At 47.6% G+C, this 144,179-nt stretch overlaps 1 pseudogene; it reads left to right on the top strand.

Annotated features, from left to right (window-relative positions):
• The first annotated feature begins 58,167 nt into the window (after nucleotides 1–58,167).
• On the top strand, nucleotides 58,168–132,150 carry LOC137536831 (zinc finger protein 850-like; annotated as a pseudogene).
• Nucleotides 132,151–144,179: the final 12,029 nt, after the last annotated feature.

The raw sequence follows: 144,179 nt of genomic DNA, 5'->3' as shown, positions 1-144,179 counted from the left end.
AACTGTGATGCAATCTTGCAGTACAAAATTTCAACTTTATTGACACAAGCAAAAATACAAAAATGGACTGTAGAAACTTTTGTTAAAAAATCCGTAAGTACAATCTTCATATACACAATGAAGTACATCCAAACAGGGAATTTTTATGAGATTGATAATAACAGTAATCTAGCTTGACGTAGTAAATTTAATTGTTGAGGCAATGACACGTTTGTTTCGGGCTATGGGTTGCCCTTCATCAGGCCCTCAATATATATACAAACAATTTCTCTGCTCGGCCCAGTTAGCAGTTAGAACCAAAACTGTACGGACTACATGGGGGGCATCTGCACCATCCAGATGCACACTAGCAACTACCACTGGCCAGGATAAGAGACCACTGGGCAGCTAACTGTAGAGCACGCGGCGCCGTAGGTATGCACTCGCGTTAGATAGGGCACTTCCGCCGCAGCGTACCACAACATGGGTAGTATAAACTACCCCATAGACTTTCATTAGGCTGCGATGGGGTGCGGTAAATTTACCGTACCGCACCACCCTAATGTGAAAGGGCCCTAAAAGTAGGTGTCCCCGGTTGCTGAATATATTGGGCAGTGTAGCAGGAAGTGAGCCTCATCTTCGAGGGTCTTCTGCTCATTGTGTTGGCATAGTTTATTTTCCCTGGGTTTGCACTTCTGTCTGAGTCTCTCAGACTCGATTTCCAGGTTGTGAGCACTCATGTGTCTACTCTGTAGACACATCCTCCAGGTATGTGGCTATTTTATATTCTCTCTGTAGGGACGGATACAGTATATGGTCAGATTTTGTGACTTTTATTTTACTCCATTTATCCATTTATCTTTGCTCTTGGCTGTGCATACCTCCCAACTTTTTGAGAAAAGAAAGAGGGACACTTAAAGGGGTTCTCTGGGGGGGGGTTTGAAAATAAAAACTGACACTTATCTGGGGCTTCTATCAGCCGCCTGTAGCTGTCATGTCCTGTGCCGTCCTCCTCCGATCACCCGTTCCCGCCACCGCCACCGGACAATTATTTGCCTAACAAGATGAATAATGCGTCATCGGGAGCTTACTGCGTAGGCGCAGTATGAAGTTTTCTTGTACTGCGCCTGTGCAGTAAGCTTCCGATGACGCATGTGGGAGTGAGCACGCACGCGGCCATGGCTGCGCACCTGCATTTGGATGTGATGCCATGTTAGACCGGGGCTGGCGGCGGGGAATGGCGGATCGTTGGAGGACGGCGTGGGACATTACAGCTGCAGGGAGCCGGTAGAAGCCCCAGGTAAGTGTCTGTTTTTATTGTCAACCCCCCCCCAAGAGAACCCCTTTAAGCCCTGCCCAGCCACACCCATAACCACACCCCCGGCACACCCACCGTTACATATACCATAAAGATTTCATAAGAAAAATATGTTGTTTTATCATTCGAACCACACTGGTCCTTTCTATCCTGGTTCATTTTCCTTCACATTAAGATTTGAAAAAAAGAACTATAGCATTTTAAAGGATGGGAATAAAGTTTAGAGTCAATTAAACACATTTCTTAGTAGATAAAATGCATATATTTACATAGATCTGTACAGTAGTCCTGAAAGAGGGACAGAGTTCCCAAAAAGGGACTGTCCCTCCAAATGAGGGACAATTGAGGGCTATTGTCCCGTCTACAGCATGCAATAGCAACCTTCAATTGTAAATGCGATCGATAAATCCAATCGAATCTGACGCAATCAAAGGTGCCAAAAAAGCAACATTGTATGTTTCCAGTCGATTTTTCGGTTGCATGAGATCGGATTATCGAACACAATCGGATCGGACAGGTTGGATTTTATCTCGTTTTCTCGAATGCAACCATGGTATTAGCACCGTTTGTTGCTGGTTCATATTTGCGATCGATCAATCGAATGCAATCACGGTCGAGCCGCCCACAGCCCAGGACAGCCCACAACCAAAAAGGGGAGTTGCTCACACAGGAAGAAGCTCAGCTGCACTATTTAACTGGGTGAATTCCACAAACCCATTTATAATTAATCCGGTACTCATGTGTACCTTGAATCAGCATGTACGCATCTAGTTCCTGACATTACGCCATTTGATGCCAGGGAAGGAGCAGTGACACAAAACATTACTGAGCGAGGTGTTTACCCCGTCACCAGTGCAAATGGGAGGGCAGAGGAGACTGTAAGTAACTAATGTACATCTGTGGCCCTTGGACACCGACATCCGGATTACAACTCCTTCATGCTGCCGGGAAGTTTAGCAGCAGGAAGAGCCTTCATTTGGCTCTCCGTGCGACCAATTCAATGGTGGCAGAGCAGAGGCATAGTTCGATATTATGGGGCTCCATAGCAGAATTATGATGGGGCCCTCAGATCTAGGCACTCAAGAGCAATGCCACCTACCCCTATCCTATTAGATATAAGTTGACTGGCCCATGTATATTCCTATGTAATGTACAATGTATACAGTCTATGTGCACTGAGATAAAGTCAGAGCGTGGAGTAAAACAGAAAAAAAAAAATAGTGAACACATTCCCGCTTGAGCCCTTTTTGCTCCTGGGCCCCATAGCAGTTGCTATGGCTGCTATGGCTATTGCTACGCCCATGTGGCAAAGTCCACTGTACACGAATACAGGGGCATAGTGTATAGCACTTTTCACCTTGCAGTGAATTCAAATCCCGGCGAGTGTTCTACAATGTTGCCGCTCCCTTCTAACTACAAGTAGCCCCCTCCACCTGTTGCTGTAGCCTCTGAAAACCAGTATTCATGCCCAGTGGCATACCTATGGAGCTATGGGCCCCGTTGCGAGTTTTACATTGCCCCCCCCCCCCCATTCACTCTACACATAACACTTGAAACGGCGCAACATCTACGGTAATAGAGGTGCAAAAAGGGGATGGGGAACAGTTTGTTAATGATTACTACCATTCAAAGCATCTATGGAAGTGATTATTACCACCACAGGACCAATAAAAAGCTTATATTTTGGTTTAGAGAGAGCCCCATGGGGCCTCTCTGGCCCAAGGGCCCGGGTGCAGTTGCTACCTCTGCAACTCCTATTGCTACGCCCCTCTTCATGCCCTCTGTGCAGAGCAGAGGATGAATACCTTTTCTAGCCCCCTGCATCCTCTGTAGTCACTCACAATATGTCTCTTTCTCATTCATGCCCTCTATGTAGAGGACCGTGCAGAGGAGGATGTATATCTTATCCAGGCCGTGCCTTAGCACAGTCACTCACAACTTTCTCACCCAATCATATACTTTGTGGTGCTACGCCAGAATGGAGAAGAGTGATTGCACCGAGGAGGAAGTAAGCACAGGGTCTGTGGAATGTATACATCCGCCCTTTAGTCCATCCCTGGCAAATATTCTAATGTCCCCTATGCAGTGTGACCTGGTGATCCTGGAGCACATAAGGTGGCATTTGTCAGGGTGCCCATCACTGGCAACCAGCCTCTGTTAACTACAACATTTTGGGCAGGGTCGTAACTAGAAGTCCCCGGGCCCCCCCTGCAAGAATTTGAGCGGGACGCCCACCCCGGGCCCGCTCATGGCCGTTTGGCGGGGGCAGGAGGGGTTGCAGCATGAGGGAAGAGCTTTGCACATCAGCGGGGAGGGGGGACAGTCCCCCCCTCCCTCACCTCTGGCTCTCCCCTCTGCACTCCCCTCCTGCATCTATCTGACAGCAGCGGCGGCAGCAGCAGCAGCTATAATTACCTCCATTCACCACTGGAGGTCTCCGATCTGCAAGGGCTTCACATTACTTCCTGTTTTAACAGGAAGTAATGTGAAGCCCTTGCAGATCGGCAACCTCCGTGGTGAATGGAGGTAATTATAGCTGCTGCCGCCGCCGCAGCTGACACTTAGATAGATGCAGGAGGGGAGCGTAGAGCCCGAGGTGAGGGAGGGGGGGACTATCCCCCCTCCCCGCTGATGTGCAAAGCCCCTCATGGCCCCACCAAAACGGCCATGAGAGGCCCCCCCCCCCCCGCGGGGGCAGGGGCTGCTTCCCCTATAGTTACACCAGTGATTTTGGGCTATGCGGGGCAGCAGAAGTAATGTTTCCCAGCCAGGGCCAGATTTGTACTTTCCAGTGCCCTAGGCCTGCTGTCACCAAGCGCCCCCTGTAAAAAAAAAGAAAATGTGTCCAACACTCTGACTAGCAATCATTGGTTTGAATGGGCTCATCTCAGTTGTGCTGCTCTGCCCCCCATTCAACAAATAATTCCTCTAATGTGTGCTCCTGCCCAAATGTGCACAGCAGCCGATAGTGTTCTGGGCATGCATACTTGAGAAATGACGCTTATGTATGACCGGTACTTGTCAAGAATGCATAACACTGTACCGGCCTCGGATGCTGTGCACATCTGGGCAGGAGCGGGAAATTACAGGGAGCGCGAGTGGCCAGAGCATGCGCTGCTTTTTTGTCCTCTGTGCGACTGGCTGCAGTCGGAGCCACCAACAGGTGGCAGGGCAGTGCAATGGAGAGAAGCCCATCCAAAACAGAGAACAGGTAAGTAGCAAACATCCTGTCAAGACCCACTTTGGATGTTCTGTTGTAATTAAAGTGGACCTGAACTCAGAACTTCTTCTCTGCTCTAAAAGATACGCAACAACATAACCTTTAAATAAAAACATTTCTTTGTTACAGCTGATACAAATCATGCAATAAATCTGCAGTGTGTCTACTTCCTGCTTTTATGGAAGCAGACATATTTTTAACATCCTGTGCTTTCAAATGAGCTTAGCTGTTGTGGCAGTCAGGTGACACAGTGTAGAGATCAAATTACAACTTGTAACACAGAGGAGGGGGAATTAGACAGGCTCTCGAAATACATACAGGGTACATATCGCTGTTTTCCTTCTGTCCTGTGCAAGAGTTCAGCTCCACTTTAAAGGATACCACAGCCCACAGGCTGTGGTAAAATAAATGCAGCATGTGTAGGGGAAAAAAAAGGACATACTCACCGCTCCCCTCGCTCCCAGCCGTCGGGTCCCGCTCGTCTGCTACAGCTCCCGGTACCGGCTGACTCATCTGACCCCTGACCCGGACATACTGCACTGCGCATGCGCCGTATGTCCAATCATCTTCCCTTCTGCCGTCGCATCATGACGGCAGAAGATCGGACACTCCCCCGCCTCCTCCTTGCCCAGCGTGTGCGCTCCACTAATAAAGCTAGCGTGACATGCTAGCTGGAGTCACACTGGGAGCGGCGATTTGGAGAGAGAGTGGAGGGGGAGTGAGTTGGGATGGACGGGAAGCGGGCACTTTCATAATAAGTGCCCGCTTCCCGTCCATCCCAACTCACTCCCCCTCCACTCTCTCTCCAAATCGCCGCTCCCAGCGTGACTCCAGCTAGCATGTCACGCTAGCTTTATTAGTGGAGCGCACACGCTGGGCAGGGAGGAGGCGGGGGAGTGTCCGATCTTCTGCCGTCATGATGCGACGGCAGAAGGGAAGGATGATTGGACATACTGCGCATGCGCAGTGCAGTATGTCCGGGTCAGGGGTCAGATGAGTCGGCCGGTACCGGGAGCTGTAGCAGACGAGCGGGACCCGACGGCTGGGAGCGAGGGGAGTGGTGAGTATGTCCCTTTTTTTCCCCTACACATGCTGCATTTATTTTACCAAAGCCTGTGGGCTGTGGTATCCTTTAAAGCATCTGAATGACATGTATTTATATTTGCTGAAAAATCTATGCATCTCTTTTGAATGCTGAATGTACATATGGTGGTGTGCTCTAACATATTGACAGTATACGGGAACAAAGTCTGAAGAAGGCTTATTTAAATTGCCTTTAAAACTTTTTTTAGGGTAAATGAGGCATGTAGCATCATGTTTTTTTAATGATGTGGGGACTTAAAATCCCTCTCTCTCTCAGATGGGAAATTCGAGTTTGCTCGGATAGTGCTATTCAGATTTTAAAAAATATCCGAATTGCTATTCAAAGTTCGGATAGTGGAAAAAGTTCGGATCATCTGGGTAGTTCGGATACCCAAATATTGGATGAGCACCACTGCTCAGGTGTCATTTAAAATGACAGTTTAGCAATGAAAGGGAAGAAAACAGCATTTTTATTCTTGCAGTCTCATAGATGGTAGGAGCTGGAGGACAGAAAATGAGTCAGGAAAGAGTTAACTGAAGCAGGGAAGAGACCACAGCTACTAGGAAAAAAAAAGAAAAACAGTCATAAATTAGGATTAGATAAATTAACAACTGCTGGGGTCAGTGTCAAAGCTGTAAAAGAGGTGAAGAAACTGCAGCGCTCACTGATGTTTGGGAATGCCTGCATTAAAACTCAACGGAACTTAGTTCTATCTGCTTTGTAATATAAATCTCTGATATTTCTCACATCAATCTGTATGTCCATCACCAGGAATGGATTATCAGGTGACCGTTATGATTGATCCTGATTGTTTTAACACATCTGGAAGTGAGAGAGAGATGCAGGGAATGGGGAACTCTGGAATTCAGCTATTAGTGCAGAGCAGGGCGCTGGATGGCTGCGCTGCGGGACCAGAAGAGATGATTTACTTTGACATATGACCTCTTCTCTCTCCAAGTCATGCCGCCCTTCTTATCTTATCTAATTTTATCGCCCTAGGCCGTGGCCTTTCTGGCCTTTCCAGAAATCCGGCCCTGTTCCCAGCCCTGGCTGATTTTTACATTAAGCTCTACGCTCTGTTCAGAGTGGGACATTATTGGCCTGCATTACACAGTATCGATAATGCAGGTTTAGGCTCAGTTCACACTGCTTTTTTGAGCCAAAAGGATCCGGTGAGCGGATCAGGTCTCCGCTTCACCAGATCCGGATGGCTTGTCCGTGGCCCCGTTCACATAGTGAAAATCGATCTGATCAATGATTGATCGGATCCGTTTTCACTCAGCAATACATACCTAATCTTCTGTAGCAGCCGGCGGTAGAGGCTTCCTCTTCTTCCGCTGTACCTACACAGAGCGTCATGTGACTCTCTCTCTCTATATATATCTTTGCGCACTACGGGCGGAGTGTGGGAGTGAAAGAGTTAATTTCAGATGTAAATGTCGGTATTTTTATTGAATAAAATCTTTCTTGATGTAGTTTTAATATTTGGCCACAAGATGTCCTCAGTCATCATTTCCGATTTATGTATGTAAGGACGTGAATCGGAAGTAATGCGTGGCACATTAACAACAGGAAGACACAATGAATGCAGGCATCTAATAGACACCAGCGTTCATTGAATCTGGGTCTTAGATTTATGCGTTCCCATTCATTTATGTCCCTGGTAACCAGCAGTAACGGCAGCACGCGCCACTGTGCACACAGGAGCGGCCGGCGCCCGTCCGCTCCCATTGACAAACTTTCGGGGCCCTGGGACTTCAAGTGAAGTTTCCCAGGGCATGATTATACTGCACCTGGTGCATTAAGTACTTAATTGTGCTAACCCTTATCTTCACCGACCATCATCCATCCCCCTTCTGCTGTCCTCTGATGTTTTGTGAACGACTTGGTGCTGTCACGAGACGTCTTCTGCCTTGTATGTTCCTGCCAACCTTCCTCACTTTACTGGCCATCTGTGGGCCAGTAAAGTGTTGTCCTGTGCACCACAATGTTGTAGTGCACAGTTCCCCAACCCTGTCCTCAAGGCACACCAACAGTACATGTTTTGCAGAAAACCACAAACACTCACAGGTGCGGTAATTAGTGTCTCAGCAGAGCTGATTAACTACCTCTGTGGATATCCACAAAACATGCACTGTTGGTGGGCCTTGAGGACAGGGTTGGGGAACACTGTGTAGTGTATGCAGTTACAATAATATATGGTGTGTCTCGAGCATGTCTCTTAACCTGTTTTCACCAAATTACCTCAACAGGTCTCCAAGGACAACGCACAAAGTGGGTGAGCTGTTTACAGTACATTTGTTTTTCACAGGTTGCAAAGAATCCACACTGCACAAAAGAAAAAGGGCTTATACGGGAAAAAAATTTCTGACACCGAGATGCAGGACTCCACTACCATATCTCTACTTGAAGGTAAGAATAACCCTGTCCCATCCGCAAAATATCGTTGAGCATTTGCACCCCGTGTGCCTCAGTGCAAACCCAGCCCCCCCCCCTTCCCGTGCCCCTCCATATGTGACCTGCTTTGTGCCTCCGTTTCAACACCCACCCTCCCCTACCTACGCGTTGACCCTTCCCCCATTTCTCTGGACTCGCCTTCCATTGTGATTCCAATGCTCTTCGTCTCCCGTCCAATGCAGTCCTGAAAGCACCGCTCTGATTTCATTTACAATGTATTGGTTTATAGTATAGGTTCTGTGTACAACGATGGATGAGTATGAGTTACCCCAGGATAGGTTGCCACGTACAGGTGCTCTCCGTACAGTGTAGCCAACTATAGGTGCCCCCAGTATAGTTTACCCAACTATAGGTGTTCTAGGAAAGGTTACCTAGGAAGAGGCGCAGCAGTACAGGTAAGCCACTATGGGTGCCACAGTATAGAATTAGCCAGTCAATGTGCCACTGTACATGTTAGTCAGTATAAGTGCCGAAGAACAAGTTAGCAAGTGTATAGGTGCTGCTGTACAGGCCAGCCAGTGTATAGATGCCATACAACAGGTTTGACCATGTATAGACGCCGCAGTACAGGAGCCCTTTGGCACCCTCTAATGTGTTATTGCTTGTACCTATTTTATGACCTAAGATGTTGTTTCTTCCATACAGGCGAAGAGAGAGGCAAAAGCCAAGATGTGGCACATGTTCACCAGCAGGTTATGCAGCGCATAGACCAATTTCAAACAGATGTGGACCGAATAACCTTAGTTTTCAACAACTCAATAAAGCGCCTTACTGCCGACCTGCAACAACTGTTAACACTGACAGTTTGCAGCCAGTTTAAAAGACAGTTGCAGCTCCTCGTTTCACTGTTGTTTTGTTTGTTGATGACATTTCTTGTTGTTTTTAATGGACACTTTATGCTTTGTGCTCCACCAGCACCACTGTGTACCTATGACACGTCTACCGTTTATTGCAGAACTACCTATAAAAGAGAAGAAACCTACAAAGAATCCATACTTACCTGGCGGCTCCTCTCGCCACATAAACACATGTGAATCTTTGTTTCTCCTCCCTCAGACTTCACACAAACATGTCAGCCGGATGTACGGAACAACATGGGAGGAGGACAAGGGAATCACACGTTTTTATGGAGCAAGAGGAAGTCCCGGGTAAGTGTCTATTCTTTGTAGGTTTCCTTATTCTAAACTCAGGCATTTAAAGGTAGGACAGACCCACGTACCCCCAGGTTCCCCCAAACACCTACATCCTGTAGCTCCCTCGCTGCTAATACATTAGCCATTACAAGACCACTTACCTGGGACTCAGTACACCAATCGTCAGCCGATAGGTCCCATGTTGCTGCTAGCCCGTGCAGATCCACTTACCTGGGTGTTCCAACACCCACTTTCAGACGATTGGTCCCTCGCCGCTGCTATGCTCTTAGCCATGACAGATCCACTTACCTTGGGCTTTCACCGCCCACTAACCACCCACTACTAGCTGATGGGTTCCTCGCCGCTAGTGTGCTACCAGCCCTTGGTCCAAGGTGCTTTATTGCCGCCTGGGATAAGTAGAAATGTGGTACCTTCAAATGCCTGAAGTTTCCTTAACCTACAATTTAGCATTTTTGCAACAGTCGATGTTTTTTTATTATAAAAGGGCATCTACTTTACTGGGGTTACCTTCATCTGCTAGCAGCAGATCTGCGCCTCGCCGCAGCAATGCTGTCAGCAGCTGGCTCCCAGTCTCAGGGTCGGCGCTACCATAGAGGCAAAGGGGGCAATCGCCCCAGGGCCCCAGAGCCTGTTGGGGCCCCCAAGGTGTCTCCCCCCATCTTAACTGTTGCTACCTGGGGCCTCTGCAGAGTCTTTGGCAGAGCAGCATAACACCTGTGTTGGCTGGCAGATGAGACACTACACTGCCAAAGACTCTGCAGGGACCCCGAGGAGCACAGTTAAGTTGGGAGGTAATTGGGAAGAAGGGTCAGCAGCTGGCTCAGGAGCCCAGAAGAGAATTTTGGCTGCAACAAAAGGCCCTTAATGTTGCTTTTTGGTCGGCAGTGTCTGTCGGGTGCCCCCAGGCTAATTTTGCCCTGGGGCTCCCTTGTTACTAGAACCAACCCTGCCCAGTCTGTAACAGTATTGTTAAAGTCAACTAGTTGTTATTAACTATAGTGCCAGGTACAGCGGAGCCAACGATCACTGCAAGGTATGGTGACAGCTTGCGCACATGCGCATCACAATGGAAACCAGTGGTTGACAGTGTATCTGCGGTGACCAGCAGACCAGTTGCTAGGGGCTGGTGGAAGGCCTCTGGTGAAGTTGGGTTTTTTCTTTCTATTTTGATTTTATTTACAAACTTTGTTATTTCTTTGGTTTGGGGCATGTGGGTCGCATGGCCAGACGGAAATTCTGACTGTTCATGAACAATGATGATCTGTTTTGTGCTAATCTTGTTTGGTTGCCTAGAGGAAAGCTAATAGTTGCCAACATTGTTCTACTTTGCACTACAGGCACAAAGAATGGCCATGTTGGCTGTGTGTGTGCTCTGTGATGAGGGAACAATGATGTACAAACGATGCAAATCTTTATGGTGTATTCAGAGTGGAACAGAATGTTTGCACTTTTTGTTCAGTACCTTTTGCCTTTTGCTTTAGGCCCATTGTTTCCGAGGTAATTGAATCAAGGTAAGTGGACAAAACTTGTTAATCCTCTCTGCATGAACAGTAATTAGCAAATAACAATAGTATTTCTTGTTCATGGCACATTTTGTACAGATTAACGTACTCCTGCGTGGGAGTGTTATTAAACTCTGTTAAGTTTATTTTTGTCTTGCTATTAAGGTGCGTACACACATCGGATTTGCGCAAACGACCGGTCGTTTGTGCAAATCCGACGTGTATATGTACCTTTATAGACAAGTTCAAATTAAATGGTGAACTGCACCAAGTTTCCGTTTACTCGATAAAGTGTACAGTACATAATGTATAGTGGACACTTTTTTTGTAAACTCTGTGCCACAAAAAGTAAACATACAGTATTGTAATTTCACGTCTCGGAGACCTCATATCAGCGGGACACGCAGAGGAGAGAAGAGCGGTAGGCTGGCAATGGTCCATATATGCGCTGTTATTAGGCCAACACTCTCCTTGTATGAATTCTCTGAGCCCTGCATGCAATGCCAGTCATAATTCGAGGGGGAGGGGGGTGAGGGATCTACAAACTGTGGCAAAGGAAATGTCTGGGGGATTGTCACTTTTAAGGTGCATACACACGCACTACCACCAGACCCTCCCGCTGGGCGGACTTTCAGCCGATAGTAGCACCTGTGTATGCACTGTCGGCGGACTGATAAGACTGTTTCTGAATGATCCGCTCAGCGCGTACACACGTGCTACTGTTGGCTGAACGTCTGCCCAACGGAAGGGTCTTGCGGACCCGTCGTTGCCGGGGGTTGTGTGTGTGTATGCACCTTTAAGAAATAGTGGTACACACCTGTTGAGACGGTGTGCACAGCAGGTGTGCTGACAAAGGGGAAATGTTTTTCATCAGACCTTTTGTCAATGAGCCAGGCCTGCCGGCTGGCTGTCTTGTAGCTCTAGCGACACAGCTGGCACTGGATGCTGCCCTGCTGGCTGTGGCGCTAGGAGCAAGAACTTAACTGGCAAGAGTCAGCGTGCAGACCAGGCACATTGACTATTGCCCAAAGAATGGTTTCCCCCATAAGCCTATGTATTGCCTACTGTGCCAGATTGCCTAGCTACCACCTAGGAGGGGGGTGCCAATTACGTCTATGGCAATGTATTAGCACATTGCGTACAACTGCTGGGTAGATCGAGCAGTTGTACGCTGTATGATGATGGTGCAGGGCCGCCATACCATCTCATTTTGATGGTCTGCTGCACTATGCACTGCACCACGCACCGTTGCATGCCTGGCTCGGAGACCTCATATCAGCGGTAAAGGAGAGCGGTGGCCGAGCAATTCTGCATATATGCACCGTTATTTGGCCAACTGCGTGCCATCGCAGATATGAATTCTCAGAGCCCAGCATGCAGTGCCAGTTATGATTGGAAGGTGGTGGGGGTGGGGGGGATATGCCAAGTGTAGCATTAGAAATGTGTGCAAGGCTTCACAATTGTAATAGCAGGTGGTACAGTTTGCACAACATGTGTGCTGACAAAAGGGAAAATCATTAGGTTCTTCCTTTGACAGCACACCTCATTGTGCAGCAGGTAGTGGGAGCGACACAGGTGGCACAATAGGTGCGCCAACATAGGGAGAATCACACAGCATGGAGTGCTGGTAGAGGGAGAATCTGGAGGTTCTTCCTTTCCCTGCACCGAAAACTGTGAAGTTATTTTTGGTCACTACCAGCCACAGCACACAAGTACACACAAGCATGGATGTACAGAAGGTGTAGCGCCTGACGGCATAGACAAACTGCCACAAAGTGGTGGTGGACTGATTAGAAAGCTGGAAATATGTAATTAACAAGGTGAAAAGGGGTAGGTTTTATTGTACAATAATTGGGAAGAAATGTAAATGTAAAAAAAATAGTAAATGTAAAAAAACCCAACAAAACTGAGTCATTTGTATTCTTGAATCCAGCCAAAACACCGATCCTGCGGAAGAACAGAAGTAATCTTGATACAAGTCTCTGTTCATTTTAGCTTTGAAGCTCGGAACCGACTATCGATCGGAAGGAAGGTCAAACATGAAAACTTATGCTGTAGAGGGGGCTTATGATAAAGTGACTGGTGCTATTATCAGCAATTAATATAGTGGACAATTATTAAATAGGCTCAGCAGTCAAGTTTATCAATTAATGCAAGGGAATCAAAGATAAATGAGTGAAGGGGGGAATGATTGTCCCAGGGAAGGGAGAAGAAAGTGCCTGTGCTTTGTAAAAATGCCATGAAAATTAGAATAACCAGAGTGAACAGAGGCATTCAGGACCCCATGACAACACAAAAGAAAGATGCTGACTGCTGATATGAGGATTCAGCAAGCAGTTTATTACCCAGTGAGAGAGGATGAGCAGGAACAGCGAGCAGCACGGAGCCCTCACTCTGGCCCCCCCTTAACCCCCAACAACCCCCCCCCCCCCCACTTAGCTAGTGTCCCATGACAAGACACAGACTCCGCTGGAGAGTGAAGAAATGTGAGAGAGAGAGAGACCAGCGCAGCTGACTGAGGAGGGAAAATTACCGAGAGAATAGGAGCAGCCGATCAGTGCAGGGTGCAGGGGACATGTCAGACTCACATGTGAGACACCAGCAGCACAGTCTGCCCACGGCTGCCACACTGCACGCAGTCAGCGTATTGATGCGGTATTCAGTTTAATCCGCCTGGGGTGCTCACTAAAACCCAGGATTCTGCCTGCAAGGGGCGGGACGCGGGACAAAACGGCCAAAAACGGGAGAATCACGTGAAAACCGGGACGCTTGTGGCGCATGGCTGTGGTGTGTGTATCTGGGTATTTGTTAGGACCTGGGGGTGTGGATTTGGGAGGAGTATAGAGCTAAACACTTCTTTCAAGGCACATGGCTTTTCTTGGCTTTCATTGTGTATTATGGCTTCAGGGGTGAATCAGGGCTCAGGGCTGGATTTCCCATAAGGCAACTTAAGGCACATGCCTACAGGCACCTTTAAGGGGAGGGGGCAGCCCCCAGAATTCCCCCCTGGCGAGATAGGAGGTGCAGCTGTTGTGCTCTCTTCCAACCAATAAAGATTTCCCGTACCTCGCTCCTCTCCGCTTCAGATGCAGGTGCCCCATGCTGTGCGCCTTTCTCTTCTGTCCCTCTGATATAGGATGCAGGCAGCAGCGCTCTGTCCCTCCGGTGGCTCTGCTTTACAGTGAAGGCAATCTTCTGTAGTGTGTCTTTAAGGGCCCTTGCTTGATGAGGTCATCAAGTCAGGACCCTTTCACTACAGAAGGTCGCCAGCCTGTGTATGCAGAGCCGCTGCTAGCAGGACAGAGGGTGGAACAGAGGAGAATTGAGCACAGCAGGGACACCTGCGTCTGAGGCAGAGAGGAGCGCTTGTACACCCTATCAGACTTTGCATCCGGGCGATCACACTCCTGCCTGGTGCATATACTGCAGGTGATGTGTTACCTGATTAAAAAAAAAAAACTGTATCCCTTTTGATGATGCATGTATAAAGCTGTCTGTACCATCAGCCTGCAAGCAAACAGGATTTAAGCCCAACGAAGGCTGCAAAGCCGAAAGCTCGCTTATTCTTATTCTTTTTAGTTAGCCAATAAATGGTATCATCCTGATTTAAAACTTCTTAGGATAATAAGAGCATACCTCCCAACATTTTGAGATGAGAAAGAGGGACACTTAAGCCACGCCCCTGCCACACCCCTGATCACGCCCCCGTTACACCCCTAGTCACGCATACCATAAAGATTTCCTAAGAAAAATATGTGGTTTTATAATTCAAACCACACTGGTCCTTTCTATCCTGGTTCATTTTCCTTCATATTAACATTTTAAAATTAGTAATATATCAATTTAAAGTATCTCCCCCAGTATATGCAGCCAGGTGTATAGGTCTCCCCAGTATAGCCAGGTATATAGGTCTCCCCAGTATATGTAGCCAGGTGTATAGGTCTCCCCAGTATATGTAGTCAGGTGTATAGGTCTCCCCAGTATAGCCAAGTGTATAGGTCTCCCCAGTATATGTAGCGGGTGTATAGGTCTCCCCAGTATAGCCAGGTGTATAGGTCTCCCCAGTATATGTAGCCAGGTGTATAGGTCTCCCCAGTATATTTAGCCAGGTGTATAGGTCTCCCCAGTATAGCCAGGTGTATAGGTCTCCCCAGTATATGTAGCCAGGTGTATAGGTCTCCCCAGTATAGCCAGGTGTATAGGTCTCCCCATTATATGTAGCCAGGTGTATAGGTCTCCCCAGTATATGTAGCCAGGTGTATAGGTCTCCCCAGTATAGCCAGGTGTATAGGTCTCCCCAGTATATGTAGCCAGGTGTATAGGTCTCCCTAGTATATGTAGCGGGTGTATAGGTCTCCCCAGTATAGCCAGGTGTATAGGTCTCCCCATTATATGTAGCCAGGTGTATAGGTCTCCCCAGTATATGTAGCCAGGTGTATAGGTCTCCCCAGTATAGCCAGGTGTATAGGTCTCCCCAGTATATGTAGCCAGGTGTATCGGTCTCCCCAGTATATGTAGCGGGTGTATAGGTCTCCCCAGTATAGCCAGGTGTATAGGTCTCCCCATTATATGTAGCCAGGTGTATAGGTCTCCCCAGTATATGTAGCCAGGTGTATAGGTCTCCCCAGTATATGTAGCCAGGTGTATAGGTCTCCCCAGTATAGCCAGGTGTATAGATCTCCCAAGTATATGCAGCCATGTGTATGGGTGCCCCCAGGAAGGGAGGCAGCCAGTGAAAGGGAGCTGGTGGCAAAGTGGCGGAGAAGGGGGGGAAGTCTCCCCCCCCTTTCCCTCACCTTGGGGCTCCCTTTCCTGGCTCTCCCTTCCGGATTAAAGTGTGTCCTCCGATGGCGCAGCGGCTGACAGCGGGCGGGGAGGATTTACCGCTTTCCTTCCAGCCCGGCAGATGGAGCTGTGATCTGTACGCCGCTAGTCTGGTTTTGAGTATACCAGACTTGCGGCGCACAGATCACAGCTCTCTCCGGCGTCTGCGTAAGCGGCAAGTCCTCCCTGCCCGCTGTCAGCTGCTGCGCCATGGGAGGACACACTTTAATCCGGAAGGGAGAGACAGGAAAGGGAGCCCCAAGGCTTTGTCACCAGCTCCCTTTAACTGGCTGCCTCCCTTCCTGCACAAATAGTTAGTCCGCCCCTGCATCTGACCCCCCAGCCGGCCGGGACACTGGGGGGTCATAGCGGGAGAGTCCTCCCAAATCGGGTCAGTCCCGACGAAAACGGGACGGTTGGGGACTATGCCTATACTGGGGGGAGTCATCAGGCTACCTATACTAGATGGAGAGGGGGAGGGGTCATCTGGTTACCTATACTGAAGGGTTGCGACTGGTGACAGTGGCCTTGGGCAGTACAGAGTACAAATCCAGCCCTGGGTGGGCTCAGCTGGACAGCAATCTACATGATAATGTGGAAGGGGCTGGGCACACTAGTGCTGCTGTGTAGTGACTGAGCTTCCTGCCCCTCTCACTGACTCTTTTGGTGTATCACAGAGCAGGCTGTGTGTGCAGATCTCTGCCTGGCCCCACAGGTTATACATCTCTGAGCAGTATATTGCTGTGCAGGTCTGAGATGAGAGAAATGCGCACTGGGATGGTGACGGTGTGCCAGCAGGAAGGAGCAGATACAAGTTACATTCTATCTGCTGGAAAAGAGCTGGAGAGGACAGGAGAGCAGACAGGCAGCTCACAGCCCACCGGTGAGTAGACAGAGGTTGCTCAGCTAACTGGGACACTATTAGGGGGGTGGCAGTGGTGTGTGTTGTACCATGTTATGGTTTATAGGATGATACCATTTATTGGCTAACTGTGGAAGATGAAGTCAGCCCGGAAATGGTTTCATCCTGACTCAAAGTTTACCCAACAGTCAGTGCAGTGAAAGGGAAGCTCAAACAGCTCTTCTTCTGCCCTCCAGCAGCAGCCATATAATTACCATTTGAACTTCTCTGCAGTAAGATCCTATCCGAAGTTGTCTATCGTTGTTTGTTTAATATATATATCTATGTGCTTCAGAAAATAGCATTGCTCTCTGACTAAATTAGTAAGAGAGTTCAGAGAAGCTCTTGTGCATAGATAACAAGTTGAGTTTTTAACTCTTCCTGTACTGGGAACAATATGAGACTCATCTGTGCTAGTAGTAGCAGTAGGGTATTGTCGGGCTAGCAAAAAAGGGCACACAGGGATAGTGGACAAAAAGGGCGCCGCCATAAACTGCAATGCAAAATATCGGCTATTCGGCGCCCGACAGGAAAAAAGGGCGCCCGAGAAATAGCGTTTTACAGGGATCATGTTAACAAAAGGCTCCGTTTACAGGATAAAGTTTATAACAAATATCGTTTACAAGTTCGTTTTGACTTTGTATTATACTTATTTTTTCGTTTGTAAATTTCGCTTATATGAGTTTTAACTAGTTTTTTCGTTTTAAAATTACGCTTACAACCCTATTACAACTAAAATTTCGTTTACACTTCTTTTAGCATTTAAAATTCGTTTTCATATGTATAATGCTTAAATAACGTTTCTCAACCTGATTGTATTAGAAATACATCGCTTTTGGTATTAACTTTGTTTTTACACTTATAATGCGTTGATTATAGTTACTAAAATATCGCTTTCAATATTACTGTTATTTTAAGATTTATAATGCATAAGGTTATCTATTGTATTGTATGTGTATATATATTATATATACCTTTTTCTACTTCTAATATTATTAATGTATACGTGATTTTAAGGCTACCTATTCCATGACAAATATATAAATTATTTTATTCATGTTATTTGGAGTGAAGTATTTTAAGGATTAAATATATTATTGTTTATATGTGTTTAGCGTGTTTGTGCAGTGGGGATGGTTAGGTTTAGGCATTACTAGGCATTACTAGGGGGTCTAGGGGTTAGGGATAGGTACATGGAGGGTTAGGTATAGTTACAGTGCAATATACACCACCAGGGGGGTGGTTAGTTTTAGGCACCACCAGGGGGGTCTTAGGTTTAGGCACCACCAGGGGGTCTTAGGTTTAGGCACCACCAGGGGGGTCTTAGGTTTAGGCACCACCAGGGGGGTCTTAGGTTTAGGCACCACCAGGGGGGTCTTAGGCTTAGGCACCAACAGGGGGGTCTTAGGTCTAGGCACCAACAGGGGGGTCTTAGGTTTAGGCACCACCAGGGGGGTCTTAGGTTTAGGCACCAACAGGGGGGTCTTAGGTTTAGGCACCACCAGGGGGGTCTTAGGTTTAGTCACCACCAGGGGGGTCTTAGGTTTAGGCACCAACAGGGGGTCTAGGGGTTAGGGATAGGTGCAGGGAGGGTTAGGTATACTTACAGTGCAATATACACCACCAGGGGGGTGGTTAGGTTTAGGCACCACCAGCTGGGTGGTTAGTTTTAGGCACCAACAGGGGGGTCTTAGGTTTAGGCACCACCAGGGGAGTCTTAGGTTTAGGCACCACCAGGGGGGTCTAGGGGTTAGGGATACGTACAGGGAGGGCTCTGTGTGAGAGTAAGGTTAGGTATAGTTATAGTACAATATATGTCATATATACAATTTATTAAATTATGTGTATTTACACAAAGGGGGGGGGGTCTAGGTGAGAGGGATAGGGATAAGGAGATATATCTGTGACCCTAAAGTTAGGTATAATTGTAGTAAAATACCTGTAAAACCTACCATTCTAATACTATGCTTAATACAAGTGTAAATAGCGTTTTTCATTTCCGTTTATTTAACCTATTTAGCACTAAATTATCGTTTATAACATATTAAACAAAAATATTATTTTGCAATCAAACGTACAATTTCGGCTACACCCCGCGCCCTTTTTTCCAGGCGCCCTTTTTTGATAGACGCGGGTATTGTACCGTGTTAGCCTTCAGTAAAAGCAAGAAGTTTTAAATCAGGATGATACAATTTATTGGCTAACTAAAAATGAATAAGAATAAACAAGCTTTCGGCCTTGCAGCCTTCGTCGGGCTTACGTCCTGTTAGTTAAAGGAATACTTAAGGGAAACAAAAAAAAATGACATTTACTCACCCGGGGCATCCCTCAGCCCCCTGAAGCTGGATGGTGCCCTCGCAGCCCCGCTCCGATTGTCCTGTCCCCGCCGGCGGCTACTTCCGGGTTCGGCGACAGCCGCCGACAGGCTGGGAACGCGGCTGATTTTCCGCGTTCCCACTCGCTATATGCTGCTATAGCATATATAGCTACGCTATAGCAGCATATAGCGAGTGGGAACGCGGAAGATCAGCCGCGTTCCCAGCCTGTCGGCGGCTGTCGCCGAACCCGGAAGTAGCCGCCGGCGGGGACAGATGGATCGGAGCGGGGCTGCGAGGGCACCATCCAGCTTTAGGGGGCTGAGGGATGCCCTGGGTGAGTAAATGTCATTTTTTTTTGTTTCCCTTAATTATTCCTTTAACTAACAGGACGTAAGCCCGACGAAGGCTGCAAGGCCGAAAGCTTGTTTATTCTTATTCATTTTTAGTTAGCCAATAAATGGTATCATCCTGATTTAAAACTTCTTGTTATATCTGTGCTACTAATTCATTATATCATAAGCTTATTTTCACTTCAGCTTCCTTTAAAGGGAACCAGAGGAGAAGGATAGTGGAAAATGAAAAAAGATTTTATACATACCTGGGGCTTCCTCCACCCCCATAAGCCTGGATCGCTCCCACGCCGCCGTCCTCCACTTCCTCTATCCGCCAATACCGGTCCCGTCACTTCCGGTGGACGCGGCCAATTTTTCGCATGAACAGGGGCTCCCTCCTTATCCTTACGCATGCGCCTGCGTAGTATGAAGGCGCATGCGTAAGGATATGGAGAAAGCCCTGTTCATGCGGAAAATTGGCCGCGTCCGCCAGCAGTGACGCACTGCGCTTGCCTCGACTGGCTAGGATTACGGGACCCGGTACCGGCGGATAGAGGAAGCGGAGGATGGCGGCGTGGGAGCGATCCAGGCTTATGGGGCTGGAGGAAGCCCCAGGTATGTATACATTTTTTTTACCATAGTCTCTAGTTCTCTTTAACTACCTGGGGACCGCCTAACAATGACGGGCGTGGCCGCGGCGGCAGCCCCAGGACCGCCTAACGCCAATTGGAGTCAAGTCCTGGGGCTGCAGTTTCCCAGGGAACGACCGCACGCATGCACGACCATTCCCTGCCACTTCACGGAACGGAGTTCCATGATTAGCCTGCTAGCCGCCGACCGCGGCTTTCAGGCTGTTTGTAAACAAAAGGGAAATAAATCCCCTTTGTTTACAACTGTACAGTGCTGCGGTCCCCGGCAGCGCTGTACGAGATCGGCGATCCCCAGCCTCTGATTGGCCGGGGAGCGATGTCCTCTCATGGGCTGAGGGCTAATGCCTATGAGAGGCAGAACAGGACAGATCGCCATCATGCTCAACTCTCTTTACGGAGTGAAGGAGGGAAGGGGAGGGAGAGAGAGCCTCATAGAGACTTGGGAGAAAAACAAAAACAAAACACGGCCACAGCGATCGGACCCCTCTGGCGGCATGTCCCCTTAGGGACAAAAAAAAAGAGTTGAGTCCGATCACTGGGCTCCATAGCTGTGCTGTGCTGGAGGCTGAAAAGCATCAAAAAAAGCCTGGTCGTTGGGGGGGTGGGTTAGCACACTGTGGTCGTCAAGTGGTTAAAGTAGGTGTCCCTAGCTGCGGTATATATTGGGCAGTGCAGCAGGAAGTGAGCCTCAGCCTGGTGGGTCTGCTGCTCACAGTGTTGGCACAGTCTATTTTCCCTGGGTTTGCACATGTTTCTAGGTTGTGGGTAATCAGTCTGTAGACACTCAGGATTTGCCTCTATGAGAGTTGTGGAGATTTTCCAAGCATTGGGCCAGTTTATATTCTCTCTATGGAGACTGGTACAGTATATGGTCAGCTTTTCTGACTTTTATTTCACTCCTCCATTTTTCCACATAATCTCTTTGCTCTTGGCTGTGGTGTGTTTATCTGGGCATTTGTTAGGACCTGGGGGTGTGGATTTGGGAGGAGCATAGTAGTGATGGGAATTCCGGCTCTTCTCAGAGAATCGGCTCTTCTGAATCGGCTCCCATTAAAGAGCCGGCTCTTACGGCTCTGAATCAGCTCTTCATTAAAAGTCACTAGACACCACCAGGGGCGTCGCTAGCCCTGTTTTAGGGGGGCACGTGCCCCCAATCTTTCCTGGGGTGCCACGGATCTCCCGGCCGCCGCTGCCCCCTCTGTCAGCGGCTCCCTCCAGCCGCCGCCGCCGCGTCTCAGACCTCAGGATCAGGCGGCGAGCCGGCGACCAATCGTGCGGGCGCTAGGACCCAGCGCCCGCACTGATATGCGGAAGTGACATCACTTCCGCATATCGAGCGGGTGCGTCCAGCGCCCGCTCATACATCTGGTCGGGTCGCCGCTGATCCTGAGGTCTGCTGAGAGGTAGGGGGGGAGCGGCGGCGGCTAGAGAGGGGGCCTCCCTGTCACTCACTCACTCACTCACTCACTCACTCACTCACTAAAGGGGCTCCCTGGCACTCACTCACTCCCTAAAGGGGCTCCCTGGCACTCACTCACTCCCTAAAGGGGCTCCCTGGCACTCACTCACTCCCTAAAGGGGCTCCCTGGCACTCACTCACTCCCTAAAGGGGCTCCCTGTCACTCACTCACTCCCTAAAGGGGCTACCTGTCACTCACTCACTCCCTAAAGGGGCTACCTGTCACTCACTCACTCCCTAAAGGGGCTCCCTGTCACTCACTCACTCCCTAAAGGGGCTCCCTGTCACTCACTCACTCCCTAAAGGGGCTCCCTGTCACTCACTCACTCCCTAAAGGGGCTCCCTGGCACGCACTCACTCCCTAAAGGGGCTCCCTCGCACTCACTCACTCCCTAAAGGGGCTCCCTGTCACTCACTCACTCCCTAAAGGGGCTCCCTGTCACTCACTCACTCCCTAAAGGGGCTCCCTGTCACTCACTCACTCCCTAAAGGGGCTCCCCTGGCACTCACTCACTCCCTAAAGGGGCTACCCTGGCACTCACTCACTCCCTAAAGGGGCTCCCCTGGCACGCACCCACTCCCTAAAGGGGCTCCCTGGCACGCACCCACTCCCTAAAGGGGCTCCCTGGCACGCACTCACTAAAGGGGCTCCCTGGCACGCACTCACTCACTAAAGGGGCTCCCTGGCACGCACTCACTCACTAAAGGGGCTCCCTGGCACTCACTCACTCCCTAAAGGGCCTCCCTGTCACTCACTCACTCCATAAAGGGGCTCCCTGTCACTCACTCACTCCCTAAAGGGGCTCCCTGTCACTCACTCACTCCCTAAAGGGGCTCCCTGTCACTCACTCACTGCCTAAAGGGGCTCCCTGTCACTCACTCACTGCCTAAAGGGGCTCCCTGTCACTCACTCACTGCCTAAAGGGGCTCCCTGTCACTCACTCACTGCCTAAAGGGGCTTCCTGTCACTCACTCACTGCCTAAAGGGGCTCCCTGTCACTCACTCACTGCCTAAAGGGGCTCCCTGGCACTCACTCATTGCCTAAAGGGGCTTCCTGGCACTCACTCACTGCCTAAAGGGGCTTCCTGGCACTCACTCACTGCCTAAAGGGGCTTCCTGGCACTCACTCACTGCCTAAAGGGGCTCCCTGGCACTCACTCACTACCTAAAGGTGCTCCCTGTCACTCACTATCGGGGTCCCTGTCACTCACTACCTAACTGGAGGCGCCTGTCACTCACTAGCTAACCTGGGGGTCCCTGTCACTCACTACCTAACTTGGGGGGGCTACCATATTAAGGGGGCATTCTGCCTATTTATGCGAAATGCTGTCTATTTATGTGCCTCATGACTGCTGAATGTGTCTTGTTGGGAGCCTTATGATTTGTTGGGGGCCTCATGATTGCTGAATTTGTCTTGTTGGGGGCCTCATGATTTGTTGGGGGCCTCATGATTGCTGAATTTGTCTTGTTGGGGGCCTCATGATTGCTGAATTTGTCTTGTTGGGGGCCTCATGATTTGTTGGAGGCCTCATGATTGCTGAATTTGTCTTGTTGGGGGCCTCCTGATTTGTTGGGGGCCTCATGATTGCTGAATATGTCTTGTTGGGGGTCACATGATTGCTAACTGCGAGACTATGGGAAAAGCTGAATCCTTATCATATGAGACAATAGCATTAAACCTACTTTTTTAGCGTTTTAAAACAGAAAATAAAACTGGGAGGTTCTAAAAAATTGAATACATTTTTCAGGAGTAGGATGGATGAAATTGTTTATCTTCACAGTTTATTTTCAACTTGGATTTTCCATAATGTTCATGTATGAGTTAAAACGTTTGTACAGTATTTAGTTTAAATTGCTGTTGCCACTTTGCGATAGATACCGGTAAGTGACTTTTGGGTTGCAGTTTGGGCACTCGGCCTCCAAAAGGTTCGCCACCACTGTCCTAATCTGATGTCCCACCATTGCTAGGTTCATGTAAATTTGTCTCCACCCGTTACCACACCTATATTCTGGTCCATGGCCCACCCATTTTTTGGTGCGGCGCGATAAGCACGCCACACAACGTGATCGTCATATTTTTGGCACGCTAGCTGCAGTGTGCTGAATTCTGCTGCCTACAGTATGTACAGTATACGCTGTTCTCTAGTGCTTGCACTGTGTGCTGATTTACCTCCAGTGTGTACAGTGTAAGGTGTTACTCTGTGCCTTTATTGATTGTAAACCAGCTGTATTGTATGCTGATCCCTGCTACTTTCAGTATGTACAGTATTAGCTGTAAAGCCTGGTACACACATACAATTTTGATTAGCCAATTTTAGCTCTGTTCATAAAATTCATTGTCTGTTGGCCCACTTACTGCACGGGGGTGGGAAATTGGGGGTCAGTGATTGACCAATCAAAATTGTATGTGCGTATACATCTTTGATCTATGCCTATACTGATTGTAAATGATCGAAATAAAGGACAGGGGGCTCCGTCCAATATTTCGATGGGCAGGCCCGTTATCCGTAGCTTACACCGCTGCTAAGTTCATGTACATTTGGCCCCACCCATGGCCACGCCCACTCACCGCATGGCCACGCCCATTTTTTGCCATGTACCTCCCCTCCTGGTGCCCACAGGTGCCACTGATCTCCAGGGACCCTAGAAACGCCCCTGGACACCACTCAGAATCGGAGTAAAAGCCCCGCCCCCGTCTCTATGACTGCTTATCTGACTGGGGCAATCCCTCCTGCTACTGCTCTGCTCCCCCCATACATCCGCCCCATACACTCCTACAAGCTGAAAGAGGAGGACTACATCTCCCAGCATGCCTCAGCGCCCTTTATCACAGAGCAAAGCAGAGCTGTGTGGGGCGGCTGAGGCATCGGCTCTTTTAAAACTGAGAACCGGCTCTTGTCGTTCGCAGCAAAGAGCCGTCTCTTAGAGCCGACTCGTTCGCGAACGACCCATCACTAGAGCATAACTCTGAGCACTTCTTTCAAGGCACATGGCTTTTCTTGACCTTCCTTGTGCATCATGGTCTGGGGGCGGGATGGGGGGTTGAATAAGGGCTGCAGTTCTATAGGTGGGCTCAGTGGGACAGCAATCTACATGATAAAGTGGACAGTATCACAGGGCAGGCTGTGTGTGCAGATCTCTGCCTGGCCCCGCAGGTTATACATCTCTGAGCAGTATATTGCTGTGCAGGGCTGAGATGAGAGGAGTGCGCAGTGTGATGGTGACGGTGTGTCAGCAGGAAGGAGCAGATACAACTTACATTCTATCTGCAGGAAAGGAGCTGGAGAGGCCAGGAGAGCAGACAGGCAGCTCACAGCCCACCGGTGAGTAGTGTTGTCTGGATTATAAACGATTCGGATCTTTGATCTGAATCTCTTTTGTGAGTCGAATCATCCGGATAATCAAAATGAACGATTCGGTTCACAAAGGGGGTGGAGCCAGGAGCAGCACGCCCCCCTCTCAGCGGGCAGGGGGGTCCTGAAAGCAGAGCAGAGATGGATCGCTCAGTTGGAGGGGAGCCAGCCTTGCACAGGGACAGGTAGATGAGAGAGGGGACATGGGTGCCACTGCCAGATATGTGTAGAGCACACGTACTGGCTGCAATGTGCTGCTAATTTTAGGCTTTCTGTTCCGTAGTTGTGCACAGTGAACAATTGGGAAACTTTTGGCTCAGCACAGCTCAGTAACTTTGCAGACAGCGTGCTGGGCTAGAATGACAGGGCAGGCAATATGCAGTGCAATATGATCCTCTTGCACTCTGATCTCCCTAAATTTATGATAAGTGTTCCAGGTGAGAAAAGGACACATTGGTGAATGCTTTCTTTCACTGTGAGACGTTTGCATTCAGAGTATACAGATGAACATATATCGTAGGTGAAAAATATGTAAAGCATATGATTGCAACATGTGGGTAATGTGTGCAAAAAACATTTCTGCTCTCTGCTCACCCCTCTTCGTCCACCTCCTCCCTTCTCTGTCCACTCCCAGCCCTTCTCTATCCATCATCCCCCCTTCTCAGTCTGTCTACCCCCCCTCCCCTTCTCTGTCCACTGCAGGTAAAGTCCTGTCCTGCTAGTCATTCACCCCTGAATGCTTCCCTAGTAAAATGATTTGAGATTCGGATCAAAGATCCAGATCTTTTCAATGATCCGATTCGAATCATCCGAATCATTGAAAAGATCCGGACTTCCCATTTCTACTGGTGAGTAGAGTGAGGCTGCTCAGCTAAATGGGACACTATTAGGGGGTGGCACTGGTATGTGTTGTACTGTGTTATGTTTCACAGGATGAAACCATTTACTGTGGAAGAGAAAGTCAGCCAGTAAATGGTTTCATCCTGACTCAAAACTTATCCAACAGTCAGTGCAGTGAAAGAAAAGCCCAAACAGTTCTTCTTCTGCCTTCCAGCAGCCAGCTGCTCCCCTCTGGGAATGACAGCAACAATATTATTAAAACGGTTGCCAAATGTTAGGTTTTATTAACACTGTGCAGGTTGCATAATTCCCATGTTATAATGGTTGTGAACTGCAATGGAGACTGGACTAGAGATGGGCCGAACCTCCGATTTTAGGTTCGTGAACCCCGTTCGCGAACCTTCGTGGAAGGTTCGGTTCGCGGAAAAGTTTGCGAACCGCAATAGACTTCAATGGGGATGCGAACTTTGAAAAATAGAAAAAATTATGCTGGCCACAAAAGTGATGGAAAAGATGTTTCAAGGGGTCTAACACCTGGAGGGGGGCATGGCGGAGTGGGATACATGGCCAAAGTCTCCAGGGAAAAATCTGGATGTGACGCAAAGCAGTGTTTTAAAGAGGATCTGTAACTTCAAAGGATCCCCTGGGGGGTACTCATAGAGATGAGCGTAATGACCTAATTACGATTTTGCGAAATTTCGCGTAATTAGTGTAATTACGATTATGGCCGTAAGTACATAATCGTAATGAAGAAGGATTTCGCGAAATTTCGCGTAAGCGTAATTTTCGCGTAATTTTCGCATTACAGTCGTATCATGCCGTAATTTCGCATTAAACGCTACCGTAATTTCGCGTTAAACCGTAACGCTCCGTATAATATAAAAAAGCCGCCGACTTTAAGGGTTAATAGCAAAGCCCCCTTAAATGCTAAGAGCCTCAAATTTGGAGAATATATTAAGGAGATCAGGAGGAATAAGAGGAAAAATTTTTTTTTCAAAAAGACCTTATAGTTTTTGAGAAAATCGATGTTAAAGTTTCAAAGGAAAAATGTAAACATTTAAAAACCCGCCGACTTTAACGGTTAATAGCAAAGCCTGCTTAAAGTTTAGGAACACCAAATTCCCAGGGTATATTAAGGGGATCAGTGGGAATAAGAGGAAAAAAATTTTTTTCAAAAAGACCTTATAGTTTTTGAGAAAATCGATTTTTAAGTTTCAAGGGCGAAAATGTCTTTTAAATGCGGAAAATGTCAGTTTTTTTTGCACAGGTAACAATAGTGTATTATTTTCATAGATTCCCCCAAGTGGGAAGAGTTTTACTTACTTCGTTCTGAGTGTGGGAAATATAAAAAAAAAACGACGTGGGGTCCCCCCTCCCAGACCTCTTTAACCCCTTGTCCCCCATGCAGGCTGGGATAGCCAGAATGCGGAGCACCGGCCGCGTGGGGCTCCGCACCCTGACTATACCAGCCCGCATGGTCCATGGATTGGGGGGTCTCGGAAGGGGAGGGGCAGCCAAGCTTTCCCCTCCCCCTCCGAGCCCTTGTCCAATCCAAGGACAAGGGGCTCTTCTCCACCTCCGATGGGCGGTGGAGGTGGAGGCCGCGATTTCCTGGGTGGGGGGTTCATGGTGGAATCTGGGAGTCCCCTTTAAAAAGGGGTCCCCCAGATGCCCACCCCCCTCCCAGGAGAAATGAGTATAGAGGTACTTGTAGTACCCCTTACCCATTTCCTTTAAGAGTTAAAAGTAAATAAACACACAAACACATAGAAAAAGTATTTTAATTGAACAAAAAACATAACCACGAAAAAAGTCCTTTAATATTCTTAATTAACCATTAATACTTACCTGTCCCTTTAAATAAATGATCCCACGCAATATCCTCGGAAATGTTCTATCAGTTACAATGTAACAAAGTTATTATGTAACAACTTTGTTACATTGTAACTACGCCGCACCCGACGCCACTCGCCGCTCAGCCGCCGCATACGCGTCCGTGCAGGACGCTAAGTCCCCGCAGCTCCCGCTGTCCACCCCGCCCACATCTGTCACCCACATGTCACCCACATGTGGGTGACATGTGGGAGAGGCGGGGAGGGCAGCGGAGCCGGCGGGGACTTAGCGTCCTGCACGGACCCGACAGAGCTCTGAGCTATATAGCTCAGAGCTCTGAGAAGCATCTTTGTATTTGGGCTCCAAGGAGCCCCATTGGTCCTTAGCAGACCAATGGGGTTCCTTCAAATCAGAAGGAACCCCATTGGTCTGCTAAGGACCAATGGGGCTCCTTGGAGCCCAAATACAAAGATGCTTTCGAGAGCTCTGAGCTATATAGCTCAGAGCTCTGTCGGGTCCTGCAGCGCAGACGCGGTGGCGGCGGCGGCGGTGAGTGACGTGGGGTGCGGCGTAGTTACAATGTAACAAAATTGTTATATTGTAATAACTTTGTTACATTGTAACTGATAGAACATTTCCGAGGATATTGCGTGGGATCATTTATTTAAAGGGACAGGTAAGTATTAATGGTTAATTAAGAATATTAAAGGACTTTTTTCGTGGTTATGTTTTTTGTTCAATTAAAATACTTTTTCTATGTGTTTGTGTGTTTATTTACTTTTAACTCTTAAAGGAAATGGGTAAGGGGTACTACAAGTACCTCTATACTCATTTCTCCTGGGAGGGGGGTGGGCATCTGGGGGACCCCTTTTTAAAGGGGACTCCCAGATTCCACCATGAACCCCCCACCCAGGAAATCGCGGCCTCCACCTCCACCGCCCATCGGAGGTGGAGAAGAGCCCCTTGTCCTTGGATTGGACAAGGGCTCGGAGGGGGAGGGGAAAGCTTGGCTGCCCCTCCCCTTCCGAGACCCCCCAATCCATGGACCATGCGGGCTGGTATAGTCAGGGTGCGGAGCCCCACGCGGCCGGTGCTCCGCATTCTGGCTATCCCAGCCTGCATGGGGGACAAGGGGTTAAAGAGGGAGGGGGGACCCCACGTCGTTTTTTTTTTATATTTCCCACACTCAGAACGAAGTAAGTAAAACTCTTCCCACTTGGGGGAATCTATGAAAATAATACACTATTGTTACCTGTGCAAAAAAAACTGACATTTTCCGCATTTAAAAGACATTTTCGCCCTTGAAACTTAAAAATCGATTTTCTCAAAAACTATAAGGTCTTTTTGAAAAAATTTTTTTCCTCTTATTCCCACTGATCCCCTTAATATACCCTGGGAATTTGGTGTTCCTAAACTTTAAGCAGGCTTTGCTATTAACCGTTAAAGTCGGCGGGTTTTTAAATGTTTACATTTTTCCTTTGAAACTTTAACATCGATTTTCTCAAAAACTATAAGGTCTTTTTGAAAAAAATTTTTTTCCTCTTATTCCTCCTGATCTCCTTAATATATTCTCCAAATTTGAGGCTCTTAGCATTTAAGGGGGCTTTGCTATTAACCCTTAAAGTCGGCGGCTTTTTTATATTATACGGAGCGTTACGGTTTAACGCGAAATTACGGTAGCGTTTAATGCGAAATTACGGCATGAACGAAACGCGAAATTTCGCGTTGAAAATTACGCTTACGGTATTTTCAATTACGATTTTAATGGCAATTTCGCTACGCTAATTTCGCATCGTAATCGCAAATTTCGCATGCGTAATTATAGTAATGCGAAATTACGAAAATTTCAGCTCAACTCTAGGTACTCACCTCGGGTGGGGGAAGCCTCCGGATCCTAATGAGGCTTCCCACGCCGTCCTCTGTCCCACGGGGGTCTCGCTGCAGCCCTCCGAGAAAAATGATGTCAATATTTACCTTCCTGGCTCCTGCGCAGGCGCTCTGACGGCTGTCGGCTCCGAACTACACAGAAATACCCAATCGCCGTCGGGTCTGCTCTACTGCGCAGGCGCAAGTTTCCGGCGCCTGCGCAGTAGAGCGGACCCGACTGAGATCGGGTATTTCCGTGTAGTTCGGAGCCGAGAGCAGCCACAGCGCCCCCGCTGGAGCCTGCAAAGGTAAATATTGAACTGACAGACGGCTCTGTCGCCGGCTGTTCGGAGGGCTGCAGCGAGACCCCCGTGGGACAGAGGACGGCGTGGGAAGCCTCATTAGGATCCGGAGGCTTCCCCCACCCGAGGTGAGTACCCCCCAGGGGATCTTTTTCATGTTACAGAGTCTCTTTAAGGGCAGAAATCACATTGAATGCTAAATTGCAGGCCTAAAGTGCTTTCAAACATTTTGCATGTGTATACATCAATCAGGGAGTGTAATTAGAGTTCTGCTTCACACTGACACACCAAACTCACTGTCTAACGCACCGCAAACAGCTGTTTGCGTAGTGACGGCCGTGCTGGACTGGTGCGCACCATAGCCAGAGTGTAGGTCGTGGCGGTTTTCAAGCCCATATGGTCGCCGGGCTGTGGTAGCTCAATGATAGAACAACAGTGACTGTCCAGGTGATCAAATTTGGTCTGTCCACAATGAAGCAACGACCTTATTATCTTCTTGTATGTAGGTAGGCATAGGTAGGAGTCCCTGTATAGGTAGGTAGGCATAGGTAGGTGCCTCACTAGTTAGCTAGGCATAGGTAGGAGACCCAGTATAGGTAGGTAGGCATAGGTAGGTGTCCCAGTAGTTAGCTAGGCATAGGTAGGAGTCCCAGTATAGGTAGGTAGGCATAGATAGGTGTCCCAGTAGTTAGCTAGGCATAGGTAGGAGACCCAGTATAGGTAGGTCGGCATAGGTAGGAGTCCCAGTATAGGTAGGTAGGCATAGATAGGTGTCCCAGTAGTTAGCTAGGCATAGGTAGGAGACCCAGTATAGGTAGGTAGGCATAGGTAGGAGTCCCAGTATAGGTAGGTAGGCATAGGTAGGTGCCTCAGTAGTTAGCTAGGCATAGGTAGGAGACCCAGTATAGGTAGGTAGGCATAGATAGGTGTCCCAGTAGTTAGCTAGGCATAGGTAGGAGACCCAGTATAGGTAGGTAGTCATAGGTAGGAGTCCCAGTATAGGTAGGTAGGCATAGGTAGGTGCCTCAGTAGTTAGCTAGGCATAGGTAGGAGACCCAGTATAGGTAGGTAGGCATAGGTAGGTGTCCCAGTAGTTAGCGAGGCATAGGTAGGAGTCCCAGTATAGGTATGTAGGCATAGGTAGGAGCCTCAGTATAGGTAGGTAGGCATAGGTAGGTGTCTCAGTAGTTAGCTAGGCATAGGTAGGAGACCCAGTATAGGTAGGTAGGCATAGGTAGGTGACCCAGTATAGGTAGGTAGGCATAGGTAGGTGTCCCAGTAGTTAGCTAGGCATAGGTAGGAGTCCCTGTATAGGTAGGTAGGCATAGGTAGGTCCCCTAGTATAGGTAGGTAGGTAGGTGTCCCCGTATAGGTAAGTAGGTGCCCCAGTAGTTAGGTAGGCATAGGTTGGTGTCCCAGTATAGATAATTAGGCAGGGCCTGGCTGGCACAGTAATAACAATTACCAAGGTCCAGCTGCAACAGATAGGGCTGTATAATGTCAGTGTCAGTGAGCAACACACACAAAAAAAAAACACATCAGGAAAACATTAGCTCTCAAAAGAGCTGTTGAGTGGTGCTATTTTAGCAATAACAATCAGCCAGGAGCAAGCCAAGAGCCTAACTGATCTTTCCCTAGGAGAAAAAATCTGCAGCAGCTCTCCCTAGTCTGTCTATTTGCAGCAGGCACACGAGTGAGTGTCATGGCCAGCGAGCCTGCTTTATATAAGGGAGGGGGGGGGGGGGGGGGGGCTTAGTGTAGCCTGAATGGCTACAATGTGCCTGCTGACTGTGATGCAGAGGGTCAAAGTTGACCGTCATAGTGCATTATGGGGCAAATTGAACTTCCGCAAAAGTTCGCCTGCTCCAGGCGAACGCGAAAGTTCGCTTGGAACCGTTCGCCGGCGAACCGTTCGGTCCATCCCGACTGGACATGGACTTCAATTCAAAGCCTGCATGCAGCGAGTTAGAATAATGCGATCCGTTATAACGCAGTACATATGTACAAAACTTTAATCCTTTTTTAAGGGAGGATGGACATGCTGCTAAATTTTTTGTGGGGAATATTTTTAAGAAGAGGTTACTGTGGAAAATATTTTATTACGTCAGTTTTGTATTTCAGGCCTTATTTTTTTCTTTAACCAGTTCTTGCTAGGTGGAGCTGCTTAGCGAAAATCTGGACGGATTTATGGTAGGTGCGTGTGCAGGCGGCTTGATCCCGGCAGCTATTACAGGGGATCTATTGGTGAAGGGGAACATGCATTCCCCAAACCAATCGTAGCCCCTGTGAATGAATAAACATTTCTCGAATCACAAGGCATGTTGATTCATAAAGGCAAGCCCGTATCTCTTAAGAGGCACCCGTGGGCCGGTGCCATGGCCGGCCCCTCGGAGGGGGGGGGAGGGGGGGCGGCCACCTATTGCCCATGTATTATTATTTTTCATTCTATTTTAAAAAAATTTTATTAGAAAAAAAAATATTTTTTGGGGGTGGGGGGAGGGAGCAACGGAGAGCGCACACACACACTGAGGGCCCGTTTCCACTATTGCGTTGCGGAATCGCCGGCGAATCACCGCAGGCGAAATTGCATGCGGGTGCGATTCCACATGCGTTTTTTGCCGCGATTTCGCATAGGTTAGGGTAATGCGATTTTAACCATGTCACTGCCTGTGTGAATTAACATGGGTACCTATGCGAAATCGCATGCGAAATCGCGGCAAAAAACGCATGGGGAAAACGCATGCGATTTCCCTATTAAATACATTGTGTGCGATTCGCCTGCATTCCACACGCAGGCGAATTCTGAGGGCCCTACCCTGCAGATTTTTTCTGCACAGAAAAACGTGCAGGAAAACGCACAAGTGGAAACAGTCCCATCCACTTGTACTAGCTGTGCGAATCCGCATGCGGGCAACGCATGCGGATTCGCGATAGTGGAAACGGGCCCTAAGGGGAACTTGCTCCCCCCCCTCCAGCAGAGTGGCAGCAGCCGGCCGAGACATGAGCCTAAACTCTGCATGCCGCTGGCGTGGTCTAGTCAGTGATGTCACTAGACCAGGCGGCAGCATGCAGAGCATCCTCCGGCGCCTGGAAGAGGTAAGATGTTCCCTGGCTGCTGCCACTCTGCACTGAGGGGAAAGCGAGGAAGGGGGAGCGGGAGCTCCAGGTGAGGGGGGGAGACGTCCCCCTTTCCCCGCTGCTGTGTGTGCCCGCTCCCCCTTCCAGGCTACCTAAACTGGTGACACCTAGAACTAATAGCTAAACTGGGGGACACCTATATACCTATAACCTCATTGGGGACACTATAGACCTACTACCTAAACTGGGGACACTATAGACCTACTACCTAAACTGGGGGACACCTATTATTTTCTGGTGAAATGATGCCCACATTGTGGTGAAATGATGCCCTCATTGCGATTATTTTCTGGTGAAATGCTGCCCACGTTGCGATTATTTTCTGCTGAAATGCTGCCCACGTTGCGATTATTTTCTGATGAAATGATGCCTACATTGCGATTATTTTCTGGTGAAATGCGGCCCACTGTACGATTATTTTCTGCTGAAATGCTGCACACATTGCGATTATTTTATTGTGTTATGCTGCCCACTGTGCGATTATCTTCTACTGAAATGCTGCCCATGTTGCGATTATTTTCTGCTGAAATGCTGCCCATGTTGCGATTATTTTCTGCTGAAATGCTGCCCACGTTGCGATTATTTTCTGCTGAAATGCTGCCCACGTTGCGATTATTTTCTGCTGAAATGCTGCCTACATTGTGATTATTTTCTACTGAAGTGCTGCACACATTGTGATTATTTTCTGGTTAAATGATGCCCACATTGCGATTAATTTCTGGTGAAATGCTGCACACACTGCAATTATTTTATGGTGAAACATTACTTAATTACGATTATTTTATGGTGAAACGCTGCCCCTTTACAATTATTTTATAGTGAATTGCTGCCCCATTACGATTATTTGGCACCTATGGGGGGAGGAACCCCATCCAAATTTTTGCAAGGGGGCCCAGTGATTTCTAGCTATGCCCCTGACTACTACCTAAACTGGGGATACCTATAGACCTGGCTATCTAAACTGGGGATACCTAAAGCTTTGCGCGCAATCTGATTGAGAAATCCGGTGCTAACCTACTTAGCACCCTGGTTAGCGCGCCTTAAGACTTTAGACGTGCTAAGTAGGTTAGCACCTTTTAGTAAATCAAGCCCCTAGAGTGTCAGCCAAGCTACTTCTTGTTAAAGTTATCTTAGAGTAATTCTTGGGACTGCACTAGGCAGATTCCCTAGTGCAGTTAGGATTGCATATCTGTTTGTTTGTCTGTTGCGATTGTCCTGTCCCAGCGGTGGTCGACAGGAAATCGTTCTGTTTGTCTGGGGTGCTAACTGGCGCTGCGGTAGTTACTGGTAGCCCCTTCTGATCTGTCTTGTCTGGATCGCAATAGCCTCTAGCGGTAGTGGCTGTAGATCCTTCTGATCTAGTTTCTGGAGTGTAAGCTGGAGCTGCGGTTGCTTCCGGCTACCTCATCTGATCTGTCTTGTTTAGATCGCACTAGCCGCTAGCGTTAGCGGCTGTGGATCTTTCTGATCTGTGTTCCTGCTTGGATCACACTTGCTCTGGCGGAAGAGCGGTGGATCCTTTCTGCCTAGTTCCTGTTTCTTGTTTGTCTGTCTTGTCTGATACGGGCGCTTGCTGTAGGCTCGGTGAGGTAACCGTTAAGCAAGCGTTCACGTTCTTTGTTTCGTGTTTGTCTGTCGGTGGTTAGTTAGGCGTGCTTGTCTCTGTTGTGCTTAACACGCGGAGACCGCGCCTAAACGCGTGCACTGTTGCGAATGAGTGCGGTGTTCGCGTTTAGTTAGCGTTTGTTATTTTCTTTATCATTCTCATTGTATTATTTGCTGTGCCTTTGCTCCTCTTGTGTTCTGTTCTAGTCTGTCTTGTGTCACTTCTGGCGATCGCCTTTCTCGCGATCGCATTCCTACTTTTGTTTCTGCTGATGTGTGGTCACCGTCGCAGGGTCGCGACTAGATTGGTGAACACACATTCGTCCTGTCCCTGTGCTCTTTCTCTTTATGGGCTGTTCAGCCCCGCATTGTCTTGATCTGTACAATCCCCAGCTGGCATCTGTGGCCGTGCAGCGATTGTACTCGTCTGCACTCCACAGCACCATCTGCCGGTGGGAATTGCCCTCTGCTGGTGCATTGCACCTAGCCTGGGTTCACCCAATTATACACTTGCGGAGGATTTCCACCGTGTCAGCGCACGCTTTGTGCGCTGATCACGGAGATTATTCCGCAAACGTTACATCAAAAAAAAAATTGTACACTTCCTGGTAACTTCCAGGAGGGTGTACAGAATCATCAAGTAGCCAAAAGTAATATTAAAGTAAAAAAAAAATGAAAATAAATACATTTAAAGAGACACTGAAGCAAAAAAAAATAATAAAAAAATAAAAATAAAGATGATATAATGAATTGGTTGTGTTGTACAGATAATTACTAGAACATTAGTAGCAAATAAAATCTTCTCATATTTTTATTTTCAGTTTTATAGTTTTTTTTTATAACATTGCATCATTCTCTAATATTTACAGTTTACACACTACTCAGCATTCTAAATCTTTTTACAGAGCAGGCTAGTGAACTTTTGAACCCTTCTCTGCAGAGAAAAAGAAAATACATTCACAGACACTTGAGATAATAAGCTTCAGAAGACAGAGCTCTCTGCGACTTTGAAAGTCGTGGAGCTCAATGGCTCTTTTGCATAGATAACAACTGGAGTTTCTTAACTCTTTCTGTACTGGAAGCAATATTAGACTTATGTATCTGCTCCTAATGTATTATTTCTTAGCTGTACTACTCAAATCATTATTTAAGAATTTTTTTTACACTCCAGACTCTATTATTAAAGCCCAATTAACCCCCTCATAGTCAATAAACATTAGCCATAAGCACATGAACAAAATAATAATAAAAAAAGAAAGTTTTAAAAAAATACATAAATAGTAAGTTACCTTAGGGTCTGAGTTTTTTTAATATGTACGTAATGAGGGTATATTATTGTTATATAAGCAAATAAAGGATTGTAATTATTGATAGGGTAGAAACAGAAAAAAATACACCTTTATTTTTAAATAATATTTTGTTGTCGTCATACATTGTAATAGAACATAATTTAAATGTTCTGATAGCAATGAAAACGGGGCATATAAAATCTGTTGTTTTATCTATAGTAGCATTGTTTATTTTAAAACTATAGGGGCAGCCCTGGGCCGGGGGGGGGGGGGGGGGGCATGCCCGCCTAGCCCTGGGTGGGGGGGGGAGTGCTGAGCTGGAGGGGCTAGCAGCCAGAAAGGGGGGCAGCAGGCACAGCGGTGGGAAGGAGGGTCGGACCCCCCCCTCACCTGGGTCTCCCGGTCTGCGCTCCCCCTCCAGCTATTACTACAGTTTGCTTCAGGTCCTACCTCATAGAGCCACAATAATCCATGCCATGCAGTGATGAGGATCAACCAATCTCAGGGCTGGTGGAGCACACCAAGAGCGCTTCTGAGCGCTTTTAAAAAATGCCAGCACTTTGAAAAGCACTTGGCTAATGTATTCGAATGGGATGGAGCACACCAGAGCGATGTGCTTTTTTCACAAACGCAGACGCGGGTCCTGCAGCATTTTTGCTGATTTCTGAGACGATTCGGCCTCAATGTTAAGTACAGGAAAGTAGAAAATCGCTCTGAAAATCTCTAGATCAGAGCAATTTTCCAAGCGTTTTTGTTACAGAAGGTGTCCAGTTACAGCTCTACTGTAACAAAAAAATAACGCTACACCAAAATGTTCCAAAAATCGCTAGGCATGATTAGAAAATCACTATAGGCATATGCCTAGAATCGCTCTGAAAAATCACTTCAAAAAGCTGTTTGTTTTTATGCTAGCGCTTTTTGGTGTGCACTGGCCCTCAAAGTCTGCATGCATGTTGGATTATTGTGGCTCTGAAACATCTTTGCATTCCAGCCAGGGGCGCCTCTGGCCATTTTGTCACTCCAGGCGAGAAAGCTTGTGGCGCCCCCCCCCCCCCCTCCCTCCCTCCCTGGTTTAATGCTGGGGATACACGGTACGTTTCTGTACCGTGTATCGACCAGCTGATCCGGCCAGCTGATAATATTCAGCTGGCCCGATCATGCCGCTCGACCCACGCCTGCTCGATTCCCGCCGGCGGACAATGGCAGGGAATCGTCCCCCACAGATCAAATGCAGATATGTCCCCCATAGATCAAATGCACATAACACGTCGTCCACCACAGATCAAATGCAGATATGTCCCCCATAGATCAAATGCACATAACACGTCGTCCACCACAGATCAAATGCAGATATGTCCCCCATAGATCAAATGCACATAACACGTCGTCCTCCACAGATCAAATGCAGATATGTCCCCCATAGATCAAATGCACATAACACGTCGTCCCCCACAGATCAAATCCAGATATGTCCCCCATAGATTAAATGCACATAACACGTCCCCCACAGATCAAATGCACATAACACGTCGTCCCCCACAGATCAAATCCAGATATGTCCCCCATAGATTAAATGCACATAACACGTCCCTCACAGATCAAATCCAGATATGTCCCCCATAGATTAAATGCACATAACACGTCCCCCACAGATCAAATCCAGATATGTCCTCCATAGCAAGACGGACCAGAGGGCTGGGCGGGGGCGTGTGTGCGTGCAGCGGGCGTGTGCGCGTACGGTGCGTGGTCGCGCAGTGGGCAGCCACTTGCATGCGTGCTGACTGTGCGGCGGTGGTAACAGGGGAGGGGAGGGAGATTCAGACACAGACCTAGAGCCCGTTTTTAAACGGGCTTAGGTCTACTAGTAATAATAACAATAATAATATGGTAGGACATTACACTATGACTATGGTAGAAATTAGATTGTGAGCTCCACTAACAGCAGTCATTGACATGACTATGTACTCTGTAAAGTGCTCCAGAAGATGTCAGTGCTCTATAATTACATAATAATATGGTAGGACATAAGACTATGACTATGATAGGATTAGATTGTGAGCTCCTCTGAGGACAGTCACTGACATGACTATGTACTCTGTAATGTGCTGCAGAAAATGTCGGTGCTATATAAATACATAATAATAATATGGTAGGACATTACACTATGACTATGGTAGGATTAGATTGTGAGCTCCTCTGAGGACAGTCACTGACATGACTATGTACTATGTAATGTGCTGCAGAAAATGTCAGTGCTATATAAATACATAATAATAATATGGTAGGACATTAGACTATGACTATGGTAGGATTAGATTGTGAGCTCCTCTGAGGACAGTCAGTGACATGACTATGTACTCTGTAATGTGCTGCAGAAAATGTCAGTGCTATATAAATACATAATAATAATATGGTAGGACATAAGACTATGACTATGATAGGATTAGATTGTGAGCTCCTCTGAGCACAGTCACTGACATGACTATGTACTCTGTAATGTGCTGCAGAAAATGTCAGTGCTATATAAATACATAATAATAATATGGTAGGACATTGGGGAGAGGTCACTTGGTGCTGTTTGGGGGAGAAGGGGCAGGAAAGATCATTGGGTGCTGCTGGGGGGCTCAAGAGAGGTCACTGGGTGCTGCTGGGGGTTGGGAAGAGAACAGTGGGTGCTGCTGGGGATGGGGGTCAGGAGAAGTAACTGGGTGCTGCTGGGGGGTCAGGAGAGGACACTGGGTGTTGATTTAGGGTCAGGAGAGGACATTGGGTGTTGATTTAGGGTCAGGAGAGGACATTGGGTGTTGATTTGGGGTCAGGAGAGGGCACTGGGTGTTGATTGGGGGTCAGGAGAGGTCACTGAGTGCTGCTGGGGGTCATTGGATGCTGCTGAGGGGGTCAGATGAGGTCACTGGGTGCTACTGGGGAAGGGGGGGTGATCAGGAGAGGTCAATGGGTGCTGCTGGGGGGGATCAGGAGAGGCCATCATTGGGTGCTGCTGGGGGGGGGGGGCAGGAGTCAGGAGAGGTAACTGGGTGGGTGCTGCTTGGGGGTCAGGAGAGGTCACTGGGTGCTACTGGGGGTTGGGAAGAAGTTACGTGCTGCCTGGGGGGTGTTAGTCAGGAGAGGTCACTGGGTGCTGCTGGGGGTTGGGATGGGAAGAAGTTACGTGCTGCCTGGGGGGTGTTAGTCAGAAGAGGTCACTGGGTGATGCTGGCCTGGGGTGGTTCTGGTGGTGGAGTGGAGGCACCATCTTACCGGCTGCTGACAGCATCCCAGTCTTCATTCCTGCCACCACTAGCATTCCTGTCACGGTCATAGTCGGGTGGGGGCGGAGCTTCGATCCGGTGGGGGCGGAGCTTCGATCCGGTGGGGGCGGAGCTTCCCGCGGCCGTGGCTTCATCTGCGTGCAACTGAAGAACCTGGAACCAGGCCAATATCTCCTCCCCTTCCCTCTCTGGGTCGCAGCATGACCCGGGGGAAGCCTATGGTGGAGGATTCAGCAGTTTCTTCCATTCTTCGTCACGCTGCGAGGGGGGCGGGGCACCTTTAGCTACGCATACTTCCCACCATGCCTCTCCACCTTCCGCTGCAAGACACACACCCCTCTCTTCCTAGCAGGTCCAGTGTAGCCGCTGTTTCACTATGTTGACATAGTGGCGGCAGAGAGATAAACTTGCCCGCGGCTTTAAAGGGGCCATGCCGCGGGTAATTTTAATGACAGAGCGCGCCCTGTGCATTGTGGGCGCTCCAGGCAGTTGCCTGGAATGCCAGTGCCTAGAGGCGGCCCTGATTCCAGCAGTTCTAGAGGTGTGGCTAGTTTACAGGGACAGCAAAGGATGATTTGCATATTTAGCAGTGATGCATTGGGGGAGAAATCATATGCTCATTCTAATTTGAATAATCACAAATACCTTCTGTTTTAAGAATAGAGATGGCCCGAACGGTTCGAACGCAAACAACGCGGATTCACGTTCGCAGTCGTGCGCGAACTTTATGCAAATTCGGAGGCCGCAATAGCAGCATAGGGGGCGATATTATGGCTGGGAACGTGAAGAATCACTCGCGTTCCCATGCCTGTCGGCCAGTGACGGCCAAACCGGAAGTGTTCGCCGGCGTGTCCTGGAGCATCGGAGCGGGGCTGCGAGGGCACCGATCAGCTGCAGGGGGCTGAGGAAAGCCCCAGGTGAGTAAATCTCATTTTTTAATAGACTTAAGGTTCACTTTAAGGTTCACTTTAACCCTAACAAATCTGGCTTTGCAAATCTGGCGTAATTGTCTTATCATGAGGCATAGCTCATGCAGCCTAATTGGCTTATCATGAGGCATAGCTCATTTGCTTTCGCATGCCAAACTATGCAGGGTTAAAAAACAATACTGCAAAGCGGTTGCCCTGCGGGAATTAGTTCATGCTACATTAGCACTATCCAGGAGCGCCACGGGAAGGCTTCCCAATGCTATATTGCTATACTGTGCCAGGCCCAGCACATTCAGTGCATACCTTTTCACTGCACCTGTGTGAATAATGCAGCTGCACATTGTATTATAATACCAGTCACTGCATACCTTTCACTGCACCTGTGTTACAGCACGCTGTTTTATATACCAGTCCGTGCATACCTTTTAACTGCACCTGTGTGACAGCTGCACATTGTATTGTAATACCAGTCACTGCATACCTTTCACTGCATCTGTGTGACCGCACGCTGTTTTAAATACCAGTCCGTGCATACCTTTTAACTGCACCTGTGTGACTGCTGCACATTGTATTGTAATACCAGTCACTGCATACCTTTCACTGCATCTGTGCGACCACATGCTGTTTTATATACCAGCAGTCAGTGCATTAATTTTCACTGCACCTGTGTGACTGCACATTGTTATACCAGCAGTCACTGCAACCTTTTCACTGCACCTGTGTGAGTGCACATTGTTATACCAGCAGTCACTGCAACCTTTTCACTGCACCTGTGTGACTGCACATTGTATTATACCAGCATTCAGTGTATACCTGTCACTGCACCTGTGTGACTGCACATTGTATTATACCTGCAGTCAGTGTATACCTTTCACTGCATCTGTGTGACTGCACATTGTATTAGTCAAGTCACTTCATCCCCCCCAATATGGACAAAACAACAGGCAGAGGCAGGCCACCCGGCAGGTCTGTTCGAGGTCCTACTGATGGGATTACGTGTGGCCCTGGACCAAAGTACAGTGTTTAGAAGGCACGTGGCATCATCTCCCAAAACTGTCAGGATGTAGTTGACTATTTAACGCAGAACACCTCATCTTCCGCAGCCACCAGCGCTAATACTAGCACCACATACGCTCCATTTGACACTTTGCAGGAGTTGTTTGGTGGGGAATTAACTGATTCACAGCCATTATTGTTACAACAAGATGAAGGCGCTAAGCAAGTTACACCACCTCATATGAACTGAGTTAGGCGTCACTATGGACGTAAGGTGTGAGGATGATGAAGTACCTGCTGTTGTTGCAGTTTATGAGGTGTCTGATACAAGCAAAGCTGTGGAGGATGATTATGATGATCATGATACTGCCATGGATGCCATGTGGGTTCCTAATAGAGGAGATAAACAGGGGGACAGTTCAGAGGGGGAGTCAGAGAGGAGTAGGAAGAGACGAGTTGCTGAAAGAAGCAGGATGAGCTCATCGTCAGAAACAGCTCATATCAGTGTCCGGCGGCATGTATCATCACCTATGGACGATAGCATAGCCAGGTGTCCATGAAGGAAATCTTTGAGCGTAAGAAGCCAATGTCTGCCAGTCACCCCCTTGCCCAGCGTCTGACAGCTGGCATGGCGGAACTGTTAGCTCGCCAGCTGTTGCCATACAAGCTGGTGGACTCTGAGGCCTTCTGAAAATTTGTGGCGATTGGGACACCGCAGTGGAAGATACCAGACCGCAATTATTTTTCTAAAAAGGCCATACCCAAACTGTACCGTGAAGTTGAGAGGCAAGTGGTGTCATCTCTGGCGAAGAGCGTTGGGTCAAGGGTCCACCTGACCACGGATGCCTGGTCTGCCAAGCACTGGCAGGGCTGATACATTACGTACACAGCCCATTGGGTCAACCTGGTGAACGATGGCAAGCAGGGAGTACGTGGCTGTGCAGCGGACCAACTTGTGACACCTCCAGGGCTTGCAGGCAGGCCTCCTGCCACCTCCTCTCCTTCTCCTCCTGCTACATCCTCTTCACTGTCATCCTCCTCAACCTTGGCTGAGTGGCAGTGGTACTCTACTGGTGCTGCGATCTCCTCTCCAACTACACACCCCCAGCTCCCCAGGGCCTATGCTGCATGCCAAGTGCAACGGTGTCACGCCATCTTGGACATGTCTTGCCTCAAAGCCGAGAGTCACACTGGAGCAGCTCTCCTGGCTGCTCTGAACAAACAGGTGGATCAGTGGCTGACCCCGCACCACCTGGAGACTGGCAACGTGGTGTGTGACAACGGCAGCAATCTCATTTTGGCTTTAAGTTTGGGAAAGTTGACACATGTACCCTGCATGGCACATGTGCTAATCCAAAGATTTGTGTGTAAGTACTCAGGCTTACAGGAAGTCCTGAAGCAGTCCAGGAAGGTGTGTGGGAATTTCAGGCGTTCCAACATGGCCATGGCACGCTTTCCCGATATTCAGCAGAGAAACAACTTGCCGGTGAGGCGCTTGATTTGCGATAGCCCGACTCGCTGGAATTCAATGCTCCTCATGTTTGACTGCCTGCTGCAACAGGAGAAAGCCATCAACGAGTATCTGTATGGATACGGTGCTAGGTCAAGCTCTGGGGAGCTGGGAATTTTCTTGCCGAGGTACTGGACACTCATGCGTAATGCCTGCAGGCTCATGCCTCCGTTTGAGGAGGTGACTAACCTGGTGAGAAGCAGTGAAGGTGTCATCAGCGACTTGATCCCCTATGCTTTCTTCCTGGAGCGTGCCGTGCGTAGAGTGGTGGATCAAGCTGTGAACTAGCATGAACAGGAAGAGGAGGAAGAGTTGTGTGAACCATCGCAACCAGAACAAGATTTGTCATCAACACCTGCAGCAGCGCAGAGGAGGGGGGAGGAGGAGGAAGGGTCGTCTGGGGAAGAGGAGTCAGATGAGGAAGGTGTTTTTTTTTGAGGAGGAGGTGGAAGAACCACCGCAGCAGGCGTCGCGGGGGCTTGTGCTGCTCACCTTTCCCGTGGTATTGTTCGTGGCTGGGAGGAGGAGGAGAACTTACCTGACATCACTGAGGATGAGCAAGAGGAGATGAATAGTAGGTCGGCATCCATTTTGTGCAGATGGGGTCTTTCATGCTGTATAGCAGAGCAGAGCTCAAAGCATCTTTAACCATTGCTGCTGGCTGGATGTGATTGTCACGTCCAGATGGCAGCTGTGCGATCGGGCGTGCTCCCATTTCCCATCCTCCTAGTGCTTCCTGGAAGCGAGTTCTCGCTTCCAGGACAAAAAGAAAAAAAATTCTCACTGTGGCCACCCACATTATTACATTTAAAATTGACTGTTTAACTCCCACACCAAAAATTACCGGAACAGGCAAAAATGGCGCACAGCGCCGAGGGCATAAAAAAGGCGCAGCAATAATGAATATAAAACGATATTTATCGTTTTATATCTTGAACTAATTTAGGCAGCGGGGGTTGGGGGGAGATGCAGCGGGCAGGACAGGCAGCGGGGTGGAGGGTGTAGGATTAGGTGGAGGATGTGTGCGAGGGATACATTACCTAGTCCCAGCCGGCGATCGCTCCGTCACTTCTTCTGTTAGTTTGCAGGAGTCCTCATCCAGCCAATCACCATGCAGAAACCGAAGCCGCATGGTGATTGGCTGGATGAGGACTCCTGCAAACTAACAGAAGAAGTGACGGAGCGAATGCCGGCTGGGACTAGGTAATGTATCCCTCGCACACATCCTCCACCTAATCCTACACCCTCCACCCCGCTGCCTGTCCTGCCCGCTGCATCTCCCCCCAACACCCGCTGCCTCAGTAGCCCCTCTGCAAATGGCACACCGTTCTGCCAATAAATGTTTTATAAAACGTTATTTACCGTTTTAATGTATTTACATTAAAACGGTAAATAGCGTTTTATGATTGGCGGAACGGTGCGCCATTTTTCACTCTGCGCCATTTTTAACTGTACCCAAAAATTACACAAATATAATTTTTAATAGAAAAAAAAATACAATTGAAAAACAAAAAAACAAAAACATAAATAGTTACCTAAGGGTAATGGTGAAAATAAAGAAATCCCTGTGAATCCCCCAAGAGGAGATGGGCTAGTCCAAAACCTGTCAGTTCTGTGAGATTTCTGCTACCTTCTTTAAGTGACAGCAACATAGGAGACAAGTAATGTATGGCTCATTTTACTCTGGAAGAAACATACTTCTTAATTGTATGTGTTTACATATATTTTAAATTTTAAGATTTTCACGACAGAGGTGATTTAAATTTCCCTCCAGGGGCTCCCCATTGGTCTGTTAATAGCAGGGGCGTAGCAATAGAGGTCGCAGCGGTCGCATGCGCGACTGGGCCCGGCTCCTGAAGAGGCGGGGGAGGGGCCCGGGGGGGCCCATGTCTTTTTGTAGTGCGGCCAGGACTGAGTGCGGCCCATGCGCCGTGCGCGCTATTGGGAGGGGGGAGCCGCAGCCGCGGGGAGGGCAGCCCGACCTCTCCCTCCCTTCCTCTCCCCGGGCCCCCCCCCCCCTTCAGATGCAGAGTGACGCACACGGAAGCGCTGTAGGCTGAAACTCACCTCCGTCCCTACGTTCCAAGCGCCGCTGATCTCCTCTCGCTGTATAGATGTTGTTACACACTGCTTCCGGCTAAACAGGAAGCAGTGTGTAACAACATCTATACAGAGCGGGAGGAGACCAGCGGCGCAGGGACGGAGGTGAGTTCGCCTACAGCGCTTCCGTGCGCCGCGCACTCTGCATTTGAAGGGGGGGGGGGGGGCCCGGGGAGAGGAAGGGAGGGAGAGGTCGGGCTGCTCTCCCCGCAGCTGCGGCTCCCCTCTTCATTATGGGGGGGGACCTACCTACCTACCTACCTAATCCTGGGGGGCAGCTACCTACCTATCCTGGGGGGGCAGCTACCTAATCTAACCTATCCTGGGGGGCAGCTACCTAATCTATCCTGGGGGGCAGCTACCTACCTAACCTATCCTGGGGGGGGCAGCTACCTACCTAACCTGTCCTGGGGGGGCAGCTACCTACCTAACCTATCCTGGGGGGGCAGCTACCTACCTAACCTATCTGGGGGGGGGGGCAGCTACCTAATCTAACCTATTCTGGGGGGCAGCTACCTAATCTAACCTATCCTGGGGGGCAGCTACCTAATCTATCTTGGGGGGCAGCTACCTACTCTAACCTATCCTGGGGGGCAGCTACCTACTCTAACCTATCCTGGGGGGCAGCTACCTACTCTAACCTATCCTGGGGGCAGCTACCTACTCTAACCTATCCTGGGGGCAGCTACCTAATCTAACCTATCCTGGGGGAAAGCTACCTAATCTATCCTGGGGGGCAGCTACCTAACCTATAATGGGGGGCACCTACCTCATCTAACCTATACTGGGGGGCAGCTACCTAATCTAACCTATACTGGGGGGCACCTACCTATCTAACCTGGGGGCACTTACTTGTCTAACCTGTATTCGGGGCACCTAGCTAGCCTATACAGGTGGCAACTATACTGGCTACCTATATTGGAGGCACCTACCTAACTAACCTATACTGGGGGCACCTACCTATCTAACCTATGCTGGGGACAACTATTCTGGCTACCTATATTAGAGGCACCCACCTAGCTAACCTGTACTGGGGGCACCTGTCTATCTAACCTATACCGGCGGCGCCTGCCTATCTAACCTATACTGGGGGCAACTATACTGGCTACTTATGCTGGAGGCACCTACCTGGCTAACCTATACCGGGGGCAACTATACTGGCTTACCTATGCCTGGCTACCTATACTGGGGGGACCTATAGCTGGCTATAGGGATTTGGATATGTGTGTGCGTCGGGTGTTGCCGGGGGAGGGGGGCTGTTGTTGCCGTGGGGGGGCCACATCCAGATTCCGCATCGGGGCCCAGAGGTTTGTAGCTACGCCACTGGTTAATACAGTTATTATTATTATTTATTATATTTATAAAGCGCCAACATATTATGCAGCGCTGGACATTAGTTTAGGTTACATACAATATTTAGGGGTGACATACAGCAAAATGACAATACAGGAATACAAGAAAACCAGATCACACAGCACAGTATGAGTACAAGGTAATGCTTAGTCACTGGATGGGAGCATGGAGATTAGGCAAGTTAGGTTCACTCAAATGCATAGCATGGGTGCACAGTAATGGAGGTGCATGATCAGGTAGGACACAAAAGGAGGAGGACCCTGCCCAAAGGCTTAAAATCTAGAGGGAGAGGTAGGGACACGAGAGGTAGGGGACCAGATTTCAGCTGTGGGTTTAGAGCAATTGTGAGGGGTGGTAGACCAGAGTGAAAAGGTGAGTTTTGAGGGCCTTCTTGAAGGTGTTGAAGGAGGGGGCTGCCCTAATGGGTGGAGGTAGGGAGTTCCATAGTGTTGGAGCGGCTCTTGAGAAGTCCTGGAGGCGTGCATGGGACTGGGTGATGCGGGGGACAGTCAGGCGAAGTTCATTGGAGGAGCGGAGTGAGCAGCTTGGTGTGTATCTCTGAGTAAGATCAGAAATGTAGGTTGGACAGGTTTTGTGGACGGATTTATAGGTCAGACACAATATCTTGAATCTGATTCTGGACTGGATAGGAAGCCAGTGGAGGGATTCACGGAGGGAAGCCGCCCTGGTGGAGCGATGGGAGGAGTGGATAATTCTGGCTGCCGCATTCATGATGGACTGCAGTGGGGCTATTCGGGTCATAGGGAGACCATACAGAAGGGCATTGCAGTAGTCGAGACAGGACATTTTGAGGGCATGGATGAGGAGTTTGGTGGTGGCAGAGGTCAGGAAAGGGCGAATCTTACAGATGTTACGAAGGTGGAAGTTGCAGGACTTTGTGAGGTTTTGGATGTGGGGAGTGAAGGAGAGTCCAGGGTGACACCCATACAGCGGGCTTGAGAGGTAGGGTGAATGGTAGTGTGGTTAACAGTGACCTGCTCATCTGGGAGGTCCAGGGATGACCAGGGTGGGAAGATCATAATTTCCGTTTTGTCTAGATTTAGTTTCAGGAACCTAGCGGACATCCAGGAGGAGATGGCAGATAGGCAGGAAGAGACCTTGTCCATGGTAGTGGTGGATATGTCAGGGGTGTGGAGGTAGATTTGGGTGTCATCTGCATACAGATGATAGTTAAAGCCCATGGAGGAGATAACCTTGCCAATGGAGGATGTGTATAGGGAGAACAGTAGGGGGCCAAGGACCGAGCCTTGGGGGACTCCCACTGAGAGGTGGTTGGGGTGGACAAGGTCTCATTGAAGGAGGTCGTGAAGGAGCGGTTGGAGAGGTAGGATGAAAGCCAGGTCAGGGTGAGATCGTGAATGCCCATGGACTGGAGGAGTAGGGGAAGATCTACTGTATCAAAAGCTGCTGAAAGGTCAAGGAGGAGGAGAATGGAGTATTTACCTTCAGCTTTAGCTAAGGCAAGGTCATTGACCACTTTGGTGAGAGCCGTTTCGGTTGAGTGGGCAGGATGAAATCCAGATTGCAGTGGGTTTAGTAGTGAGTTGGCATTGAGGTACTGGGTCAGGCGTTTGTGAACCAGACGCTTAAGGAGTTTTGAGGCAAAGGGGAGGAGGGAGATTGGGCGGTAGTTGGAGGGTAGCGAGGGGTCAAGGGAGGGTTTCAGGGCAGTACTGTGGCCTGCTTGAAGTCTGACCCCCATAAAGTTTGCACAGCACACTGACTCTCTGTCAGGAGATGTGTGTGTGTGTGCGCGTGGTGTGTGGTGTGTGTGCGTGTGGGTGGGATGGGGTGTGTGGTATGTGTGTGTGTGTGCGTTTCGGGGGGGGGGGGGGTGGGGTGAGTGGTGTGGGGCGTGTGGGGTGTGGTGTTGTGTGTGGGGTGTGTGGTGTGTATGTGGGGTGTGGGGTGTGCATGTGTGGGGTGTGTGTGTGTGTGTTTGTGGTGTGTGTGTGTGTGTGGTGTGTGTGTGGTGTGTGTGTGTGGGGGGGGGGGGGTTTGGGTGTATGTGGGGTGTGGGGGGGGGGGTGTGGGGGGTGTGGTGTGTGTGGGGTGTGTGGTGTGTGTGTGGGGTTGTGTGTGTGTGTGTGGTGTGTGTGTGTGTGGTGTGTGTGTGTGGGGTGTGTGTGTGTGGAGTGTGTGTGGAGTGTGTGTGGAGTGTGTGTGGTGTGTGTGTGTGTGTGGTGTGTGTGGGACTGGGTGATGCGGGGGACGGTCAAGCGAAGTTCATTGGAGGAGCGGAGTGAGCAGCTTGGTGTGTATCTCTGAGTAAGATCAGAAATGTAGGTTGGACAGGTTTTGTGGACGGATTTATAGGTCAGACACAATATCTTGAATCTGATTCTGGACTGGATAGGAAGCCAGTGGAGGGATTCACGGAGGGGAGCCGCCCTGGTGGAGCGATGGGAGGAGTGGATAATTCTGGCTGCCGCATTCATGATGGACTGCAGTGGGGCTATTCGGGTCATAGGGAGACCATACAAAAGGGCATTGCAGTAGTCGAGACAGGAAATTTTGAGGGCATGGATGAGGAGTTTGGTGGTGGCAGAGGTCAGGAAAGGGCGAATCTTACAGATGTTACGAAGGTGGAAGTTGCAGGACTTTGTGAGGTTTTGGATGTGGGGAGTGAAGGAGAGTCCAGGGTGACACCCATACAGCGGGCTTGAGAGGTTGGGTGAATGGTAGTGTGGTTAACAGTGACCTGCTCATCTGGGAGGTCCAGGGATGACCAGGGTGGGAAGATCATAATTTCCGTTTTGTCTAGATTTAGTTTCAGGAACCTAGCGGACATCCAGGAGGAGATGGCAGATAGGCAGGAAGAGACCTTGTCCATGGTAGTGGTGGATATGTCAGGGGTGTGGAGGTAGATTTGGGTGTCATCTGCATACAGATGATAGTTAAAGCCCATGGAGGAGATAACCTTGCCAATGGAGGATGTGTATAGGGAGAACAGTAGGGGGCCAAGGACCGAGCCTTGGGGGACTCCCACTGAGAGGTGGTTGGGGTGGACAAGGTCTCATTGAAGGAGGTTGTGAAGGAGCAGTTGGAGAGGTAGGATGAAAGCCAGGTCAGGGCGAGATCGTGAATGCCCATGGACTGGAGGGACTGGAGGAGTAGGGGAAGATCTACTGTATCAAAAGCTGCTGAAAGGTCAAGGAGGAGGAGAATGGAGTATTTACCTTCAGCTTTAGCTAAGGCAAGGTCATTGACCACTTTGGTGAGAGCCGTTTCGGTTGAGTGGGCAGGATGAAATCCAGATTGCAGTGGGTTTAGTAGTGAGTTGGCATTGAGGTACTGGGTCAGGCGTTTGTGAACCAGACGCTTAAGGAGTTTTGAGGCAAAGGGGAGGAGGGAGATCGGGCGGTAGTTGGAGGGTAGCGAGGGGTCGAGGGAGGGTTTCAGGGCAGTACTGTGGCCTGCTTGAAGTCTGACCCCCATAAAGTTTGCACAGAACAATGACTCTCTGTCAGGAGATGTGTGTGTGTGTGTGCACGTGGTGTGTGGTGTGTGTGCGTGTGGGTGGGATGGGGTGTGTGGTATGTGTGTGTGTGTGGTATGTGTGTGTGTTTCGGGGGGGGGGGTGAGTGGTGTGGGGCGTGTGGTGTGTGTGGGGTGTGGTGTTGTGTGTGGGGTGTGTGGTGTGTATGTGGGGTGTGTGGTGTGCATGTGTGGGGTGTGTGTGTGTGTGTGTGTTTGTGGTGTGTGTGTGGGGGTGGTGTGTGTGTGGTGTGTGTGTGTGTGTGTGTGTGTGTGGGGGGGTGTTTGGGTGTGTGTGGGGTGTGGGGGGGTGTGGGGTGTGTGGTGTGTGTGTGGGGTTGTGTGTGTGGTGTGTGTGTGTGGTGTGTATGTGGTGTGTGTGTGGAGTGTGTGTGGTGTGTGTGTGTGTGTGGGACTGGGTGATGCGGGGGACGGTCAAGCGAAGTTCATTGGAGGAGCGGAGTGAGCAGCTTGGTGTGTATCTCTGAGTAAGATCAGAAATGTAGGTTGGACAGGTTTTGTGGACGGATTTATAGGTCAGACACAATATCTTGAATCTGATTCTGGACTGGATAGGAAGCCAGTGGAGGGATTCACGGAGGGGAGCCGCCCTGGTGGAGCGATGGGAGGAGTGGATAATTCTGGCTGCCGCATTCATGATGGACTGCAGTGGGGCTATTCGGGTCATAGGGAGACCATACAGAAGGGCATTGCAGTAGTCGAGACAGGACATTTTGAGGGCATGGATGAGGAGTTTGGTGGTGGCAGAGGTCAGGAAAGGGCGAATCTTACAGATGTTACGAAGGTGGAAGTTGCAGGACTTTGTGAGGTTTTGGATGTGGGGAGTGAAGGAGAGTCCAGGGTGACACCCATACAGCGGGCTTGAGAGGTAGGGTGCATGGTAGTGTGGTTAACAGTGACCTGCTCATCTGGGAGGTCCAGGGATGACCAGGGTGGGAAGATCATAATTTCCGTTTTGTCTAGGATTAGTTTCAGGAACCTAGCGGACATCCAGGAGGAGATGGCAGATAGGCAGGAAGAGACCTTGTCCATGGTAGTGGTGGATATGTCAGGGGTGTGGAGGTAGATTTGGGTGTCATCTGCATACAGATGATAGTTAAAGCCCATGGAGGAGATAACCTTGCCAATGGAGGATGTGTATAGGGAGAACAGTAGGGGGCCAAGGACCGAGCCTTGGGGGACTCCCACTGAGAGGTGGTTGGGGTGGACAAGGTCTCATTGAAGGAGGTCGTGAAGGAGCGGTTGGAGAGGTAGGATGAAAGCCAGGTCAGGGCGAGATCGTGAATGCCCATGGACTGGAGGGACTGGAGGAGTAGGGGAAGATCTACTGTATCAAAAGCTGCTGAAAGGTCAAGGAGGAGGAGAATGGAGTATTTACCTTCAGCTTTAGCTAAGGCAAGGTCATTGACCACTTTGGTGAGAGCCGTTTCGGTTGAGTGGGCAGGATGAAATCCAGATTGCAGTGGGTTTAGTAGTGAGTTGGCATTGAGGTACTGGGTCAGGCGTTTGTGAACCAGACGCTTAAGGAGTTTTGAGGCAAAGGGGAGGAGGGAGATCGGGCGGTAGTTGGAGGGTAGCGAGGGGTCGAGGGAGGGTTTCAGGGCAGTGCTGTGGCCTGCTTGAAGTCTGACCCCCATAAAGTTTGCACAGTACACTGACTCTCTGTCAGGAGATGTGTGTGTGTGTGTGCGCGTGGTGTGTGTGCGTGTGGGTGGGATGGGGTGTGTGGTATGTGTGTGGTGTGTGTGCGTGTTTCGGGGGGGGGGGGGGGGGGGTGAGTGGTGTGGGGCGTGTGGTGTGTGGGGGGTGTGGGGGGGGGGTGTGTATGTGGGGTGTGTGGTGTGTGTGTGGGGTTGTGTGTGTATGTGGAGTGTGTGTGTGTGGGGTGTGTGTGTGGAGTGTGTGTGGTGTGTGTGTGGGGTGTGTGTGTGTGGGGTGTGTGTGTGGTGTGTGTGTGTGTGGTGTGTGTGTGTGTGTGTGTGTGGGGGGGGGGGGGTTGGTGTGTGTGTGTGTGTGTGTGGAGTGTGTGTGTGGGGTGTGTGTATGTGGTGTGTGTATGTGTGATGTGTGGGGTGTGTGTGTGTGGGGTGTGTGTGTATGTGTGTGCGGTGTGTGTGTGTGTGTGTGGGGGGGGGGTGTGGAGTGTGTGTGGGGTGTGTGTGTGTGGGGTGTGTGTATGTGGTGTGTGTGTGTGGTGTGTGTGTGTGGGATGTGTGTATGTGGTGTGTGTGTGTGTGTGGCGTGTGTGTGTGGCGTGTGTGTGTGGTGTGGGGTGTGTGGTATTGTTCTGAGGTCCCATTTCAGGGATGGGGGGGGGGGGCTGAATCAGGTCAGGAGGCTTGACGGTGAGCAGCCTCAATGATCTATCCAAGGCGACCAAATCTTCAAGAAGACGTCAGTCTGTCAGCCAATTTGGCATTCATTTTTTTCAGATAGCGTAGCTGAGTCACCCCTTCTCATGACTTTTGTAACTGATAAGATTCTGGATTGCCAGTTAGCAGCTACAGTGAGGAACACCCCGATTTCCAGGTATTCAAATACTTACAGTATGTGCAGCAGTGCAGTACAAAATACATTCTTTAAAAATCATACAATGTGATTTCCTGTATTTTTTTTCAATGCCATCTGTCACAGTGTGAATGCACCTACAATGTGAATTTCAGACCCCTCCATGATCTCTAAGTGGGAGAACTTGCCAAATCGCAAGGTGTTGACATACTCATGTTCCTCTCTGTACATGGGTCTTAGCAGCATTTAAAATGTGTTGTTTCAGCCTCTGCTCCGGCCCCTTTCACAGTGGCATATTTTATTGCATTGCATTACCCATTTTTAATGCAGGGTGGTGCTAAAGCAATGAAAGTCTATGGGACATTTCAGATCAGATGTGATGTGATGCACCAGAAGCATCCAATCTGGCGCTAGGTCATCAGTGCTTTATGGCACAGCATCTGCGGTAATGCACATTAACCGGACGTTATGTAAGTCAATGGTGCTGCAGTAGAAGGAGGTGGTGGGCGCATCCTTGTGGGGCCAATCAGGGCCGCGCCTGGGCGGGTGCTGCGGGTGCATTGCACCCAGGCGCCTTGCTCTGACAGGCGCCCGGCGGGTCCGACGGAAGGAACGATGGGCAGAAGAAGTCCTCCTATCATCTCCCCACTCCCAACAACACACTGTGCGCCTGACGTCACACGTAGACGTCGGCGCAGCCCAATCATAAAACAGGCAACCAGAGGGAGGAGGCGGAGCTGATGACGCGCAGCCACAGCTCAGTGTGTGAGACTGCTGCAGCTGCCCGCCCGACCCGACCTGTGGACAGATCAAAAGCGCCAGCGCTGCCAGCAGACAACACAGTGCAGTGTTGCCAAGCATCCGTACAGTCAGTACCTTTGCCCCCCAAATCAGCTGTCCGTATTTACAGGACAGCGTCCGTCCAAACGTCATGTCCCCCTCCCTTCTTCCCTCCTCCAGAGCTCCAATGACAATAAGATTAAAAGATCCCGGGTCCTCCCTCTCTCAGGGCTCCTCCAATCAATGGTCGCCTGACACATCTCTCCTACCTGCTATGATGTACAATCAAGCACACCACGAGGAGAGAGATTGAGAAGGAGCAGTGAAGGGGCTGTGCACGGTGCAGCCAGCTAGCATTACAGGTACTATTAGTTAAGAATCCCTGCAGTGATTCCTCAAGCGTCCAGTGACTGCAGTCAATTTAAGCGTCCTCCTCCCCCTGTACATCTTGTGAGCCTCTTGTTAAGGGGTTATGCTGCCACCTACTGGCAGCCCAGATATTATCACAGGAAATGTTTATTAGATGTCATCAAGTACTTCGTTGTTGTAACCTCTTTGCTTCTTACAAGACTAGCAGCATGAATAAAGCAGCTCTGAGTTGATTTGCAATCTGCACCTTCTCTGCATTATTGAACTAACAGAAACATGGTGTCAGAAGCCTGAAACACACACACCATCCAATCATCCAGCTGGAAAAGAAACCTTCAGTATACAGAATAGAACTCAGTATTCAAGCAACCATGTATGCAAACACAATACCTCCACCATCTGAGATGAAGATGTCTGGTGACCTGGCTAACAACTGGGAAACTTTTAAAGATGAATTTCAGGACTTTATGTTAGCTTCCGGACTGCATGAGAAACCGGCAGAGGTACAGGCAGCCACTTTGAGGCGTGTAATGGGAAGTGAGTGCAGACACATCTATCGTTTTAATCTGAATTTGAATGAGGAACAGCAAAAGAGTGCTACTGCTATCTTGGATGCCCTGGAGGGGCATTTTAAGCCAACAAAAAATGTCATCTTTGAGCGCTTTGTTTTTGGATCCCTCAAGCAGGAAGAAGGTGAGACAATTGACTGTTTTGTAACTAGATTAAGGGAGAAAGCAGCCACATGTGATTATGGACAGTTAAAAGATGACTTGATCAGAGACAGGCTGGTGTTAGGTATTGCTGATGAAAACGCACGCCGTCGCTTGTTAAGAGAAAGGACACTTACTCTGGCGTCTGCCATTGATATTTGCCGAGCTGCAGAGCAAACAGACTTGCGAATGAAAGTGCTGACGCAGGCCAGAGTGGATGACAGTATTAATGCGACAGTTTCCCAAAAGCCAGTGCCTCAAAGCAACACAAAGCCAAGCACAGCACGATATCCTAACTACCCCAGAATCCCTGAAAAGTGCAAGTATTGTGGCAGCACACACAACCGGGGGAGATCCCAATGCCCAGCTTTTGGCAAGAATTGCCGACTTTGCGGAACCCCCAACCACTTTGCAACAGTGTGCCTAAAAGCAAAACGAGACCAGCGTCAGCTGCATACAGTAGATGATCAAGCTGAGCTTGAACAGGAGGCAGATGATGAAGATAATGGACAGATATACACCGCTAGTGCTATGGGGTCACCCAGCTCCCGAGGGAAAAAGTGGTTTGTCAACCTACAGCTCCACGGCACCCGACAGCGTTGCCAGCTTGACTCAGGAGCAACATGTAACGTTATGAGCCTGCAGGATAAACGCAAGATAGCTCCCAAGGTAAGACTGAAGCCTAGCCAGACAAGACTGAAGCTGTATTCAGGTGAGGTGATGAAGTCATTGGGCCTTTTTCAGACTGAATGCTTCATAAAAGGTCTCTGCCACAAACTGGAATTTGAAATAGTCAAAGCAGACCAGAACCCACTCCTATCAGGTTCAACGTGTGAACGTTTGGGTCTGATGCACATTACTATTCCAGATGAACTCCACAATATGGAAAGCCATACCACAGGGGTGCTAACAGAAAAACAGCTTACCAGCACATACCAGGATGTGTTCAATAGTCCAATAGAGTCTCTACCTGGGGAAGTGCACTTTGACCTAGATCGAACTGTCACACCAGTACAATGCTCTCCACGCAATGTTCCAGTTGCACTTAGGGAAGCCGTCAAAGCCCAGCTGGACAAACACATACAGGATGGGAACCTAGCCTCAGTGACTGAACCCACAGACTGGATAAGTAACATGGTTATAGTCAAAAAAGCTGACAAAATTAGAATTTGCATTGATCCAAGGGCATTGAATAAAGCACTGAAAAGGTCCCACTATATAATGCCGACACTTGAGGATGTCCTTTATAAACTGCCCAAAGCCCGCATTTTCTCCTTGGTGGATGCCCGGGATGCATTTCTACAAATCAAATTGGACAAAGAGAGCAGCTTTCTGACCACCTTCTGGACACCTTGGGGCCGAATGCGCTGGCTCAAACTACCCTTTGGTGTGTCGGTAGCCCCAGAAGTGTATCAAAGAAAACAGCATGAACTACTAGCCGGCCTGCGAGGTGTGGAGCCAATTGCAGATGATATACTAATAGTGGGTTGTGGAGACTCACTAGAGGAGGCCACTCGTGACCATGATGCTAACATGATTGCTCTTATGAACCGCTGCAGAGAAGTGAAGCTTAGACTGAGCATCAAGAAGCTACAGTTTAAACTAAATGAAGTTCGCTTTCATGGTCACATTCTATCAGCAGGGGGGTTGAAGCCAGATCCTGAGAAGGTAAGGGCAATAAAAGACATGCCTGCTCCAACCGATTCCAAGGGAGTACAAAGGTTTATCGGATTTGTCACCTACCTGTCAAAATTCATGCCCCATCTCTCGGAGGTTTGTGAGCCTTTGCGCAGGCTTGTGGATAAAGACACACTATGGCACTGGCTGCCAAAGCACCAGGAAGCAGTTGATGAAATCAAGCGACTAGTCTCCACAGTGCCAGTACTAAGATACTATGACATTAGCAAGCCAATTACAGTTCAAAGTGACTCCAGTCAGAATGGCCTCGGCTGCTGCCTATTGCAGGATGGACAACCTGTAGCATTTGCTTCCAGGGCTCTCACCCCAACTGAGCAGAATTATGCTCAGATCGAGAAAGAATGCCTAAGTATTGTGTTTGCTTGCCACCGTTTCCATAGCTACTTGTATGGTCGGGAAAAGATCACTGTTGAAACCGATCACAAGCCACTAGTCGCAATATTCAAGAAACCTTTGCTTAGTGCTCCAAAACGACTTCAAAGCATGTTACTCTCGCTTCAAAATTATGCTCTAGCGGTAACCTACAAACCAGGCCCATATATGTATGTGAGTGACACTCTGAGCAGAGCCACACCACGCTTGCATCCAGCAGACGCACCTCATGTTCAGCATTCAGTCTGCAGCTTGCACAGTGAAGAACTTGACATAGAGTGCATAAACCAGGCTGACTATTTAAATGTCACGCATCAGCGTCTGTCACAGATCAGAGAGTCCACCGAGCAAGATGAAAACCTCAAGATCCTTAAATCAGTTGTGCTCAATGGATGGCCTGACACAAGGGCAGAGACACCTGTTGCTATCAGAGAGTATTGGGCCTACCGGGATGAAATAAGCCTACAGGATGGAGTGTTCTTCAAGGGACAACGTATTATCATCCCAAAGCAACTACGTGCAGAGATGCTACGACGCATTCATTGAAACCACATTGGTGGTGAGGCATGCTTCAGACAGGCTCGAGAAACGCTGTTTTGGCCGAATATGCATGGGGAGATTAAAGACTATGTTGGGCAGTGCACTGTATGCAACGAATACGCACATGAACAACAAAAAGAGACTATGATGTCACATCCCCTCCCTACACGGCCATGGCAAATTTTGAGCATGGACATATTCAACTACGCTGGCAAGGATTTTCTGCTGATCGTTGACCACTATTCAGACTTTTGGGAAATAGAACTATTGCCAGACCTGTCAGCAGGCACAACCATTAAAAGATGTAAGGCTCAACTTGCCAGGTATGGCCAACCTGACCGAGTTGTAACAGACAATGGTCCACAATTTGCTTGTGCTATGTTCGCCAGGTTCGCTCAGGAATGGGGTTTTGAGCATGTTACATCGTCTCCAATGTACCCTAAAGCTAATGGCAAAGCAGAATCGGCAGTGAAGATTGTCAAAAGCCTGTGCAGGCGAGCAAAACGTGCAGGGGATGACCCATGGAAGTCAATCTTACTTTGGAGGAATACACCGACAGCTGGCATGGACACTAGCCCTGCACAACGTCTAATGGCCCGCAGGCTGAAAACTCCTCTCCCAGTGACTGATGCACTGCTGGAGCCATGTGTTGCTGTAGAGGTACCCAGAAAGCTGCAGTACAAAAGACAAGTGGCAAAACATACCTATGATAAAACGGCCAGGGACCTTCCTGCACTAAATGTGGGACAAAACATAAGAATGAAGCCTCTTCCAGGTGACAGGACCAGACTATGGAGATTAGGAACTTGTCTCCAACAAACAGCTCCTCGCTCTTATCTGGTTGAGGTGGAGGGTACACTGTACAGGCGCAACCGGGTGGACCTCAGACCAGCAGAGTCTAGTCCTACTAGGCTTACAGGAACAGAGCCCAGTGAAACGCCAAGACCAGAAATGCCAATGGAGGCCACAGAGGAGGCAACAGTGGAAGTTCAGCCGGAACGTTTGCCTGAAACTGACAGCACATTGGCCTCTCAGTCTGGGGGCACACCTGAGATCCCACGCTACACACGCAGCGGCAGGCGAATCCGGCCACCAACAAGACTTGACCTCTAAATAGTTGTAAGCAGTCATGTTTAGGTACCGTTGAGCATTTACATACTGTATATGCATATTAGTAAGTACAGTGGACTAAATAACCTTACTATTTGAATGCTTGAAAGTTTGTTTTAAAGTATGTTATATATATAGTTAGAAAAGGGGGATGTTAAGGGGTTATGCTGCCACCTACTGGCAGCCCAGATATTATCACAGGAAATGTTTATTAGATGTCATCACAGGAAGTACTTCGTTGTTGTAACCTCTTTGCTTCTTACAAGACTAGCAGCATGAATAAAGCAGCTCTGAGTTGATTTGCAATCTGCACCTTCTCTGCATTATTGAACTAACAGAAACACCTCTCTTTCACCTTCCTGACGCCTCTCTCCAGTGACTCAGATAGAGAGAGGCATCCTGAGCAACTAGGAATGTGTAAATGTTCTGGGCAGCAGCAGAAAGGTGACCTGGCTCTCACTCTCCCTCCTTAAAGCGGAATATAACCCTGCATTTCAACTTTGCTCTAAAACATTATTTACAGCATATTATATGCAAAAAGCATTTTTTTTTACTAGACCAGCATTGGAAGGGTTAAACACAGAGGTTTTAAGTTCCGTGCAGACATTCAGATAGTTACATTCTATTTAGTTAGTGTGTAACTGTTTATCAATAGATACATCTCTTTGGCTGTCCTCCAAGCTCCTTCTCAGTGAGAGAGATGAGTCACAATAAACACATATTTGTAAACAAAAAGTATCTAACTCAAGTTCGGATTCCTCTGCAGAAATCTCTAGGGACTTTAAAGCCCTGTGTAACCCTTCCAATGCTGGTCTAGTAAAAAAAAAAAATGCTGGTTGCATATAATATACTGTAAATAATGTTTTAGAGCAAAGTTGAAATGCAGGGTTATATTCCGCTTTAAGTTATATCATAAATATCCCAGGCATCGGCAGCACATGTCCTGTAGTGTTGTCAAGCAGTCTCCCACACAGGAGAAATGCTGGGAAAAGACTGCACTGCAGGAGGGGAGACCACACTCAGACAGTCTACACTAGCAAGCCACAGTCAGAAGCTGCAGAAGCCAGCAAGTGAGTCAGACTGTCACAGGCTGTGTGACAGTGAGTGAAATATGTCACCGGGAATCTCCAGCACTTAGAATGTCTGTTACTGTATAAAAAAATGTCAAATGTGTACCGACTTGAAAAAAAAGTCATATACTTTCATATAGAGAGGGCATGCTCTACTATAGAACTGTCCCTGTCCTCTGTCAGTGGAGTTGTTCCAGCACTGTACCTAATTCAAATGTGCCACCTTTAGAAACCCTCCTGTCCACAAGTGCTTCAGAAGACGCACACTTACCCATGTGCAGTACGAAGCCGCTTGTCTTTGGAAGTACTCAGGGACAGGAGAGCTTCCAGAGGTGGCAAATTAGAATGAGGTACAGTGCTGGAACAGTTCCACCAAGAGAGGACATGGTAGGTTCTATAGGATCCAGAGCCATCCCTCTACATAAGTGAGTATATAACTTTTTTTAAGATACCAGAGGTGAATATAAATAGTGTTTTTTTTCACTTACCTGGGGCTTCATCCAGCCCCCATAGGTTTGTTGGTCCCTCGCTGTCCTCCTGCTGCTCTTCACTGAGCCGCTGTTTGTCCCAATACAGAATCCATGCGGCTAGGTTGGTTTCCCCTTTATGGCTTGCAGTCATTGCACTATGACTGTGGTAGGATTAGAGTGTGAGCTCCTCTGAGGATAGTCAGTGACATGACTATGTACTCAGTAAAGTGCTGCAGAAGAGGTCAGTGCTATAGAATAATAATATGTTAGGACATTAGACTTTGACTATGGTAGGATTAGAGTGTGATCTCCTCTTAGGACAGTCAGTGACATGACTATGTAGTCTGTAAAATGCTGCAGAAGATGCAAGGGCTATATAAATAATGAAAAAATAATAATGCCCAGGGCTGAATCCCACCCACATCTGTACTTAAAAGTGCGCTTCTGACTCCGCCCCTAAATCCACCCCCTGCCCGTCCAAAATTTGAGGTGTCCTGCTTTTTTGAGCCTTTTTTCCTGCAAAAATTAGAAATTAGGTTGGCAACCCTGGCACAGTGAGTGCCCGCAGCCCGCTCCTCCTAGTGCCGCCCGCCCGCCACCGTGGTCACACAGCCTGGTGCCGCCAGAGGAGACAGACGGAGGAGGAGGACAGACAGGCTGACTGAGCCAGGCCCAGCAGTGTGTGAGTGCTGTGCCGCCCATATCCTCCTCCAGAGGCAGAGCCACTGCCTATATCCTCCTCCTCCACCCAGACCCAGAGACTCAGGTGAGTGAATTGCTGTGCTGCCTGCCAGTAAGATTGCATTTGTGGGGAAAACCTGCTGCCAATAAGATTGCATTTGTGGAGAAATCGACTTTTGCCAATAAGATTGCATTTGTGGGGAAATCTGCTTCCATTAAGATTTCATTTGTGGGTAAATCTGCTGCCAATTCTCATTGCATTTGTGGGAGAAATCTGCTGCCAATAAGATTGCATTTGTGGGGAAATCTGCTTCCATTAAAGAGAATCTGTATTGTTAAAATCGCACAAAAGTAAACATACCAGTGCGTTAGGGGACATCTCCTATTACCCTCTGTCACAATTTCGCCGCTCCCCGCCGCATTAAAAGTGGTTAAAAACAGTTTTAAAAAGTTTGTTTATAAACAAACAAAATGGCCACCAAAACAGGAAGTAGGTTGATGTACAGTATGTCCACACATAGAAAATACATCCATACACAAGCAGGCTGTATACACCCTTCCTTTTGAATCTCAAGAGATCATTTGTGTGTTTCTTTCCCCCCTGAGGGGGGAGTGCATAGCAGAACCACAACACTGAAGAACTTGGCAGCCTTCCAGACACAGGCTGACAAGTCTGACAAGGGAAAGATACATTGATTTATTACAGAGACTGTGATAGTACAAAGTGCTGCAGTAAGCCAGAACACATTAGAATAGCTTTTGGAACTTGTAGGATGATAAAAAAACAGGATGCAATTTTTGTTACGGAGTCTCTTTAAGATTGCATTTGTAGGTAAATCTGCTGCCAATTCTCATTGCATTTGTGGAGAAATCTGCTGCCAATAAGATTGCATTTGTGAGGAAATCGACTTCTGCCATTAAGATTGCATTTGTGGGTAAATCTGCTGCTGCCAATAACATTGCATTTGTGGGGAAATCGACTGCTGCCAATAAGATTGCATTTGTGGGGAAATCGACTTCTGCCAATAAGATTGCATTTGTGGGGAAATCTGCTGCCATTAGGATTGTATTTGTGGGTAAATGTGCTGCCAATTCTCATTGCATTTGTGGAGAAATCTGCTGCCAATAAGATTGCATTTGTGGGGAAATCGACTTCTGCCAATAAGATTGCATTTGTGGGGAAATGTGCTGCCATTAAGATTGCATTTGTGGGTAAATCTTCTGCTGCCAATAACATTGCATTTGTGAGGAAATCTGCTGCCAATAAGATTGCATTTTGTGGTCGGCCGGCCACATGCATACGTAAAGAGGTGGAAGGTGTGGGTGTGATTAGGCAGGACATGGGTGTGGTTACGTGGTTGGGCGTGGTTTATTTAACCACTGCCATAGGCGCCAGAGAAAATCTTGCACCCAGGTGCCAGGCACCCCAGGCTCACCCCTGGGGCCAATTGCCGCCCTGGTGCAGCCAAAGCAATTGCTTCTTTACAACAATCCACAAATAACCACAGAGTTCAGCATACAAGTCTTCTAGTGTAGTAGACTGGATATACAGCACTTTACATAGTTACATAGTTATTTGGGTTGAAAAAACACATACATCCATTGAGTTCAACTTGAGAACAAAGTACAACACCAGCCTGCTCCCTCACATATCTCTGATGATCCAGAGGATCCTGTTGATCCAGAGGAAGGCGAAAAATAACCCTTACAGGGCATGGTCCAATTACCCCCAAAAGGGAAAAAAATTGTTCCCGACTCCAGATGGCAATCAGATAAAATCCCTGGATCAACATCACTGGGCATTACCTAGTAATTGTAGCCATGGATGTCTTTCAATGCAAGGAAAGCATCTAAGCCCCCTTTAAATGCAGGTATAGAATTTGCCATAACTACTTCCTGTGGCAATGCATTCCACATCTTAAAGGGAACCAGAGGCCCCAGGAAAAAGATTCTATACATACCTGGGGCTTCCTCCAGCCCCATACGCACGGATCGCTCCCACGCCACCGTCCTTTGCTGCCTGGATTCGCCGGTACCGGGTCCCGTCATGGTCGCCAGTCGGCCGGCAGACACGGCCAATTGTCCGCGTCACACGGGGCTCCCTCCATATACGTACGCGTGAGGCTGCTTACTGCGCAGCCCCATGCTTACAGATATGGAGGTAGCCCCTGTGATGCGGATAATTGGCCGCGTCCGCTGATCCAGGAAGCGGAGGATGGCGGCGTGGGAGCGATCCAGGCTTATGGGGCTGGAAGAAGCCCCAGGTATGTATAAAAGCTTTTTCTTTTCTTTTTTTTACGTTCCTCTCTGGTTCCCTTTAATCACGCTTACTGTAAAGAACCCTTTCCTAAATCAATGGCTAAAACATTTTTCCACCATGCGTAGATCATGTCCTCTAGTCCTTTGAGAAGGCTGAGGGGCAAAAAGCTCATCCGCCAAGCTATTATATTGCTCTCTGATGTATTTATACATGTTAATAAGATCCCCTCTAAGGCGTCTTTTCTCTAGACTAAATAAACCCAGTTTGTCTAACCTTTCTTGGTAAGTGAGACCTTCCATCCCACGTATCAATTTTGTTGCTCATCTCTGCACCTGCTCTAAAACTGCAATATCTTTCCTGTAATGTGGTTCCCTGAACTGAATTCCATACAGTTGAGTTCAAAATTATTCAATCCCCACTGAAATTGAGTGTTTTGGCCAGTTTGACATTGATTTTGATCATTTCAGTCATCTTGTTTACAATTAAATCAAAGAGGCACTTGTAAGTCAGACAAATATAACACAACATTTATAATGAAATAACCACAAAGGTCTTTTCTGTGCTCACATCATTATCAGTTTTATTCATTCTTAGTACTTAGTACAACATCCTTTTCCAGTTATAACAGCTTTTAAACGTGAAGCATAGCTTGACACAAGTGTCTTGCAGCGATCTTCGGGTATCTTAGCCCATTCTTCATGGGCAAAAGCCTCCAGTTCAGTCACATTCTTAGGCTTGCGCGCTGCAACTGCTTTCTTTAAGTCCCACCAGAGGTTCTCAATCGGATTTAAGTCTGATGACTGCGATGGCCATTCCAAAATGTTCCAGCCTTTAGGCTTCTTTCCCACTAAGACGTTGCGTTAGATGGTACGTTAAGGTCGCATAACGTGCACCTAACGCAACGCATAGTAGGGTAGAAGCTGGACGTCAGAGCGAGCCACGTTAAGCGGCTCTTCATGCGTCCTGTGATGCCGTGATGCGTACTTTTGGATGCATGCGGCATAACATGGTCCAGCCAGCCATTTGCCGCATAGAGCGGCGCGGCGCGGCGCTCCAGGAAGTAAACACTGCACGTCACACCGTGCAGTGAATATTAATTAGCCATGTGCCTGGCCGCGGAGGGGAGACCTCCTCCTCCAACATCACTACGTAGCGTGGATCAGGGGGGTTGGCCCTAGAGCTGCGCAGCTGCACTCGCGGCTATGCGGACTGCGCAGCCGCGGCCACAGTAAGCGGACATTTTCCGAGAGGCAGGAGAGCCCGACCCGGGCCGTGAGGTCGGCAGCCGGCTAATGAGCGGGGGGACCCGGGGGATTGGCACGGAGGGCGCGGACGGCGTCCTCCGTGCCTTAAAAGATGAGGCAGGTGATTAACTTTTTTTCTTAATTTCGCCTCGTAAGTCCTTTAAAGGAGTCATCAGGGAAAATTTATAAAATAGGTGCTACTTTCCGGGGGCTTCCTCCAGCCCCAAGCTCCCAGCATGTCCCTCGCTGCAGCTCTCCCCGCAGCCGTTCGCCGCAGCTCTGTCCCGGTCCCCGGCGATGACGTTAGGGCGACCTCCAGGTCGGCCTGTACTGCACCTGCGCGAGCAGCGCTGTCAATCACCACTGTCACAGGAGCCCTTGTGGCTGACCGCACTTAGCCTTCTAAACGATGCCAGCGCACAGATCGTGCGAACTCTGGTCGCCGTCAATGCGCAGGAACCGTTAGGAATTAGCCGCAGACAACTCAGAAGGGAGCCTGTGAGACACGGGTAATTACAACGTCACCTACTGGTTCAGAGTAAACTGCCACCACCGCGGTTACTATGGGACCGTGGGGCCCACTAACTGACTGACTAATCCTGCGAATAAAACGGTTAAACACACGATATTCTGTCTAGCCAACAACAAACAAACAGTAGCGTATCTTCAGAGACCCGGGATCATTTCTGTGTGTGCTGATAAGCAGGGTAGCGAAACAGTGAATGACTTGGGGAAAGTCGTTTATTCACGCAATATAAATAATTAATATATACAGACAATTATGAAAATCAACAATTAGTAAAACAGTAATAGCCAGTATGAAAAATAAAAGAAGGGAGAAAAATACTTAGTTCCTGGAAAGATGTCCTTATTGTGGGAAGAATCATAAAGTCCTTGGTTTCAAAGTCCAGAGTTCAGAGTTCAGACCAGGTGGATGCCAGCATATCCTCAAGCTGGCACCTGATGAGTTCAAGATCTTTCAGGGTGGAGGACACTGAGTTTGGGTCCTCTGCCATTCTTATGCCCCTGATTCAGTAGGAGGAAGTGAGGGCGGGCCCACACACCCCCTTAGAACATGAGATGAGTCCTGCCCTTGTCCTGGAGACCAGAAATCATGCCTTAACCATATATGGGCTCTATCTCACAGAACCGTACAGGTCAGGGCAGATTTACTAATATTTTCAGGTCTGCCTCGATGTACCCAGCAGTCTGATACCAAACATGAGGGGTGGGACCCCTGTGGTACCATTAGGGCACTGTTGAACTGCCTAACGGGCAGTCTTTACCTCAGAAGGTTCTGAAATGTTCTCAGAACCAACGCCAGGCAGGGCCCTACCTGCTCTGTTAGTTTGGAGGGTCTGCCAGCCTGGCAACACAGAAAATATGATACATATAGCAGTTTATGGAATATGAGAGACCCCTGGGATTTATACCAGGTCATTCCCAGGCAAAGGTTCTTTGAAGTTGGCAGCAGCAAGCCACATGTCGGCTCCCTGCTGGGAAAAGGAGTCGGAGTGTCTGAGTTTCCTCACTCTAAATTGGTTCTGTCATGGTGTTTGTCACCTTATACCTGATGGATGGGCCATCAGCACAGCTTGAAGCCAGGGACTCTCTGGGCCCAGGCTCATTAGCATATCAAAAGGGCCAACCAGCATTTAGGCTGGGGCTCTCTCTCTGCTGAGAAAAGACTGCAGCTGCCCCTACACACTCAACCCGGATTGTACCGTTTTGAAGCGCAATCGATGCAGGGAATCGAGTGCGATTGCTTTTTCTTCACGGTCGTCCAGGACGCGCCTGCGTCCCCGCAATCGTCCGTGACAGCCCTCCCCCTTGTCCGTGGCTTAGCCACTCATCCGCAAGATGTGTGGCGGCGCCGCTAACCTGGCTGACGGGCCTCGAGTTGCCGGTACGGCGGGAAAACCTATTGGAGCCTGTGGCTCGGTTCCCCTGGACCAGTCGCGGTCTGCTACCCTCAGGGTTGACCCAACATGGACCGTTCTGGACAGGGCGTTTGCGCCACTGCAGTCGGACGTGGTGCCTGCCGGGACTGCTGACAACGGGCAGTGGGTTGGTTAGGTCAACAGCCAGCCCACGCAGGGTTCCCCTGCTGAGTGGCTGTGGACCTAAGGGAACCCCGCGGGAATCCCTGGACCTTCCCAGCTCCTGACAGACGGCACATGCCCTGCAGTAGTTTGCTACATCCCTGTTCATCCGGGGCCAATAAAACTGGTTCCGAATACCGGCGAGTGTCTTGCGGACACCCGAGTGCCCTGTCAGAGGATTACCATGTGCGGATTTCAGCACATGTCCCCTGAACGCACTCGGGACCACAAGCCACTTGGTATTCGCGTGGGATCTACCTGTAGGGGGCTGTACAGACTCACTGTACAGTCTCCCACCTTCCCAGTACACCTTGAAAGCGGCCCCGTCTGCGAGGGGCTCAGCGGCTTGCTGCCTGAGCACCTCCAGGCTTGGGTCACTTTGTAGTGCAGCTGAGAATACGGCGCTGTCAGTTTCAGCCAACTGGCTCATGTCACACGAGGCCAGCGGCTGAAAGGTCTCATCCCTGCGGTCAGAGGAGGGGGAGGAGGCCGGAACCCCCTCCACCTGTTCTGAGCCCAGGTTCTGAGCAGTGCAGCTGCGCGGTACTGCTAGCACCGGTACACTGTCAGAATGGCACAGACGGACAGTACTCAAATCATCATTGCATGCAGTAATGATATTGACAGGTATAGACATTTTTTCATTACAGATAGGTTGTACAGTAAACTCAGGTACAGTTACAGCATCATCACAACAGACAGTCTGTACATCAAACTCAGGTGCCTTTGAAGCAGGCACTATTGAACCTGGTACCCTTGAACTGGGCACATTCAACCCACCTCCCCTTGGTGCTCCCCCAAGTGTATAAAGTACCTGGTGGTGGGTGGAGAGTCCGTCTCCTTCCGTGAGCGACAAGGCGGTCGTGGCAGGTTCATAGTAGGACACAAGCTTGCCCAAATCAGTCCCTAGCAACACAGGGACTGGGAGATCCTTCATAACCCCAACAACCCTTTCGTGGACCCCTCCCACTCCCCAATCCAGCTTCACTCTGGCGTGGGCTATGTGGAAAAGGGTGCCCTCTACTCCAGTAAGGGCAAGGGATCGGCTGGAGCTGATGCTCTCCTTTGGCACAAGATGTGAGTGAACTAACGTGATGTCAGCTCCGGTGTCTCGAAATCCGGTGACAACTTTGCCGTTCACTCTAACAAGTTGCTGCTGGTCGGTTCGGTCGCGGATTTCCTTTCCGCGGGCAAACAGGACAAAATCGGATGATCCAGGCTGTGGTTCGCTGGCGGGCTGCCTCTGCTGTGGGTGAGGTGCAGGTGATGCAGATGATCCAGGTGCTGGTGGTGTCTGTCTCCGCTCCGGACAGTCGAATTTCATGTGTCCGGGCTGGCGGCAGTAGTGACAGGTGACCTCTCCAGGCGCTGCAGGCCTGGGTGCAGCAGCTGCGCTGGGTGGCCTCTGTGGCGGACGGCTCACAGGGGCAGGAGGGTCTGCCGAGGTATTGGGCTGACCTCCTCTCCAGCTGGATGGGACAGTTCTGTGGGTATCAGCCACCCGGGTAGTTGCAAAAGTCTCAGCAAGGTCTGCAGCGACAGTGGCTGAAGCCGGCCTGCGTTCTAACACAAACTGTCGTACATCAGCAGGGCAAATGTTCAGAAATTGTTCGAGGACTATCAAGTCCTCCAGGACGCCATAAGACCCTTTGGTGAGGCCTAGCGTCCACTGGCGGAGTGTGGTGAGCAAGCTGCTGGCCACATCTCGGTACGAATCAGAAGACTTTTTCTGCCAGGCCCTGAACTTTTTCTGATAGGCTTCTGGCGTCAGCTGGTACTTAGTAATGATAGCGTCTTTTATAGCATCATAATCATTATCCTTTTCCGCAGGCAATTCTGCGAAAGCATCAAGCGCTTTGTAGCGCAGCAAAGGTGTCAGATGTCTGGCCCACTGGTCTTGGGACAGACGATACTGACGGCATGCTTTTTCAAAAGACCGCAAAAACAAGTCAATGTCAGTGTCTTTTTCAATATTAGCAAATTTAAATTTTGCACTTACGGGTGCTGCAGCTCCTTCAGCAGGGAGGCTGGGCGGTGAACTCCGGATGGCCTGTTGCACCTTTGCCATGTTGAGCTCATGCTGTCGTCTCTCCCGCGCCTCTGCGGCATCCCTCTCCGCGTGGCGTTCAGCAGCAGCAGCAGCAGCAGCAGCTTTGCGTTCTGCAGATTGGCGCTCCCGTTCCTCTCGTGCTTCCATGTACTGCATGTACTTTTCCAGGTCAGTCTCCATCAGCTTTTGTAATGCCTGCTGCATTACCGGGTCAGCACCCATGGACAGTCCAGTACTGGCCAGTTCCGGGCGAGTAATGTCAGAAACTCTGGGATTGGGGTCCATACTGACAGTCTCTGGCGTAACTGTTGCAACAGGGCCCGCAGGATGCTCAACCTCTGTACGCCTAAGATCTTCAGCCTCTGGTTCCCCTTGATTGTCAGATGGGCTGGTATCCACCTCAGCGGACACTCCCGGCTCCCGCAGTTGCTGGGCATCCCATCTGGACAAGTCTGCTATCAGGTCCCGTTTTGTCTTGCGGAGGATGCCAATGCCCCTCTCTTCGCAAAGATTTTCCAGGTCTGCTAGGCACATGTTCTGGTAGTTCCCGGACATTTCCATGCCAAATAAAATAAAACTTTGGGGAAGGGGTACTGGCTACACAGTCTCTCTGTATATATAAAAAATATATTGCCTTCCAGCTACACCAACGAATTAGTTCGTTTCTCGATAGCGCTAGCGCTATCGCAGATACTTTCAGCACAACACAGATCCCAACCGCTGCCTAACACTGTCACAGGAGCCCTTGTGGCTGACCGCACTTAGCCTTCTAAACGATGCCAGCGCACAGATCGTGCGAACTCTGGTCGCCGTCAATGCGCAGGAACCGTTAGGAATTAGCCGCAGACAACTCAGAAGGGAGCCTGTGAGACACGGGTAATTACAACGTCACCTACTGGTTCAGAGTAAACTGCCACCACCGCGGTTACTATGGGACCGTGGGGCCCACTAACTGACTGACTAATCCTGCGAATAAAACGGTTAAACACACGATATTCTGTCTAGCCAACAACAAACAAACAGTAGCGTATCTTCAGAGACCCGGGATCATTTCTGTGTGTGCTGATAAGCAGGGTAGCGAAACAGTGAATGACTTGGGGAAAGTCGTTTATTCACGCAATATAAATAATTAATATATACAGACAATTATGAAAATCAACAATTAGTAAAACAGTAATAGCCAGTATGAAAAATAAAAGAAGGGAGAAAAATACTTAGTTCCTGGAAAGATGTCCTTATTGTGGGAAGAATCATAAAGTCCTTGGTTTCAAAGTCCAGAGTTCAGAGTTCAGACCAGGTGGATGCCAGCATATCCTCAAGCTGGCACCTGATGAGTTCAAGATCTTTCAGGGTGGAGGACACTGAGTTTGGGTCCTCTGCCATTCTTATGCCCCTGATTCAGTAGGAGGAAGTGAGGGCGGGCCCACACACCCCCTTAGAACATGAGATGAGTCCTGCCCTTGTCCTGGAGACCAGAAATCATGCCTTAACCATATATGGGCTCTATCTCACAGAACCGTACAGGTCAGGGCAGATTTACTAATATTTTCAGGTCTGCCTCGATGTACCCAGCAGTCTGATACCAAACATGAGGGGTGGGACCCCTGTGGTACCATTAGGGCACTGTTGAACTGCCTAACGGGCAGTCTTTACCTCAGAAGGTTCTGAAATGTTCTCAGAACCAACGCCAGGCAGGGCCCTACCTGCTCTGTTAGTTTGGAGGGTCTGCCAGCCTGGCAACACAGAAAATATGATACATATAGCAGTTTATGGAATATGAGAGACCCCTGGGATTTATACCAGGTCATTCCCAGGCAAAGGTTCTTTGAAGTTGGCAGCAGCAAGCCACATGTCGGCTCCCTGCTGGGAAAAGGAGTCGGAGTGTCTGAGTTTCCTCACTCTAAATTGGTTCTGTCATGGTGTTTGTCACCTTATACCTGATGGATGGGCCATCAGCACAGCTTGAAGCCAGGGTCTCTCTGGGCCCAGGCTCATTAGCATATCAAAAGGGCCAACCAGCATTTAGGCTGGGGCTCTCTCTCTGCTGAGAAAAGACTGCAGCTGCCCCTACACACTCAACCCGGATTGTACCGCTTTGAAGCGCAATCGATGCAGGGAATCGAGTGCGATTGCTTTTTCTTCACGGTCGTCCAGGACGCGCCTGCGTCCCCGCAATCGTCCGTGACAACCACCACATGGGCCGGAGCGGACTGCGCAGGTGCAGTAGTTCTGCGCTGCGCAGTCGGCTCCGGCCACGTGGCGGTAATTGACAGCGGACTTGGAGGTATGCTTGGGATCATTGTCCTGTTGAAAGGTCCAACGTCTCCCAAGCCTCATGTTTGTAATGGACTGCATCACATTTTCATCCAATATCTCCTGGTACTGAAGAGAATTCATGGTACCTTGCACACGCTGAAGCTTCCCTGTACCTGCAGAAGCAAAACAGCCCCAAAGCATGATTGAGCCCCCCACCATGCTTCACAGTAGGCAAGGTGTTCTTTTCTCCAAAAACGATCCCAAAACTTTTGTGGTAGTGTTCTGTGGACTGATGAAACAATATTAGAACTGTTTGGGCCCATGGATCAATGCTATGTTTGGAGGAGAAAGAACAAGATCTATGAAGAAAAGAACACCTTGCCTACTGTGAAGCATGGCGGGGGAGTCAATCATGCTTTGGGGCTGTTTTGCTTCTGCAGGTACAGGGAAGCTTCAGCGTGTGCAAGGTACCATGACTTCTCTTCAGTACCTGGAGATATTGGATGAAAATGCGATGCAGTTTGTCACACACCTGAGGCTTGGGAGACGTTGGACCTTTCAACAGGAGAATGATCCCAAGCATACCTCCAAGTCCACTAGATCATGGTTGCAGATTAAAGGCTGGAATATTTTGGAGTGGCCATTGCAGTCACCAGACTTAAATCCGATTGAGAACCTCTGGTGAGACTTAAAGAAAGCAGTTGCAGCACGCAAGCCTAAGAATGTGGCTGAACTGGAGGATTATGCCCATGAAGAATGGGCTAAGATACCTGTAGATCGCTGCAAGACACTTGTGTCAAGCTATGCTTCACGTTTAACTGCTTTTATAACTGGAAAAGGATGTTGTACTAAGTACTAAGAATTAATGTCACTTTGGGGTTGAATAAAACTCATAATGATGTGAGCACAGAATTGAGGTTGAATAATTTTGAACACAACTGTATTCCAGATGTGGCCTTACTAGAGCGTTAAACAGGGGCAATATTATGCTAGCATCTCGAATTTTTATTCCCCTTTTAATGCATCCCAAAATTTTATTAGCTTTAGCTGCAGTGGCTTGGCATTGAATATGATTATTTAACTTTATGCAGCAAATTATTTTCAAAAATGAGTATTAATGGTTAGACACTTAAAAAAAAAAACACAAAACAACAAAAAAAGCTCCCAACAGCTGCTCACAGTATAATAAAAGTAACAAGGAAACAAAAAGATAGAGTTTTGTTGTATGCAATAAATAATTCTGTTTTGTTTTCTTCTGTTACAGCGGTTGTTACACGTTCCAAAAGAACTTCCAAGAAAACAGACATCATGCCTGATTCCATCCATGGTGACCAGGAACCAGTCAAAGAGCAGAAAGTGACAGATGACAGATTAGTGACATCAGATGAACAGGGTGACAGCAGCAATGAGTCAGAGTACAACCCCTCTAATGATGAGCTGGACTCCCACTCTGACACAGAGGAGCAAGAGCAAAAGACAACATCCAAAGGAAAGCCAAAGTTCTCCTGCAATAAGTGTGGGGAACACTTCATGTATAAATCTTTTCTAACGATCCACCAGAGGCTTCATACAGGAGAGCGGCCTTATGAATGTCCAGAGTGTGGGAAGCGTTTCACTCGAAAACAAACTCTTCAGAGTCATCAGAGTATCCACACTGGGGTGAAGCCACTTCACTGTGAAGAGTGTGGGAAGGGATTTAACAATAATTCATCCCTTATAGCCCACCAGAGGCTTCATACGGGAGAGCGGCCTTATGAGTGTTCAGAGTGTGGGAAACGTTTCATTCGAAAACAACATCTTCAGATTCATCAGAGTATCCACACTGGGGTGAAGCCACTTCGCTGTGATGAGTGTGGAAAGGGATTTCATACTAAATACGCATTTTTAACTCACCAGAGATCTCATACAGGAGAAAGGCCTTTCCAGTGTACAGAGTGTGAGAAGAGTTATACTACAAATCACATGCTCCGTACACATAAACTGTCCCACATGGAAGTCAAACTATTTTCATGTTCTGAGTGCTCAAAAAGCTTCCCCACCAGAGGCCAACTACAAGCCCACCACCTTGACCACACCGGAGAGAAGCTGCATATACATGAGAGAAGTCACACAGGAGAGAAATATTTTGAGTGCCGTGAATGTGGGAAGAGGTTTTCCACTAAGTCTCAGCTTCATAAACATGAGAGAAGTCACACGGGAGAGAAACCATTTGAGTGCCGTGAATGTGGGAAGGGGTTTTCTACTACGTCTGGTCTTCATATACATAAGAGAAGTCACACGGGAGAGAAACCATTTGAGTGCCTTGAATGTGGGAAGGGGTTTTCTACTACGTCTGGTCTTCATAGACATGAGAGAACTCACACAGGAGAGAAACCATTTGAGTGCCGCGAATGTGGGAAGGGGTTTACCACTAAGTCTGAGCTTCATGTACATGAGAGAATTCACACAGGAGAGAAACCGTTTGAGTGCCGTGAATGTGGGAAGGGGTTTTCCGTTAAGTCTCATCTTCATCAACATGAGAGAAGTCACACAGGAGAGAGACCATTTCAGTGCCGTGAATGTGGGAAGGGGTTTTCTACTAAGCCTAATCTGCATGTACATGAGAGAAGTCACACAGGAGAGACCCCGTTTGAGTGCCGTGAATGTGGGAAGGGGTTTTCCACTAAGGCTGAGCTTCAGGTACATGGGAGAATTCACACAGGAGAGAAACCGTTTGAGTGCCATGAATGTGGGAAAACGTTTTCCTGGAAGTCTGTGCTTCTTAGACATAAGAGAAGTCACACAGGAGAGAAACGGTTTGAATGCCTGGAATGTGGGAAGCGGTTTTCCATTAAGTTTGAGCTTCTTAATCATGAGAGAAGTCACACAGGAGAGAAACCGTTTGAGTGCCGTGAATGTGGGAAGGGGTTTTCCACTAAGCCTGGTCTTCAGCATCATGAGAGAATTCACACAGGAGAGAAGCCATTTGAGTGCCGTGAATGTGGGAAAAAGTTCATTTTCAAGTCTAAACTTCATAGACACGAGAGAAGTCACACGGGAGAGAAACCGTTTGAGTGCCATGAATGTGGGAAGGGGTTTTCCACTAAGTCTGAGTTTCATAAACATGAGAGAAGTCACACGGGAGAGTAACCGTTACCTGTACAGAACGTGAGAAATGTCTGCAAAAGGCACATTGGCAACACATATGCTCGTTCACTGTGGTCACAAAACTTCTCAAGCAAGACTTATTTATCACCTAGTTAATAAAAATAACCTTTCAGCACATTTACAAGCAAAATAATCACTCAAAGTAAGTTGTTCCTGATTATCTTCATTTCAATATACTTTTTTTCCCCTTAATTTTATTATATTTTTGCTCTTTCAGAGCTTAAAAATGTAACATAAATAAGGTGAAAACAGAGGAAAGCAGGTGAAAAAGCTTTGTGAATCAAGCCCTATATAAGCAAAATATTATCTAACAGTAGAGGAAGGGAGATCAGCACTCAGGCGATGATCAAAATATATGCACGATGATACAATTCTATGCACGAAGGTGCCCACCCAATTCTAGACACCAATATTATCTAACAGGGTCCTTATGGATAGACTTTCGGACTCAGGTAGAATATCGGAATGTTGTGAATATACCGCCTATTTAGTAGCTTTGTCTAAAACTCACAGTGTGACGTGATGAATAGAATTGTAGAATGTATGAAAAGATGAAGTGCTCTTTCTTCAAACAACAGATAAATGGATAAGACAAAAAGACAAAGAACATTTATATTGTGCTTTACTCGTGTCGGACTCAAAGCACCAGAGCTGCAGCCACTAGGGCGCGCTCTATAGGCAGAAGAGGAGTCTTGCCCATGGCCTTCTACTGAATAGGTGCAGCTTACTGAGCAGGAAGAGCTGAGATTCAAACCCAGGTCTCCTGTGCCAGAACCCTTAACCAGTACACTATCCGGCCACTTTATATGATAGCATTCTTGAGTTTTGTTAATGTCTTCTTGAACTTCTTTTTGTACTGTTTATATTGTCAAATTGTCCAAGATTTGCCAGTTAAACTTGCATGCAATTTTTTGTATCTATGCATAACATGTCTATTTGTATTGTTTTTGCATTGGACTAATAAAGCCTTTTAATGTGACAAAAAGAGTCTGGGCTGTTGAAATAAAATGGGGAGAGAAAATAATGGGGAAAAAAAACCTGTTGTCTTTGATAGACACTTGGGCCCTTATCCAATTCACTTTTCCTTCTAAGTTTGCTCCTAGACGAACCGGTGAAACACGCTAGCGGTAATCACCGGTATTTTGCGGTTTTAAGCGTGAACGGAGCCTAACTGGAATTTTGGACTGAATGACAAAGCCCTTAAATGTCTCATACAATCATCAGAAGTTGAAATAGTGAGGCCGAGCATATAGCCTGACGCATTTCATGAAAAACAAAGCTTCATTTCTTTAGAAGTTGCTCGTCTATTGACAAGCAAATAATTGTTTCCTAAAACATAAAAATACAGCACTGTCAGTCCAGTCCAGAGAAGATCCAGGATTGCCATGCACCAAGTTGGAAGGGGGGAGGATAGGTAGGAAAGGAGGGGGATGGGGAGGGGGAGAAGGAAAAGGAGGAGGAGAGGGGGAGGGAAGGGAGGGCAGGGAAAAAAAAAGAGATTGAATTGTGGTAGGGTAGGGATTAGATTGTGAGCTCCTCTGTGGAACAGTTATGTGACAAAACAGTATAATCTGTGCAGCACTGCGGAATGTGTCAGTGCTATATACATATTAAATAATAATAATACTATTGTAATAATAACTTGTTATTTGAATGGAATGAAGAATGCTATGCCAGACATGTGTTCACCAATCCATCACTGTTTGGCTTAAACTCAGGACCTTCTAACTGAAACCCTTTCTGATGTAGAAATCTATAGAAAGATTAATATTGTTATCTACAATTTATGTTCTCACTCGTAACAATCATATCTTCAATCATAGCCATCATGTTTTCCAGATTGGTCCCAATCAAATACTTCTGAGGTTCATATCTGAATTATAACAGGTAGAAAACATAGTATTTTACTCTCCTTTTCCTCATGATGACAGTAATCTTGTCATCAAATATGCCATTATTTTTATCATTTTTTTTATAATTAAATCTATAAATGGTATTACTTGTAACTAGATGTTCTCTAATATGCCTATCCATTTGTGCTTTGCTGTTGTGTGTTGCGTTCCTTATAACAAAATCAACACAGAGGCCATATGCAATTCACTTTTCTTCCTTTGGTTTCTCCAAGTTGATATTTTCACACTTTGTCAATAAAATGCATTTTAAACCTCCAGCAAGCAAGAAAATACACAAAAACATTTTGATAGTACTTTTACCGCTACTTTTTCAGTTGTGAAATGCTGAAACGTTTTTTTTAAAGAGAAGATGAAAAATGAAAAAAATATCACCAAGCAGAAAACTCAGGTGAAAAAGTGAATTGCATATATGGGTCAGGATGTCATTTATGGGAAGAAATTCCCTTTGTACTATCACTCAAGACCATATGCTGTTACCTCATAACCATAGTTCCTCTAGGCCTACATAAACTCTAACCCTAATACTTTCTTATAACATTTTTAAAACTAACAATCTCATACATTTAAGAAGCAGTAGAGGGTTGTACCGTACATTAAAGTAAGTGTTTACCACTTAAAAAATGAAAAAGTCAGATACTCACCTAAGGAGAGGGAAGGCTCGGTCCTAATGAGCCTTCCCTCTCCTCTCCCGGTGTCCGGTCCCACGCAGGATCCCCCGTAGCAGTATTCGACCAGTTCGGTCAAATACTGCCACTTCCGCAGCCGAAGGGATGTTTCGGAAGCCTTCGGGAGCATTCGGGCTCCCGAAGACGGGCCACTCCATACTACGCATGCGCGAGCGTCATCTATGATGCAATCGCGCGTGCGTAGTATGGAGCAGCCCGTCTTCGAAAGCCCGAGTGCTCCCGAAGACCTCCGAAGTCCCTGCGGCGGCGGACGCGAACGGGGGAGCCAGCGCAGCACCGAGGGCACCGGGAGAGGAGAGGGAAGGCTCATTAGGACCGAGCCTTCCCTCTCCTTAGGTGAGTATCTGACGTTTTTATTTTTTAAGCGGTACCCATTGGCTTTAAACATACATTAAACAGAAAAATAAAGATCGTGCTTCAAATGTGTCAAATATGTGTTTTTGTCTAGACATCTTAGATTTCACATCTCTGGCATAATTTATCTTCTGTATCAAAAATGTTAAATTAGTGTAATCCAGTTCACAAGAACAACTGTCCTTAATTATCTTCATGCCTAAGCACTTTCATTCCTCGCGCAACCAAAATAGACCTCACACCCAGACTAGGGAACTTGCATTATCATCTGTGTTATACTCCAGACTAGTTCCAGGGTGCTGAGACCACGGACCTCGCACCCAAGACTAGGGAACTGTATTATCATCTGTGTTATACTCCAGACTAGTTCCAGGGTGCAGAGACCACGGACCTTACACCCAAGACTAGGGAACTTGTGCGATCATTCTGTTATACATCAGACTAGTTCCAGGGTGTAGAGACCAAGGACCTCACACCCAGACTAGGCATTGTTTGATATCTGTTATGACTTTCTGCTTTCCTGACTATCCCTCTGATCTCTGATTCGGTACCTCGCATATCTGATTCTCTGTTGCCAAACCCTGCTAGCCTTGGATACCGAATCAGCCTTCTGTCTATGTACTTTATCTGACCGTGTGTTGCCGACCTGGCTTGCCCGACCTCGAGAGCTATCTCTCCCATTAAGAGATAGTCTCCAGATCAGACAGTGACATCCACCTTCAGGTGTCACTCTCCTTCTGGTCCTTCCTACCTCCAGCCTGACTCCACCGCTTGGAGAGTATCAGGCTGCTGGAAGGTTTCTGTGTCCTCAAGTGCAGTATTGCTACACTGCCTTTGATCACCTGCTCAGCAGGTGCATTACTCAAAGTATTACTGTTACACCAAACACTCACATACCATAGGTGTCCAGAGGTTAGCAATATTTCTGTATTATCGGTGATTCTGCAGATCATTAATAATCAGGTATATATCTGCATTCTTGGTGATACTGCAGATCACCAATAATCAGATTCTCTCTGCGTGCTGACACCAATCGTTACAAAACCCTTGTCTCCCATGTCAAAGGCAGTGCCCTTAACCAGTCCTCGAACCAGCAACATCTATCTCTTCACTGATGGAAGCACATCATCCTTCCTTCATCTTTATTGGCTCATTTGCTTGTGCTTTGTAACTTTGTTCATCTCCTTCCTTTCATAATTAGATCATTGGAGATATGAGTTATGACAAGATATGCAGTATTATTACTCTTGTCTTAAGAAATTACCTTTGACTTTGTTCAACTTCATTGAAAAAACATAGGGCTTGATTCACTAAGACAAATAGCATGCCTTATCCGAGTTACTTAACACACCTTATCAGAGATAACATACCTTATCAAAGTTAACACGCTATCACGCTGGTGCGTGACGAGATAACAGGTACAGATAATGCAATACAGTATGAGGTCTAGACCAGTCAGTACTTGTGCACAAATATTAAGTCGAGGTACAAAATCTTTAGGCGTAATCGTAGTCAATAACAAGCAGGGTCAGTAACGGTATCAGATTGCTGTCAGTTTGCAGGGATATCCCAATAGCGTAGTCAAAAGTCAGGCCAAGTCAGTAACAGAAATGAGATGGCTGACGTACAAAATGATGAGACTAGAGCAGGATCAGAAGACAGGCAGGAAATTGGTACACAGATAATCAAACAATAACAATACTGTATAATACCCAGAGGATATTACGAGAAATTACAAATTACAGCTATCAATATTAACCAACAAGACGTGACTAACTGGAGTACATATATATGGCGAGAATCACCATATATGATGTATCTCAAGAAGCTTACTAGCTATGGCCCAGAACCAGCGAACTGATTAGTATCAAGGCCAGTGAGCAACTGAAGCTCCTGGCCTTATATACTGTGCAGATGACTCCAGTGTGCAGCCTCCCGGGAGGTGTGACTGATGTCCTCACTGCTGACTCTTGGGCATCTGCCTCCTGAGACTATAAAGTCCGCCTGATCTCGCACGCGACCGTTCAGTCGCATCGCGCACGCGTGAAGGATGAAGCTCAGCTGCAGGGACGCTAGATGGAGGTGAAACAACAGACTGCGCGCGCGAGCGGGTACCAGCCGACATGCCACGATGGACGCCACGGGCTGACAGGTAAGTTTGTTACACACGCTTTATCAAAGTTATTAGAGTAGCACTACAAACTTATGCCTGCTAATTGGCAATGATGAGAGCTCCACTCGTCCTGCCCTGAGCCCCTGCGGATTTGTAGTGCTCGCTATGCTACTCTGATAAGGCATGTTAATGTTGATAAGGCGTGTTAACTTTGATAAGGCATGTTATTTCTGATAAGGAGTCTTAACTCGGATATGGCATGCTATTTGTCTTAGTGAATCAAGCCCATAGAATCCCATTTAGATTTGTGTATATTTTGAGTCTAAATAAAGTCTCAGCTTCTGCTATTGTAATACTTACCCTTAGTCCATCTTATTTACATAATACATGTAAGTTTTATAACCTTAGATAAATTTAATAAAATGTATTCCATGTCATCTCACTAATATTATAAATGCGAAAGTTGGGCTGTTTGGATGTTTGTTACTCAATCACGCAACAATGGCTGAACTGGATTTGAATGAATTTTGGCACACACATAGTACATTACCTGGAATAACATACAAGACACTTTTTATCCCCATAACCAAAAAGTGGGCAGAGACAAATACAAATTTCCCCTGGAAATGTAAACTGCAGCCATTCTTATAGTGTTAATGGTGGGGTTCTCAAACTTTGCACAGTTGGATGCTGGGTGCCATTCTTGCACTGTTAAAGGGAACCAGAGAGGAACGTAAAAAAAAAAAAGAAAAAGCTGTTATATACATACCTGGTGCTTCTTCCAGCCCCATAAGCCTGGATCGCTCCCACGCCGCCATCCTCCGCTTCCTGGATCGGCGGTACCGGGTCCCGTCACTTCCGGCGGACGCGGCCAATTGTCTGCATCACAGGGGCTCCCTCCATACCCGTACGCATGCGGCTGCGCAGTAAGCAACCTCACGCGTACGTATATGGAGGGAGCCCCGTGTGATGCGGACAATTGGCCGCGTCTGCCGGCTGACTGGCCGACTGGCGGCCATGACGGGACCTGGTACCAGCGGATCCAGGCAGCAAAGGACGGCGGCGTGGGAGCGATCCGTGCGTATGGGGCTGGAGGAAGCCCCAGGTATGTATAGAATCTTTTTCCTGGGGCCTCTGGTTCCCTTTAATGGCACAAGCCTCAAACCTTGTACAGTTGGTCACTGGGTGACTGTGGCTCAAATTCAGAAAAGGGGGTGGAGCCCAAAACAGCCAATCAGATTTGTTTAATTTCAATGCAAGTAATTGATGCCAAAGACCGCAAAACTCACAAACTTGGCTGTTGAGTAATTGAATACTTGTGTGTTAGGGTTAGAAAAAGTAGGCACAGCCAACACCAGCCAAATACATACCCGGGCAACGCCGGGTCATCAGTAAGCAGAGACAAATACAAATTTCACTGGCAAAATGTAAACTGCAGCCATTCTTACACTGTTAATGGTAGGGTTCTCAAACTTTGTACAGTTGGCTGCTGGGTGACTGGTATTAATATTCAAAAAAGTGGGTGGAGCCTACAAAAGCCAATCAAAATTCACCTATTGACTTTGAAGAGGAATATTTCACTGCTGCCATTCTTGCACTGTTAATGGCACGAGCCTCAAACCTGGTACAGTTGGTCATTGGATGACTGGGGTTCAAATTCAGAAAAGGGAGTGGAGCCACAGCCAATCAGATACGTTTCATTTCAATGTAAATTATTGATGCTAAAGACCGCAAAGCAAAAAAACTAGGTCATTGAGTAATTGTGTGTTAGGGTTAGAAAAAGTGGGCTCAGCCAACGCTAGCCAAATACATACCGAGGCCAACGCCGGGTCATCAGTGGGTAGAGTCATATACAAATTTCATCAAGCCACATCCCAGTGCTGTGGACAGTAGACCAGAGCTGTACGCAGCAGAGGAAATGGTGTGAGAGAGGCACAGCGAATAATACATGCTTCACAGTGCTGGAGGTTTCGGAGGGGGGTGGCACATATATCCTGGCACCTATACCTGATTAACCTATACTGGAGCAACTGTACCTGGCTAACCTCTACTGGGTCAATTATACCTGGCTAACCTCTACTGGGGCAACTATACCTGGCTAACCTATACTGGGGCAACTATACCTGGCTAACCTATACTGAGGCTACTATGCCTGGCTAACTTCTACTGGGGCTACTATGCCTGGCTAACCTATACTGAGGCAACTATACCTGGCTAATCTATACTGGGGCAACTATACCTGGCTAACCTATACTGGGGCAACTATACCTGACTAACCTATACTGGGGAAACTATACCTGACTAACCTATACTGGGGCTACTATACCTGGCTAACCTATACTGGGGCTACTATGCCTGGCTAACTTCTACTGGGGCTACTATGCCTGGCTAACCTATACTGAGGCAACTATACCTGGCTAACCTATACTGGGGCTACTATACCTGGCTAACCTATACTGGTGCTACTATACCTGGCTAACCTATACTGAGGCAACTATACCTGGCTAACCTATACTGGGGCAAGTATACCTGGCTAACCTATACTGGGGCTACTATACCTGGCTAACCTATACTGGGGCAACTATACCTGACTAACCTATACTGGGGCTACTATACCTGGCTAACCTATACTGGGGCAACTATACCTGACTAACCTATACTGGGGCTACTATACCTGACTAACCTATACTGGGGCTACTATACCTGGCTAACCTATACTGGGGCAACTATACCTGACTAACCTATACTGGGGCTACTATACCTGACTAACCTATACTGGGGCTACTATACCTGGCTAACCTATACTGGGGCAACTATACCTGACTAACCTATACTGGGGCTACTATACCTGGCTAACCTATACTGGGGCTACTATACCTGGCTAACCTATACTGGGGAAACTATACCTGACTAACCTATACTGGGGCTACTATACCTGGCTAACCTATACTGGGGCAACTATACCTGGCTAACCTATACTGGGGAAACTATACCTGACTAACCTATACTGGGGCTACTATACCTGGCTAACCTATACTGGGGCTACTATACCTGGCTAACCTATACTGGGGCTACTATACCTGGCTAACCTATACTGGGGAAACTATACCTGACTAACCTATACTGGGGCTACTATACCTGGCTAACCTATACTGGGGCTACTATACCTGGCTAACCTATACTGGGGCAAGTATACCTGGCTAACCTATACTGGTGCTACTATACCTGGCTAACCTCTACTGGGGCAACTATACCTGGCTAACCTATACTGGGGAAACTATACCTGACTAACCTATACTGGGGCTACTATACCTGGCTAACCTCTACTGGGGCAACTATACCTGGCTAACCTATACTGGGGAAACTATACCTGACTAACCTATACTGGGGCTACTATACCTGGCTAACCTATACTGGGGCTACTATACCTGGCTAACCTATACTGGGGCTACTATACCTGGCTAACCTATACTGGGGAAACTATACCTGACTAACCTATACTGGGGCTACTATACCTGGCTAACCTCTACTGGGGCAACTATACCTGGCTAACCTATACTGGGGAAACTATACCTGACTAACCTATACTGGGGCTACTATACCTGGCTAACCTATACTGGGGCTACTATGCCTGGCTAACCTATACTGGGGCTACTATACCTGGCTAACCTATACTGAGGCAACTATACCTGGCTAATCTATACTGGGGCTACTATACCTGGCTAACCTCTACTGGGGCAAGTATACCTGGCTAACCTATACTGGGGCAACTATACCTGGCTAACCTATACTTGGGCAACTTTACCTGGCTAACCTATACTGGCTCAACCATACCTGGCTAACCTATACTGGGGTATTCCAATACCAGCTTGAAATCGATCTCTTTCTAAATGAAAAGCAGATCAGAGAGGCTGGTAAATTTTATTAATTTTACTGGCTATATCAACTGAAATACTGGCTATTTTTCCATACCAAATGCAGACAGAGCTCTGTCTTGAGTATGATACTGAGGGGGGGGGGGGGGGGGGGGGGATGGGCTTTGAGAGACTTCTGATTTTTTTGTTTGGTGTAGGGGCAGGGTGGGGGGGTTGTATACTGTCTTTATGCTTCACTATATATTGCTTCGTACGAAGGCTTAATTGGCTGATACATGTAAAGCACTAGTTGTAGCACTGTATATAATCATTAGCACCTCTGTCTATCAGGGCCGGTTTAAGCAACAATGGGGCCCCAGGGCAAAATAAACCCGAACAAAAATCGGCATTAAGGGAACCTTTTTTGCAGCTGGTATAGTCAGGGTGTGAAGTCCCAATTGGTCGGAGCTCCACATTCTGGCTACCCCAGCCTGCATGGGGGACAAGGGGTTCAAAAGTTTCAGGAGGGGGGACCCCACATAATTTTTTTTTTAAAAATTCCCACACTCTAAACATAAAAAAAAAATTGGGAAAATAGGATAAAATGCTAGGGATCTTCATACAGCCATATTGCGGCTGTATAGCGATCCCTGGCCAAAGCGCTGCGGCTGCGTATGGACCCCCTGGAAACCCCGTCAGGAAATGTATTGCTCTTTCTTTTGATGCATGTAAAATTACACTACTGTAGGTACTAAAAGTGACATTTACCGCTTTTAAAAGTATACTTTTTTCCTTCGAAACTTTAAAATCTATTTTCTCAAAAACTATAAGGTCTTTTTGAAAAATTGTTTTTTCCTATTATTCCCAATGATCTCCTTAACATATCCTGCCAATTTAGGGTTTCTAGCATTTAAGGTGGATTTGCTATTAACCATTAAAGTCGGCAGGTTTTTAAATGTGTATTTTTTTTCCTTTGAAACTTTAAAATCGATTTTCTCAAAAACTATAAGGTCTTTTTGAAAAATGTTTTTTCCTCTTGTAGCCACTGGGGGCCCCTACAAGCTCTGGGGCCCTGGGGCAATTGCCCCCTTTGCCTCTATGGTAGCGCCGGCCCTGCTGTCTATCCATCTTTACCACAGATCTGTCAGTCCTGATTCACCATCAGTTCTGAAATTGTACAGATATCGATTTTTCTAATAGTGTGTGACTGAACAATTTTGAGACAATGCGAGGGTGTATATAGCATAGAGCAGGGCTTTTCAACCCTGTCCTTAAGTACCACCAACAGTACATGTTTTGTGGGAATCCACAGAGGCAGTTCATCAGCTCTGCTGAGACCCTAATTACCTCACCTGGTTTTACTTGAGGACAGGGTTGAAAAGCCCTGTCCTAGAGGTCTGAACATCGGCACATTTGGGCTCTCATACAAGCTCACTGTTTGCATGTTGAATAACCTATATAATTCCACATGACTTCCTGTATGTACTATGCATGTACCCAGACCTATTGATTTGGCCAGACCACACTATTAATCCATTTAAAAGACAGCAAGCAATGGGCACCGCTCCCAGCACTGTTATCCAATATAGAATAAATCAAGCAAACAAACGGCAGATCTAAGCGTAGACCTTTTATTTGTAAAACACAGCATAGGCCATAAAAGAGGGGTAATAAAAACCATACAGGCCCAAGACCTGGGAACCCCGACAAAGATCTGCGCGTGTATGCTGGTCTACAACTAATAAGACAGTAAAGGCGTCACCTGTCTCCTTCCCCTTTTCTATGGCCTATGCTGTGTTTCACAAATGGTACTTCACACCATTTATTTGCTTGTTTTATTCTATATTGGATTCCTGGATGTTATACCTGGGATAAGACTGAGGGGGGGTCCTGCTGAGCTTAAGCTGCAGGGGGAACGCACATGGGGGACCCAGGTGAGGGAGGGGGGGTTCTGCTGAGCTTAAGCTGGAGGGTGAGCGCACATGGGGGACCCAGGTGAGGGAGGTGGGTTCATGCTGAGCTTAAAGTGAACCTTAAGAGTAAAAAATTAATTGAGTTTTACTCACCTGGGGCTTACCCCAGCCCCCTGCAGCTGATCGGTGCCCACGACGAGTTGCTCTGATGCTCCGGGTCCCGCTGGCGGCCACTTACTTCCGGTTTCGCCGTCAGGACCCGTCAGGCTGGGAAGGCGGACGTTTCTACGCGTTCCCAGCCAAAATAGCACCCCTAGTGAGGGAGGGGGGGTCATGCTGAGCTTAAGCTGGAGGGGGAGCGCACATGGGGGACCCAGGTGAGGGAGGGGGGGTCATGCTGAGCTTAAGCTGGAGGGGGAGTGCACATGGGGGACCCAGGTGAGGGAGGGGGGGGGTCTTGCTGAGCTTAAGCTGCAGGGGGAGCTCACATTGGGGACCCAGGTGAGTCCGACCCCCCTCCCTGCCGCTGTGCCCAATACCCCCTTCCTGCCCGCTACCCGCTTATTCGGCGTATGCTAAGCCGCGGGTCAGCTAGTATATTTATATTTCTCTACTAAAAATGTGCGTGATTGACTGTTAACTTTATTTCCTTCCTTTAAATCGATGTATTACTAATTTGAAAATGAAGAAAAATGAACCAGGATAGAAAGCTGCAGGGGGAACGTGCATGGGGGACCCAGGTGAGGGAGGGGGGGTCCTGCTGAGCTTAAGCTGGAGGGGGAGCGCACATGGGGGACCCAGGTGAGGGAGGGGGGTTCTAGGGAGCTTAAGCTGGAGGGGGAGCGCACATGGGGGACCCAGGTGAGGGAGGGTTCTGCTGAGCTTAAGCTGGAGGGGGAGCGCACATGGGGGACCCAGGTGAGGGAGGGGGGTTCTGGGGAGCTTAAGCTGGAGGGGGAGCGCACATGGGGGACCCAGGTGAGGGAGGGTTCTGCTGAGCTTAAGCTGGAGAGGGATCGCACATGGGGGACCCAGGTGAGGGAGGGGGGGTCCTGCTGAGCTTAAGCTGGAGGGGGAGCGCACATGGGGGACCCAGGTGAGGGAGGGGGGGTCCTGCTGAGCTTAAGCTGGAGGGGGAGCGCACATGGGGGACCCAGGTGAGGGAGGGGAGGGGGTCCTGCTGAGCTTAAGCTGCAGGGGGAGCGCACATGGGGGACCCAGGTGAGGGAGGGGGGGTCCTGCTGAGCTTAAGCTGCAGGGGGAGCGTACATGGGGGACCCAGGTGAGGGAGGGGGGGTCCTGCTGAGCTTAAAGGGGAACTGAAGAGAGAGGTATATGGAGGCTGTCATGTTTATTTCCTTTTAATCAATACCAGTTGCCTGGCAGCCCTGCTGGTCTATTTCTCTGCAGTAGTATCTGATTAAAACCAGAAACAAGCATGCAGCTAGTCTTGTCAGATCAGACTTATAAGTCTGAACCACTGAAACACCTGATCTGCTGCATGCTTGTTCAGGGGCTATGGCTAATAGTATTAGAGGCAGAGGATCAGCAGGGCTGCCAGGCAACTGGTATTGTCTAAAAGGAAATAAACATGACAGCCTCCATATACCTCTCACTTCAGTTCCCCTTTAAGCTGCAGGGGGAGTGCACATGGGGGACCCAGGTGAGGGAGGGGGGGTCCTGCTGAGCTTAAGCTGGAGGGGGAGCGCACATGGGGGACCCAGGTGAGGGAGGGGGGGTCCTGCTGAGCTTAAGCTGCAGGGGGAGCGCACATGGGGGACTCAGGTGAGGGAGGGGGGGTCCTGCTGAGCTTAAGCTGCAGGGGGAGCGTACATGGGGGACCCAGGTGAGGGAGGGGGGGTCCTGCTGAGCTTAAGCTGCAGGGGGAGCGCACATGGGGGACCCAGGTGAGGGAGGGGGGGTCCTGCTGAGCTTAAGCTGCAGGGGGAGCGTACATGGGGGACCCAGGTGAGGGAGGGGGGGTCCTGCTGAGCTTAAGCTGCAGGGGGAGCGCACATGGGGGACCCAGGTGAGGGAGGGGGGGTCCTGCTGAGCTTAAGTTGGAGGGGGAGCGCACATGGGGGACCCAGGTGGGGGGGGGGGGGTCCTGCTGAGCTTAAGCTGGAGGGTGAGCGCACATGGGGGACCCAGGTGAGGGAGGTGGGGTCATGCTGAGCTTAAAGTGAACCTTAAGAGTAAAAAATTAATTGAGTTTTACTTACCTGGGGCTTACCCCAGCCCCCTGCAGCTGATCGGTGCCCACGACGAGTCGCTCTGATGCTCCGGGTCCCGCTGGCGGCCCCTTACTTCCGGTTTCGCTGTCAGGACCCGTCAGGCTGGGAAGGCGGACGTTTCTACGCGTTCCCAGCCAAAATAGCACCCCTAGTGAGGGAGGGGGGGTCATGCTGAGCTTAAGCTGGAGGGGGAGTGCACATGGGGGACCCAGGTGAGGGAGGGGGGGTCTTGCTGAGCTTAAGCTGCAGGGGGAGCTCACATTGGGGACCCAGGTGAGTCCGACCCCCCTCCCTGCCGCTGTGCCCAATACCCCCTTCCTGCCCGCTACCCGCTTATACGGCGTATGCTAAGCCGCGGGTCAGCTAGTATATTTATATTTCTCTACTAAAAATGTGCGTGATTGACTGTTAACTTTATTTCCTTCCTTTAAATCGATATATTACTAATTTGAAAATGAAGAAAAATGAACCAGGATAGAAAGAACCAGTGTGGTTTGAATTATAAATCAATATTTTTCTAATGAAATTTTTATGGTATGCGTTACCAGGGATGTGATCGGGGCGTGGTCAAGGGTGTGGCAGGGGCGTGGCTTAAGTGTCCCTCTTTCTCATCTCAAAGTTGGGAGGTATGGAGCACTGAGGTGAAGTTCAGTTGATTGAAAGGACTCACCTTGTGATCTGCACTGACTTCATATATGATCCTGTCATTGTGATCGGATTGGTTAAGAGATTTTTGTCCATTCGTGGTCCTAAATGATCACTTCTGATCATTCATATTTCATACAAATAATCATGTGTAATTGTTCCACAAATTTTAGCGTTAGTGGCCACCTTTAGCCTCTTACACTTTCTCAGTGGTTCTGGGTCACCATGAGCTATTTGGGTAATCTGCAGTTCTGGTCCAATCCCTGCCCATAGAGCAATATCAATATATCAATCCATGCCATGCACTGATGAGGACCAGAATGTTCAAAACAAGCTGTCTGCATGTTGTGTTGATGTGGCTCTGTAACATGTATAAGCTATAGGCTCACTATACTCCAGCAGTTCTGGATGTAAGCCTGGCTTTCAGGGGCATAAAAAGATGATTTTTATATTTGATGCATCATGGGAAACCACAGTTGCTCACTTAAAGTGTACCTGAGACGCCCCAATATAGATATAAAAAATGTACATATACCTGAGGCTTCCTCCAGCCCCTCCAGGTTGATCACTCCCTCGCTTTCCTCCTGCAGCATATGCATTCTCCGCAAATCACTCCGGAAAGTCCTTCAGTCAGGGCCAGTTGCTATAGGCGCAGTCCGGCCACGTGTGATCCCCGTCACGCTCCCATGGCCATAGTAGTAGTACCGCTAGTAGTAGTACCATAGTAGTAGTACCGCGCAGGCACAGAAGTTGCGCTCCCAGTGTGAAGTGGTGCTTCCAGCATTGGAAGCGTTACTTCACACTGAGATTTTCAGCTCAACCCAAAATGTGAATTCGGGACAGCAGGAAAGTTTCTATTTAGGATTTTTATTTTTAGATACAATAACTTAAATTGGAAAAGAGATCCGCAGCTTTGTCTTCACAAAATTCTTTATTTAGGACATGTCCTAGTACAGCAAAGATCTACTAGCCTTTGCTGTACTAGGACATGTCCTAAATAAAGAATTTTGTGAAGACAAAGTTGCGGATCTCTTTTCCAATTTACGTTGATCGGGCTGGGCTGCCTTTGATCCAGCACTGTCTTCATAGCGCAGTGTAGCGTTTTTTCTACGTTGTATACAATAACTTTACTTGTAAGTTTATTTTCACTTCAGGTTTGCTTTAAAGTAAACCAGAGATCATAAAATACACAGAAACGATACTTACCCAGGGCTTTCTCCCGCCCCATGAAAACATGTCTGAGTCCCTCACCGTCCTCCCATGGTCTTCCGTTCAGCCGCGATCAGCCCCGGTAACAGCTCAGTCGCTTCAGTCTAGGTCTACTGTGCATGTGCGTCAGATCCATGCATGCACAGAAGACCCCGACTGGACCTGACTCAGCTTGTTACTGAGGCTGATTGCAGCTGAACGGAGGCACTTGGAAGAACGGCGAGGGACTCAGATGTGTTTATGGGGCTGGAGGAAGCCCCGCGTAAGTATCGTTTCTGTGTATTTTATGATCTCTGGTACACGTTGAACCTCACATGATATGTGGATTTTATCAAAATGAACCAGGATAGAAAGAACCAGTGTGGTTTGAATTATAAATCAATATTTTTCTTATGAAATTTCTATGGTATGTAGTACCAGGGATGTGATCGGGGCGTGGTCAGGGGTGTGGCAGGGGCGTGGCTTAAGTGTCCCTCTTTCTCATCTCAAAAAGTTGGGAGGTATGCAGCACTGAGGTGAAGTTCAGTTGATTGAAAGGACTCACCTTGTGTTCTGCACTGACTTCATATATGATCCTGTCATTGTGATCGGATTGGTTAAGAGATTTTTGCCCATTCGTGGTCCCAAACGATCACTTCTGATCATTCATATTTCATACAAATAATCATTTGTAAACGATTGTTCCACAAATTTTAGCGTTAGTGGCCACCTTTAGCCTCTTACACTTTCTCAGCGGTTCTGGGTCACCATGAGCTATCTGGGTATTCAGCAGTTCTGGTCCAATCCCTGCCCATAGAGCAATATCAATATATCAATCCATGCCATGCACTGATGAGGACCAGAATGTTCAAAACAAGCTGTCTGCATGTTGTGTTGATGTGGCTCTGTAAAATGTATATTAAGCTATAGGCTCACTATACTCCAGCAGTTCTGGATGTAAGCCTGGCTTTCAGGGGCATAAAAAGATGATTTTTATATTTGATGCATCATGGGAAACCACAGTTGCTCACTTAAAGTGTACCTGAGACGCCCCAATATAGATATAAAAAATTTATATATACCTGAGGCTTCCTCCAGCCCCTCCAGGTTGATCACTCCCTCGCTTTCCTCCTGCAGCATATGCATTCTCCGCAAATCACCCTGGAAAGTCCTTCAGTCAGGGCCAGTCGCTATAGGCGCAGTCCAGCCACGCGTGATTCCCGTCACGCTCCTATGGGCATAGTAGTAGTACCGCGCAGGCACAGAAGTTGCGCTCCCAGTGTGAAGTGGTGCTTCCAGCGTTGGAAGCGTTACTTCACACTGAGATTTTCAGCTTAAACCAAAATGTGAATTCGGGACAGCAGGAAAGTTGTATTTAGGATTTTTATTTTTAGATACAATAACTTAACTTGTAAGTTTATTTTCACTTCAGGTTTGCTTTAAAGTAAACCAGAGATCATAAAATACACAGAAACGATACTTACCCGGGGCTTCCTCCCGCCCCATGAAAACATGTCTGAGTCCATCACCGTCCTCCCATGGTCTGCCATTCAGCCGCGATCAGCCCCAGGAACAGCTCAGTAGTGTCAGTCTGGGTCAGGGGCGTAGGAATAGGGATAGCAGGCATAGCAGTTGCTATGGGGCCCCAGGTCACTAGGGGGCCCTATCCTGCTAGCAGGAAACATATTTTTTTATTATAAAATTTAGTTTATTAACAGCGCAGGAAGAAAGCACCCTCCACCCTCCCCAAAGCCCCCTTTCCCAATGATCGTGGCTAAAATCTTGAAGCAGCAGCAGGCAGGTGAGAGGGGACTATTTTTTCACCAGTCTGCTGTGAATAGATGCCTCCCTGGCTGGCCTGACAATTAATCTGTAGTTCCAGCCAGGGAGGTGGAGCTGCTGGAGGTGGTGAGCACCGAGGATTCCCTGATGCAGCTGTGCAGAGTGAGGAGACAGCCTGTGTGTGACATACAGTTCCTAGGAGTGAGTGCAACCTCGTTGTTCCATGTGAGTGGAGAGAGCAGCGCTGCTGATGCTGTTTTTCTGGCTACACTGTCTGCAGGTACAGAGTAAGGCCCCGTTCACACTGCACGCGTTTCCAGCCGCGTTTTGGAAACGCGTGCAGGTGGCCGACACGCACGACATCAGACATTGCATAGAGTGCAATGTCTGATGTTCACACTGCATGCGTTCCGGACCTGTGCGGTCCGGGAACGCATGCTGCACGCATTTTTTGTAAAAACGCGTGGCTGTCCCATTCACTTTTCAGTGATGGGATCAGCCACGCAACGCACACAAACGCGGATGGCGTGCGTTCGTACACGTTGCAGTCCGCACGCGTTCCGCACGCATGGCCATCCGCGTTTGTGATGTGAACGGGGCCTAAGTGTAGAGGGGGTTGCAATGCTAACTTCTATTAGAAAAGATTAGAAAGGGGACAAAACTTGTAACCCGATCAAAGGTGTATTTGCTCACAGATCTGACACATGGCTGTAGCCCACCAGAAAAGAGTTCCCCATACACAATGCTGCATGTGGTGAGGAACAGCTCTTTCAGCTGAGGGGCTAATGTATATTCACTTTCCATCAGACTGCACTCCTCACATTTTCCTCCATTTAACCATTACTAGCTGCCCATTGCAAATTAGCATGTCCCAAAAAATCCAGCATATATGTACAAGCTCTGTTTGTACTGTTTCCACTGCGTACATTTGTGACAGTTTTCCACAATTGCTTGTAGACAATCTTCTGCAGCACAGTACAGAGTACATAGTCATTTCACTGACTGTCCTCAGAAGAGCTTACTATCTAATCCTACCATAGTTATAGTCTAATGCCCTACCATATTATTATTATGGTTTTTTTTTAGCCCTGACATCTACAGCACTTTACAGAGTACATAGTCATGTCACTGACTGTCCTCAGAGGAGCTCACAGTCTAATCCTACCATAGCCATAGTCTAATGTCCTACCATATTATTATTATGTATTTATATAGCACTGACATCTTCTCCAGCACTTTACAGAGTGCATAGTCATTTCACTGACTATCCTCAGAGGAGCTCACTATCTAATCCTACCATAGACTGAGTCCAATGCCCTACCATATTATTATTATTATTATTATTTATTTATAAAGCACTTACATCTTCTGCTGCACTTTACAGAGTACATAGTCATGTCACTGCCTGTCCTCAGAGGAGCTCACAATCTAATCCTACCATAGTCAAAGCCTGATGCCCTACCATATTACTATTACTTATTTACATAGCACTGACATCTTCTGAAGCACTTTAAAGATTACATAGTCATGTCTCTGGTTGCCCTCAGAGAAGCTCAAAATCTAATCCTACCATATGCCCATCGCAGTCTAGGGCCAATTTTAGGGGAAAGTCAATTAAGTTATCTGCATGTTTGGGATGTGGGAGGAACTGGAGTGCCTGGTGGAAACCCATGCAAAAATGGGGATAACAAACAAACTCCATTTAGATATTCCCCTAGCTAGGATTTTAAACGGGACCGAGTGCTGCAATACAAGAGTGCTATCCACTATGGCACCATGCTGCCCACACATTCTAGCCACATTATGCTAGAAAAAGACAAACAACATTATATATATCATTAGTAGAAGGCTGTTAGTAGGCTGTTAGCACCATTAAAGGGAGACCACTGGCAAGCAGGTGTTTGTTTGGCCGGAGGGGAGGGGGAGCCTGGTCAAAAAAAATTGCTATGGGGCCCAGTGAGTTGTAGCTACGCCCCTGGTCTGGGTGTACTGTGCATGTGCGGCAGAACCAATGCATGCACAGAAGACCCCGGCTGGACCTCACTGAGCTGTTACTGGGGCTGATTGCAGCTGAACGGAGGCACTTGGAAGAACGGCGAGGGACTCCGATGTGTTTATGAGGCTGGAGGAAGTCCCGGGTAAGTATCGGTTCTGTGTATTTTATAATCTCTGGTACACGTTGAACCTCACATGATATGTGGATTTTATCACTTCAGGTGGTCTTTGCATTTCCCCCCTTGGCTAACGCCCAGTGAGTTGACATCCCCCCCCCCCCCCAGGACATCAAATCATATCAATCAAAAATAGCATTACTGGCATGGCCAATATATGTAGAGTACAGGCACTGGCATGATCAAGATCAGGGGCATGACTATAAATCATGGGGCCCCATTGCACAGCTTTGATGCCCCCCCTCCCCCAATGTTCACACCCTTTCCTTGCCAACCCCTTGTGACCCTCACAGCCCTTGCAAGGGTCATAAAACAAGTATCATAATCTCCACACCCAAAACAAATGCAGCCACAAAACTCCTGCTCTGAAGTATGGACCCCTTTGTCAGAGGGAGTGAAATAGTAGTTGGGATCCCCTTACAGCTCTAGGCCCTCTGTGGTCACAGGGGCTGCTCCAGTGTAGTTATGATCCTGACCCAGATACATGAAAGCATTGCTAAAAAAGAGTAAAATGGAAATAGGGGACATGAGCGGGGGTGAGTCCTGGGTGGGATCAGGCCCGGATTTACCTCACAGGAGCCTATAGGCACAGATGTCCTGGCACCTTAGGCTTCACCCTCCATGAACCTACAAACACCTGCCGAACCGCACCGCAAGTGTGCTGGCAGGCCCAGCTGTCACTTCTGCCTTACTTCCCTTGGCCATCATAGCTACAGGTTCCCCTTAGCAATAGGTAGCCAGAGGTACCCCTCAGTATTATGTAGCTAGAGGTGCCCACAAGTACAGTATTAGGTAGCTAGAGGTGACCCTGACTGAAGGGAGATCTCATCAGTGGAATGCTGAGAGACGTGTGAGTAACCTCTCATTACACTCTGCTCGGGCCTCTGCGTAGGAGGGAGAGGAATGAGCCACCTTTCCATCAGCAGGCACCTCTAGGCACATGCCTACAGTGCCTTATGGTAAATCCAGCCCTGGTGGGGTAGAGGTATAGTAGATAAACAGAAAGAGGCAATATTTAAATTTACAGTTCATGTACACTCCGCTCAGTCTGTGGCATGCTGTGACAATAGTGTGCAGGATTGTCACTGTGGAGTCCTCCTCTCGGTCTGTGGCATGCTGTGACATAGTGTGCAGGATTGTCACTGTGGAGTCCTCCTCTCGGTCTGTGGCATGCTGTGACATAGTGTGCAGGATTGTCACTGTGGAGTCCTCCTCTCAGTCTGTGGCATGCTGTGACAATAGTGTGCAGGATTGTCACTGTGGAGTCCTCCTCTCAGTCTGTGGCATGCTGTGACAATAGTGTGCAGGATTGTCACTGTGGATTTCTCCTCTCAGTCTGTGGCATGCTGTGACAATAGTGTGCAGGATTGTCACTGTGGAGTCCTCCTCTCGGTCTGTGGCATGCTGTGACATAGTGTGCAGGATTGTCACTGTGGAGTCCTCCTCTCAGTCTGTGGCATGCTGTGACAATAGTGTGCAGGATTGTCACTGTGGAGTCCTCCTCTCAGTCTGTGGCATGCTGTGACATAGTGTGCAGGATTGTCACTGTGGAGTCCTCCTCTCAGTCTGTGGCATGCTGTGACAATAGTGTGCAGGATTGTCACTGTGGATTTCTCCTCTCAGTCTGTGGCATGCTGTGACAATAGTGTGCAGGATTGTCACTGTGGAGTCCTCCTCTCGGTCTGTGGCATGCTGTGACATAGTGTGCAGGATTGTCACTGTGGAGTCCTCCTCTCAGTCTGTGGCATGCTGTGACAATAGTGTGCAGGATTGTCACTGTGGAGTCTTCCTCTCGGTCTGTGGCATGCTGTGACATAGTGTGCAGGATTGTCACTGTGGAGTCCTCCTCTCAGTCTGTGGCATGCTGTGACATAGTGTGCAGGATTGTCACTGTGGAGTCCTCCTCTCGGTCTGTGGCATGCTGTGACATAGTGTGCAGGATTGTCACTGTGGAGTCCTCCTCTCAGTCTGTGGCATGCTGTGACAATAGTGTGCAGGATTGTCACTGTGGAGTCCTCCTCTCAGTCTGTGGCATGCTGTGACATAGTGTGCAGGATTGTCACTGTGGAGTCCTCCTCTCGGTCTGTGGCATGCTGTGACATAGTATGCAGGATTGTCACTGTGGATTTCTCCTCTCAGTCTGTGGCATGCTGTGACAATAGTGTGCAGGATTGTCACTGTGGAGTCCTCCTCTCGGTCTGTGGCATGCTGTGACATAGTGTGCAGGATTGTCACTGTGGAGTCCTCCTCTCAGTCTGTGGCATGCTGTGACAATAGTGTGCAGGATTGTCACTGTGGAGTCCTCCTCTCAGTCTGAGGCAAGCTGTGACATAGTGTGCAGGATTGTCACTGTGGAGTCCTCCTCTCGGTCTGTGGCATGCTGTGATATAGTATGCAGGATTGTCACTGTGGATTTCTCCTCTCAGTCTGTGGCATGCTGTGACATAGTGTGCAGGATTGTCACTGTGGAGTCCTCCTCTCGGTCTGTGGCATGCTGTGACATAGTATGCAGGATTGTCACTGTGGAGTCCTCCTCTCGGTCTGTGGCATGCTGTGACATAGTATGCAGGATTGTCACTGTGGATTTCTCCTCTCAGTCTGTGGCATGCTGTGACATAGTATGCAGGATTGTCACTGTGGAGTCCTCCTCTCGGTCTGTGGCATGCTGTGACATAGGGCTTGATTCACAAAGCGGTGCTAACCTACTTAGCACGTCTAAAGTCTTTAGACGCGCTAACCAGGGTGCTAAGTAGGTTAGCACCGGATTTCTCAATCAGATCGCTCGCTAACTTTGCGCGCGCAAAGTTTTATGCGCGCAAAGTTTTACGCGCGCTAAGTCCCATAGGCTTTAATGGGCACTTCGCGCGGAGCGCCCTGCGCTCTGTGCAGTACGCGCGTAAAGTTTTACGCGCATAAAGTTTTGCGCGCGTAAAGTTTTATGCGCGAAAAGCTTGTTTAGACGTGCTAAGAGGGTTTTCACAGGCGTGCTAACAGTTAGCACCGCTTTGTGAATCAAGCCCATAGTGTGCAGGATTGTCACTGTGGAGTCCTCCTCTCGGTCTGTGGCTAGAGTTGGGCCGAACGGTTCGCCTGCGAACGGTTCCATGCGAACTTCCGTGGTTCGCGTTCGCGTCCCGCAGGCGAACCTTTGCGGAAGTTCGGTTCGCCCCATAATGCACATGGAGGGTCAACTTTGACCCTCTACATCACAGTCAGCAGGCCCAGTGTAGCCAATTAGGCTACACTAGCCCCTGGAGCCCCACCCCCCCTTATATAAGGCAGGCAGCGGCGGCCATTACGGTCACTCGTGTCCTGCCTGCGTTAGTGAGAGTAGGGCGAGCTGCTGCAGACTGTCTCTCAGGGAAAGATTAGTTAGGCTTAACTTGTTCCTGTCTGGCTGCATACCTGTTCTGTGAACCCACCACTGCATACCTGTGCTGTGAACCCACCACTGCATAGCTGTGCTGTGAACCCACCACTGCATACCTGTGCTGTGAACCCACCACTGCATACCTGTGCTGTGAACCCACCACTGCATACCTGTGCTGTGAACCCACCACTGCATACCTGTTCAGTGAACCTGCCACTGCATACCTGTTCTGTTCAGTGGACCCGCCACTGTATACCTGTTCATTGAACCCACCACTGCATACCTGTGCTGTGAACCCACCACTGCATACCTGTTCTGTGAACCCACCACTGCATACCTGTTCAGTGAACCCGCCACTGCATACCTGTTCTGTTCAGTGAATCCGCCACTGCATACCTGTTCTGTTCAGTGGACCCGCCACTGTATACCTGTTCAGTGAACCCGCCACTGCATACCTGTTGTGTTCAGTGAACCTGCCACTGCATACCTGTTCTGTGAACCCGCCACTGTATACCTGTTCTGTTTAGTGAACCCGCCACTGTATACCTGTTCTGTTTAGTGAACCCGCCACTGCATACCTGTTCTGTTCAGTGGACCCGCCACTGTATACCTGTTCAGTGAACCCGCCACTGCATACCTGTTGTGTTCAGTGAACCTGCCACTGCATACCTGTTCTGTGAACCCGCCACTGTATACCTGTTCTGTTTAGTGAACCCGCCACTGTATTTGCCATCCAACTTCTCTCCTGCCCTGCCGCAAGCGTCCTGTCAGAAAGGACCTTCAGCGCAGCTGGAGGCATTGTCACAGAGAAGAGAAGTCGCCTAAGTCACAAAAGTGTTAAGTACCTCACCTTTATCAAAATGAATGAGGCATGAATCCCGGAGGGCTGCTGCCCGCCCCAAGACTAAGTCAGTCCCCGCACACACAGCATCTCTGCCTGCACGCCGTGTGACTGGCTGCCTGGCCTGCCCCAAGAAGACTAAGTCGCTCCCAGTCCCTCCACACAGCATGTCTGCCTGCAGGCCGCTTGACTACCTTCTCTGCCACCACCAACAGGGTCCGGGACTCCAGGCGGATTGCTGAATTTTTTAGGCCGCTGCTAGCAGCGGCCGCTGTAATAATTTTTCTGGTGCGTGTACATGACTGCCTAATTTTTCTGGCTGCACTGCGGGCAGCTGCAACAACAAAAGAAAAGGCATGTACATGCGCCCATTCCCCTTCGTGATCATTACCTTGCCGTGGTGAAGGGGCTTGCGTATCACAATGAAGCAATGACCGGCGCCTAGATGAGTGTCTCGGGGGGCACACCCACGATAATAAGGTCGCTGCCTCATTGTGGTCAGACCAAATTTGATCAGCTGGACAGTCACTGTTCTGTCATTCAGCTACATCAGCCAGGCGACCATATGGGCTGTAAAGCCACCAAAACCTGCACTCTCGCCATGGTGCGCACCAGTCCAGCACGGCCGTCACTACACAAACAGCTGTTTGCGGTGCGTTACACGGTGAGTTTGGTGTGTCAGTGTGAAGCAGTACCTTAATTACACTACCTGATTGATGTATACACATGCAAGATGTTTGAAAGCACTTTAGGCCTGTCATTTAGCATTCAATGTGATTTCTGCCCTTAAAACGCTGCTTTGCGTCAAATCCAGATTTTTCCCGGGGACTTTTGGCATGTATCCCACTCCGCCATGCCCCCCTCCAGGTGTTAGACCCCTTGAAACATCTTTTCCATCACTTTTGTGGCCAGCATAATTTTTTTTTTTTTTTCAAAGTTCGCATCCCCATTGAAGTCTATTGCGGTTCGCGAACTTTAACGCGAACCGAACCTTCCGCGGAAGTTCGCGAACCTAAAATCGGAGGTTCGGCCCAACTCTATCTGTGGCATGCTGTGACATACTATGCAGGATTGTCACTGTGGAGTCCTCCTCTCGGTCTGTGGCATGCTGTGACATAGTGTGCAGGATTGTCACTGTGGATTTCTCCTCTCGGTCTGTGGCATGCTGTGACATAGTGTGCAGGATTGTCACTGTGGAGTCCTCCTCTCGGTCTGTGGCATGCTGTGACATAGTATGCAGGATTGTCACTGTGGTGTCCTCCTCTCAGTCTGTGGCATGCTGTGACATAGTATGCAGGATTGTCACTGTGGTGTCCTCCTCTCAATCTGTGGCATGCTGTGACATAGTGTGCAGGATTGTCACTAAGGATTCCTCCTCTCAGTCTGTTGCATGCTGTGACATAGTGTGCAGGATTGTCACTGCGGAGTCCTCCTCTCGGTCTGTGGCATGCTGTGACAATAGTGTGCAGGATTGTCACTACGGATTTCTCCTCTCAGTCTGTGGCATGCTGTGACATAGTGTGCAGGATTGTCACTGTGGATTCCTCCTCTCGGTCTGTGGCATGCTGTGACATAGTGTGCAGGGTTGTCACTGTGGATTCCTCCTCTCAGTCTGTGGCATGCTGTGACATAGTGTGCAGGGTTGTCACTGTGGAGTCCTCCTCTCAGTCTGTGGCATGCTGTGACAATAGTGTGCAGGATTGTCACTGTGGATTCCTCCTCTCAGTCTGTGGCATGCTGTGACATAGTGTGCAGGATTGTCACTGTGGAGTGCTCCTCTCCGTCTGTGGCATGCTGTGACATAGTGTGCAGGATTGTCACTATGGAGTCCTCCTCTCAGTCTGTGGCATGCTGTGACAATAGTGTGCAGGATTGTCACTGTGGATTTCTCCTCTCAGTCTGTGGCATGCTGTGACATTGTGTGCAGGATTGTCACTGTGGATTCCTCCTCTCGGTCTGTGGCATGCTGTGACATAGTGTGCAGGATTGTCACTGTGGATTTCTCCTCTCAGTCTGTGGCATGCTGTGACATTGTGTGCAGGATTGTCACTGTGGATTCCCCCTCTCGGTCTGTGGCATGCTGTGACAATAGTGTGCAGGATTGTCACTGTGGAGTCCTTCTCTCAGTCTGTGGCATGCTGTGACATAGTGTGCAGGATTGTCACTGTGGATTTCTCCTCTCAGTCTGTGGCATGCTGTGACAATAGTGTGCAGGATTGTCACTGTGGATTCCTCCTCTCGGTCTGTGGCATGCTGTGACAATAGTGTGCAGGATTGTCACTGTGGATTCCTCCTCTCAGTCTGTGGCATGCTGTGACAATAGTGTGCAGGATTGTCACTGTGGATTCCTCCTCTCGGTCTGTGGCATGCTGTGACATAGTGTGCAGGATTGTCACTGTGGAGTCCTCCTCTCAGTCTGTGGCATGCTGTGACATAGTGTGCAGGATTGTCACTGTGGAGTCCTCCTCTCGATCTGTGGCATGCTGTGACATAGTGTGCCGTATTGTCACTGTGTATTTCTCCTCTCAGTCTGTGGCATGCTGTGACATAGTGTGCAGGATTGTCACTGTGGAGTCCTCCTCTCAGTCTGTGGCATGCTGTGACATAGTGTGCAGGATTGTCACTGTGGAGTCCTTCTCTCAGTCTGTGGCATGCTGTGACATAGTGTGCAGGTTTGTCACTGTGGATTTCTCCTCTAAGTCTGTGGCATGCTGTGACATAGTGTGCAGGATTGTCACTGTGGAGTCCTCCTCTCAGTCTGTGGCATGCTGTGACATAGTGTGCCGGATTGTCACTGTGGAGTCCTCCTCTCAGTCTGTGGCATGCTGTGACATAGTGTGCAGGATTGTCACTGTGGATTTCTCCTCTCAGTCTGTGGCATGCTGTGACATAGTGTGCAGGATTGTCCCTACGGATTTCTCCTCTCAGTCTGTGGCATGCTGTGACATAGTGTGCAGGATTGTCACTGGATTCCTCCTCTCAGTCTGTGGCATGCTGTGACATAGTGTGCAGGATTGTCACTGTGGAGTCCTCCTCTCAGTCTGTGGCATGCTGTGACATAGTGTGCAGGATTGTCACTACGGATTTCTCCTCTCAGTCTGTGGCATGCTGTGACATAGTGTGCAGGATTGTCACTGTGGATTCCTTCTCTCGGTCTGTGGCATGCTGTGACATAGTGTGCAGGATTGTCACTGTGGAGTCCTCCTCTCAGTCTGTGGCATGCTGTGACATAGTGTGCAGGATTGTCACTACGGATTTCTCCTCTCAGTCTGTGGCATGCTGTGACATAGTGTGCAGGATTGTCACTGTGGATTCCTCCTCTCGGTCTGTGGCATGCTGTGACATAGTGTGCAGGATTGTCACTGTGGATTCCTCCTCTCGGTCTATGGCATGCTGTGGCATAGTGTGCAGGATTGTCAGTGTGGAGTCCTCCTCTCGGTCTGTGGCATGCTGTGACATAGTGTGCAGGATTGTCACTGTGGATTCCTTTTCTCAGTCTGTGGCATGCTGTGACATAGTGTGCAGGATTGTCACTGTGGAGTCCTCCTCTCAGTCTGTGGCATGTTGTGACATAGTGTGCAGGATTGTCACTGTGGAGTCCTCCTCTTAGTCTGTGGCATGCTGTGACATAGTGTGCAGGATTGTCACTGTGGATTTCTCCTCTCTGTCTGTGGCATGCTGTGACATAGTGTGCAGGATTGTCACTGTGGATTTTTCCTCTCAGTCTGTGGCATGCTGTGACATAGTGTGCAGGATTGTCACTCTGGAGTCCTTCTCTCAGTCTGTGGCATGCTGTGACATAGTGTGCCGGATTGTCACTGTGGAGTCCTCCTCTCAGTCTGTGGCATGCTGTGACATAGTGTGCAGGTTTGTCACTGTGGATTTCTCCTCTCAGTCTGTGGCATGCTGTGACATAGTGTGCAGGATTGTCACTACGGATTTCTCCTCTCAGTCTGTGGCATGCTGTCTCATAGTGTGCAGGATTGTCACTATGGATTCCTCCTCTCGGTCTGTGGCATGCTGTGACATAGTGTGCAGGATTGTCACTGTGGATTCCTCCTCTCAGTCTGTGGCATGCTGTGACATAGTGTGCAGGATTGTCACTACGGATTTCTCCTCTCAGTCTGTGGCATGCTGTCTCATAGTGTGCAGGATTGTCACTATGGATTCCTCCTCTCAGTCTGTGGCATGCTGTGACATAGTGTGCAGGATTGTCACTACGGATTTCTCCTCTCAGTCTGTGGCATGCTGTGGCATAGTGTGCAGGATTGTCAATGTGGAGTCCTCCTCTCGGTCTGTGGCATGCTGTGACATAGTGTGCAGGATTGTCACTGTGGATTCCTTCTCTCAGTCTGTGGCATGCTGTGACATAGTGTGCAGGATTGTCACTGTGGAGTCCGCCTCTCAGTCTGTGGCATGTTGTGACATATTGTGCAGGATTGTCACTGTGGAGTCCTCCTCTCAGTCTGTGGCATGCTGTGACATAGTGTGCAGGATTGTCAATGTGGAGTCCTCCTCTCAGTCTGTGGCATGCTGTGACAATAGTGTGCAGGATTGTCACTGTGGATTCCTCCTCTCAGTCTGTGGCATGCTGTGACATAGTGTGCAGGATTGTCACTGTGGATTCCTCCTCTCGGTCTGTGGCATGCTGTGACATAGTGTGCAGGATTGTCACTGTGGATTTTTCCTCTCAGTCTGTGGCATGCTGTGACATAGTGTGCAGGATTGTCACTGTGGAGTCCTCCTCTCAGTCTGTGGCATGCTGTGACATAGTGTGCAGGATTGTCACTGTGGATTTTTCCTCTCAGTCTGTGGCATGCTGTGACATAGTGTGCAGGATTGTCACTATAGAGTCCTCCTTTCTGTCTGTGGCATGCTGTGACATAGTGTGCAGGATTGTCACTGTGGAGTCCTCCTCTCAGTCTGTGGCATGCTGCGACATAGTGTGCAGGTTTGTCACTGTGGATTTCTCCTCTCCGTCTGTGGCATGCTGTGACATAGTGTGCAGGTTTGTCACTGTGGATTTCTCCTCTCAGTCTGTGGCATGCTGTGACATAGTGTGCAGGATTGTCACTGTGGATTTTTCCTCTCGGCCTGTGGCATGCTGCGACATAGTGTGCAGGTTTGTCACTGTGGATTTCTCCTCTCAGTCTGTGGCATGCTGTGACATAGTGTGCAGGATTGTCACTGTGGATTCCTCCTCTCAGTCTGTGGCATGCTGCGAGTCTGCGACATAGTGTGCAGCAGTGCCGCCATCAGGGAGGGACAAACGACACTTCAATGACGGGCCCGGGATCTCCAGGGGGCCCGCCCGCCATCCCCGTTCCTCCAGCCCTTACTTCTTTTTTTAACAGATAAGTTTTTATTGTTTTTTGGTTTTTTTTTCATGTAAACACAGGAACAACATAAATTAACAATACAGTTCAACTATAGATCCATACATTAGGTTAACCATTTAAGCCACGCGCTCCCGCGGCCGATCGCGCGCGTGCACACGTGCTCCCGGCCGTGGATCGTTAGCCCAGGTATCAAACAATCGGGCCATGGTGCCCGATGATTGATTTCTCTCCCCTGCAGAAAAAGCGATGGCTTCTTTCGGAAGCCTCGCTTTTTTCTGTCTCTTGCGTCCTCTATGTCTCTCTAAGCATACATGTTACGCTTAGAGTGACGTCATGTAAACAAACTCATGGTTGCCATCTTGTGGCCAAAAAGTAAAACTACATCTAAATGCAAAAAATAAGAAACATATCAACACATATTTATCTAAAAAAATACTATTTACATCCCACCCTCCGAAAAATACCCAAATAAACTGTTTAATTTAAAAAAAAAACAAAAAAAAAAACCATTACAATAAAAAAAAAAAAACACATAAATATTTACCTAAGGGTCTAAACTTTTTAAATATCAATGTAAACATGAAATATTTCTTTTTTTTTTTAATAATAAGCTTGTAAATAGTGATGGATGCAAAATGGAAAAAATGCACCTTTATTTCCAAATAAACTATTGTCGCCATACATTGTGATAGGGACACAATTTAAACGGTGTAATAACTGGGACAAATGGGAAAATACAATACGTGAGTTTTGAGTGTTTGAAAATGACTGACGGCTGAAGTGGTTAAGGTACGGTATAGAAGTGTAACGATTGGTGTCAGCACGCAGAGAGAATCTGATTATTGGTGATCTGCAGTATCACCAAGAATGCAGATATATACCTGATTATTGATGATCTGCAGAATCACCGATAACACAGATATATTGCTAACCGCTGGACACCTATGATATGTGAGTGTTTGGTGTAACAGTAATACTTTGAGCAGTGCACCTGCTGAGCAGGTGAAAGTAAGCAGTATGTGAAAGCTGCTCCGGAGAACACAGATTCTTCCAGCAGCCTAAGGCTCCCCAGGGGGTGGAGTCAGGATGGAGGTAGGAAGGATCAGAAGGTGAGTGACACCTGAAGGTGGGTGTCACTATATGATCTGGAGACTATGTCTTAATGGGAGAGATAGCTCTCGAGGTCGGGCAAGCCAGGTTGGCAACACACGGTCAGATAAAGTACATAGACAGAAAGCTGATTCGGTATCCAAGGCAAGCAGGGTTTGGCAACAGAGAATCAGATATGCGAGGTACCGAATCAGATGACAGAAGAGTAGTCAGAAAAGCAATAGGTCATAACAGATATCAAACAATGCCTAGTCTGGGTGTGAGGCCCTTGGCCTCTACACCCCGGAACTAGTCTGAAGTATAACAGAGTGATTTGTACAAGTTTCCGAGTCTTAGATGTGAGGTCCGTGGTCTCAGCACCCTGGAACTAGTCTGGAGTATAACACAGATGACAATACAGTTCCCTAATCTGAGTGCGAGGTCTGTGGTCTCAGCACCCTGGAACTAGTCTGGAGTATAACACAGAGGACAATACAGTTCCCTAATCTGAGTGCGAGGTCCGTGGTCTCAGCACCCTGGAACTAGTCTGGAGTATAACACAGATGACAATACAGTTCCCTAATCTGGGTGTGAGGTCCGTGGTCTCTACACCCTGGAACTAGTCTAAGCATAAACAGAATAATAACACAAAGTTTCTGGCTCAGTGTGAATTCCCAGGGGCTCCTGGTTTAAACACACTGTGAGATCTGACAAAGGTCTGAGTGCTTCCACGTAGTGATCGCAACAGCAGACAACCTGAGACTGGCCAGCAGCAAGTATATATGGAGCAGTGCTCTCCAGCACCACTCCTGAATGATCAACCAATAGACTCTTGCCCTGGCGTCAGCTGATCACTGCGATCAGCTGACCTTCTCCTGCTTAGCATAAGAGTTCTGCCTCGTGTTCCTCAGCCTGTGTGCACTAACAGACCCAGCCACACCAGACCCACGCCGCTGCGCACAGACCGCTGCGCTGGACGCGGAATCCGCCGCCTCACTGCTGTCACAGGCGACGGCCTTTCCGCGTTCTGCCCTGCCACCAGACGCACGCGTCCGCATGCAAACCGCCGCATTGGACGCGGAAACAGCCGCCTCCTCAATACCAAACGCAGCGGCTTTTCCGCGTTCTCTCACAAGAAGGAAGGAAATTAAGAGAGAAAAGAAAGGAAGAAAGAAAGGGTTCTCCGAAAAGAGTGCCCATGAAAAGGAAAGTTAGTGAGAAAAGATAGGTATTTAAGGTATACATTATTACAAGCAAAAGGAAAGGATATCCCGCTACACCATGGGTGGATGTAAAACGTTTTCTTCCTTTATTAGCACATCAGTAAACACACAAAAAGCTAACGCGTATCGGAGCTCAGGAAGGCCCCTTAATCATAGCTAACATGTACAAACACTTCACAGGTTTAAATACTCAGGTACCCACCCTCCATAGGTGTGGTTAGCCTCTTAAAGCAACAAATACAAAAATGCATATAAAATGGCCAAGTCAAAGTACAAACATTAAAAAACCAATGATGACATGGTTAAGCATCAAGATATACAGTTGAATGACAGACATATACTCAACTACAATTCCATATATGGTGTTGTCTTTGTATAGTAAATAAAGTATATAATATACAATGGAGCATAAATAAGAGATGAGAAAAGAAGGGAATGGAAAAGGAGAGATGAAAAAGGGGGGAGGAAGGGGCGGGAGGGGAGAAAAGACAGGGGGAGGGAAGAGGGAAGAATTACAATCTTACATCATATGTCAAGTTGATATCCAGTGGCATGCGTGTGCCCAATCTCCATATCCATAGGGCCATAGGGCCTCACGTTTCAAAAGACATCTGTGTACATCGCCCCCTCTAGGTGGGCGTGCAACCCTGTCTACACCCTGAAATGAAAAATTAGTCATATCCCCCTGATGCTCCCTCAAAAAATGTTTAGAAACACTGGAAACTTGGGTAACATAAGCCTCATTCTGGGTGCCCATGGGTGCCAGCATGTATATGAGTGACAGGTGTGGGCGGAGTGGACGGCGGGAGCCGGCGGGGACTAGCGTGTATGCGGCGGCCGGCGGGTGAGTGGCGAGTGACGTCGGGTGCGGTGGTGTTACAAAGTAACAAAGTTGTTACATTGTAATAACTTTGTTACATTGTAACTGATTAGTATATTTCCGAGGATATTGCGTGGGAACTGGCTTTTAAAGGGACAGGTAAGTATTAATGGTTAATTAAGAATATTAAATGACTTTTTTCGTGGTTATGTTTTTTGTTCAATTAAAATACTTTTTCTATGTGTTTGTGTGTTTATTTACTTTTAACTCTTAAAGGAAATGGGTAAGGGGTACTACAAGTACCTCTATACTCATTTCTCCTGGGAGGGGGGTGGGCATCTGGGGGACCCCTTTTTAAAGGGGACTCCCAGATGCCACCATGAACCCCTCCCCAGGAAATCGCGGCCTCCACCTCCACCGCCCATCGGAGGTGGAGAAGAGCCCCTTGTCCTTGGATTGGACAAGGGCTCGGAGGGGGAGGGGAAAGCTTGGCTGCCCCTCCCCTTCCGAGACCCCCCAATCCATGGACCATGCGGGCTGGTATAGTCAGGGTGCGAAGCCCCACGCGGCCGGTGCTCCGCATTCTGGCTATCCCAGTCTGCATGGGGGACAAGGGGTTAAAGAGGTCTGGGAGGGGGGACCCCACGTCGTTTTTTTTTATATTTCCCACACTCAGAACGAAGTAAGTAAAACTCTTCCCACTTGGGGGAATCTATGAAAATAAAACACTATTGTTACCTGTGCAAAAAAAACTGACATTTTCCGCATTTAAAAGACATTTTCGCCCTTGAAACTTAAAAATCGATTTTCTCAAAAACTATAAGGTCTTTTTGAAAAAAAATTTTTTCCTCTTATTCCCACTGATCCCCTTAATATACCCTGTGAATTTGGTGTTCCTAAATTTTAAGCAGGCTTTGCTATTAACCGTTAAAGTCGGCGGGTTTTTAAATGTATATATTTTTCCTTTGAAACTTTAACATCGATTTTCTCAAAAACTATAAGGTCTTTTTGAAAAAAAATTTTTTCCTCTTATTCCTTCTGATCTCCTTAATATATTCTCCAAATTTGAGGCTCTTAGCACTTAAGGGGGCTTTGCTATTAACCCTTAAAGTCGGCGGCTTTTTTATATTATACGGGAGCGTAATATTACGCGATTACGGCAGACTGTGTAATTTCAATGGGAGTTTACTGTCTTACGCGTAATTTGTTACGCGTAAAACGTAACCCTATGGTCTACGCGTAATTAATTACGCGTAATACCGTAACCTTACACGTAACGCTTACGGTGCATTTGTAGTGAATTACGATGCGTAATTACGCTAATGCGTAATTTCGGCCCAGCACTGCTCCAGGGATTCAAGGCTGTTTAGTAAGTGGGTGGTATCACGCAGAAAACCTGGTAGCCGTCGGACCAGCGGTTGAAGACAACTATCAACCCACTGGCCTAAACGCTCCCCCAAGGAGCCGATGCCCGCAACAATGGGGCGGCCCCTAGGGGGAACGTCCGGTTTGTGAACCTTGGGGAGGTGGTGGAAAATGGGGACTATTGGTGTCTCCACCATAAGATAGTCCCTCTCTTTTTCCGAGAACACTCCCAAGGAAACCCCCAGGCTCAAAAGTTTTTTAAGTTCAACCTGAAATCGAGCCATGGGGTCTCCTGGTAGGATCTGATAAGTCTCTTTGTCATCCAACTGGCGCAAAGCCTCCGCCCTATACATTTCTGAGTCCAGGACAACCACAGCCCCTCCTTTGTCGGCATTTCGAATGACAATTGAGTCATTGTTCTGGAGGGACTGGAGTGCGTCACGTTCTCGTTTAGTAAGGTTTGGGCTTGCTCTGGAAGTTTTCTACAATTGAACCAATTCGCTTTCCACCAAATCCTGGAACGTGTCCACTGCTGTGGTTCTGGCCTGGACAGGGTAGAAGAAAGGATTGGAAACGGCTACGGGGCCCACGGCCGCCCCGGCGACTGGGCCGCCCGTCGCACTGGACGCAAGTTCCAGGGCGAGGGCGGTAGAGGCCTCCCGGAAGGGAGGTACCTCCCCAGGCGCCGGGGTGGCAGAAACCTGGGGTCCCGCACCTGCCCCCAAATCCTCCTCCTCCACACCCCGCGCCTCCCCAATCTCCAAAAAATGCTTCCTTACCATCAGGTTCCTTACAAATTTATTGATGTCTAGCATAGTGCCAAACACATCAAAGTGGCATGATGGCGAGAAAGAAAGACCCCTAGAGAGTAGGGAGAGTTGGGTGTCTGAAAGCTGTATGCTGGAGAGATTAATGACATTGGAATGAACATGGCTAAATCCTAGTTTCTTATGTTTTTCGGCCCGCCCTTCTGCACTTCCTTTTTTGTTGTGTTTGAATTTCGTTTCTTCTTGGGATTCTGATAATAAGATATGGGAACGGCGGGGACCACAGCCTGTGTCTGTCCACGCTGGTCCCCCCCCCCCCGTTTTTTGGGGTGCCAGCAAAGACCGACCGTACCAATCCCTCCTTCCCATCTGGAGTATCTGACAACGAGCCTGAGCTGTCTGCTGAGCTAAAGCTGACTTTTTTGATATTTCTAGGTCTGCGTAAAATGGATCTAGGGGATCTATGCATAGTTTGTACTTTGACTTGGCCATTTTATATGCATTTTTGTATTTGTTGCTTTAAAAGGCTAACCACACCTATGGAGGGTGGGTGCCTGAGTATTTAAACCTGTGAAGTGTTTGTACATGTTAGCTATGATTAAGGGGCCTTCCTGAGCTCCGATACGCGTTAGCTTTTTGTGTGTCTACTGATGTGCTAATAAAGGAAGAAAACGTTTTTACATCCACCCATGGTGTAGCGGGATATCCTTTCCTTTTGCTTGTATGCTCCTGAGACCAGAGATCCCTGCTCCTCTGGGTACTGCAGCGGTGGTAGTAGCTTTTCCTATTTTCTGCCATATACATTATTACATTGTATCTCAAACATAATAGGCACAAACACAGTCAGCAAGTAGTTGTTTAACATTCTAGTACATAGTAGTCCGCATATGTTATAGACTAAGAAGAAGAGAATTGACAATAGTATCAATCTATTGAGTTGGAGCCCTGAATACTTGACAAGATTCAACTAAACACTGTATATTATAAGTTCCTTTAAATTATAAATCGTGCCTTGATTATTTACCTACAAGTTCCACTCACCCACTAGAGCCTATCAGACTCATACCTACATCGGATAAGTAGCAAATTCAATCTACAATATTGGTGTTATACACATGGTACACTGGAGGATATTATAAATATCAAAGATCTATCACAGAAGGATGCATGCAGATAAGTTTATCGCCATAAGCAATATAAGGGGTGAAGGGTTCTACACCCCACGCTGTAACCCATTAAACATCTACAATTACGTTTTTACAGTACTTGTCACACCATCCCGACCATACGTTATCGAATTTTTTGAGGCAGTTTCTACTTTTATATGTTAATTTGCAAAGTGGTAGAATTTTAGCAACTGCATTGAACCATTCCGTTTTAGACGGTATGTCAGGTTGGTTCCAGTGTGTCAGAATTACTTTTCTTGCTATGTGACACCGTGTAAAAATCATTGTTTGCTTGTGTTTACTGTGACTACCTTTTTCAAATATTCCTAGTATTGACATTTTAGGCTCGAGCTTAAATGGTGCATCTAGCACACTCCCAATATTCTTTTCTATTTGATCCCAGTATCTTGCCAGTGCAGGGCAGGTCCAAAACATATGGCGGAAGGTTCCCTCCGTTGTCCCACATCTAGTACAAAGTTTAGAGTTGGAGCTATTAATTCTGTGTAGTCTGCTGGGGGTAAAGTATACCCTATGGAGATATTTCAGATGGATCAACCTGTCCCTGGATGAGATCAAAACTGCCAAACCTTTACCCATCGCTCCCTCCCATTCCTCATCTTCTATTTCCCCCAAATCATCCACCCACTGTCTCCGTATTTTGTCCGTAATATGACCCAGCTGGAGGAGAAGTTCCGCATAAATAGCTAAAAGCTAATAGCTTAGCTAACCGTTCAGTGATAAGTACAGATTCCAATGGATTAGACTCTAATTGAAATCTCTCCTTCCCAAACTGAGCAGCAAAAGCATGTGTAAGTTGCAAATATCTGAAACGTATTACATATCATCTCATTTGTTGACATAGTATCCACCAATTACTTTGATATTCCCATTTAATAATGGTATGTAATACCTCACATATGTCCACGTTATATATGGGTGGCCAGAGAGTGTTCTTACAGTCCTGTGGGTTGTAATACACCATGATATGGTGGTAATTTGGATAATAAAAGGAGTGTTATAGCAAAAAATTCCAGTGTCCTCCAGAGTCCCTATTTGTGAAACATGAGAAACCGACATACTATGCAAATGTCTATAATTCTTTCCAATAGCTAGTAGAGGCATCATATTAAAAGGAAACTGAATACATAACCGTTAACAGAAAGCACTGTATCCAAAACTCTGACACATTTAGGACTCATACTCATGCGATGAAGGTTATTAATCATATGCATTGACGTATATATAGATATATTAAGGTCTTACGTTTAATATACACAGCGATTAGAAAGTCTACAAAGAGCTGAACTTATTGTATATTTACTGTGAGAGGGCTGTCTAGCCACACTGACCATGTAAGGAGGAATTTCCCTGTACATCCTCTGTTTTTGTAAGTAATTTGTTCCATTGACAGGTTGGCGTTAATGAGGTTCTTCCATCTCTCTATAGAGGGGGTTCTTGGATTCATACAGTTTAGTACTATGTTTTTGTTGGCAAAGTAGCATGTTTTCCTGATTAGAGCTCTATGATATTTAGACCATGCTTCCTCATCTAATATTCCCAGTAGGGCAATCTGGGGGGATGGGTTTATGGGGGTCTCTATAACTTGAGAGATCAGAAAAAAGACGTCATCCCAGTATTGTTTGAGCTGTGGACAATCCCAAATCATATGAATATAGTCTGTTGAGAGTAGTTTACATCTGGGACATTTCTCAGGTTGTCGCCCTCCCATTTTATTCATACGCTTAGGGGTGAGATAAGCCTGGTGAATAAGAAATATTTGAATGAGTTTATCGTTTGCTGCTACTGATACCTTGGAGGGCAAATCCCAGACCTCTTCCCAATCTTCGTTAGTAAGTCCTGGAATCACCTCTCGCCACCTGTCATATGCAACATCCTCCCCCTATCGAGCATTCACCACATATAAGTATAATGCTGATATAAGACCAGAGGGCCCTTGGGTTTTAAGTATCCCGATTAGGGGAAAGTCAGATATCTTAATGTCCATCTTATGGAATTGGGTATCTAAAGCGTGTCTTAACTAGATATTTATAGAAGCTCTTTCTAGGAATGTTGAACTGCAGCTGCAGCTGCTCAAATGTTTTAAAAACGTCATTTTCATACACCTGATAAATAAATTGCACCCCATATTCACACCACCATTTAGCATCCTGGAATCCCAATAGTTCTGGGAATGTCGGGTTCTTCCACATAGGGGATTCTGGGATAATGTTATTGTATCCAGATATCTTTTTAATCTGGGACCATATCCTATGACAGAGTTTGAGAACCGGAAGTTTCCCAAAGGAACCAGGGGATCGCAATCTCCAAAAACCCAAGGCTGGACAGTCTCCCAGGGATTTATGAATGTGTTGTTCAGATTTGGGCAATGTATCAGGGTCAAACCAACTTTTAAGATATCTTAATTGTCCTGCTATATAGTATAGTTGCATATCAGGAAGTGCGAGTCCGCCACTATCTTTAGGTTTTTGGCAGGGGCGTAACTAGGCCCCACCGGGCCCCCCTGCAGATTTTCTGAGCGGGCCCCCCCCCCGGGGCCCGCTCGCGGCCGTTTTGTGGGTGCTGGAGGGGTGGCAGCATGAGGGGAAAGCCTTGCCCACAGTCGGCGGGGAGAGGGGTAGTTCCCCCCTCTCCCTCACCTCGGGGCTCTCCCCTCTGCGCTCCCCTCCAGCTCGTAAGTGTCTGTGAAGCTGTGGTGGGCAGCGAGCGGCGGGCAGATACATACCTGCTTCCGTGCGTTCCATCGGAGACTTCTCCCTCTAGCGGCTGACGTCACTTCCGGAGTGTGGCGAGAAGCGTGCGGAATACAGTGCAGTGAATGGGACAGACCTCCCAAGCAGCTGCAGAGAAAACACCGCACGGAGGGATTCCGCCTGCTTCTCCTGTTTCCGCATGTCTCCCGACAGCCTAACGCCTGCCTACAGCGGAATATCTCCGCATGCCTGTCACAAGTAGCAAAATTTTTATGAATTACCACCCTGAAGGCGGAAATACCGACAGCGGTGTTTCCCCGGTCGACGTTACCTTCCCGACAGCACTTTTATGAATCGAGGCCTATCTCTTGAAGCTCATCAAGAGAATGGCAAGAGTGTGCAAAGCAGTAATCAAAGCAAAAGGTGGCTACTTTGAAGAACCTAGAATATGACATATTTCCAGTTGTTTCACACTTTTTGGTGATGTACTATACTTCCACATGTGTTAATTCATAGTTTGGATGCCTTCAGTGTGAATCTACAATGTTCATAGTCATGAAAATAAAGAAAATTCTTTAAATGAGAAGGTGTGTCCAAACTTTTGGTCTGTAAAGTACATGGGGACTTAGTAGGACATGAAATTAACGTCCAAGATCCTTAAAGTATACCAGAGCCCAAAGTAATCTGTAAAAAAAAACATAATCTGCTTGTGGGAGGGGGTCAGTGTCCACTTACCACTCCCTCTGTTACAATTTGCGTGCCTCCGGTTTCCACCTTTCTGTCCCAGTTGTGGTTCCCAACCAGCCTGTCCAGTATTGAAATACTGCACCGTGCATGCGCAGTGTTTCCTTTCTCCTCCTGTGACCGCGCTCCTCCGCCTTCCCTAGATGCACCCGCTCGCGCCAGTCTTGCAGGTGTCCTAGCTTGCGTGCTCCACGGCCCAGCAGTTCCTGTTGTGGAGATGCGCTCCCTGGAGTTGCGCTGTGCCTGTGATGCAGCGATTGAAAAGAAAAACCCTCCAGTTTCATTTGGCTCCCAGCCAGCCAGTGTGTCTCCACCAGCCAGAGCGTTCATAGGGGAGAAGGAAGGTACAACTGGACGGGCTGGTCGGGAGCCACAACGGGGTAGAAAGGTGGAGAACAGAGGCACGCAGATTGCAACAGAGGGAGCGGTAAGTGGACACTGACCCCCTCCCACTAGCACATTATGTTTTTTTACAGATTACGTTGGGCTCTGGTATCCTTTAAAGCAGAGTTCCCCAACCCTGTCCTCAAGGCCCACCAACAGTGCATGTTTTGCAGAAAACCACCAACATGCACAGGTGAGGTAATTAGTGCCTCAGTAGAGCTGATTAACTACCTGTGTGGACTTCCACAAAACATGCACTGTTGGTAGGCCTTGAGGACGGGGTTGGGGAACACTGCTTTAAAGGGAACCTGAACTGAGATAAATGTAACGCTTGTGGAATTATCTCCGTGGTCAGCGCACAAGATGTGCGCCGACACTGCGGAAATCCTCCACAAACGCCTGAATAACAGAACCCAGCTGTGGTGCAATGCACCTGTAGAGGGGAATTCCCACCGGCAGATGGAGCTGTGGAGTGCAGAGGAATAAAGCCTCTGTACTGCCACAGATGCCAGTTAGGAATTGTACGAGGGGAAGCAATACAGGGCAAGATAGCCCCTAGTGAAAGAGAGTGTAAGCACAGAGACAGAATGAGCTTGATTCACAAAGCGGTGCAAACACTTTGCACGCCTGTGAAAACCCCTTTATCACGCCTAAACTCAGTTTAGGCATGATAAGAAGAAACTCGCGCGAATTCCCCGTGCGCAAAGTTTTGCGCGCGCAACCGCGCACGCACGCGCGCAGCGCCTCCCGCTTCGCGCGAAGCTCCCATTAAGCCCTATGGGACTTTGCGCGCGTACGCGCGGAAACTTCACACGAGTTAGAGCACAAAGCGGTGATAACTTTGCTGGTGCAAAGGTTATCACGCCTAAAGTCTTTTAGGCGTGATAACTGAGTTATCACCGCTTTGTGAATCGAGCCCAATGTATGTATGTACACCAACTTACTCGCCACCTGGCGACGGTGAACACACAACAGTGAAGGCCAAGTGGGAAAGCAATCGCAAGAAATGACGATTGCTAACAGCGACACAAGACTGAATGAGCACAGAGACAGAATGTATGTATGTCCACCCATCTAGTCGCCCCCTGGCAAAGGTGAACACACAACAGAGAAAACCAAGTGGGAAAGCAATCGCAAGAATGGCGATTGCTAACAGCGACACAAGACTTGAGTAAAGACAGAGCATAGACGTAGTAAGAAAGACACAGAAAACAATAATGATCAGAACGCCAAAGAAAATAACAAACGCACTATCTAAACGCGGTCGCCGCACGAGAAGTGCAACAGCGACAAAACACGTTAATGGCGCGGTCTCCGCATGAGAAGCGCAACAGAGAAAAAACACGCCAACCCTAACTAACAATTGAACACAGAAAACATAAACAAACATATGACAAACGCTTGCTAATCGGTTGCCTTACCTCAGGCAACAGCAAGCGTTTGCTCCGGACAAACAGACAACAGGAACAAGTAAGATAGGATCCACTGCTCTTCTGCAAGAGCGAGTGCGATCCGTACACAGGAACAGGACTGAGAGAATCCACTGCTCTTCCGCAAGAGCGAGTGCGATCCGCACAACAAGACAGACAGAAGGAGTAACCAGCAGCAACCGCAGCCGAGATTAAACTCCAAGACAGAATACAGAGAGATCCACCACCTCTAACGCTAGGATGAATGCGATCAACATTTCTTCTAAAAAGGCCCTCCAGTTCTGACAAGATTTTGATTCACGTGTGGGATATTACAGTTTAACAGTGTGCTGACCCGGAAGCTGTTACAGGGTCAATGCCATTTTTAAAAGGGAGGATGGAGAATTTCATCACAGTGGACAGACAGGATGTGGGAGAGAAGAAAAAGATTGAGTAGACTACGTGGGAGGTAAGTATGACCTGTGTATGTTTATTTTGACATTTAATTTTCAGTTCAGGTTTTCTTTAAGTTTAAGTGGTTAGTCTGCCAATTGAAATGTTGCTGGCTATCACTCAGGGCAATTCTATCCAAGGGCTTATTGATGGGGCTTGGCATATGCTGATGATCTGTTTCTGAGCTTAACTGATCCCGTTACCTCCTATACTAAAGGTATTTAGCCTTATACAAACATTTGATGATGAGGCCTTCTGTAACCACTTCAGCCTTCAGTGTTGTTTCACCTTATGCATCTGAGTAACTTTCATCTTCCAGCCATTGGCCAATAATTTATTACTACTTATCACAACGAAATGATCTATATCTTGTTTTTTCTGCCACCATTTAGGCTTTCTTTGGATGGTACATTTTGTGAAGAATTATTTTATTATAAATCCATTTTAACAGGAATATTACGAAAAAATTGAAAAAATTAGTTATTTCTTAGTTGACAGCCATTATAGTTTTAAAATATTACATGCTACCATAATTAAAACCTACGTATTTTATTTGCCCATTTGTTTTGGTTATTACATCATTTAAATTATGTCCCTATCACAATGTGTGGCGCCGATATTTTATTTGGAAATAATGGTGCATTTTTCAGTTTTGCGTCCATCACTTATTACAAGCCCATAATTTAAAAAATAACAGGATAATACATTTTTGACATACATATTTAAAAAGTTCAGTCTTTAAGGTAACTATTTATGTTTTTTTTCATTGAATATTTTTTTTTATTATTATTATTATTTTTTTTTGTGTGTAACTATTAGGAAATGTAGGAGGTAAGGGGTTAATTTTAAAAGTAAAAAAAGTCATTTACTGGAAATTTCTATTTCCAGATGAAATTTTACTATTTCTCCACAAGATGTCCTCGCAGCTTACTTCCATATGCGTAGTATTACTATGCAGTACAGAAGTAATGCGTGGATGTGAAAGTTGGGGCTTTGTGAAAGCCATCTCATAGACGGCGTTGGTCTTTCATACGGGGACTTAGATCAATGACTGGGAACTGTGTTCTCTAAGAGAAACTGTGACTACAAGATATAGGGGTGGAAATTACACAATATAACCTGGACAGTACAACAATTCTGCAAGTGGACAATACGCAAGATACTGTTCTATGAGCTTGAGCATGCTAATTAAGGTGGTACCACGCGCTTTTTTTGCGCACATGCGCTTTTTTCCTGCCTTTTACTATGTGTAGTACTAGTAGTCCAGCTATTGGTGATTTGTTTAGCCCTCTGTGAAATCAAGGTTATATGCAGCTTAGATATGTCTTGGGTCATTTCCTTGGTCCTAGGATAATATCAGTGGCCCTGTACGTTTTTTATGATTGGCAGCTAATCGGTGTCTATAGTTGATCATATTGGTTGTTACATATTATTGTACTTTTTACCTCTGTGAGTGTTTATATTTTTCTTTTACCTGGTTGCAGCAATCACGCAGACTGCAGTCCGGGATACCTCACGTACTTTACTAGAGGGATATAGGTACACCAAAGTGATGAACTTATGGCTGGTTTTTATTACATTGGGGAGAATGGTGGGGCCTTGGCCGATGAGAGCAATCGCCGATTTTCTATAAAATTGTTATTTCTAAATTTTACTCAAAGATTCTTTCTACTTTGATGAAATACCTTGCAGTTTTATGCAGGTTTCTTTCAATTGTCAGTGTGTTTTCTGGTGGGTCTTGTTTACCAGTGCTTGCACCTGACTATGATAAAGCTGCATCTATGGTGAATAACTGTTATTAATCTATTGTATTCTCATGTATCTATTCCCCTGGTGCTGTAGTGAAGACTACAGGGGTGTAGATACACAATACAGTGGCACTGTACCAGTTAAAGAGTACCTCCAGTGTAAACTACATGTGCCAATGTATGTAGTATGGGGTGCTAATACTTTCGTGTATGGATGGGCTTCCCTCTGTTGCACCGCTCTGCTCTCTGTTTGTGGCACAGACTGGAGGCAGTCTAATGGAAACCAAAAGAGCATGGCATGCTCTGTCCACTCCACAGCCGCAGTCTGGAGCCCTCTGGCCATTAATACTTCAGAAGTGGTACAACTGGGCAGTAGCACTGAGATACGGAGTGATAGTGGACAGAACATACCACACTCTCTCAACTTCCATTCAACTGCCTAAGGTCAGAACCATGCACAGCCCAAAGGACAGAAGCCCATCTAAATGCGGGCCTTAAAGTATGAGGACCCTCAATATGCACATTGGCAAAAAATGGGTTAACATAAAAACTGTTTGGATAGCGAGGGGTGGGACATTATTGAACTTTGCACCAAACAGCCCCCTTTTTACCAATGTGTTTACTGTGGGGTCCTTATACTTTAACCACTTCACCCCATAGGGGTTTTTAGGGATGGGACGAATCCACAATTTCTTCGAATCCGAATCCGGATCCGAATCTAAAAAGGTTCTCGAATATCTCGAACCTTTCGAATCCCGAATCTAACGAATCCTGCACATACGAATTGTGCGATCCGTGATATAGTTGCCCGCAGTATAGGTAGCGAGGTAAAGGTGCCTTCAGTATAGCTAGCTAGGTATGGGTGCCTTCAATATTGGTAGCTTTCAGTATAGGTAGCAAGGTATAGGGGCCTGCAGTATAGGTAGAAAGGTATATGGGCCTTCAGTATAGGTAGCAGGGTATATGGGCCTTCAGTATAGGTAGCAGGGTATATGGGCCTTCAGTATAGGTAGCAGGGTATATGGGCCTTCAGTATAGGTAACAGGGTATATAGAGGCCTTACGTATAGGTAGGTATGTAGGTAGGTATAGGGGCCTTTAGGTAGGTAAAGGGACCTTCAGTATAGGTAGCAGGGTATAGGGCCTTAAGTATAGGTAGGTATGTAGGTAGGTATAGGGGCCTTTAGGTAGGTAGGTAGGTACATATAGGGGGCCTTTAGGTAGGTATAGTGGCCTGTAGGTAGGTAGGTAGGTATAGTGGCCGGTAGGTATAGTGTCCTGTAGGTAGGTAGGTAGTTAAAGGGACCTTCAGTATATGTAGCAGGGTATAGGGCCTTAAGTATAGGTAGGTATGTAGGTAGGTAGGTATAGGGGCCTTTAGGTAGGTAGGTATAGGGGCCTTTAGGTAGGTAGGCACGTATAGGGGGCCTTTAAGTAGGTAGGTAGGTATAGAGGCCTGTAGGTAGGTATAGGGGCCTTTAGGTAGGTAGGTAGGTACGTATAGGGGCCTTTAGGTAGGTAGGTAGGTATAGGGGCCTTTAGGTAGGTAGGTAGGTACGTATAGGGGGCCTTTAGGTAGGTATAGTGGCCTGTAGGTAGGTAGGTAGGTATAGTGGCCAGTAGGTAGGTAGGTATAGTGTCCTGTAGGTAGGTAGGTAGTTAAAGGGACCTTCAGTATAGATAGCAGGGTATAGGGCCTTAAGTATAGGTAGGTATGTAGGTAGGTAGGTATAGGGGCCTTTAGGTAGGTAGGTATAGGGCCCTTTAGGTAGGTAGGCACGTATAGGGGGCCTTTAGGTAGGTAGGTAGGTAGGTATAGAGGCCTGTAGGTAGGTATAGGGGCCTTTAGGTAGGTAGGTAGGTACATATAGGGGGCCTGTAGGTAGGTAGGTATAGTGGCCGGTAGGTAGGTAGGTAGTATAGGGGGCCTTTAGGTAGGTATAGGGGCCTGTAGGTAGGTAGGTATAGTGGCAGGTAGGTAGGTGTCGCTCCCCCCGTGCTTCCTCCGCTCACCCCCATGGCCTCCTCCGTCCCCCGTGCCTCCTCGCTCACCCCTGCATAAGTATCAACTCACATGTCCAGTGGAGCGCAGAGCGGCAGACCTCGTCGTTACTTCTCGGTTCCCTCTAGTGGCCGGACCGGCTTTTACTGATGACGTCATTGTAAAAGCCGTCACTAGAGGGAACCAGGAAGTCAGCGAGAGGTCTGCCGCTCTGCGCTCCACTGGACAGGTGAGTTGATACAAGGTATGCGGGCGGGCGGAGGAGGCGCGGGGCGGGTGGAGGAGGCGCGGGTCAGAGAAGGACGAGTGCGAGCGGCGGATGCGCGGCGATGCAGCGTTGGGATTCGGCGGATTCGTAAAGTGGAAAATGGCGTCGGGATTCTAATCCACGAATCTCGAATATTTCCCAATATTCGAGGGATTCGTGGATTCGCCGGATTCGTCGTCCCATCTCTAATTTTTACCCTAACGAACAATAGCGATTTTCACCTTTCAGTGCTCATCCCTTTCATTTGCCAATAGCTTAATCCCTACTTATCACAATGAAATGATTTATATCTTGTTTTTTTCACCACCAATTAGGCTTTTTGGGGTTGATATTTGTTTTCAGTAATTACTTTATTTTCTATGCATTTTAAAGAAAAAATAAGGAATACATGAAAAAATACACTTTTCTCCAATTTCATCCCCTATAGTTTTAATATAAACACTGCTACTGTACATAAAACCCACACATTTTATCTGCTTATTTGTCCTGGTTATCACAAGATTTTTATGTCTTTAGTACAAAGTAGGGTGACAATATATTATTTGGAAATAAAGGTATATTTTTTCTACGTTGTTTTTTTTTTACTGATCTCACGTGCACGGGAACGCACGTGCATGTGCAGACATGCATGCGCACAGCAGCTGTGCTGTTTAACTTATAAAAACGTCCTGGAGCCATTAAGAGGCTCCAGCAGGACGTTTCAATATGCCTGCTTGTCCTAAAGTGGTTAAGGTGTTTGGATGCGCTCCCCTCCCTGGCACCACTCTGTTTCTGTTCAGGGCTCTGGCTTTGACTAGAGGCAGTTGAGTTGAAGTCAAGATAGCTTATCCTCTCCGGGCTCCCTTAATGTCAGTACTCCCACAGTCGTGTGCACAACAGCCGCAGCCTAGAGCATTCTGTGCTGCTTCTGAACTAAGCATGGCCAAAACGCTCCCAGCTGTGGCAGCTGTGCACAGCCGGGCCAGATGACTGACATACGGGGAGAGTGGAGAGGACAGAGCATGTTCCACTCTGTTGGATTCCATTTGACTATCTGCAGTCAGAGCCATAAATGGGAAGCAGAGTGGTGCAACACAGGAAGACCATCCAAATGTCAAGCTTAAAGGACAACTATCAAAGTTAAATTACTAGCAAATATCAATACAAAGGCTTTTTTCATCTTTTCATTTTCTTATGTCAAGAAAATATGACATTTATAGAGAACATTTTTTTCACTGTGGGCATTACTATGGAGGACTGTGTCCAGCACATCCAGCTTACAGAAACAGTCCTCACTGGCAGTAATCCTGTGACTGAAATGTCGTCAGAACCACAGAAAGCAGAGATATAGCATAAAATAGTGTGTAAGTAACTCATCAGCTAATCCCGTGTCTCTCTCTGCTTCACACAGTTCTAAAGTAAACAGAGATTACAGCCAGGAAGAGCTCATTCTGAATGGGGGTTGTAAGCATCCAAGTTCAGGGATAAAGTAAGACTCTTCTCTTATGATCCTTTCTCTGTAGCTGAAAAATCTCTCAGCTGTTCTCATATGATCTGTGAGAAAGCAGTGTGTGTGTGTGTGGGCAGGGCAGAAACAAACAGTAAATCATTCCTCGGTGAATAGTAACAGGGAAGTGGCACCTATCTACATGATACATCTCTGCCTTCGATGTCAACTTTTATAGCAGAGAGTTGATACACAAGGCTTTCCCTTCACACAGGCTGTGATAAGAGACCTCTGAAAAGCTTTCTATTGTTACTGCCTAAAAGCTCAATAGGTATGGGGGGGTTTACAGAATGACAGTTTCTTTGATATTTCCTCCTTAAAGTATTAGCAAACCACAGTACACACACTGGCAAAGAAAGGGTCAACTGTGATACAGGGTGGCGCATTTAAAACTGGCCCTGGCTGCTTACCATTAGAGATGTCCCGAACGGTTTGCCGGCGAACTTCGGGTGTTTTACTCACTAGTCTGCCTACACTAATTAGTTAAGGGACAGCTGCTGACAGACTCTGCTAGGGAGAGTTTAGTTAGGCTCTTGTAGGCTTGTTCCTAGCTAATTGTTGTTCTTTATATTACTTCCTCCCTCCCGGAGGGAGGAGGGTCTCATCTTCCAGGGAATTGTAGAATTTCAAAAGCCAGCTTATATACCTTGGCCAGGAATTGAACCCAGGTCTGAGTGCGTGGTAGATAGCTCTCTTAACAGCTATACCACCACCAACACTACATGCTGAAGGCAGCCTAGCATGTACCATTATGATATATCCTAGAGAAAAATGAGCTTGCTTAAAGATTTGTAGGCTTTCAAAAGCCAGCTTACATACCTTGGCTGGGAATTGTACCCAGTACTTGGCCGGGAATTGAACCCAGGTCTGAGCGCATAGTAGATAGCTCTCTTAACTGCTATACCACCACCAACACTACACTGAAACCAGCCTAGCATGTACCATTATGATTTATCATAGAGAAAAATGAGCTTGCTTAAAGATTTGTAGGCTTTCAAAAGCCAGCTTACATACCTTGGCCGGGAATTGAATCCAGGTCTGAATGCATGGTAGATAACTCTCTTAACCACTATACCACCACCAACACTACATTTTTGAAACCAGCCTAGCATGTACCATTATGATATATCCTAGAGAAAAATGAGCTTGCTTAAAGGGAAGGTTCAGGGAGGGGATTAAAAAAATAAAAATAAATTTCCACTTACCTGGGGCTTCCTCCAGCCCGTGGCAGGCAGGAGGTGCCCTCGCCGCCGCTCCTCAGGCTCCCGGTGGTCTCCGGTGCCCGACCTGGCCAGGCCGGCTGCAAAGGTCGGGCTCTTCTGCGCTCCATTTCCTGGCACTTCTGCGTCCCACGCCGGCGCGCTGACGTCATCGGACGTCCTCCGGGCTGTACTGCGCAGGCGCAGTAGTTCTGCGCATGCGCAGTACAGCCCGGCGGACGTCTGATGACGTCAGCGCGCCGGCGTGGGACGCAGAAGTGCCAGGAAATGGAGCGCAGAAGAGCCCGACCTGGCAGCCGGCCTGGCCAGGTCGGGTTGGGCACCGGAGACCACCGGGAGCCTGCGGAGCGGCGGCGAGGGCACCTCCTGCCTGCCACGGGCTGGAGGAAGCCCCAGGTAAGTGGAAATTTATTTTTATTTTTTTAATCCCCTCCCTGAACCTTCCCTTTAAAGATTTGTAGGCTTTCAAAAGCCAGCTTACATACCTTGGCCGGGAATTGAACCCAGGTCTGAGTGCATGGTAGATAGCTCTCTTAACCGCTATACCCCCACCAACACTACATTCTGAAACCAGCCTAGCATGTACCATTATGATATATCCTAGAGAAAAATGAGCTTGCTTAACCACTTGAGGACCACAGTCTTTTCGCCCCTTAAGGACCAGAGCCTTTTTTTCCATTCAGACCACTGCAGCTTTCACGGTTTATTGCTCGGTCATACAACCTACCACCTACATTAATTTTACCTCCTTTTCTTGTCACTAATACAGCTTTCTTTTGGTGCTATTTGATTGCTGCTGCGAGTTTTAGTTTTTATTATATTCATCAAAAAATTTCAAATAAAGTAAAATTTCCTATACATTTGAGTGCGAAAGTTATTCTGCTACATGTCTTTGATAAAAAACAAAACCATTTAGTGTATATTTATTGGATTGGGTAAAATTTATAGCGTTTACAAACTATGGTGCCAAAAGTGAATTTTCCCATTTTCAAGCATCTCTGACTTTTCTGCGCACCTGTCAGGTTTCATGAGGTGCTAAAATTCCAGGATAGTATAAATACCCCCCAAATGACCCCATTTTTGAAAGAAGACATCCCAAAGTATTCAGTTAGAGGCATGGTGAGTTCATAGAAGATTTTATTTTTTGTCACAAGTTAGCGGAAAATGACACTTTGTGACAAAAAAAAAAAAAGTTTCCATTTCTAACTTGCGACAAAAAAAAATGAAATCTGCCACAGACTCACTATGCTCCTCTCTGAATACCTTGAAGTGTCTACTTTCCAAAATGGGGTCATTTGTGGGGTGTGTTCACTGTCCTGGCATTTTGGGGGTGCCTAATTGTAAGCACCCCTGTAAAGCCTAAAGATGCTCATTGGACTTTGGGCCCCTTAGCGCAGTTAGGCTGCAAAAAAGTGCCACACATGTGGTATTGCCGTACTCAGGAGAAGTAGTATAATGTGTTTTGGGGTGTATTTTTACACATACCCATGCTGGGTGGGAGAAATATCTCCGTAAATGACAATTTTTTTATTTCTTTTACACACAATTGTCTATTTACAGAGAAATTTCTCCCACCCAGCATGGGTATGTATAAAAATACACCCCAAAACACATTATACTACTACTTCTGAGTATGGCGATACCACATGTGTGACACTTTTTTGCAACCTTGGTGCGCTAAGGGGCCTAACGTCCTATTCACAGGTCATTTTGAGGCATTTGGATTCTAGACTACTCCTCACGGTTTAGGGCCCCTAAAATGCCAGGGCAGTATAGGAACCCCACAAGTGACCCCATTTTAGAAAGAAGACACCCCAAGGTATTCTGTTAGGAGTATGGTGAGTTCATAGAAGATTTTTTTTTTGTCACAAGTTAGCGGAAAATGACACTTTGTGAAAAAAAAACAATACATATCAATTTCCGCTAACTTGTGACAAAAAATAAAATCTTCTATGAACTCATCATACACCTAACAGAATACCTTGGGGTGTCTTCTTTCTAAAATGGGGTCACTTGTGGGGTTCCTATACTGCCCTGGCATTTTAGGGGCCCTAAACCGTGAGGAGTAGTCTTGAACCCAAATGTCTCAAAATGACCTGGGAAATCCTAAAGGTACTCATTGGACTTTGGGCCCCTTAGCACAGTTAGGCTGCAAAAAAAGTGTCACACATGTGGTATCGCCGTACTCAGGAGAAGTAGTATAATGTGTTTTGTGGTGTATTTTTACATATAACTAGAGGTGTAGCAAACGGTTTGCCGGCGAACGGTTCCAGGCGAACATTGGTGGTTCGCGTTCGCCTGCGCCAGGCGAACTTTTCCGGAAGTTCGATTCGCCCCATAATGCACTATGAGGGTCAACTTTGACCCTCTGCATCATAGTCAGCAGGCACATTGTAGCCATTCAGGCTACAGTAAGCCCTGGAGCCCCACCCCCCTTATATAAGGCAGGGTCCGGCGGCCATTACACTCACTCGTGTGCCTGCTAGTGAGAGGAAAGGGACATCTGCTGCAGACTTGTTCTTCTAGGGACAGATTAGTTAGGTTCTTGGCTGCTTAGTTTGCTCCTGGCTGATTGTTATTGCTTTATAGCACCCTAGCTTAAGCTTTTGTCAGAGCTCATCCTGTACTTTTTTTTTTTTTACTGTGTGTCAAACTGACACTTTTGTTGCATGCACAGCCTTGCTAATTGATAGTGTGTGTGCCACTGCCAGCAGCCCAGCACATTCAGTGACTGACTGCCTGTGTGTGTGACAGGGAGCTGCACATTGTACTACCCAGTACTGCATATACCCAGTACCTGTTGTGTTTACTTAACCCATCTCATCACTGCATATACCTAGCTTTGTGTTGAGTGAACCCAGCTCACTGCATACACCTACTACCTGTTGTGTTTACTTAACCCACCTCATCACTGCACACAACTACCTGTAGTGTTGAGTGAACCCAGCTCACTGCATATACCTACTACCTGTTGTGTTGAGTGAACCCAGCTCACTGCATACACCTACTACCTGTTGTGTTTACTTAACCCACCTCATCACTGCACCTAACTACCTGTAGTGTTGAGTGAACCCAGCTCACTGCATATACCTACTACCTGTTGTGTTGAGTGAACCCAGCTCACTGCATACACCTACTACCTGTTGTGTTTACTTAAACCACCTCATCACTGCACATAACTACCTGTAGTGTTGAGTGAACCCAGCTCACTGCATATACCTACTACCTGTTGTGTTGAGTGAACCCAGCTCACTGCATACACCTACTACCTGTTGTGTTTACTTAACCCACCTCATCACTGCACACAACTACCTGTAGTGTTGAGTGAACCCAGCTCACTGCATATACCTACTACCTGTTGTGTTGAGTGAACCCAGCTCACTGCATACACCTACTACCTGTTGTGCTTACTTAAACCACCTCATCACTGCACATAACTACCTGTAGTGTTGAGTGAACCCAGCTCACTGCATATACCTACTACCTGTTGTGTTGAGTGAACCCAGCTCACTGCATATACCTACTACCTGTTGTGTTGAGTGAACCCAGCTCACTGCATACACCTACTACCTGTTGTGTTTACTTAACCCACCTCATCACTGCACCTAACTACCTGTAGTGTTGAGTGAACCCAGCTCACTGCATATACCTACTACCTGTTGTGTTGAGTGAACCCAGCTCACGGCATACACCTACTACCTGTTGTGTTTACTTAAACCACCTCATCACTGCACATAACTACCTGTAGTGTTCAGTGAACCCAGCTCACTGCATATACCTACTACCTGTTGTGTTGAGTGAACCTAGCTCACTGCATACACCTACTACCTGTTGTGTTTACTTAAACCACCTCATCACTGCACATAACTACCTGTAGTGTTGAGTGAACCCAGCTCACTGCATATACCTACTACCTGTTGTGTTGAGTGAACCCAGCTCACTGCATACACCTACTACCTGTTGTGTTTACTTAAATCACTGCACACAACTACCTGTTGTGTTGAGTGAACCCAGCTCACTGCATATACCTACTACCTGTTGTGTTGAGTGAACCCAGCTCACTGCATACACCTACTACCTGTTGTGTTTACTTAAACCACCTCATCACTGCACATAACTACCTGTAGTGTTGAGTGAACCCAGCTCACTGCATATACCTACTACCTGTTGTGTTGAGTGAACCTAGCTCACTGCATATACCTACTACCTGTTGTGTTGAGTGAACCCAGCTCACTGCATACACCTACTACCTGTTGTGTTTACTTAACCCACCTCATCACTGCACATAACTACCTGTAGTGTTGAGTGAACCCAGCTCACTGCATATACCTACTACCTGTTGTGTTGAGTGAACCCAGCTCACTGCATACACCTACTACCTGTTGTGTTTACTTAAATCACTGCACACAACTACCTGTAGTGTTGAGTGAACCCAGCTCACTGCATATACCTACTACCTGTTGTGTTGAGTGAACCCAGCTCACTGCATATACCTACTACCTGTTGTGTTGAGTGAACCCAGCTCACTGCATACACCTACTACCTGTTGTGTTTACTTAAACCACCTCATCACTGCACATAACTACCTGTAGTGTTGAGTGAACCCAGCTCACTGCATATACCTACTACCTGTTGTGTTGAGTGAACCTAGCTCACTGCATATACCTACTACCTGTTGTGTTGAGTGAACCCATCTCACTGCATACACCTACTACCTGTTGTGTTTACTTAACCCACCTCATCACTGCACATAACTACCTGTAGTGTTGAGTGAACCCAGCTCACTGCATATACCTACTACCTGTTGTGTTGAGTGAACCCAGCTCACTGCATACACCTACTACCTGTTGTGTTTACTTAACCCACCTCATCACTGCACATAACTACCTGTAGTGTTGAGTGAACCCAGCTCACTGCATATACCTACTACCTGTTGTGTTGAGTGAACCCAGCTCACTGCATACACCTACTACCTGTTGTGTTTACTTAACCCACCTCATCACTGCACACAACTACCTGTAGTTGAGTGAACCCAGCTCACTGCATATACCTACTACCTGTTGTGTTGAGTGAACCCAGCTCACTGCATATACCTACTACCTGTTGTGTTGAGTGAACCCAGCTCACTGCATACACCTACTACCTGTTGTGTTTACTTAACCCACCTCATCACTGCACATAACTACCTGTAGTGTTGAGTGAACCCAGCTCACTGCATATACCTACTACCTGTTGTGTTGAGTGAACCCAGCTCACTGCATACACCTACTACCTGTTGTGTTTACTTAACCCACCTCATCACTGCACACAACTACCTGTAGTTGAGTGAACCCAGCTCACTGCATATACCTACTACCTGTTGTGTTGAGTGAACCCAGCTCACTGCATATACCTACTACCTGTTGTGTTGAGTGAACCCAGCTTACTGCATACACCTAGGGCAGCTACAGCATGGGTCTCAGCAGGCTCCCACTTCGAGCCGGAATCCAACCTTCATTCCCCGCGGTGACAATGGCAGACTTGCCCTCCATAACGGATTCCCGTTAAAGGATTTAAAGTTAATTCATTTCAAATACACAGCAGGGCCTCGAAAGTCCGCCTCCTGTATTGTTATTTTTGGTCACTACCTCGGGGCAGGCATGCATGCCTGCCTGCTGCCCTCCTTGGATGTGTAGTGGTAGCCGTTTCTCAGGCTCCACACCGGATTCCATCCCTCATTCCCTGGCCATTACCCGGGGTCACAAATGGCAAACTTGCCCGCCTCCATATGATTCTCGTGAAAGGAATGTGGTGTCATCTTTGCCCGCCATAACTGGTTCTCGTTCAAGGATTTAAAGTACATTCATTTCAAATACACAGCAGGGCCTCGAAAGTCCTCCTCCTGTATTGTTATTTTTGGTCACTACCTCAGGGCGGGCGGGCGCTCCTTGGATGTGTAGTGGTAGCTGTTGCTCAGGCTCCACACCGGATTCAAACCCCTCATTCCCCGGCCATTACCCGGGGTCACAATGGCAGACTTGCCCGCCTCCACAGGATTCTCATTGTAGCGGTACTGAACAAGTACACAGCAAGTAGAAAATGTAATTTAAAAACAAAACGTAAGCTTTTTAACAATGCCATGGAAAGTTGAGAAGGAAGTCACACATTACCTGACATCACTGAGTGAGGAAGAACAATCTCGCCATGTTGCGCAGTAGTCCAGCATGGCCGTCACTACACAAACAGCCGTTTGCGGTGCGTTACACAGTGAGTTTGGTGTGTCAGTGTGAAGCAGACCTCTAATTACACTCCCTGATTGATGTATACACATGCAAGATGTTTGAAAGCACGTTAGGCCTGCAATTTAGCATTCAATGTGATTTCTGCCCTTAAAACGCTGTTTTGCGTCACATCCAGATTTTTCCCCGGGACTTTTGGCATGTATCCCACTCCGCCATGCCCCCCTCCAGGTGTTAGACCCCTTGAAACATCTTTTCCATCACTTTTGTGGCCAGCATAATTTTTTCTATTTTTCAAAGTTCGCCTCCCCATTGAAGTCTATTGCGGTTCGCGAACTTGTCCGCGAACCGAACCTTCCGCGGAAGTTCGCGAATCCAGTTCGCGAACCAAAAATCGGAGGTTCGCGAACCGAAAATCGGAGGTTTGCGACATCTCTACATATAACCATGCTGGGTGGGAGAAATATCTCTGTAAATGACACATTTTTGATCTTTTTTACACACAATTGTCCATTTATAGAGAGATTTCTCCCACCCAGCATGGGTATGTGTAAAAATACACCCCAAAACACATTATACTACTTTTCCTGAGTACGGCGGTACCACATGTGTGACACTTTTTTGCAGCCTAGGTGCGCTAAGGGGCCCAACGTCCTATTCACAGGTCATTTTGAGGCATTTGTTTTCTAGACTACTCCTCACGGTTTAGGGCCCCTAAAATGCCAGGGCAGTATAGGAACCCCACAAGTGACCCCATTTTAGAAAGAAGACACCCCAAGGTATTCCGTTAGGGGTATGGTGAGTTCATAGAAGATTTTATTTTTTGTCACAAGTTAGTGAAAAATGACACTTTGTGAAAAAAACAATAAAAATCCAATTTCCGCTAACTTTTGACAAAAAATAAAATCTTCTATGAACTCGTCATACACCTAACAGAATACCTTGGGGTGTCTTTTTTCTAAAATGGGGTCACTTGTGGAGTTCCTATACTGCCCTGGCATTTTACGGGCCCAAAACCGTGAGTAGTCTGGAAACCAAATGTCTCAAAATGACTGTTCAGGGGTATAAGCATCTGCAAATTTTGATGACAGGTGGTCTATGAGGGGGCAAATTTTGTGGAACCGGTCATAAGCAGGGTGGCCTCTTAGATGACAGGTTGTATTGGGCCTGATCTGATGGATAGGAGTGCTAGTGGGGTGACAGGAGGTGATTGATGGGTGTCTCAGGGGGTGGTTAGAGGGGAAAATAGATGCAATCAATGCACTGGGGAGGTGATCGGAAGGGGGTCTGAGGGGGATCTGAGGGTTTGGCCGAGTGATCAGGAGCCCACACGGGGCAAATTAGGGCCTGATCTGATGGGTAGGTGTGCTAGGGGGTGACAGGAGGTGATTGATGGGTGTCTCAAGGTGTGATTAGAGGGGGAAATAGATGCAAGCAATGCACTGACGAGGTGATCAGGGCTGGGGTCTGAGGGTGTTCTGAGGGTGTGGGCGGGTGATTGGGTGCCCTAGGGGCAGATTAGGGTCTAATCTGATGGGTAACAGTGACAGGTGGTGATAGGGGGTGATTGATGGGTAATTAGTGGGTGTTTAGGGTAGAGAACAGATGTAAACACTGCACTTGGGAGGTGATCTGATGTCGGATCTGCGGGCGATCTATTGGTGTGGGTGGGTGATCAGATTGCCCGCAAGGGGCAGGTTAGGGGCTGATTAATGGGTGACAGTGACAGGGGGTGATTGATGGGTGGCAGTGACAGGGGGTGATTGATGGGTGATTGATAGGTGATTGACAGGTGATCAGTGGATTATTACAGGGAAGAACAGATGTAACTAATGCACTGGCGAATTGATAAGGGGGGGGGGGGGGTCTGAGGGCAATCTGAGCGTGTGGGCGGGTGATTGGGTGCCCGCAATGGGCAGATTAGGGTCTAATCTGATGGGTAACAGTGACAGTTGGTGATAGGGGGTGATTGATGGGTGATTGATGGGTAATTAGTGGGTGTTTAGGGTAGAGAACAGATGTAAACACTGCACTTGGGAGGTGATCTGATGTCGGATCTGCGGGCGATCTATTGGTGTGGGTGGGTGATCAGATTGCCCGCAAGGGGCAGGTTAGGGGCTGATTGATGGGTGGCAGTGACAGGGGGTGATTGACGGGTGATTGACAGGTGATTGACAGGTGATTGACAGGTGATCAGGGGGGATAGAGGCATACAGTACACTGGGGGGGGGGGGTCTGGGGAGAATCTGAGGGGTGGGGGGTGATCAGGAGGGAGCAGGGGGCAGTTTAGGGTTAAAAAAAAAATAGCGTTGACAGATAATGACAGGGGGTGATTGATGGGTGATTAGGGGGGTGATTGGGTGCAAACAGTGGTCTGGGGGTCTGAGGGGTGCTGTGGGCGATCAGGGGGCATGGGGGGGAGAAATCAGTGTGCTTGGGTGCAGACTAGGGTGGCTGCAGCCTGCCCTGGTGGTCCCTCGGACACTGGGACCACCAGAGCAGAAGGCAGCCAGTATAATAGGCTTTGTATACATTACAAAGCCTATTATACTGTTTACATGCGGCGATCCGGGTGCTTGTAACCCGCCGGCGCTTCCGAACGGCCGGCGGGTTACAGCGCGAGGGGGGGCGGAGCCAGTCACCGGCGGCTGATCGCGTCACGAATGACGCGATCGCCGCATAACCACGCCCGCAGCCGCCCCCGCCGATGGGCGTATTGCGGTCGTTTGGGCCTGGACTTTGCCGCCTGAAGTGGTTAAGGATGTGTAGTATGTCAAAAGCCAACTCACATTGGCCAGGAATAGAACCCAGGCGTACCGCTCTGTAGGCTGCTATCCTAACCATTATACCACTAACACTACATGCTGAAACTTGTTGGAGCAGACTTACTTCCTTCCTCCAAAAGACACACATACATCCCCATAGAATCATTCAACAGCAACTGCGTGCACAGTCTTTGTGGTGCACAGTCTTTGTGGTACACAGTCTCTGTGGCACAATTGGTTAGGGTGTTTGGCTGTTAACTAAAAGGTTGGTGGTTCAACCCCACCCAGGCATGGCCTTGCCTTTTGTGTTCAACAGTTGTGCGAAGAAAACCCCAGATAGCCATGTAGATTCATCTCTCTCTCTCTCTCTCTCTCTCTCTAGTAGGGATGGTCACCGCTTTCCGCGGAATTGTATTTTCTGCAATTTTGGGCGGAAATTGGTCATTCCATTCCATTTGGTCGGAACGGAATTGCTTTTTCAATCCGTCAGAATTCCGAAATTGCCTGTGAAATTCTGCTGGTATCCGTTGATGCCATTGAAGTTAATTTTCAGCCTAAAACCATCAAGTCCTAGAGAGAGAGAGCAAGCTCATTTTTCTCTTGGGTATATCACAATGGTACATGCTAGGCTGGCTTCAGCATGCAGTGTTGGTGGTGGTATAGTGGTTAAGAGAGCTATCTACCATGCACTCAGACCTGGGTTCAATTCCCGGCCAAGGTATGTAAGCTGGCTTTTGAAAGCCTACAAATCTTTAAGCAAGCTCATTTTTCTCTAGGATATATCAGAATGGTACATGCTAGGCTGCCTTCAGCATGTAGTGTTGGTGGTGGTATAGCGGTTACGAGAGCGATCTACCAAGCACTCAGACCTGGGTTCAATTCCTGGCCAAGGTATATAAGCTGGCTTTTGAAATTCTACAATTCCCTGGAAGATGAGACCCTCCTCCCTCCGGGAGGAAGGAGAGAGGGAGGAGGGATACACTGCCTGATGTTGTAAAGCAGTGTGGGCCAGGTATTAGATCCCTTGAAACATGTTTTCTATCATTTTTCCAGCCGGTAGAAATTTTTCTAAATTTTTAAGTTCGCCTCCCCATTGAAGTCTATTGCGGTTCGCAAAAGTTCGGGCGAACCAAACCTTTCACGAAAGTTCGCGAACTAAAAATCGGAGGTTCGCGACATCTCTACTTACCATCAGCATGTGAGGCAGATGCCGGCCAGCCAGTCCCTGTGCCTGCACTCTCTACCTCCCTGCTCTGGGCCTGCTCTCGGAGTTATTTGGCTTTATCCTTTGAACTCTGTTCATCTCTCCTCCTGTCATTATAATTTTCTGGGGAAGGAGGGGGGCTACTGGAAATTCCTCTGAATTCTGTTCTCAGAGTCGGACTAAATGGACAGCCAGAAGGGAGCAGAGCAGGAGGGGGAAATGCATCATGCACTATGTATACAGCCCTTACTCCAGCATTCTGGAGCTAAGTGTCACTCTTTCTGCTTGTAGGATCCACTCTTCGTATTGACATTGACCCTGCACAGATGCAGCAATCACTCTATAAGATGCAGAGATTTTCCCCTCACTTTTGGAGGAGAAAAAGTGTACCTTATAGAGCGAAAAAAACAGTACATCTGCTTGTAGCATAATAAAAGTAACAAAGAAACAAAAATATTATCAATCGTTTTGTTGTATGTGATTTTGTTGTATGTGATTTTGTTGTTTTCTGTTACAGCTTTTGTTACACGTTCCAAAAGGACCTCCAAGAAAACAGAACACCTCCCAGATTCCATCCATGGTGACCAGGGACCAGAAGAGCAGAACGTGACAGATGACAGATTAGTGACGTCAGATGAACAGGATGACAGCAGCAATGAGTCAGAGTACAACCTCTGTAATGATGAGCTGGACTCCCACTCTGACACAGAGGAGCAAGAGCAAAAGACAACATCCAATGGAAAGCTGGATTTATCCTGTGATGAGTGTGGGAAACACTTCATAAGTAAATCCCAACTAACTATCCACCAAAGGCTTCATACGAGAGAGCAGCCTTTTGAATGTTCAGAGTGTGGGAAACGTTTCACTCAAAAAACAGCTCTTCAGAGACATCAGAGTACCCACACTGGGGTGAAGCCACATCATTGTGATGAGTGTGGGAAGGGCTTTCATTGTAAAGCAGAGCTTATAACCCACCAGAGATATCATACAGGAGAAAGGCCTTTCCAGTGTACTGATTGTGGGAAAAGTTATGCTACAGATAGCACACTCCATACTCATAAACTGTCCTACGTGGAAGTCAAACCATTTTCATGTTCTAAATGCACAAAAAGCTTCACCACCAGAGGCCAACTACAAGCCCACCACCTTGTCCATTCCGGAGAGAAGCTGCATGAGTGCCCTGAGTGTGGGAAATGTTTCTGTACAAAGTCACATCTCACCAGCCACCTGGCAACCCATAGCAAAGAGAAACACTATAACTGTTCTGAATGTGGAGAAGGTTTCCGCCTTAAAAGTCACCTTTGTCAACATGAAAAATATCATATGGAAGCAAAACTATGTGAGTGCCGTGACTTTGGGGAAACCTTTACCTGGAAGTCTAATCTTCATAGACATGAGAGAAGTCACACAGGAGAGAAACTATTTGAGTGCCGTGAATGTGGGAAGGGGTTTTCCACTAAGGATAATCTTCATGTACATGAGAGAAGTCACACAGGAGAGAAACCATTTGAGTGCCGTGAATGTGGGAAGGGGTTTTCCACTAAGGCTAATCTTCATGTACATGAGAGAAGTCACACAGGAGAGAAACCGTTTGAGTGCCGTGAATGTGGGAAGGGGTTTTCCAGTAAGTCTCATCTTCATAAACACGAGAGAAGTCACACAGGAGAGAAACCGTTTGAGTGCCGTGAATGTGGGAAGGGGTTTTCCGCTAAGTCTCATCTTCATATACATGAGAGAAGTCACACAGGAGAGAAACCGTTTGAGTGTCGTGAATGTGGGAAGGGCTTTTCCTATAAGTCTAATCTTCGTGTACATGAGAGAATTCACACAGGAGAGAAACGGTTTGAGTGCCGCGAATGTGAGAAGAGGTTTTCTACTAAGTTTGAGCTTCATGTACATGAGAGTCTTCACACAGGAGAGAAACCATTTGAGTGCTGTGAATGTGGGAAGGGGTTTTCCATTAAGGCTAGACTTCATAGACATGAGAGAAGTCACAAAGGAGAGAAACCATTTCAATGCCGTGAATGTGGGAATGGGTTTTCCATTAAGTCTGAGCTTCAGGCTCATGAAAGAAGACACACAGGAGAGAAACCATTTGAGTGCCGTGAATGTGGGAAGGGGTTTTCCACTAAGTCTGGTCTTCGTGGACATGAGAGAAGTCACACAGGAGAAAAGCCGTTTGAGTGCCGTGAATGTGGGAAAAAGTTTACCTGGAAGTCTGTGTTTCTTAAAGCATGAGAGAAGTCACACATGAGTAAAACCGTTTGAGTGCCGTGAATGTGGTAAGGGGTTTTCCACTAAGTCTAATTATTCAGTTTCAGCTGCTGTGGCTATGTAATTACTGATCCCCAGACTGTCCCAAGTCCCAGTGGAATGGAGATCTCTTATGTAGAAGAGTTCAATCTGCCTCCAGGAAGACTCCACCAACCAACACCTCCACCACATGTAGATGTAGATCTAGTCCTAATGTACATGAAAGGAGTCACATGGGAAAGAAAACGTTTCCTTGCACAGAATGTGGGAAATGTCAGCAAAAGATACATTGACAACACATATGTTTATTCACACAGGTGACATGCAGTATGCCTGCTCAGAGTGTGGGAAGCAGTTTCATGGTAAGAGAGCCATATGTCATCACTGTTCTATTGTGCATACATTAACTCAAGCATCCAGTATTTCCAGGCACACAAATAATGCTCATATATCAGCCCATACAGTGGAGGTCCTTTGAAGAAACCCAGATTTAGTCTTGGCTCACATAAAATGTTCTGAATGCCACAAAGGGTTTGATTCAAAAAACGGTGCTAACCTACTTAGCACGCCTAAAGTAGTTTAGGCGTGATAACCTTTGCAGTAGTAGGTTAGCACCGTTTTCAGGAATAAAACTCGCGCGCAAAGTCCGGTGCACGCGGAAAGTTGCATTGGGTTTAATGGGCGCATTAAACTTTATGCGCGCAAAACTTTATGCGCACTAAACTTTGCATGCGCAAAACTTTGCGCGCGGGAATTTCGCACGAGTTTGTTTTTATCATGCCTAAACTGAGTTTAGGCGTGATAAAGGGCTTTTCACCAGCATGCTAACTGTTTGCACCGCTTTGTGAATCAATCAGAATCAGAATCAGAATCAATTTATTCGCCAAGTACGACAGGCATCACACCCGGAATTTTTTGTGGTACACACGGCATGGAAGGTCTGTTATACAGATAAAGAAGGCATTTAGGCAGACAGAGTATAGAGTAAAATGCAGGAGTTAACAATAGTCTAGGAAGCAGAGAAAATACAACATAGCGAGCGTAATTAAGGAGGTTACAACATAGTTTGGCAGCTGTGCGAGACTAGCGTGTTTAGCAAGGGTGGTGATTTGAGTTTAGCAGGCGGACGGCTTGGGGAAAGAAAGTGTTTAAGTGTCTGGTGGTCTTGGTCGGGATAGATCTGTATCGGCGACCCAATGGCAGGCGGTCAAAGTAGCGACTGCCGGGGTGGGAGGGGTCATTCCGTATTTTGTTTGTTCTTGACCAAAGTCTGGAGGTGTGTAGGAGGTCCAGAGGTCGTAGGGGTGACCCAATTATTCTTTCCGCTGCATTGATTACTCTCTGAAGCTTGAGTCTGTCACTCACGGTAGCGCCTGCGTACCAGACGATAATGGAGGAGGAAAGAATGGACTCAATGGTGGCAGTGTAGAAAGCTGTCATCAATTCCCGCGGCATCCCAAATTTCCTCAGCTGCCTCAGGAGGTACAACCTTTGCTGGGCCTTCTTCTGGACTTTGGAGGTGTTCTCGGCGCGTACATCAAAAAAGGGCGTCGGGAAAAAAGGGCGCGTGGTGTAAACGATAAACAGTATTATCGTTTATAGAAATATTGTGTAGAATTTCGTTTACAAATAGTGTTTTAAGAATTTATAAATCACTAAATAATGTGTATGAGATCGGCAATTCGTAAACCGTTAATCTTCCCTGTTTGTAAAGTGAAACTTATATTTACGTTTATTAAAAACCCTCCCTGTACCTATCCCTAACCCCTAGACCCCCTGTTGGTGCCTAAACCTAAGACCCCCCTGTTGGTGCCTAAACCTAAGACCCCCCTGTTGGTGCCTAAACCTAAGACCCCCCTGTTGGTGCCTAAACCTAAGACCCCCCCAGTTGGTGCCTAAACCTAAGACCCCCCAGTTGGTGCCTAAACCTAAGACCCCCCTGGTGGTGCCTAAACCTAAGACCCCCCAGTTGGTGCCTAAACCTAAGACCCCCCTGGTGGTGCCTAAACCTAAGACCCCCCTGGTGGAGCCTAAACCTAAGACCCCCTATGGATAATAATTAATAAATAAATAACATTAAATAACATAAATAACATTAATAAATAAAAAATGTAAATAAAAAAAATGTAAATAATTTTTTGGGGTGGATAATAATGTTTTACAAATGTTTTAGAAATAGTGATTTAGTATCTTTATAAACGTTATTCGTCAAGGGCTCATTTTGTAAATTTAAATCATCACAAACATAGTTATAAAACCTTAAAAATCTCCGGGCGCCGTTTGTAAAACGTTAATAATCTCCGGAGCCCTTTTTTCCCTGTTCGGCGCCCATTAAACGATATTTATAATAGGAGTGAATGGGGCGCCCTTTTTGTCCACTTGTCTCATGCGCCCAAATCTACTGCTTCCCTCCTCGGCCCACTTTAAGTCATTGGTAATAGTGGCACCTAGAAAGTGGACACTGGACACCCTGGAGACGTCGGTGCCTTCAATGGAGACTGGGTTGAGTGTGGGAGGACGCCTTCTGAAATCCACTATCAGTTCAACTGTCTTTGCTGCATTGAGTACAAGCTGGTTGTCCTTGCACCACCTGCAGATACGCTCAATCTCATTCCGGTATGCCTGTTCGCCGTCGCTGCCAATAAGGCCAAGAATGGTGGTATGGTCTGCAAATTTTATAACCTTGACAGAATTGTCCGCTGATGTGCACCTGTTTGTATAAATGGAAAACAGGATTGGGGACAGGACGCACACTGGCGGAGCGCCTGTGTTTGTGGTTCTTTCCTGTGATGAGCAGTTGCCAAGCTTCACCAATTGTGTCCTGTTTGTGAGGAAGTCCTTGATCCAGGAGCACAGAGTGAGGTCGAGACCAAGTTGTATCAGGTTGTCGTATAAGATGTTAGGGCAGATTGTATTGAAGGCCGAGCTGAAGTCTAGGAAGAGGATCCTGGCATAGGAGTCAGGTCTATCGAGGTGTTCCGTGATGTATGTCAACGCAATGTTGATGGCGTCCTCGATGGACCTGTTTGCCCTGTAGGCGAATTGAAGTAGATCCAGGAGGGAGTCAGTGGATCGTTTAAGGTGAGAGAGGACCAGTCTTTCCAGGATCTTCATGATGGTGGGAGTAAGGGCTACAGGCCTGTAGTTGTTGAGATCACAGATCTCCGGCTTCTTGGGGACCGGAATGATTGTGGATTTTTTAAAGCAGGCAGGTACTACACCCTCCCTCAGTAATTTGCTGAAAAGGCAGGTGAGGACAGGAGCGAGCTGGGTTGCGCAGGTTCTCAGGCAGTTCTCAGGCAAGCCCAAAGTATTTACATATAAAACCCACCTTACTATCCACTGGAGAACTCACACCGGTGAAAGCCCATCTGAGTGCCCAGATTGTAGGAAGACTTTTATTCAGAAAGGCGAGATGATTGCACATTTCAGCATGGCGAACAGAAGACATTTCAATGCTCTGAATGTGGCAAATGTTCTTTTTTCCTAAATGTGACCTTGCATACCATATAAGAGGTCACACTGGAGAGAGACCTGATAGTTGATCGCAGTGTGGGAAAGGTTTTAAAATAAAAGCCATAGTCTTCTCCCAGTGTTGGACTGGGAGGTGGAAAAGCGGAGGAAATCCACTTGCTGGCCAAGCAGCAATAATCAGGTGTTGCTGCTCGCAGTGAAGACTTGCTACAGGTTTCTATTGGAAGTGATAACACAGGGTTTCTGCTGCTTGGCCAGCAGGTGGATTTCCTCAGTTTTTCCACCTTCCAGGCCGACACTGTCTTCTCCACCGGGGACAAAAGTTTTACATGCTCTAAATATGAAAAGAGATTTTCTATGAACTCTGAGCTTATCAGGCACAGGATGAGGCACAGAAATAAGAGTTCTGTCCCTTATCAGGGGTGGGGGTAAAAGTTTTAGAGATAAGAAGAGTCTGGCCATGCATCATCAGAGCCACACCAGAGAGAAACCATATGACTGTTGGGAGTGTGGAGGATACAGCTCTGGACTTATAGCTGTAGGGAGTCTGGGCACACTATCCCCTCTACCAAAGATTGGTTTGCTAATATTAACAATGTCATAAAGTTCAAAGTATTATCCCATATGCAAAAAGATACACCAAATATTATCTCACATGGGCCTTATGGATACAGTACAATATGAGCATGTTGTGAATATACATCCTATTCAGTAGCTTTGTCTAAAACTCACAGTGCGATGTGATGAACAGAATTGTAGAATGTATGAAAAGATGAAGAGCTCTTTCTTCAACTAACATACAGCCATATCAATCCCTGCCATGTACTGATGAGGGCCAAAAGCCCGAAACAGGCTGTCTACATGTGAGGTTGATGTGGCTGTGTAATATTTAAAGCAATAGACTTGCTACACACCAGCAGTTCTGGATACTTGTCTAGCTTACAGGGGCGAAAAGGGATAATTTGCATATTCAGTAGTGGTGCATTGTGGGTAACCACAAATGTTCACTTATAGCTGAATTATAGCACATTTCCTTCTGTTTTAAGAAGGCAAATTTCACCAAACATTGCTTATTAGTAGGAGGGCTTTTCGGTCTCTTTTATCCCCCTATACATTCCTAGTGGTTTGGGTCACCCGAGCTGCTTGGTTACTCTGTTCAACCAACAGATAAATGGATAAGCTACAGTATATATGACACCAGATTTATTGTGATAGATTGTGATAGATTTATTGCATTCTTGAGTTTTGTTAATGTTTTCTTGAACTTCTTTTTGTACTGTTTATATAGTCCAAGATTTGCCAGTTAAACTTGCAGGCAAATTTTTGTATCTATGCATAACATGTACACTTGTATTTCTTTTTTTTTTTTTTTTTTGCATTGGACTAATAAAGTTTTTACATATGACCAAAAAAAAAAAAGGCTGAGCTGTTGTAATAAAATGGGGAGAGAAAATATTGGACAATTTACAAATCACTTTAACAACAGGTCTTAGGCTTCTTTCACATCTAGTATGCGTGAAGGAGCCATTCTCCTGCACGCGTTACGGCCTGCGGCGTGTGGTCCGGATGTTGTTGTGCGATGCGATCAGCGGCAGTAGTTATTAATTCACCTGACAGGAAAACGCCAGGTCTGGATGATTAAAAGCTCCCGGGTGCGTCGAACCGCAACGCACCAGAGCACAGCGTCCGATGTGAAAGGTAAAATGAAAGTCTATGACCTTTCATTTTACCTTGGTTAACGCAAAGTATTGACTTTGTGTTAAAACGCAGAAAACAGGCTCAGATGTGTAAGAGCCCTTAGCCAGTGCGATGAACAAACACTTATTTATTAGTTTTCACAAAAATAAGATGGCAACAAAATACAGGGGGACAAAAATGTAACATTTGGATGTAAAAATCTTGACAAAAAATATATGTATGCTTATTATTGGTTATTGTCAACCATATAACATATGTCATACACGTAACTCCCGCAAGACCTATGACTTAGGACATAACCACTTTCACATGGACTGAATTCATAGCTCATAGAAATGTACAGAGGCGCCAAAAGGATAAAATTCACTAAAAACGTCTAAAAAGTTCGGGAGGTGGTAGTGGACCAGCCAACCCAAAAACAGACACAATGCTGTTAATAAAGTAGTAACAATTTATTCACATACTCCTACAAACAACTAGCAACACATTTCGCAGGCATAACCCTGCTTCTTCAGGCAATAAACAACAGGAATATCACACAGCAAGGGGTCCAACATAAGCTTGGCACCTCAGAATAGAATAAAGAATGCCGTGGATTGGATTTATGTAGCGCCAACAAGTTACGCAGTGGTGTACAATAAATAAGATTACAGACAATGATAACAGGGGTAACTGAAAACACAATGCAGGTAATAAACAATTATTACTAGTACAGTGGGCGGCATTGCAGGAAGTGACGAGCAGTAGAACGCAGCGCTGGAATGTGGAAGGGGGTGAGTCATTGCTCCCTTCCCGCTGCCTGATTATTGTACACTGCGGTAATAGCTAGAGGGGGAGCGCAGACCAGGGGACCCAGGTGAGGGGGGTCCCGACCTCCCTCCCCACCGCTGTGCCCGCTGCCCCTCTTCCTGGCTGCTACCCCTCCAGGCTACCTATACTGGGGGCAATTATACTACCTATCGGGGAGGGGACCAGCATCTTCACAAGGTGGCAAAAAGTCTAGAACCGGCCCTGCGTGGGCTGGAGGCTTGGGATGCAATCAGGGCAGCAAAGTATTTTGTTTGGTGTCAGATAATAGTTACACAAGAGAAAAAGTTTCCCATCCCTAGCTGTTATTGTTCTTTTCTGAATGCATGTTTCTCATGTCTGTATCACACATTTCTCATGTTGTCAATGCTATGTCTGTCCTGTGTAACACTGCCATTGCCATGTGTTCCACAAATAATTACTGCGTACTTGGTGAATAAAGGCGATTCTGATTCTGAGTTCCCAGCTCCATGCCAACCCAAACAGGGTGGAGCTTATCCATCATACAAAAACCAGAAAGACCACATGTCCCGAGAGCAACTGCCGGTCAGACAAAACAGCACCCATCTCTCTAAAGGGGGAGGAGGGTGAGCAAAAGTCACAGCACTGGTGAACAGGGAGTAAGACCTCCCACATAAGTAGGGCAGACATATAGAATAAACATAAATAACAGGCTAATAAGGCATGATTAGTAACAGCAATAAAGCAGACACTAATGTAAATTTGTCTCTAAGCATTTCTCAACCAGGGTTCCTTGGAAGCCCAGAGTTCCTTGAGGTCTTTGCAGGGGTTCCCTGGCATTCTCCCTTCCTGTGACAGTGGCACACTGAGAAATTTTCAAAAGTACTTCTTCACGCATTGGGCCCGATCCAATTCCATTTTTCTCACAAGCTTTCTCCTGGGAGATAATTTTTTATCTTCTGTTTAAAAATCTTTTCAACACTATGCAACTGAAAAAGTACCAAAAATTATTTGCAAAAGTGCTGTCAAAATTATTCGGAGTATTTTCTTGCATCCTGGTGGTTTAAAGCGGACCTGAACTCAGAACGTCTTCTCTGCTCTAAAAGGTACACAAAAGTATAATAACCTTTAAACAAAACACACTTCTTTGTTACAGCTGATACAAATCCTAAAAGAAATCACTGTTTCTACTTCCTGCTTTCATGGAAGCAGACATATTGTTAACATCCTGAGCTTTCCAATGGCCTTATCTGCCATCTCTGCCACAGGCAGTTATGTGACACAGGGGAGAGATCAGATTACAACTTGTGACTAGACACAAATGAGTGGGAATTAAGCAGGCTAAAGTCTCTAAATACATACAAGGTGTATTTCTTTGGTCCTGTGCAAGAGTTCAGGTCCACTTTAAAAGGCATTTTATTGATAAGATGTGAAAATATTACCTAGGAGAAAACTTAAGGCGCGTACAAACGATGGACTTTCTCGTTCTGATGACAGTTTGCACGTCAGTACAAGCTGTCGTCAGACTAATAAGATCCGCTCGGCGTATCAGTCAGAACCAGACTGACGACAGCTTGTACTCACGTGCAAACTTACGTCAGAACAACCGCACTGCCGGCGGGTCTGACGACCCATAGTTTGAAAAAGTCCAGTGTGTGTACGCACCTTTAGGAGAAAAAGTGAGTTGGATCGGGCCTATTGTATGCAAATATGGTAGTGGTGGGGGTAGAGTATAAAAGAGAACACTATGAGGGCTGGAACCCACTAGAGCGATTTTTTAAGCGTTTAGGGAGCGTGAGAAATCGCTTGCGATTTCCCTAAACGCTCTGCCAATGTAAATGGATGGTGCAAATTCCACAGAAGCGATCACGATTATCAAAATTGCAAACGCAGGACATGCAGCATTTTGTTAGCGTTTGAGCTTCAATGTAAAGTATATCATCGCTGGCGTAATTGCTCATCAAAACCTGCATGGAGCGATTTTGCTAGCGTTTTAAAGTTACTGCACACTGTAACAAAATGAAAATTAATTGAAAGGACCAATCAGACTTTAAAACGCTAATCGCTAATCGCTACACAACTGCTGGCAAATTGATACACTTTTTAAAAATGCTCCCTAAAACGCTCATGAAATCACTTACAAAATGCTCATACATAAAAAACGCTAGCGATTGCGATTAGCGATATCGTTTTGTAGTGGGTTCCAGGCCTAATAGGGGATACTTTATAAACGAGCACTAAATTGTAGGTCAGAATAATGAGCACATTAATACAAATCAATAGAATAGAGGGGCAGTATAATGAGTAGCATCATAATAAAGAGTAGTAGTGTAATAAGTTCTGTTATAGGGGAGCACTATTGTGGGGTCTGCAGCAAGGGAGGACCGTTTGTCCTGGGGGAAAACACAACCCAGAGAGTGAAGCTTTCTCAGCAGAACCCCGCCCAAATGCATATCCTTGTGTGCAAATCTAGAAATGGTGGTGTACAGCCGCAATACATTTTGCAGTTACATTAAAGAGTAACTGTAACTTATTGCTGGGTGATATATTAGTAGAAAGGATGCTAATCAGGCATTTGAAAAATTTAAAATCATCCTTACTTTTTTTTTCATGTGCAGTTTCCTCTCCTCATGCCCCTAGGCTCTAAGAGTGTACGCAGGGCCGCAGAACAGAAGTGACAGGCATGCTGAATCAGCCTGATTGGCTGATGCCTCTGTCACTCACTTCTCTGCTCTTGGATTGGCCGCCTTGGAATCCACTTCTTTCCCTGGTCCAGCCACTGTAAGAGCGCAGGGAGGGGGGCCAGAGGCTATCTACTGTAACTGTCCTCTGCCCCCCTCCTCCAGTTGCATGTCCGCCCCCCCCCCCCCCCCCCTCAGCCCTTCTGCCGCCCACCACCGCCGGATTCTCTCTCTTCCCCGCACTGAACATCGGGGAAGAATAAAGGCGGTGCACACAGAGTCCCTGAATAATGGTTCCAGGCACTGCAGTATCCTTCTATACTCTGTGCGCTGCCTCTGGTGGTAGTGCAGAAAATACATGGGAACAGCAGCGCTTGGATCCATTAGCAGGTGAGACTGTAGCTGCTACATTTATTCCTCCCCGCTGTGCTCAGAAACAGTGCGGGGAGGAGGGGGATGCAGGGGAGGAAGGATCCAGCCAGAGCACACAAGATGGCCCCTGCCAGCAACAGGAGTCCTCTCATTTTACAATAAAGAAATCACAGGAATCAAAACGTGGACACTACAATACATCTATTATGTAAGTAGAGCAAGTATTTATCTACTTACATGTGTGGGGTTTTTTTTTTTTGGGGGGGGGGGGGGGGGATCTTATAGCTAATAGTTCCTCTTTAAGAAATACCATACCTCCCAACATTTTAATTTCAGAAAACGGGACACGTAGGCCACACCCCCTAACCACACCCCCAACACCCCCCCCCCCTAGTCACGCCCACCAATTTTTTTTTTAAATAAATATTTGTATTTTATTATCAATTAATATTACTCCCGAAAGGGGGGGGGGTGGGGGGGAGCGTGAGGGTGTCCGTGGGTGGGGAGAAAAAAAAATGATCGAGGCACAAGCCGCGGGGGATGTCGTATGCTATGTGGGATGGGTGGCCGCTATTTCTCCCTCCCTCCCTCCTAATGTGCCCCCCAGTGTCCCCCCTGCCTGCAGAGTGAAATGCGCAGCGAAGCGGGCTGTCATTAATCTTACCATTGCCTCTTCGCACCGGGATCTCATCTGGTCTTCTCGGCTTCCTGCTTCCTGTGACATCACAGGAAGCAGGAAGCCTAGAAGAGCCAGATCCCGGTACAGAGAGGCAATGGTAAGATTAATGACAGCCCGCTCCGCTGCGCATTTAACTCTGCAGGCAGGGGGGACACTGGGGGGCACATTAGGAGGGAGGGAGGGAGAAATAGCGGCCACCCATTCCGTATACGGCATCCCCCACGGCTGGTGCCTCGATCAGTTTCCCCCCCCATCCCTTGCCCAGCGGCCGGAACAGAAGGGGGGGCAGTGCGGGATGAAAACGGGACGGTTGGGGCCACTGAAATACTAATAGAAGACTATAATCTTTTGCAAAATATATTGACTGCAAAACAATAAATCAACTATTAATTATGTAAAAATAAGATCTTCTTAATATAAGTAAGATCCTTCAAGAGGCACTAAGGCTGGGACCACACTTAAAAAGCACGTGCAATTGTGGCTTCTCCCTAAGCATGGCTATGTGCTTTTCACATCACAGTGCACTGTGAGATAAACAAGTTACTTAAAAAAAATTAATTAATTGGTGTCTATAACACTGAAGCAGCTTATAATTTAAAAAATAATAGTAATGTACCCAGGATTTTCAAGGGGAAGGGGGGGATTCCTGAAAGGTCTCCCTCAGCCACACACAATACTGTATAATAATATGGTAGGACATCATGCTGGGTACACATAATGCAATTTCCCGTCCGAGCGACCGACAATGGGATCGATCAGGAGCAGTTTGGATACAGATAATAATGAGGACAGCCAACATTGGTAATGAAGGAGAAAGTGAAGCATTCACACAACAGGGCACTGGGCTGTGCTCATACCTGACTCTGTTAACCACCCTGGCGTTCTGATTAAATCGCCAGGGTGGCTGCGGGAGGGTTTTTTTTAAATAAAAAAAAAACTATTTCATGCAGCCAACTGAAAGTTGGCTGCATGAAAGCCCACTAGAGGGCGCTCCGGAGGCGATCTTCCGATCGCCTCCGGCGCCCAGAATAAACAAGGAAGGCCGCAATGAGCGGCCTTCCTTGTTTCGCTTATATCGTCGCCATAGCGACGAGCGGAGTGACGTCATCGACGTCAGCCGACGTCCTGACGTCAGCCGCCTCCGATCCAGCCCTTAGCGCTGGCCGGAACTTTTTGTTCCGGCTACGCTGGGCTCAGGCGGCTAGGGGGGCCCTCTTTCGCCGCTGCTCGCGGCGAATCGCCGCAGAGCGGCGGCGATCAGGCAGCACACGCGGCTGGCAAAGTGCCGGCTGCGTGTGCTGCTTTTTATTTCGTTAAAATCGGCCCAGCAGGGCCTGAGCGGCAGCCGCTGGCGGTGTTGGACGAGCTGAGCTCGTCCAGACCGCTCAGCTGGTTAAGTTCCCCACTCCATACTCTGTACACACGCTGCTGCTCCATCCAAAGCCAACTGGAGCAGGGAAAGAAAGGGGGCAGCGCTGTGAGCTGCAGGATACCTGCAGATATTCTGGTGTCTCAACTTGTACCTGTCCCCAGACACCGCCCCTGGCCTGAGGGGGGATTCTGAGCAGCTGTAATCCCCCCTGCGTTTGCCTATGTCTTGACATACATATTAAAAAAGTTCAGACCCTTAGGTGACTATTTATGTTTTTTTTTATTTGGGTATTTTTTGGAGAGTGTGGGAGGTAAACAGTTAATTTTAAATGTAATTGTGTGTCTTTTTACAAAAAAAAAGTATGTAGATGTAGTTTTACTATTTGGCCACAAGATGGCCTCAATAATTTTTTTTAATGCATCCTGTAAGCGTAACATGTACGCTTACAGGAAATGAAAAGGGGACGTAGAACTTAGAACGATCGGGGTGTCTCATAGAAGTCATCGGTCTTTCTAATGGGGACTTAGATCAATGAATGGCAACTGTTTCCATTCATGGATCTCCAGGCTAACGGGCAGCAGCATGGAACCACGCGATCGGCCGCGGGAGCATGCAGCAGCGCGGCAGCAGCCTTTTGGACGTAGCCGCTACGTCCAAAAGGCTTAAATGGTTAAACGTCCTATTTGGACTAATCGGTGCAAAAATAGAATGTTTCTAAACATCAATTTTGCCTTAAAGTATGCTTGTACAGAAAAAAAAAAACCTAACGGAGGGGGTAGCCTCTCGATCCTCAAGAGGCTACCAGGTCCTCCTCCACTGGCTTGTTCTAGCACTGGGACCCCCCCAAATAGTTTGTCAACTGCTTGCGCATGTGCACTAATATGGATGCGCTCTGCTTTTTTTGGTGAAAGCCGAGCCTGATCAGGTCCATGTTACTGCGCATGTTAGTCTGCCTGCACCTGCACTGCAC

Source organism: Hyperolius riggenbachi, chromosome 10, assembly GCF_040937935.1.
Source record: "Hyperolius riggenbachi isolate aHypRig1 chromosome 10, aHypRig1.pri, whole genome shotgun sequence".
Taxonomy (NCBI): Eukaryota; Metazoa; Chordata; class Amphibia; order Anura; family Hyperoliidae; genus Hyperolius; species Hyperolius riggenbachi.
The sequence above is the reverse complement of the archived record's forward strand: the minus strand, read 5'-3'. Positions and strand labels throughout refer to the sequence as shown.